General features: G+C 39.9%; 2 protein-coding genes across 2 annotated transcripts; one reads left to right on the top strand and one right to left on the bottom strand.

The window, feature by feature from the left end:
• Positions 1-5547: 5547 nt before the first annotated feature.
• On the bottom strand, positions 5548-42913 carry TDRD1 (tudor domain containing 1). Its single transcript, XM_046027416.1, has 26 exons — positions 42905-42913; positions 42092-42422; positions 39676-39734; positions 34680-34824; positions 32799-32904; positions 32032-32095; positions 31032-31136; positions 30619-30801; positions 29987-30130; positions 29158-29329; positions 27880-27966; positions 25844-26011; positions 25609-25716; positions 24563-24733; positions 22543-22785; positions 22073-22210; positions 19679-19789; positions 18304-18474; positions 16118-16393; positions 15264-15383; positions 13867-13983; positions 10204-10371; positions 9185-9412; positions 8508-8554; positions 8334-8426; positions 5548-5706 (listed from the first exon to the last, which is right to left on the bottom strand). The coding sequence occupies exons 1-25, from the start codon at positions 42911-42913 to the stop codon at positions 8334-8336; spliced, it is 3564 nt and encodes a 1187-aa protein (XP_045883372.1). The 3' UTR covers positions 5548-5706.
• A 14240-nt stretch (positions 42914-57153) lies between these two features.
• Positions 57154-108915, top strand: CCDC186 (coiled-coil domain containing 186). The gene is made up of 16 exons (XM_046027256.1): positions 57154-57383; positions 68235-68918; positions 73088-73214; positions 77633-77761; positions 82915-83127; positions 84130-84249; positions 92007-92111; positions 92566-92664; positions 92833-92919; positions 94222-94364; positions 97229-97484; positions 98351-98540; positions 99880-99960; positions 101633-101843; positions 104160-104379; positions 104995-108915. The coding sequence occupies exons 2-16, from the start codon at positions 68269-68271 to the stop codon at positions 105076-105078; spliced, it is 2715 nt and encodes a 904-aa protein (XP_045883212.1). The 5' UTR covers positions 57154-57383; positions 68235-68268; the 3' UTR covers positions 105079-108915.
• Positions 108916-125920: the final 17005 nt, after the last annotated feature.

The following is a 125920-nucleotide window of genomic DNA, read 5'->3' as shown; positions in this document are numbered from 1 at the left end:
AACAAAAGGGTACAATGCTTATAAACAGTAAGTGTTAAATACATGTTGGTTATTCCTACGTCATCTGTAGTGTTTTTTTTTTTTTTTTTTTCCCTAAGATCCTATTTATTTGACAGACAGAGATCACAAGCAGGCAGAGAGGCAGGCAGAGAGAGAGGGAAGCAGGCTCCCTGCGGAGCAGAGAGCCCCGTGTGGCGCTGGATCCCAGGACCCTGAGATCATGACCTGCGCTGAAGGCAGAGGCTTAACCCACTGAGCCACCCAGGCGCCCCCCTCCCCCGTTTTTCCTTTTTAAAAAAATTCTAGGGGCGCCTGGGTAACTGGGTAATTTGATCTCTGTCAAATAAATTAAAAAAAAAAAAGTTTAAAAAAATTCTAGGCACCTGGGTAACTCAGTCGGTTAAGAGGCTGCCTTTGGGGGCACCTGGGTGGCTCAGTGGGTTAAGCCGCTGCCTTCGGCTCAGGTCATGATCTCAGGGTCCTGGGATCGAGTCCCGCATCGGGTTCTCTGCTCAGCAGGGAGCCTGCTTCCCTCTCTCTCTCTCTCTCTCTCTCTCTGACTGCCTCTCTGTCTACTTGTGATCTCTCTCTGTCAAATAAATTTAAAAAAAAAAAAAAAGAGGCTGCCTTTGGCTCAGGTCATGATCCCAGGGTCCTTCTCAGAAGGGAGACTGCTTCTTCCTCTCCAACTGCTCTCACTCTCAAAAGCTCTAAAATAAATTCTAAAAACATTTCACTTTTTCTAATTCTGGGTTGGTTTCCAACATTCCCAATATTAAGTTTCCAGTGAAAGTGACCTATGGTAAGTAAATGTTGCAGTCTTCAAAAAGTGCGGGAGAAGAGACTCATTTTTCACCTAATTCCTTCCAGTAACACCGAGCACCCTAATGTAAAACGGTAGCGCATCAGCAATGCAGGAGCACCTGTGCCAGGGAACTTAACAGCAGGTCTAAACACTTGGCGGAATGGGGGGGGGGGGTTCCTCTCTACATCGGAGTGCGCATGGTCTCAAATGTAATGCAAGCCAAAAATCTCATTTTATGAGACTGACGCGCTGCCTACTGCGCTAAGAAGGCACTCAAAAATCTCATTTTAAATGTTCCAGAAGCCACATTTAATAAGTGGAAAGAACAGGGGTGCCTGGGTGGCTCAGTGGGTTAAGGCCTCTGCCTTCGGCTCGGGTTGTGATCTCAGGGTCCTGGGACCAAGCCCCGCGTCGGGCTCTCTGCTCAGTGGGGAGCCTGCTTCCCCCCCCCCCCACCCGCCTGCCTCTCTGCCTGTTTCTGATCGCGCTGTCAAATAAATAAATCTTTAAAAAAAAAAAGTGGAACGAACAGGTAAGCTTAACAGCCCAGCAGATCTTGTGTAACAAATATCTTGTGTGACCAGCGTAAAAGATATTTTATACAAAGTCTTCAGAATCCTGTGTTTTACGTGTTTAGCACATCTCAGTTTGGACCAGCCACATTTTAAATGTCCGATAGCCACATAACTCACATGTTGTGAGTGGCCTGTGTCACTCCAGACGTTTTGAGAAGGGCAGAACAAGTCCTGCCAAAAGTGGAAATTTCTCAGCGGACAGCCCTCTCCCCGACCTGCTGTGACTGTTTTCTAAGCTAATATTTACCAGCAAACCTTTACCTAACCAGGTTTACCTTAGACGTCTAAGTCAGATTTCAATTCTGGATGTTCCTGATAGTTTGATGGCTTTAACTGGAGGGGGCGTTTCACATTTTCATTCCATGGTTAAGAAGTGAAGGACGAAAACTCTAAGTACTGGTGGAGATACCGGTTGCTTCAAACTCCTTCACATCAAAGTCTAGTCTGTCCTAGATGCCTATCACGTCTAGCAGAAGTGCATGCAGAGAAGAGGGAAAGGCAGGAGGCCCAGGCATGGCGAGTGGAAGGTGGAGGTGTTTTACACAAAGAGAAGCTGCGCAGCTACTTCTGTCATCCACAGCAAACCCTCCTTTGTGAAGATTTGTGGACATTTAAAAAAATAAAGGCATTATGAAGGACCATCATCCCAAAGAGTCTGTGAGCTCCTTGCTTTCAAAGACTTAACCTTCACCTTTGTAGCCCCAGTGCTTGCTAGCTCTATCACAAGGGCCCTTTCTCAGCATGGGCTGCACTGAACAGCGTGTCTCCGGGAACACACAGGTATGAAGACTGAGTTTCGTGCAGAGATTAACTGGGGACATCAGCACTCAGTGATACACAGCGGGTGACACCCAGTGTTGTGGACTGACCACCTCTTTGGAAGTGAGGGAATCTGGGGTTCCCGATCCAGCTCTGCTACCTACTAGCTTTGTGATGCTTAACGTTTGCCCGGTTTTCTGGCCTACAAAATTAAAGGTTCATGAGAGCAGTGGTTCCCAAACCTGTGGAAGCCCCAAATTCTGCGCACCTAGCCCCCCAAATGATGAAAGCAAGGCAGAACATGCATGAAGAGACCCCAATGGAGAGAATAGGTTATAGAGCTGCAAAAGGGGACTTCCTAGAACCCTCTCAAGAAATCAAAGAACAGTGGGTATTTAAATGGCCAAGAAACCATCTGAGAGGAAAAGGGCCTGATTCTCAAGTGCTCCATAGGCGGTACATTAAGCCAGAGCAAAAACCATGGAGGCAAGGCAGTTAGAGAACAAAGTCGTGCAGGGGGACATGGGGAATGGAAATGCTGCCTCTCAAAGCCAAAGACCCTTAGTTTTGGGGTAGGCACCAACTGCTCTAAAGGTTAAAGCACACAACCCAACTCCTTTAGACAGGGGGATGAGTCACACACAAGGTTATTGGATTTGCTTTTGGGAAATGATGCTTTCTGGCTGAATCAAGGAAACATTGGGATGTCACCAAAGGCAAGGGCTTGGGTAACATCCTTCAGTCGTTTGAACAGCCAAACCTGTAAGCACTCTTCTCCTTCAAACTGCCCAAACTTCCTAATTTTGTAGCTTCAGTTTTCACACCTAGACGACTGCCTTACTGTGTTGGTTGAATCTCGGCATACCCTTGGGGGCAGGAGGGCTTCTAACTTATAAGCCCCAGTCTGCCTCACTTCCTGGAAGGCTTATCACCACAGGGTCTTAAAAGTGCCATCACCTCAGGGTCTCAAGGTACAAAGGAAAGTGGCTGAGGCTGGGCAGCTCAAATCTTCAACAAAACCAGTTTCAGGTTCTTTGAAAGCTACAGCTGAGGTTCGAGAGGCTTCCTAGGGAAGATGGACCAGCAGTGCCTGCGCGGGAACTTGAACAGCATTCAGGGCAGCAGCAAACCCGTCAGCAGATCCTTGGGTGAGCCTCTGCTGCTCCCGCCCTGTACAGACAGACATGCAGTCGTCTCACTCTAACCAAGCCTCGCTTTCATTCTGGTAAAATCACCCTAGGACTCTTAACTGTCTGTGGAACTGCAGGCTGCCCTCCAATTCCTTTCACCTGGAAAAACAAAGCAAAAGCCATCCTTGAGAATCCTGACCAGCTACAGAACCACGGGCTCTGGTGAGCAGCCTCCGGGCTACTCTCCGCCTGCCCCAGAGGGGATCCGTTTGCCCAGTCCTGGCAGGAGCTGTGTCAGTGATGAGCCCACCAGTTACACTAATGGTTTGCTGCTCTGGGCTGCCAGCCGCCCAGTAGCAAGCCTCATGACCACTGAAGTCCTCTCCTGGAATCGGTTTAGGGCCCTGCAGAAAAGAATCCTTGCCTCCTGGTTTTCTGGAGCGCTTACTGTACAGCAGGAGAGCTCAAGCTCAGCATATTTATAACGCTCACTCACAGTCCTGTGACTTTCAATTTCTAGCTGCCCCAGGCAGAAGACTCCAACTAAAAGAAAAGGCATATTGAATATACCTCCACACACACCTGTATCTCAATATTTACATGGTGTCTGCCAAGGGATAGTTTGTTTGGTTATACAGCTTCAGCAATATTGTACTTATCAGACTGAACTACATACGTCGAGGGAAACCGAACACCAACACCAGCAGGTGTGACAGATCGTTCATGACCCGAATGAACAAACACAGCACACCTACCTCGATCCCAGGCAAGTAGAGAGAGGTCAGTAAATACTTGAATGTTATTTAATGCTAATTAAAGTAGGTCCAGTAGAGGATTATATAAAACGAATCCAGATCTCTACTTGTGAAACTAGTGCTACAAATAGCATTTGTCTCTTCTGGGGGGCAAGACAAAGCTGAACCACCAAATCATATTGAATCCATTCAATTAAACTTCTTGTATTCAAATTTCCAGGAGCATATAAAACCTTGGAATCTGAGAAACTGGGACTTAGATTTTTTTAAGATGTTCTTTGACTTGCTTCTCTAATATTCCACAACAAAAAGGCCAATTTTGTGATTCCGTAGTTTTCACTTACATTTTCATGATGGCTGGAATTAAACTGAGAATGTACAAATTAAGCATCCACTGCAACCTGTATGTACAGGTAAGAAAAGGAAGTTATCAAAATAATGGCCATGAGAACACAAGGCTGAAAAAGTGAAAGGATTTTGAGCAAAACAGAGTACGTGATCATTGAATAAAAGCGCATCAATATTTGAACAACTTTTTACATGAGGAAAAATTCCATATAATCTGGCTGACATGTCACCAGTAAAAGCAAAAAAGAAAAAAAAAAGTATTTTCTTCTTCGAGTTTGTGACATCTTAGGTTTATGAGTCTGATACTTAAATCATGGAAAAATTCCCAAACAGAAATTTACAGGTTAGCAGGAAAGTCAGCTGGTCCATGATTCTGCACATGAGTTTAGTAGAAACTAAGATTACTTTATGTGTTTCCAGAAAATTATATACTCTAGGGGTGCCTAGGTGGCTCAGTCAGTTAACTGTCTGCCTTCAGCTCAGGTCATGACCCCAGGGTCCTGGGATGGAGCCCTGCATAGGGCTCCCTGCTCAGCAGAGAGCCTGCTTCTCCCTCTCCCTGCTGCTCTGCCTACTTCTGCTCGCTATCTCTTTGGCAAATAAATAAATAAAATCTAAAAAATAAAGAAAATTACATACTCTACCTTCATTGTTATCTGTATTTCAGGAAATGTAGATTCTACCTACAATAACAAAGTTTAAGTGGCTACAGATTTGGAAGTATATGGATGGCAGGATCAGAAAAGAGAAAGTTCCTTCCCCCTTGGAGTGGCTGAGAGCCCAGAGACAGACCTCGTGGCCAAAGACCAAAAGAAAAGAGATTCGAGTCAGGATGGAAAGAAATTGATGAGCTCAGAGTGGACAGGGAAAGAAGAACCAGGACTGAAGTAACAACAAGCCAAAGAGCATTTAGTAAGTGAAAGAGGCAGACAAGGACAGCAAGAGGGCACATTTTATTATGAAGCTTTTCAAACAGAAAAATTAAAAAAAAATAAAACATCTATCAACTAGATTTATCTGCTAGTAACATGGAGCCATATTTTCTTCAGTACCTTTAAGTCCTAAAAATTTATATATACAGTAGGGATACCGTGTATCCCTTCCCCATATCCCCCATGAATGTGGTATGAAACTTTCATGCAAGACTTATTTATTTCGGAGGAAGAACTCAGAGGGAAAAATCAAGCCGCCCAACCTCACAGAAGAGCGGCTAGCAAACAAGAGTGGCAGCTCGGGAGACGCCGCCACCGATCAAAGCCTCAAGAGGCCATGCTGGAAGGCCGGCCTCCGCGGTCTCCTTTCTCCTAAGTGACCACCTCCGAGAGAGACTGCTTCTGAAAGAGAAGAATCAACCCCCATTATGCCTTATTTACAAACTCTGTCGCTATAGTTCTTACTTTCTATCTTAAGTGCTAGCAAACCCAACAGTCACTTTTTTTTTTTTTAAGATGATTTATTTATTTGACAGACAGAGATCACAAGTAGGCAGAGAGGCAGGCAGAGAGAGAGGAGGAAGCAGACTTCCTGCCAAGCAGAGAGCCCGATGCGGGGCTCGATCCCAGGACCCTGGGATCATGACCTGAGCTGAAGGCAGAGACTTTAACCCACTGAGCCACCCAGGAGACCCCCAACAGTCACTTTTTACTGAAAGTAACACGTTCACGTAATTCACCCCCCATTAGCTACAACCATTTGTACTCCCCTCGCCGAATGTGAATCGCAGCTGCACTCTCCTTCAGGTGGAAAACGTTCTATTAACATGTGTGCTGAAGTATTTGTTTATCACGTCTGGGCCCCAGGTAACAGCTTTCTGTTGTCATCACCACAGCACTCCTGGTGGGGCCATTTTACGGTTATTAAGAGATTTCTCCAGGACAGACCGAACACTTACATTTGAAATGTATTTTCTCTGTATCCAGGAAGAACAGTTTAAAAGGGTACATATTCAACTACACGTTCACCAAAATGAAGCAGGTATGCTTAAACAACCATGTAGTTTTTTCTAATATAACCCCTTGGGATCCCATGCTTTCCAGAAGTGATCTAAAGACACTGTAGCAGGGAGAGAGCAGCGTGGAGTCTAAGACCTGGTTCCGTGGGGGTGGGGGGGACAGGGGATGAGAGAGAGAGAGGGAGATCTGGTGTAGTCGTGCAACCTCTCAGAGTCTCAGCCTCATCTATAAAATGGGGTCTGCTTTCTTCTCAGGGGTATTGTAATGATTGAGTATGTGACTAGATGTTCAAATGCTTTTAAAATAATATATAGGGTGTTTTGCTATATTTAAATGTGGATAAAATATGTATTCCCACAGTAAAGGAAATGCTAGTTCAACTACTATGCTTTAAATCAAGTGGTTTTGTTTTGTTTTGTTTTTAAAGCAAGGTCTTGAATCGATGTGGAAACAAAAGAAAATCCAGCTTTCATCTTGTGAGAGCACTTTCAAAACCCTTATGAAAAAGACACAAACAAAAACTACGATGATTTGGCACTAGAACTAAATTCCAGAAGTTCATGTCATTGCATGTCCCTTAATCTATGAAGTTATTATTAAATTAAAATTTTTCCTTTTAAATTTTTTAATTTATGATTTTACACTCAAGTACACAAGACAGCAGTCAGTATTGAAACTGAACGCGTTAACAAGGACTAAAGGTTGTAACTAACAACGTAAGTCAGCCCTTATTAGAAATAACACAAAACTTGTAAAGAAAACCCATCAGGAGGCTCAGAACTGTTGCTCCAGTGTTAGGGACCCTCCGAACTCAGCTGTACTTTCTTAGAAACAACAATACGACTGTGCCTGAGCGCGTGGAGAAGACGGCTGCATCCACACTGCAGGCCCCTGCTTGCGAGCACCCGCACTCACCCACAGAGGGCAGTACCGTCGAGAGCCAGACTTGCAAGTGGGTTCACAGGCAGGGCTTCATTCAGCCAAGAGTGCACGGAGGAACTAAATCAAAAGACCCCCTGCTTTTGGCTGGAATTATATCAGTTAGACAAAGCAGGAAGGACAATTTCTTTTCAATCAAATTCTAATTGGCTACTGACCACAAAGTACTTTCTGAGCGCTATCTTGGAACAAAGCATCCCAGACAGTAAAACAGCAGAACTGTTGTTCAGAACTCAAGAGTGATGGTCTGTAAGCACTAGAATCACCATGGCCAAAGCAGAGGAGGTTTCGTTTGGAAACGAAATACACTATCGGTGCAGCCCATTTTCCATTCCTGGCCCCTTAGAACCTCTTCACCAAAAGTGCTCAACAGGGGCGCCTGGATTAAGTGCCTAACTCTGGTTTTGGCTCAAGTCATGATCTCAGGGTTTAAGATCAAGCCCTGTGTCGGGCTCTGCACTCAGTGGGGAGTCTGCTTGAGATTCTCTCCCCCTCCCTCTGATCCTCCTTATTCCACTTCTGTGTGCTCTTTTTCTCCAATAAATAAATCTTCCTGGGGCACCTGGGTGACTCAAGGGGGTAAGCCTCTGCCTTTGGCTCAGGTCGTGATCCCGGGCTCCTGGGATCAAGGCCTGCATCAGGCTCTCTGCTCAGTAGGGAGACTGCTTCCCTCTCTCTCTGTCTGCCTCTCTGTATACTTGTGATCTCTGTCAAATAAATAAATAAAATCTTTTAAAAAAAATTTCACATGCAGACACAAAGAACTTGAGGCAAAACTTTATCTCACAACAATTTTTACAAGTCCCTCCATGTTATCAATAACATAGGCGCTCAGAACCGAATAACAGTAAGGTGAGTGGTTGCACCCTGAACACCCCAGGACTCGGTCCCATTAGCAGAGCCAAAGTAAGATGATCGAATTAAACCCAGCAAGACAGCAAAAACATTACAACTAGACCTCAGATCACCAGATCACAAAATAAAGAGCACATTATCAGTTCGACCCCGACATGCCTAGAGATGTTCTGTTGATGGTTACAAAAGTGGTGAAAACATCAAATTTAACTTACTTAACTTTTTAACAATTTTTTCATTTCAATAAATTTATTTTGATTGGTTGGATTGTTTAATAGGAAGAGAAGAATCTGTTCATGTTTTTCAACCTGCGGGTGAAGAAAAAATAGCATTATTTCATTTCTAAAAATGTAAGGAGTACAATTTCACGTCAAGGAAATTCTACTCACTTGTTTCTGTAACTCTGTGCAACAGCAATTCATCCTGCAGGTCTTTTCTAGAAGCAAATACAAAAAGCCATTAGAGAACATATACCATAACTCACACACAGAGGAATCTGACTATACACAGCTCTGCCTCTGAGGTGTGAGTCTGAACTATGAAAGACTTGATCGATTAGCTTCTCATTTGGGTTTTAGTATTTCCTACTACTGCACCCTGGGCTTTACCCATTAATGCTCCCATCTCCAAGGTTTTAGGACTTTTGCCTATCAAAAATGGGGTTATCTCTTAGGCCAAGCGAGGGCCTGCCAGATAATCATCTTATGAGATATCTGTAAGATCTAATCTCAAAAATACAAACTCTTCACTTTGCTCAGGATTGAAAGTGAGTTGGAAGTAATTCTGAATGCTCCCATTTCTGAAGTTCTCCGTATCAATGCTATCACCAATGTGATCAGCAATGCTGCTGAGGCTAAGCTAAGGAAAATCTGGCCTGGGAGGCCTGCTTCTATCCAATGGGTCCCCTGAGGTGGCAATGTGAGTCACACCTTGCCGCTGGATTTGCAAAGGGGGAGGACAAAGGGAACGTGACCACAGAGAGTAAGGAAAAACCAGGTCACCGACATTGATTACATCTGTTCTTAATTACACTTACGTCTGTCATTAATTAAACTTGAAAAAATACCTGTACTTAAAGCACTTTGCTTTTTAGATGTGATGCTTTTTGCCAGACCATATGTCACCAGCTTTTCAGCTATATTGATAGTTCCATTTTCAGAACGTTTCTCAACCGACACTGTATGGACATTCTTGATAACTCCTTTTACAGAAAGTATTACGCTCTGATTCAACATGAAATTTTTTAGTAGTTCTACAACTAATTGGGAGCAGCTTCCATTCAATTCCATTAGTCCTGGGAAAACAACGGAATATTAATCTTCGAGTCCCTTAAAAAAGATAAATATTCACATACATCGTCTAAAGACAATAAACGAAAGTCTTTCTTTGGCTGGACTTAGGTATGCTTTGAGGTACTACTGCTGTTGCATTAAAAAAAATCACTCAGTAGACACTCCCTGACCCCTATTATGTGTCAAACACTAATCTAGGTCGAGAGGGCGTAAACAGACAATGGTCGGCTGCCATGGACATGTGTCCATTAGAACGGGAGAAGCAAGCAATAAAATGTTCCAACTCTCTCCCCAAGTCAAAACCAAAGCAGACTATGCGGCACTGAGTGAGCGCTTGTCTGCTGGGACCACTAGGTAACGAAATCACGAGAACGGGTGAAAAGCCACTTTAGCATTCCCGTGCACTTTACTCAAACACTAGCTGAAGAACTGAACTTGTGGAGATACAGTACACAGTAAAGAAGTCCCGAATGGGGTCATCTCACGCCTCTCAAGAGAGCACCGTGACAGAATGGAGGGGCCTTTAGGGAAGGGTCAGACAGCCCAGGTCCCCCAGCCCTGGCCATTTCTAGCGATGCAACCTGGGGCCAAACATCTCCAAACAACAATGGGCTGACAATGTAATTTTTTGAGAATGAAATAAAGGATGAAAGATAGGATTTTTTTCTAAACTCGGCTCGATATTTAGAAATGTAGGCAGTTACTGAAATGCCCATTTGATTCAGACATAGGGCTATAAAACAGAAGAAAAAAAATTTACACAGATATCCCAATTGCAAAGTGATTTGACTACCTTCAAGCGAACATTTAATAATTTGGAAAGGAAGCTCTAGGTGGATGGTGGAAATTGGCTGCACCCTGGAAAGAGGCAGAGTTTCAGTGTTCCCGTAGTCTGCATAGAGTACTTTCACATCAGCATCTGACGTCCCCAGAACAATGGCACGGTACCAGAAGTTGTCACCTGAAAATATAATGCAACCTCACGTGAGAAGTTACATGCAATGACTCCTTCCCTCCCTCAAGACAATTACTATTTTTTTTTAAAGATTTTATTTATTTATTTGACAGACAGAGATCACAAGCAGGCAGAGAGGCAGGCAGAGAGAGAGAGGGAGCAGGGTAGAAGCAGGCTCCCTGCTAAGCAGAGAGCCTGATGTGGGACTCGATCCCAGGACGCTGGGATCATGACTTGAGCAGAAGGCAGCGGCTTAACCCACTGAGCCACCCAGGCGCCCCCTCAAGACAATTACTCAGTTACATTTGCATTAGTGAGAAACTCATGCCAACACTTCTGGTTAGAGTCCAGATAAAATGAAGTCACCTCCACTCCTTCCGGATCCTACCAAAAAGACAATCATGTGATTAAAAAGAAAAAGGCACAGAACCACAAGGAGAGAGGACAAGAGAGAAGAAAATATAATGTTGGAAGCTGAAAAGCAGATGGTAGGAATGGAAATGACTGAGCCGAGCTCAACCAAAGCTGGCTATGAGGAAGCGAAGCAGCATCTTCCTTTGCATCTTTAGTCCCCAAGCCCCCAAAATTAACGCATTCCAAAGTGGTAGTAAGAACGGAGCTGAGATGAGGACTGGGTAAAGAAAACATTTATTTCCCAAGAAAACTGAATAAACTTTAATTTACAAATTTACACATAATACTTATTTTTAAAGTTGCTGAAGAAGATGGTCAGTTTTATGGTCACGTGTTTTAATATAGAAGCTAAGAATGCCATCCCCATTTCAAGGCATCTGCTCCTACTCAAGGGCAGAAGACTGGAGGTTTCTTCTCCGGAGAGGATGAACCAGAGAGACGACTGGACTCAGGAACATGACGCAGCGCAGAGGAACTTGACCAAGAACACCGTCGGGCCAGCTGTGCACACGGAGCAGCAGACAACCATCCCAAGGCAAATGCACTTCAAGATACCAACAGCAGGAGTCCCCAGGGAAATAGCAGGGCCCAACAGTGAAGGCCACCTACACAAGTTCTGCCCACAAAGCAGCTTCCAATCAATGCCTAAGGGCCCCTTCCTAAGTGAACAGTGAAGGATCACCAGACATTTGAAGAAGGCTTCCAGCAGAGAAGACCAAACCAAACAGGAACTCAAAGAAAGAGGGAGAAGACAGGGACAGTTAGAAGAAGGATATTAGCGTCCCCAGACAAACCGCCTTCCATCCTTGAATTGAGAGCAAGTCAGTATTAAGACACACACTTGAAAAGACAAACAGAAAAGCTATTAAAACCAGAAATGGTATCAGAAATGAAACAATAAACTGGAAAATAAAACGGATGAACTCTCCTGAAAAAATATGCAAAAAATGTGAAAGAGAAAAGAGTAAACTTAGCAGAAGAGTTTCAAGTCCAGCATTAGATTATTTGGCGTTCCTGGGCACCTGGGTAGCTCAGTCAGTTAAGGGTCTGACTCCTGATTTTTTTTTTTTTTAAGATTTTATTTAATCTATTTGACAGAGAGGGAGACATCACAAGGCAGAGAGAGAGGCAGAAGCAGGCTCCCTGAGCACAGAGCCCGATGCGGAGCTCGATCCCAGGACCCTGAGATCATGATCTGAGCCAAAGGCAGAGGCTTAACCTACTGAGCACCCAGGTGCCCCCTGACTCTTGATTTTTAACTCAGGTCATAATCTCAGTGTTTTGAGATCAAGCCCCACGTGGGACTCCATGCTCAGTGGGGAATTGACATGAGATTCTCTCTTCTCCCTCTCCCCACCTCCCCCCTCTAAAATAAATATTTTTAAAATAAATAAACCTTTTTAAAAAATATTTGGAGTTTCTAACAGAATAGAAAATGAAAGTAAAAACTAAAACCAAGTCACAGCATGGATTTCAAAACATGGAATGAAGAGATTCCTAAAAGTTCCAGAGAGGAGAAAAAAATACAAAGTTTGGAGGATCTAAATGACCTCTCTTTTGACCCGCAACATCAACAGCTGTAAAAAAAACAATAAAAGCGGGGCACCTGGATGGCTCAGTTGGTGAGGCTTGAGACTCTCAATATCTGGGCTATGACTTTGAACCTGGTGCTGGAGGTAGAGAGTACTTAATAAAAAAAATTGTTTTAAAAGCAAGGCCTTCAAAATTTTAAGGGAAAGATGATTTCCAGCCTAGAATTCTGTATCTAGGCAAGCAATTAATTAACTATTAAGACAGAATAAAGACTTTTTCAAACATGGGAAAATAACAGAAAATTTATCTGAAACATACCTTTTCTTAGCTTCTGGAGGATGGGATATACACAATTATTAGAACAAATCCAAAGTAAGTACTGCAGAAAACAAGGTGAGATGAGGAAAGAAGAAATTGCGAAAACATAGTCGGATGGGAGAGAAACTGTGAGACACGAGGGAGTGGCGTTGAAACAACCCCAGCAAGAGGATGAAGGAAAAGTTCCAGGGTGACAGCTCACATCTGGAGCGCAAGCAGTCCCGCTAGCAGGTCAGAAGGCAGCAAGCGCTGGCAATGTAACAAAAGCTGATAAAGTACATGAGTTTTCACTGGGAGAATCTGCACCAATGCAGAGAACTGAAAGTATACAGAACACTAATAACGACAACAAAAAAGGCAAGAGAGATATGTCACCGTGTATCTCCTCTGTCATAGTGAACCACGGGACTAGGCTGTGAATAGTGTTTATGCAATTCCAACAGAGTAACAGAGAATACTTATCTAACCAAAAGCTGTGACATATTTCTATCAGGAAGAAAGGGAGGGAAAGTGTAGATCCCATTATCATACAAAAGAAAAACAAAACTAAACAGAATACGTTTAACTGTAAATCTAAATTTAAATTATTTTAAATGAACTCTATGTAGGCAACAGACTGAAGCATTTTAAATCTGTCGGTGGCAAGATGAAAATGAAATTGGCCCACTCACAAACTTTTGGCACATATGGACATTTCTTTAAGATGCCCACAGAGCAATATGCTTCCAGAACTTACAAAATGATTTATATCCTTTGACTCAGGAATTCCCTAAATTTCTACCCAAGAATATTCACTCCAAATGTTATTACTAAAAGAAATTTGTTAACATGAAATATTAAACTACAGGACAATGGTTAAGTGTACCTGATTCAACAAGTCTGACTTACTAAGGCATTTATTCCTTTTTGAGTACATTAATAAAATTCTAAAATTATCTGCAACTTCTCCATATATAAATATGTTATTGGTCCACCATATTCAGTAGAGTTATCTAGAGCTGATTATGTCGAAGTACTGACAGATTTGTAGATATCTACCTATATCCTTACCTGAATATAATCTATGGTTATGAAACAGCAAAGCTGGAGGACCCCAGCATGAGAGTTAAACCTACAAACTTGCTTTTAATTTCTTAAACAAAATTAAATGTGCACCTCATATAACAAAATACATAAGATTTCAAGTAAAAGAGAACAAACATTTCCCCTCTAATGTTTTATCTAAAAGAACCTTACTTGTGTATTTGGCACAGCACGCATCTCCGATTTTGGGTCTGTAAGACATTCGGCTTTTCTGAGTATTGCAATATTCTAACAATTCAGCTGTCAATAGACACAATCTTTCCTGATCTTCTGAAACATAAAAAAGCAATCTTTTATGAAGAAATTGTCAATGCTACTGTTTAGACAGTATACAAAAACAGTGTCAGATAAATCACTGGAAAAAACCCATTTACATTTATATTTTAAGAACCCATAAAACCACCAGTGGTTACCTTGTACATAAGAGATCTAATACTCAAGGAAGGAAGCTTCTGGAAAGCCATCTTCTAGATCAGGGTGGTTATACTAGTGTGCTCACACTACAGAAACTTGTTAAAATCATACTTTCACAGTTTTTCGGCATATTTTTCAGGAAGTGTGTTACAGTTAATGAGATAAGACAAAGTACTTCCACTTCATCAGGATTCAATAACCCAAAGTCCCTGCTTTCCACCACACAGACTGAAGATGATGGTTTATAATACCGGAGATTTAAGAGCACTTGTTGGTATCATCACAATCTGTGGTTTGACAACTTGAAACAAAGGTTCACTTTCTTAGCCTTCACGTACCTGCCGTTATTCTGAATAGCCATCACCCAGCTTGCACTAACTCTGCCACTACAAGGATAAACTCAAACATGTTCGAGAGATTTCTTAATTATAAACTTCCATGAAACAAGAAAACATTTATATTCTACTTTTTTCGGGATTAGGTCCAGTATAAAACATTTCTCTAAGTTCCTAAGCCATAGTAACAGTGGTTTTAGACTGACTTATAAAGCACTCTTTCAATATAAACAGGTTTTCTTAAAAAGTTGTAGACAGCTTTATAAGTGCAATTCAGTATACATAGTACCTATTTTTGTTTTGTTTTGTCTTGAGATTTTATTTATTTATTTGACAGAGAGAAATCACAAGAGAGGCAGGCAGAGAGAGAGGAAGGGAAGCAGGCTCTCCGCTGAGCAGAGAGCCCGATGTGGGTCTCGATCCCAGGACCCTGAGATCATGACCTGAGCTGAAGGCAGCGGCTTAACCCACTGAGCCACCCAGGTGCCCGATAGTATCTATTTTTAAACAACAAATTATACAGCAATTAAGGAAACTATTTTCTTATAAAAAGCTGTAGATTAGACTGGATCGGGAAGGTGCTAAATGCAGGGTGTTTCCCTTCATGTTTATTTTACATTTGTGTTTGTATAACTAAATACACCTGAAGTGTTATGATGGCCAATTCTTCCTTAAAACACTGAATAAAACAAAAATCACCAGCATCCCCTTCTCTCTCACCTCCTAAGGAGTTCAGAGAAGAGCCTTCATTATACAGTTAAAAAGATGAGCATAAATAGGTCTCAAATTTTGGTTTCTTACCTGGCATCTCATTTGGTAGAGCATAAAACAAGTGTGGGTTTATGATTTCCAATATGGTTGCTTGTACGGTTTTATTAACTGGTAATTCTATCGTCCTCCACTGCTCAGAGGAAGAGACGGCTGAAATCAAACAAAACAGATCTTGTATAAAACAGATCAAAGTTGTTATTCTCTCTCAGTTTTATCTTTATTCAATTTATTCATCAACTGAATCAACATTCACAAATCCCTAAAATGAAAATCTGTATTTTCACAAAACAATCTATTCAGTTTGAGGGACTCTGTGTTACAAAGTGAGTCCAATCTAGAATGAGAATCTTTGACCTGCTGCACTCCTGTATTATTTCTGTAATATATTTCCATTTCCACAGTATAGTTAATGTAAATCTTATAACTGGTTCACACTGTAGAGAATATATAACTGTATGATGCAAAACTACCTGATAAATAACTACGATAAAAATGAGTAGTTTTTAATAAAACCATGTTTCAATAAATACTATTTTTTTTTTAAAGATTTATCTATGAGAGAGAGTGTTTGCATGAGCAGTGGGGGCAGAAGATGAGATGGAGACAGAGAATCAGAAGCAGACTCCACACTGAGCTGGGAGCCCGAAGCAGGATTCAATCTCACCACCCTGAGGTCTCTCACCACCTGAGGTGAAACCAAGAGTCAGGACGCTCAACCGATTGCTCCCTCGCGCCATCCCAATAAATACTAATTTTAGTAACTTGTTACCTATTTCCACAAAGTATGTATTCCTACAGAAAAACTGCTAGAAAAATTTTCATAGCCTATAAAAGCAAAGGATAACATAAATCTAAATAACAGATCAATGGTTTAAGCACATTACCTTGAAGCCCCAGGATATCAACTTGAAGATCACATTTACTAATGGATCTATTATTTGTCAAGTCTCTGCATGGTGAACTAGTTTTTAAAACCAGATGTTCATCAATCAAAACATCACTAATTATTCTGGGATATGATGTGGAGAGATCAGTGAGCTCGATTCCCACTCCCTGTCCAGTGATTTCAACCACTCGGGCTTGGAGTTTTATCCCTGCAATGCACGTCTGAAATCTGGCTATGGCTTCTTCAGTCCAGTGCTTGTTTCTAGGCTGTATATCTGGCAAATAAGAAGAGCATTAAAAAGAATTCTGTGCCCAAGCTTCATTTTTTGCTTCAATAGTGTCTGGGACTGGTCCTTGTCAAGTGTTGCATTTGGGTCAGCGATTTGGAGTATCATTTTTCAATGTTCAGTTACATTTCTACATCTTCCACACCTGATTACAGATAACGTACTACTAGGGATTTAGGAGGCTCCGAAATTTTCCTTATTTTTCCCACTAATATATCTTTACCAGGCATTTTTCCAATAGGCAAAAAAGGATTAGACGCCACCATTTGTACTGTTGTGTGTATGATGATGAGTCACTAATTATGCTGGCAGAAGAGCTCAACCGTACACCTTCACTTCTGTGGACAGTTTTCTAATGCTGAGTTCAAAATGTTATTTTGAACAGCTCACCAAGAATTATTTTTCGGATAATTTTGGCTTATACCCTTATTTTTAGAACAGTAAACCTCAAACTTGAGTGTGCATCTGAATTACCTAGAGGGCTAATTAAAACAGATTTCAGGGCCACATGCCAAAATTTCCAATTTAGCAGATCTTGGTTGGGGACTGAGAATCTGCAGTTTGAAGAAGCTCTCAAGTTGATGCTGCTTGTCTGGTGGCCACATACTTTTTTTCAAAGATTTTATTTATTTATTTGACAGAGAGAGAGAGAGAGAGAGACCACAAGCAGGGAGAGTGGCAGGCAGAGGGAAAGGGAGAAGCAGGCTCCCTGCAAAGGAGGGGGGAGTCCAACATGGCCTCCATCTCAGGACTCCGGGATCTTGACCCAAGCCTAAGGCTGTTACCTAACTGACTGAGCCACCCAGGCACCCCGGGGTCCACATTTTAAGAAGCATTGACGTAAAACATGGTAATTAAAAATAAACTGAAACATGTTTAGTGTAGTAAGTAGAAAGAAAACATGCCAAAGGAAAAATAAAGAGCATCTTTGCTGCCAGACATGAGCACTGTTAACATTTGGATATCCAACTTTCCATAATTTTCACGCGCGTATGGAAAGACCCACACGCACGTATGTACTCATTTCCTTTATAAAGAAACCTTTGCAATAATAATAGCTCTTATGGATATAATGCCAGGTCATGTTAAGCGCTTTATATTTTTCATCTCTTTTATTCCTAATGACTCTTGGAGGAAGATACTATTATTTTCCAGATGAGGAAACAGAAGCACCGAGAGTCTCAATCATTTGCCTAAGATTCTCACAGTAGGTAGCAGAGTTGGTTCCAGAGTCTGTCCTTGTAATCACAATGCCATCCTGAATCTCCTTTATAACTTGCATGATTTATGTACCTCGTTAACCATTCTTCATATTAATAGCTCATGGTTAACATCACTTTAATGACTGTGTGGTAAAAGGAAACACTTAAACTGAACTTTGTATGTCAGAAAAATTCTGTTTCTAAGTGTTCATTTAATCCTCATAACAACCAACTGAAATAGGTACTATTACTGTCAATTGTACAAACCGTCATTTAACCAACCTCTGTAACTGGCTAGTTAGCTGGTTTTGCTACTACCAACAGCAGCATAATGAATTTCCTTATAGACAAACTGTGAAATTCCAAGATCATTTCTTTGCAATAAATTATTACAAGTGAAAATGCTGAGACAGAAAGGCAGAAATACTTGAAGCTCTTAAGAAATCCTACAAAATGCCTTCAAGAGAACACATTAGTTTTCTCTCCCATCTCAGGCACAGAAAAGCAGCTGCTTCCTTACTTTAACATCAACATTGAATATTTCAGCCAGGATCTTCAAAAGTACATTTCTAAATTGTATAGTATGAAGCAGGACCTTCTAATTCACACATTAAAATTATAGGTGTTGATATTTTAAAGTACGTATACCGTAAGTATTAGAAGACAGTTGAGAAAGTTTCTTATTCTGCACCATACCTACTAACCAGCACCGCATCCCTTGAAAAGGAAGTTTTAAAAATTTGGATGGGATCATTCGGAGTTCATCTGCAGTAACTACTTCCATGTTCCCATAATCCACAAAATGGACTTTAATGTTTCCATCCGGTAAGATTTCCTTGACTAAGGCACGATACCAGTTACCATCACCTATATTTAACACAGAGTTTGAATATGGAGCATTATTTCCCTTCTATTAACATTTGAAATTTTCATCTTCAAAAAACAAATCCTTTGTCTAAAGTAACTAAATAAATTTGCTCTTTCTCCAGATGATATCTTTAATTTTTCATTCAGAAATCCCCGGAATTCTCAAAATCCACGCTTTAGAATACATCCAAAATGTTTATAGTACCACACTTTAACATCAGATGTAAATTAAAGATTTCATTCATCACCTATCCAATAAACAGAATGTGAAAGTGAACAGAAGAACTATAACTTCTCTTCACTTTCACATTGTTTATTGGAACGCATCTGTCAATCTGGAAAGATCACAATACTCTCATAACTAAGGACAAATTGTTTTACTTGTTATTAGTAAAATAATGTAAAAAGCAAATAGAAAAACTCATGCAATGAAATTAAGGTGTTTCACAAAATATACTTTCAAACTAAACATGCACAGGGTGACCAGAAAAAACAATGAACCTGCAGCGAACCAGTTTCCCATTACCTAATTTACTTTAATATCAGAAATTCTGGAATGAAAAGCATTTAGCAAAGTTTAACAAAGTTGAGGTAAGAAAGTTTCATTTGGATTTTCCTTGCTACAAAGAGAAGATGAAACATGAGATTTTAAGCATTCATTTAGTCTTGATTTTGAGAAATATTTGCTTAAACATCAGGAAGAAAATACACATTAAAAATAAGGGCTGAGGGGCGCCTGGGTGGCTCAGTGGATTAAAGCCTCTGCCTTTCGCTCAGGTCATGATCCCAGGGTCCTGGGATCCAGCCCCGCATCGGGCTCTCTGCTTGGCAGGGAGCCTGCTTCCTCCTCTCTCTCTCTCTGCCTGCCTCTCTCCCTACTTGTGATCTCTATCTGTCAAATAAATAAATAAAATCTTAAAAAAAAAAAAAAAAAGGGCTGAATGGGGGTGCCTGGGTGGCTCGGTCGTTAAGCGGCTGCCTTCGGCTCAGGTCATGATCCCAGGGTCCTGGGATCGAGCCCCGCATCAGGCTCCCTGCTCGGAGCTGGGGCGGGGGGAGCCTGTTTCTCCCTCTGCCCTACTTGGATTCCCTCTCTCACTGTCTCTCAAATAAATAAATAAAATCTTTTAAAAAAATAGGGGCTGAATGTCAGGAAACAAAAGTCTCTATCAATGAAGTCAAGATTCTATCAACTGCAACTTACCTGCAAAAAAAGCACAACATGGTCGCCCTACTTCTGCCTTAAAGTCACTGGGCAGCTTCTGCTGACAATATTCTTCTAATGACTTGTTCAAATCATTGAGTTTCTTTAAAGCTGAAAACACAATACATATACAGCACTCAATATTCAGAAAGCATGCAGAATACAGCTTTTCCTCTGAAGCTGGGAGATGTTTTGATCATAAAATCTCAGGTACAGGGGTGCCTGGGTGGCTCAGTGGGTTAAGCCTCCACCTTTGGCTCAGGTCATGATCTCAGGGTCCTGGGATCGAGCCCCGCATTGGGCTCTCTGCTCAGCGGGGAGCCTGCTTCCTCTCTCTCTCTGCCTGCCTCTCTGCCTACTTGTGTTCTCTGTCAAATAAATAAATAAAATCTTTAAAAAAAAAAATCTCAGGTACATTCACAAGCAACTGTTAAGTACACATCAGATGCTTTTCTCTTTTCCTTACTAAAAAGTTAATGGGGAAGATAAGTCGTGATTAGTGAAGACTCCTGGTAACCCCCTACTATGGCACTGTTATCAGCATACCAGAGCATGAGCTTTGTGCGTACAAGCCTGTACCGAAAGTGACAGACAGGCTGTGCTGAAGGAGGACACAGAAGCACTGAGAAGATGCACAGACGTCTGCGAAGGAAACAGAGAGGTGCGCTGTGTGTGCTCCTTAAGCTTTTAGAGAGAAAGAGGACAGACAAGGAGAGGGTGACTCCAGAAGGAAGAAAGGGCTCTGAGGCAAAGTACAGAATTAAGCCTCCAAAACTTATTTGGCAGGAGCAGTTTGGAAAACCAGGGAAGGTAAACCACTGAAGGACACACCAGCCATGTGCTGGGCAAGATACAAACCATGGAGGGCTTTAAAATGCTGAGGGGCACCTAGGTGGCTCAGTGAAGCGTCCAACTCTGGATTTTGGCTCAGGTCATGATCTCAGGGTCCTGAAATGGAGCCCCAAATTTGGCTCCCCGCTCAGCAGGGAGGCTGCTTCTCTCCCTCTCCCTCCCCACCCTCCTTTCTCTGCAAACCCTCCCCTCCCAGCTCTCTCTCTCAAAATAAATAAATAGATCTTTAAGAAAAAAAAGAAGAAGACTATGTGAACTTATGAGTCCAAGACCAGTGGAAAATAGAAGCTGCAAAAATCATTTAAAATATTTTACCATTTATGCTTACACAAACAGGGATACATCCACACAAGCATATGCACAGAAAAGAACCTTATTACTATTTACTTATTCTGAAAAGATTTAGAAAATTGAGAGAGGGACTGGAAAACTTACTTCCCACTATACATTCTTTTAAACTTTAATTTTGTACCATGTGCTTGTATAATCACCTATAAAAATAAAAACTGACTTTAAAATTTTTTAATTTTATGCTCTATGAAACAGTGGTCCATACCAGATGATTCTGGAAGGAGGGATGACAAATCTCACAAACTGGGAGCCAGACAGGGACTCAGGAACCTAGTTCAATGTCCTCATTTGACAGAGAAGCAAGCCAAGATTATAGAAATGTTAAAATTAAGGATGCTCTCAATGATAGCTCAAATGAAAAAGAAGGAAAATACAAGTGTGAGGATGTGGAGCGACAGAACCCTCAAACTGACAGCTGCCATAATCACTTTGGAAACTTTGTGGCATTCATTGATCAAAGCTGAAAATATAAATACCCTTTAGGATATAGTCAGCAATTTCCTTCCTGATATACACTCAAAAGAAGCACAAACCCGTGTGTACCAAATCTGTATGGAAATGTTCACGCCAATACCATTCTATAGCTCAGAACTAGAAACCTGCATGTTCAGTGGACCACAAGCTCCTGCTACATATAAAAACGAAGAACTGGTCTCACAAACAACATGGAAAAAGATGGCAAGTGTATGAGTGTACATACCGTACGATTACATTTCATAAAATAAAGTTCAAAACCAGGAAAACTATGCTATTGGAAGGCAGGATAGTATTTACTTTTTAACGAGAGAAGAGGAAGTAATCAAAGGAGACATGGAGGAAACTTCTGGATGACTGGTAATGCTTCATTATCTTGACCTAGATGTCGGTCACTTTGTGATGATGTGTCAATGCTGCAATATTTGTGCACTTACATATATGCATGTCATGCTTTAATAAAATCTACCATTTAATTTTCAAAAATAAATTTAGAAGATGTTCTATGAAATTGAAACTGGTTTAAATAGATTTTTAAAAACAGAAACCGTGGCTCAAAATGTTGAATAAAAGGCAATCAAGTTTACTCAAATCTTTCTTATTAGTAGAAATATTGCGTTGGCCCTTCTTGGAAAGACAGTACTTCTATTTTTGAGTGAACTCCTCTTCAGTTATTACCACATTTGGAAGGGAAATAGATGAGAAGAGTCCACTTACCATCCTCTTGAAGCACATGGCAGTAAAATTCTCCAGGACTGTACATCATACAGACCACAACATCTACTGTTTGGTCAACAGCCAGTTCAACCCATGTCCACTCCAATGGATTTAGTTTTGCTTCCATACCCAAGGCAACTGCGAAAAAAAAAAAATGAACTTTTACAAAACAAATGGTCGAAGTGTGGATGGGAGGTACAGCTGGTGAGGGATCTGCTTTTGAGGAAGTGAATTTTCAGGGACTTTTAGTGACATCTGCCAGTGACCCACAGGTCTTGTTGGTTTTTGTTTTTTGTTTTTTGTTTTTTTTTTCAGTTTTCCCACACACTCATACTGTATTTAAATGAATGCTTGATTCGAGAAGAGAGAAGACACTCAACATCATTCTTTTTGAAAGCATGGGAACCCACCCACACACACTAGCCATCGGGATTCCAGCATGGACATGATGGAGCAGACATCTTACTCACCGCTGGCTTCCTTTGCGACGCTGGGTTTCTCAGCCAGCACCCCTGCCTCCCGGACGGCAAAGCCGGCATCCCTGAGTGCCTGCGCAATGCTGACGTGAGGTGTCACGGATTTGTCCACAAGCTCCACCAGGGAGCTGTTCTCCAGCTTGTCGGCCACTTTCACCATGATCATTTTGTTCTGCACAATCTTCTTCATCAAAGAAATAGCTTCTGGAGTCCAAATTCCTAATGATGGCTTTACTCCTATCAAAGAATATTTAAAAGAATATTAAAACACTTCTTATAACAAGCATTTATAAAGTTTAGCTCCTAATTTCCTCAAAGTTAAATTTAAGGAATGTGACAAACACTAGAGCCAAAAGTCCCGCCTGGGCAGAAGGATTTTCTAGTATTAAAACAAAGGCAAAATTATAAAGAAAAAAAAAGGCCTATAGAAAACTGTCCTACCTCTATGTAAACAAACCATAATTCCATTGATATGAAATGTCCAGAAAAACATATCTTGAAGACAGATTAGTGATTCCAGGGGAGCTGGGATTAACCACTGTCACGCACAAGAAACCTCATCAGGGTGCTATCTATATAACTCAGTAAATTACTAAAAATCACAGAATTGTATACCTAAGACTGAGAATTTTGTGGTATGTAATTATATCTCAATAAGTTAAGAAAGCCATAAATAAAAGTATCCAATAATCCAGGAAGAAATACTGCTCCCTTACAATGACATTTAAAAAAAACACCAGCAGCACTTAAACTGCAAAGGCACTTGCAAATCAACAACCCAACGTTATGCCTAGCCTTCTCATAATAGCAAGTAATGTATGGGAAAAAAAGTTCAGCCTCATGGTAATAAAGTAATTAAAATGATTTAGTTTTAACTTATCAAAACTGGCCAACATGAAATAATAGAGAGGTATCTATTTGGTGCACCGTGTGAAGGAATGGGTTCCCCTACTATCTTTCTGGTAGGTGTGTAAACTAGTTCTATCCTTTCTGGGGAGCAATCATAACATATACCACAAACAGGAAAAGAAACATGCCCACAGACACCTCCATTTCACCTGAGGAATTCTGTAGTACCGCTATATTTCACAGCCTATCATCCTCAGGAAATGATCGTGGATAGGTTGCAAAATACAGTTAGAAGAACACTGCTGGGGCATCTGGGGTGGCTCAGTGGGTTAAGGCCTCTGCCTTCGGCTCAGGTGGTGATCCCAGGGTCCTGGGATCGAGCCCCGCATCAGGCTCTCTGTTCAGCAGGGAGCCTGCTTCCCTTCCTCTCTCTTTCTGGCTGCCTCTCTGCCTACCTGTGATGTCTGTCTGTCAAATAAATAAATAAAGTCTTTAAAAAAGAAAAAAAGAAGAACACTGCTATGGGGTACCTGGGTGGCTCAGTGGGTTAAGTGTCTGCCTTTGGTTCAGGTCCTGGGATAGGCCTCACATTGGGCTCCCTGCTCAATGGGGAGTCTGCTTCTCCCTCTGCCCACCCCCACTCATGCTCTGTAATAAATATCTTAAAAAAAAAAAAAGAACACTTCTACTAGCAAAAACTTGGAAATAATCCTTCTGATAATCAGATACTAGTTCAATTATGGTATATCTGAATGAAGGTAATAGAGGCCGATTTATTAACATGGAAAGAAGCCCCGGCTTCTGGTGGGATAGATTTTATATACAGTAATTTCTAAGCATATGTTCGAACATACTGTTTTTACAGATGGGTTTTGCTCTACTTTGTGTAATGAATCAGCTTCTATGTTATTTACCAATAATGCAGACTACAAATACAAAAAAAAAATACTCAATTTCCTAACTACAGGCACATTAAATTAAATTTTATTTTATTAGAGATAGCAAAATAGTCCTATGTATTTGAAATGTTCTATTAAGGACTATTTTTGCATTAAGAGAAGTTATTTCTAAACACATTCTTTTATCTTCTGGATAGTTTAAGTTCTAATGCTCTTACTTTAGGTTTTAGTACTTTAAGAATATGGGGACCTCAAAAATGTCCTACCTGCCAGCACACATTTTATAGCCTGCATCGGCAATTCCAGCAACTTCGGAGTTATGGGACAGAGTCTCGTCAGACTAAGGATTTCAAAGTTTCCATAATCTACATATCCGACCAGTACAGATTGTTCAGAAGCATAAGCTAAAACGGAGGCACGGTACCACTGATCATCCTCTGAAAGAAGGAGAGACTCTGTCTCAAATGATTTTCCAGTGCAGATATAAACAAAAACCTTCCCTCCCAAATTTAGAGATGGTCATTCGTAGGTTTTTACTTTAATAGAGTATCAGGCTTTATTGAACAATGTATGCCTAGTCAACATTACAACCTCTGCTTCTCAGAAGCCCTCAATTTCTAAAAACGCCCTTTTATGCATACCTTACTAGACCGCTCATGTCCTGGGAGGTCATGACTTACAACCTGCTTTGCCTCCCTCGTAGACAGTTAACTCATTAGGACCGAGAATGTGTCTGGGTCTTGGGAATGAATCCACAATGATGCCTTGATCAGTACAGGGACAATTTGCTAAGCATCAAGCAGGGCTAATTTTAGAATACTGGCAGTAGGAGTCAACCAGACTCTACTGACCAAGCAACCCACCTCCTGGAGGCCCACTTGCATCTTACCCTTCTGGGAGGCAACTGGACTTGCTTCCCTTCAGCAGGATAGAACGGAAGCCAGTTACCACAGCTGTGCTGTGACGGCTCCGTGCTTCCAGGCCCTCCCGCTCTTCCCAAGAAAACTGGTAAAGACGTGATCCTGGAAGATTCCATGTTCACATCCTGATGTAAACAAAATTACCTGCACCGGTCCCCAAAACTAAAGGGCTGTTAAAATAATAGGAACTTCCTTTGCCAACTCCCCCAGCACTCACAGGCCTTCTTCCCTTGCACACTTGGGTTCAGTTTACCTGTGCACAGTTAAAGGACTGGTGCACTCTAATACTCAAACTTCAAATGCAGCCATCCAGTGCAGACTGAAGATTGTTTCATTTATTTTTACTTGATTATAAGTTAAAAAAAAAAAATTCAGTAAGACTCTGCCCTCACCTGAGAATTGGGCACAACAGATATCACCAATGGTTGGATAAAAATCTGAGCGTGGAGACACCTGACCACAGTATTCGCTAAGGGATGCCTGAAGTTCAGCGAGCTTATCTGTAGACACAGAGCACATCTTAAACACAGTAAATACAAATCTACGCATTATCTTCTTTTTCACATGTTGAGTCTCTTGAAGTACAAAGATTATACAACCAGCACAAATCAAAGGAAATTTACTTACGTCCGCTTTGCAGCTGTTGACAGAAGAAATCTTCTGGAGTCTGAATGTGAGCAACCACACCACAAAACTCATCGCCTACATTCAAAGTTAACACTTTGGGGATTAGATCACTTCTATCCACAACAACTTTCTTTTCAGCTATCATTTTTCCAACATCTTCAAGATCATCTTAAGAAAAAAACAACAACAACAAAAAAAACAGAAACAAAAACAGAAAAACCAAGGCATTCTGGTTATCATTCATCTGATTTTTGTAGCTCTTCAGGCCCAGTCACACTCCTTCAACACCTCTAGGCCTTAACACATGCTTAAACTTCCTCCCAGAACACAGTCCCAATCTCCCAGCAACCTGGTTATTTCTTGCTCAGTGTGGTGTGACCTTGAAAAGACTTCCCCTAACCCAGGTTAGGTGGCTGCCCAGGTGCTCCCACTGCACTCTCCGTGCACTCACTCTCATGCCGTTTTATCTTCTCTTCTCTACATGTTTGCCCTGACCACAGAATACCCTCCACTAAGGCACCTCCACAGTCCCTCAGTGAAGCAAACACTGCCCAGGAGATTTTTGTTCCTTCCATGAGACAGCTCTGCAAGCCTTGCTCTTACTACTGATGACTTCCTTCTAGAAGCATTCACCCTTCTGTTGCTCTGGCAACTTTTGTCCCCACTCTCTACCCACCTCCCCCAATTTGACTTCTCACTGGATGCTGTAGGCCCTAGGTTTATCCCCTGCCCTCTTTTTTTCCCCCCGATCCCACACTCTCCCTAATATACCACCAGCATTCATGGTTTCAACCATGACTACTACTAGACCAGTAAGTGTTCGGTTTTCTCCTCTAGGTGGCAAAGAATTACTACAAACTTTCCGGCAGAGCTGTCATACTAAGATTTGTGTTCTGGGGATATCATGTATAGTATTGTTAAGAATTCGGACAGCAGAGGGGCGCCTGGGTGGCTCAGTGGGTTAAGTCTCTGCCTTCAGCTCAGGTCATGATCTCAGGGTCCTGGGATCGAGCCCGCATCGGGCTCTCTGCTCAGTGGGGAGCCTGCTTCCTCTCCCTCTCTACCTGCCTCTCTGCCTACTTGTGATCTCTCTGTCAAATAAATAAAATAAAAAATCTTAAAAAAAAAATTCAGACAGCAAAAACGGTGAAGTCAGAGAAGGTTGTTGCAATTACCCACAACTGGTAAGGATTCCTGACCTAGAAAAATAATAAGGAGAAAAAGGATTTTAAAAAAGAAAAAAAGTCATATAAAAAGGATATTCAGGAAGAAGAACCAATAAAGACCTGGCAACCAATGAGACAAGGCAAAGGACAGGAGGTAAGGATAAGGTAGACTTAAAAATGTGTCAACCTGGTTTACACGAAGGGATACATCTAATCACGGAACCATTAACCTGGCCATCGCCTCTGGATGAATGAGCAAGAAACAATGAGGTATGTCTGCATCCAAAGTAATTGGTAAAGGAACAAAGTAGGGAGGAAAACAGGGCAATAAATACCATATATAACTAGGAAATAAGAAAATAAAATGCTGGTAGCAAAACTTCTTAGTTCTTGTTTAGTATAACTCTTGTTATACTAAACGAAAAAGCCACACACATAACTAAACAAGAAGTAAAAAAAAAAAAAAAAAATTTATGAAGAAACACCATCTTACCAAAACAGAATATACCCCTGTTTATTATTGTTGGAACACCTAAGTAAGGAGGGAAAATTCAACTAAGGAAATGTTAGCTAAAAACCCTTCAACTCAAACTGTCATGATATTTAGTACTTCAGAGATTTCTGATAATCATCATGTCAAGGATTAATACAGAAGACAGATATGGAAGGAAAACAGGAGGGGAAGACTAAGATTAGACATAATGTACTACTAAATGAAAAAGTTATCTTTCTTACATAAAGTTCAAAGAATGGTTATTTCCATTAAATCTGTCAGTGTGGCAGCTCTGCCCTTATTTTTCTGTCTAGGAGAGAAGATATTCTTTAGTACCCGGAGTCACTGTGCTGTTCACTACGAATCTGTATACTCACTTGCATCTGCACTTGGCTTCTTAGAATTTTGTCCCTTGGGTTTCAAGCCATATCCCATTTCTATGAGCACATCGTCTAAGAGTTTTCCTAAAAATGGTTAAGAAAATACATCCCCATTGAGATATTATGCCAAGAAGAAAAGCACAAACGTGAAACAAATGAATCACAATCATGTGACCTAGAGATCATATCTATTAATACACTCGCCTATTGCGTTACCAGTTCAGTTTCTGTGTCCAAAATACTGTTAACTCACGCTCAGCCTTAAAAATTGAGGCAAAATTCCCACTGTCATGTGGCAGAAAATTTTATAAAAATATTTCACCTCAAAATTCTGGGTAACATGAAAGATTTAGTTGCTATCTCACTGGCAGGCTTAGTATGGCCACCATTTATAAGAAAAAATGAATTTAGTGTTAAACGAAGATTACTTTTTCTCAAAGTATGGCTGAAACAAGGGGTAGCCAGCATGTCATAAACTTCAAGTTCCTTGAAATACCAACTGAGGGGTTCTGGAGGGGAGAAGGTGGGGCGTGTGAGCCTGGTGGTGGGTATTGTGGAGGGCACGTATTACGTGGAGCACTGGGTGTGGTGCATAAATAATGAATTTTGGAACCCTGAAAAAAAAAATTAAATAAAAAAAGAAATACCATCCAGAAGACTGAGTCATAATACGAAACATACACAGCAAAGAAAATACTTAATTTCATTAAAGATTTAAATGAACTTTCTACCATGTCATCAACCAACGGTATGTCTCCTAAAGTAAAAGAATGATACCTTGGAAAGTGAGACACAATTATAAGCACACGGTCAGAAGTCACTTTTTCAACACAGAGAAGGGATTCCGAGGGGTTTCCATCTCCACACTTAAATACTAGGCACTTACACTCTCATTACTAACCAAACACATGTCTGCGAAGATTCTTCACGGAAAAAGCACTCGTGGTGAAAGCATGGACCAATTCATAAGGAAACTCTTGTATTTTTCTCCGTAAGTGAGTAGAAATCAGGAATGGTGATCGTAATGGCCATATCAAAAGGCTAACACAGTCATCCCCACACTAAGTCAGCATCTAGCCTTTGAAGCCCCCCAGCTCCACCACCGATGCCGATGCTGGGTCTCTGACTGCCACCGGCAAGAGCAAGGTCACACCCTGAAGGACTTGCGAGGAGCTTACTTGGCCTCCTTTCGTGTTCCTATTTCTTCTCTGCGTAACAGCTGAAGACTAAACACCATGTTAATTGCTGCATCTACAAAACAGAGTTAGATCTTACCTGAGCTGGGCAGCATCACCTCCACAGCAAAGGTAACCACTTCTTCTTTGGAGATGTCAACAATCTTTACAGAGCAGTACTGCTCCATTAACAGTGACTTAATCGTTTTGACACATTCACTGCTCCAGTTCCCCTCTGCTGGGATAACCCTGGCCACAAAGCACTTTATGGCCTGAAAGATTTTACATGAGTTACTAAAAAATTAGTATTTGAAAATGATTTTTTCTAATTAATAACATGAAGATTTTTTAAAGGTGATACATTTGTCACTGAAAATTTATCAGAAATCTTCCAAGAACAAATAAACAATTTTATGTTTTTTGTATGTAATTACATATGTAATTATGTATTTTTTACATAGGTGCATTACATATGTAATTATGTAATTTTGTATGTAATCATATGTATTTAATTTATATGTAATTATTTGTCTCTTGTGCTACTCTATCCATGTACTTTTCCTTTTGGGACCTGAAGCTTAAGAAATTCGTGAAAGTATAACTAATTATCCCTCAAATACATATAATTCAGGTTGCTTCCAGACAAGGTAATAAACATAGAAATGATTGTTTTAAAAGAACAGATGGAGAAGATGTCCCTAAAAAAATGCTGTTTCTCATGTAAGGAAGTATTACCTAAGACTTCTTAAATGGATCCAAGAAAGCCAATGACATTTATCTACATTTAGTAAAAAATGAAAAATATAACAATAGGTACTTTTTTATAATAACCATCACAGAACAGAGCAAGCAAATATTGTGCCCATTAAAATATTAAAGACAGCTCTTTGGGGACACTACTAGGAATTTAGAAAGTAAAAAAGACTCACACATGGAGGAAATAAGTCAATGTTTCTATTTAGTTGGTGAATTCTGTTTACTGGAATTATTTCTTCATTTCCATAATCAATATATAAGACTTGTGCCTTCTTCTGCAGCATATCAACATCTTGTATCATTACTCTGTTCCAGGTCTGAAAGTGAAATATAATGGCGCTCTGCTTCAAAACAGTATTTCAGGCTTCACAACTCTCAGCCCATCCATAGAACAGCCAAACGAGAAACTACAGCTCTGTTCTGAGGGACTCATTTAACAGGTTAATCTTCTAAGAATCTGGCTAAGAAATCCCTGAATTTGTCTACTTTGGAGACTAATGTACACACAACCACTCCCAGGTTACTCTAGCCCAGGAGACACAATGACACACTAACGCCTCCCCTACAGAAGTACACAGGCTGCAGGACTGGCTATCCATCTGCACTTGGCAGAGGAGGCACCTATCAACAGAGCTGGAGGGCTCACCCAACAAATCCATAATACCGAATGAGCAAGAGAGACAGGAATGTGACCACAGACTCTGGTTAAGCCAGCAAATACATTATTAAAAGCTCTGGTGTCCAGTTTATATGACAAAAGTAAATTAAAACATCGTATTAAATAATTCACTTCATCAGCGGTTACCTGATCAACAGTGTACTTGGCAACACAAACTTCCCCCTTAACAGGAACATAATCCTTCTCCTGAGTTATATGTGCATAGGTTTCCTTTAGACTCACAGAGAGCTGCTTCATGTATTCTAACACTTCTGAAGAATATAACTGCACATAAAAGTCACTTGGGTGTTTGAATTCAGTAACTGTACCCTTTCAAAAGACAGAAAAGGTGCAATAATTCACTGAGAACACAAGCACATGGAAATTTCTTAAAGCTTTCTAACAAGATTTAAAAAAAGGTATTATAAGACAGTTTTTGCAATCAATTTCATCAGTTACATGTTGTAGCTCGCTTAGAAGCTCAAACTAAAAACAGGAAACAAGGAATAAAAATCTATAGTTCTTTGGATCTCTGTCTATAGAAATTAAACAACAAATACCTTTATTTCCATGCTTTTCCTGAGTTGTAGACTTCTCAGATCAGAAAACATTATTTTATCAGCACCAATGGCTATTTCTTTAGTAACTCCAAGAGGATAGTCACCCTGGGTTTTAAAAAAACAAAACACACGAGTGAGTTACTTATACAAGCACATGTTTCAGCAATACTGTGGCCACCATTTGCTGGAATTGAGGCCAAAATAGCCCCTGAGGCTTGAATAACAGAGAGATATAGTGTGTACCTCCAAGAGCCAATAAAACCCATTGTCCCTAGGCAGTGTACACAGCAGTGGGATCACTCAAGTATCAGGCCATAATGGTTATGATAATGTTGAGTTTATAAAATAAAAAGGGGGGGGTTAGTGTTTTAAGTTTGTACTTGTTAGCATTTTATAAGTATGAATATTTGAGGAAGTCAGATTTTTTTTTTAAGTAGAAGCTAGGGCCAGCTAGAGAAGCCTAAAAATTATAGATGAGCTGAGCACTACTGATAATTTTCAGGTTATGAATGGTTTAGCCCAGTGACCTACATGGAAGAGAGGTCTTACAGAAAAAAATGCTCCTTCAATACGAGGGCAGGACACAAAACCAGAGAATGTGTGCATGCAGGGACTAGAGAGAGGGGCTCTCTCTCAGGAATCCAAACAATTTTACACTGAGACACAGTCATCACAAGTCCTTCTGGGCAAAGTCCTAGGCACACATAACGCTCAAAAATCCCCAACAGTCACCCAATCGATCATTAAGGTGTACAGATTTATTCCACAGGAAACACTGGATTTAATAAACACTGATGCAGAGGCACCTGGCTGACTCAGTCAGACGGGCCTGTGACTCCTTCTGGGATCTGGAGAGTTCAAGCCCCATGTTGGGCATGGAGATCACTTGGATAAACACTGGTGAAATGCAGAAGTGGTAAGTATTTTATTTAGCTTAAGTCCTCTTAATTCAAAGGGAAATCATTCAAAATTTACTCTAAAGACAAAAAGTACATCATACCTCATTTTTCACTTCCATGTTCTTTGTTTCAAAAGGTGACTTACTATCTTCACGTTTGTGGAAACTGAAATAAAGCAGCTGATTGTAATACTTAGAGTACAGAGCCAGTCAAGAGTAGGGGCCAGAGTGATGTTAAATTCTCAATCATAAAAATCCAGAAGGAGAAAAACAGCTTCCTTCAGAGAGTATCACAGTAGTAACAAAGCAAAATAGTCCAGGGCTGGCTATGCAACAGTCTACCCTGTGTGCGGGCTCACCTCTTCCAAAGCCGCCTGATTAAAGGGACCTCTGCGGCCACAACCTCCAAGCCCCAGCTTTCTTATCTACAAGATATAATCCTACATGACCTCAACAGTTTTGAGGACCGAACGAAGTTATAGATGGGAAACTGCTTTGTAAGCTGGTAAATGCCATGCCACTAAGATTTTAAAATCACAATTCATGAGACACTGTGAGAGTTCTACCTTATCATAATTCAGGAAAGAACACGTGATTAAAAGGAATTTTAAAGGTCTACTTATTACAAACACTAAAAACTTAAAGTTCTGACTCTGAATATGTACTAATAGAATCATATTCATGGAAACTCAGTCCTGAATTTGCAAACTCTTCATTTCAAATTTGCTTCCTTTATGTTACACCTCAGTAAATAAAAGTAACAATTTCTACATAGTTATGGCCTGCTAACCTCATTTGATTCTTACGCTATCAAAAATAAAGCCAGTTTAAATATCCCTTAATGAAAAAAATAAAGAAATCATACTTACTTTTGTTGAACAGGTTTGCACACGATGCTGTGTGCAGACCAGTCCCTTCTCTGGCATGCTATGGAGCAGTAGTAGGTCTGCTTGCACTGTGAGCACCTCAGCGATCCTACAGAACACAGCCCGTAACATCACCAGTGTTTTATTCCAAGTATTTGTTGCTGAGAGCAAGACATTTTCAAAGACCAGACATATCAATCACCATTCTATTAATCACATCAGGACAATTACTTGAAGAGGATTCTGATGTTTTTGATTAGGCGTTATGATTAAATTTTTAAAGCTCTCTCAGATTGCAAATAGGAATGCAAAGATGAAAATGAAAGGCGGGACAGACTGAAAACATGACTGACTTTCCTAAAGTAGAGCCGAGAACACATTATAAAAGGAACAATCAAAGGAAACAGAAAGTGTGTGGTAGTGAAAACAAACTCGTGCAAGCCAACTCTGACATGGCTTATTACCTCGTGCTATTAAAAAAAATACAAGACAAAAAAACAATGAAGAGAATCACACCCAGAAGAACCCAGAAGTTTTTAAAATAAAGTACTAAAAAATCCTATGAATATACAGGCAGGAAAAAAAAAAACCCACATAAAGAAACAACAATGACAAAAAAAAACACACGCTGGCCTCAAATGGTTCTACTCAAAAAAAAAAAAATCTAAATATCCAAGTAGCCAGTAAGCACGTAAACTACTGCTCAAGATCATTCATGGGTCATGAGGGAAATATAAGTTCAAACCACACTGTGGTACCAGTACACACCCACGAGGAGGGCTAAAGTTGAAAAGACCAGCAGCACCGAATGACAGAGATGTGGAGTACAAGGAACTCACTATCACTGGGAAGGCAGAATGGGATAACTACTCAGGAAAACGGCTTGGCTGTTTCCTCTAAACTTAAATATATACCTACCCTTTGACTCAGCAATTATACTCCTAGGTATATACCCAAGAGAAATGGAAACATATATCCACATAAGGACTTGTGCAAAAACGTGGAGAGCTCTATTCATAATGATCAAAAGCTAAACACAAGCAAAACTGTTCAACAAAAAACCAGATACACTGTGATAGAATCAAATAAATACTACTCAGCAACAAAAAATAGTGTACATACATCCTATGAATACTAAAAATATTCTAAATTTTAAAAAAAGCTTCACACAAAAGAATCAAGATTCCATTTTTATGAAGTTCTAAAACTGGCAAAATTAATTTACAGTTCAATTAAAAAAAAAAAAAAACCCACTGTGGTTGCCTGTCGTGGCCACTGGGATTGGAAGGGGCTAGGAGGGAACTTTTTTTTTATTTTTTTATAAACATATAATGTATTTTTATCCCCAGGGGTACAGGTCTGTGAATCACCAGGTTTACACACTTCACAGCACTCACCATAGCACATACCCACCCCAATGTCCATAATCCCACCCCCCTCTCTCAACCCCCCTTCCCCCAGCAACCCTCAGTTTGTTTTGTGAGATTAAGAGTCACTTATGGTTTGTCTCCCTCCCGATCCCATCTTGTTTCATTTATTCTTCTCCTACTCCCCTAACCCCCCATGTTGCATCTCCACTTAGGAGGGAACTTTCTAAGAAGATAGAAACATTGTCTTGATAAGCATATGAGTTTGTGTATGCCAATGCAGGTAAATTTTATCACAAACAAAACTACGGGAAATAATAATCGGGTAAGGAAGCTGCAAGAGTGGAAAGGTACGGATGAACAACTGTAGGATGCTGGCAGCTGCTGAAGCAGAGAGATGGGTATAGAGCAGGTACAATATTCTGTTCACACTTACTACGTTTTAAACTTTCCATAGTAAAAATATTTTTCAAATGTGTGAAAAAATAATCCAGGCGTGTTAGGGAAATATGCTTACCAAACAAGCCACAACGATGGCAAGTTGTTGACCGAAAAGGAGGTCCTAAGGAGTTGAAGAGTGCTGAATTATTTATGGACAAGGAATTCTCAACCAACTTGTGTATTTTTTTTGACTTTGCAGGAGGCACATTATTGCTAGGCTTCTATTAAGAAAAGAGAATAGCAATATTAAAACTTGGTAGTAGTTTTTTTTTAAATACCATATTTGGGATTTCCTCTTCTGGACAGATAAAAAAAATGTACTTTTCCCTATTCCTCCTATCACATGCTACTAAAAACCTGGACTTCTAAACAAACATAAGCTGACTTTGACAAGAGGGCAGCAGACAGGCTAGGAAACTTGGGACCCACAGAAGAACAAGACAATGAGTTTCCTGAGTTTTCTTTTTGCCTCACATATTTCAGACACAGTGCTGGAGAAGCCAGCAACCCAAAATGCCAAACAGTACAGACAATAAAAGCCCCAACAGAAAGTATCCTCTCTTGAGCTAAAGACCAGGAAACGGGCATCCCAGCAACACAGAAAACCAGTAACTGTCCTACCCTAGACAAACACCACAGTAAAAACTGTGGCCCTGTTCTAGAGTAGGGAGCTGGCGCTTCGTCTCTGGGAGTCTCCCCGGGAACCTGGACTACCACCCAACAGGTAGGAGTGTTTCTCCTACCTCAACCACCATTACTGGGGAGGTAGAAGAGGATGCCCAGTGGACAATCAGGACATTTCACCACCATTCAAAAGTAATGAGTATCTCCCAAATCTCCCCCTCTAATTCTCCTCCCTGACCTACCTACTCTCTCCCCACTCCATCCCATTCCTTTATCAGTAAAGAGGCACTCGTCACTTCTGGCAAGGAGGAGGTATCACATGAGGCCTACCTGGAAGCTGGAACTCCCACCCTCGCCCAAAAGCAAGGGAGAGCACCTCCTTCAGTGCCTGCTCAGGCTGCCTAAGGAACCTGGACATCTACTCCCACCCAGCAGCACCCACCCTCTGATGTAGGGTCAGAGGAAGCTAGCTAAAAATGAAGTTTAAATAAGATACAGAATTTCATTAACATAATACCCCAAATGCGCTAGTTTCAATAGAAAATCACTTGTCTTATTTAGAAAAAGGGAAATCACAACTGAATTTTTAAAAAATATCACATCAAGACAGCAGAGAATTTTATTTGATGAACATTTTAAAGGAGCCATCGATAGTTCAGTAAGCAATTAGGAGCACAATTGAAACAAATGTAAAGAGTCCCAGCAAAGAAACAGAAGATATAAAGAAGAACCAAATGGAAGTTTTACAACTGGAAAGCAAAATAAGAAGCACAGTGAGGGATGCCACGTCAAAATGGAGAGAACAGAGGAAAGGCTCAGTAAACTTGAAGACTGAACAACAGAAACTGCCCAACCTAACAAGAGAGAAAAAACAAAGTGGAGAAAAAACTAAATTAACAGAGCCTCAGAGACCTATGGGACTATAACAATTTAACATTCATGCCTTTGGGGTCCCAGGAGAGAAAAAAAGGCAGGGTGAAGAAGTTCCTTTTTTTTTTTTTTTTTTAAGATTTTATTTATTTATTTGACAGACAGAGATCACAAGTAGGCAGAGAGGCAGGCAGAGAGAGAGGAAGGGAAGCAGGCTCCCCGTTGAGCAGAGAGTCTGATGTGGGGCTCGATCCCAGGACCCTGGGATACATAACCTGAGCTAAAGGCAGAGGCTTTAGGCACCCAGGCACCCCAAAGTTCTTAAAAAATGCCCCAGACTTACAAAATTTGGCAAAAGATATAAATCTACAAATTCATGTTGAGCAAGTCCCAGACCAAATCAAAGAAATCCACACTGAGATGCATGTGGTCAAACTTCTTCAAGCTAAAAAGACAAAAATGGTTAAAAGCAGAGAGAGGAAAAGTACATCTTACTTACAGGGGAAAAAGTAATTCAGAAGAAAATAGATTTCTCAAAATATACCCTGGAGAGCAGAAGGAAGTAATACAACATTTTTCAAGTGCTGAAAGAAAAGAACTGTTAGCTGAGAAACTTGTCCATGAAAGTATCATACAGGGGTAAAGAAGAAATCAAGACATTCGCAAATGAAAGAAAACTAAGAATTTGTCACCAGCAGACCTAAAGAATGACTAAAGGGAGTTCTCTAAACATAAAGGAAATAAAGGAATGCTGGAACAAAAGGAAAGGAAGAACACAAACAAAAATACAATAAGCACAATAGACTTAATAGAAAAAAACTGAAGCAAAATGAAACTGAAAAGAGAAAAAGACAATATATAATTATAGAGACCTAACTATCCCTCTCTCAACAATTAGTAGAACTACACTGAAAATCACCAAGAATATAAAAGAACTAGAAATCATCATCAACCAAGGGATTCTGTTAGACATTTATAGATCATTCTACCCAACCACAAAATGGACATTCTTTTCAAGTGCTAAAGAACATATACTAAGACCACACACGGGGCCGTAAAGAAAAGCTCAACAAATTTAAATCACACAGAGTAGGTTTTCAACCACAGTGGACTCAAACTAGAAATAAGTAACAAGAGTAATTAATAATCTTTAAATATTTGAAAACAATAGACTTCTAAACAACTCATAAGTCAAAAAAGAGGTCTCAAAGGAAATTTTTTAAAAAAGTTGAACTAAAAGTTGTAAGTTGAACTTACAAATTTTGAACAAATCAAAATTAAAGTTAAAAAAGTTAAAGTTAAAGCATTGCCAAGAGGTAAATTCATAGCACTAAATTCACACACGAGAAAAGAGGGAAAGTCTCAAATCAATAATTAAATTTCCATCTTAAGAACCTAAAAAAGTAAGAAAAAAAATGCCAAAAGCAAAGAGAAGCAAGGAAACAAAGATAAAAGAAGAAATCAATGAAATTAAAAAACAAAAACTTAGAGAAAAAAAAAACAATGAAACAAAGACCTGGTTCTTTGATAGGACCAAAAAAGGGGCACCTGGGTGGCTCAGGTGGTTAAGCATTGGACTTCAGATAAGGTCATGATCTCTGGGTCCTGAGATCAAGACTGGGTCAGGCTCCCCGCTCAGCAGGGAGACAGCTTCTCCTTAGACCTCCTCAACCCTCTTCCCCCCACCAATGGAATAAATATGCCTAATTTTTGACAAAAGTGTAAAGGCAATTCAGTGGAGGAAATAGAGCATTTTTAACAAATGGTGGAGAAACTGAAGGAGTACAAAACAAAAACACCTTCAAATTAACTCAAAGTGGACCACGAAGCTAAATGTAAAATTATAAAACTTTTTGGGAAAAATGCCCCAAACTTTCTGGATCTGAAGGAGCAGCAAATAATTTCTAGACTTGACATCAAAAGTAAAATCTATAAAAGAAAAAGTCGGGGCGTCTGGGTGGCTCAGTGGGTTAAAGTCTCTGCCTTCGGCTCAGGTCATGATCCCAAGGTCCTAGGATCGAGCCCCGCATCAGGCTCTCTGCTCAGCGGGGAGCCTGCTTCCCTTCCTCTCTCTCTGGCTGCCTCTCTGCCTACCTGTGATCTCTGTCTGTCAAATAAATAAATAAAATCTTTAAAAAATAATAATAAAGGAAACGTGGTAAGGACATCATTAACATTAAAAATCTTTTGCTCTGCCAAACACCCTGATAAGAGACTGAAAAGACAAGCTACAGACTGGGAGAAATCATTAGTGAATCACACATATTTGACAAAACACTAGAACCTGGAACATATAAAGAACTTTCAAAACTGAGCAGTTAAAAAAAAAAAAAAAAAATCAGAAAATGGACAAAAGGCATGAGTAAACGTATAAAAAATGAAATAGAAATGGCAACTATGCACATGAGAAAGTGTTTATCATTAGCCATCAGGGGAACACAATTTAAAACCACTACATAGGGGCACCTGGGTGGCTCAGTGGGTCAGGCCTCTCCCTTCGGCCCGGGTCTGGTCTCAGGGTCCTGGGATCGAGCCCAGCATCAGGCTCTCTGCTCGGTGGAGAGCCTGCCTCCACTGCCCCCTGCCCCGCTTACATGTGATCTCTCTGTCAAATAAATAAATAAAACCTTTAAAATAAAAAAATAAAAAAATAAAACCATTACATAATATCACCACGTGTCTATGAGACTGGGGACAATAAAACCACCACCAGCACCACATGCTGGTGTGACCCTGCAGTTACTCTCAGTGGTAAAGTCCGGTAGTACAGCTCTGCTGGAAAACGCTTAGGTAGCTTCTTGCAAAACTAAATATGCAATACTCCATGACCCAGAAATTGCACTCCTGGGCATTTATCCCAGAGGAGAAACAAACAGAAACAAAAAACTTTTGTTCACATCAACCTTGCACATGAAGGTCTGTAAGTTTTACCTGTGATCGCAAAAAACTGGAAACCCTGCAGGTCCACTTCAATATGTGAATGTTAAACCACAGACTACTTTTCAGCAATAAAAATAAAACTACTGATACAACAAACCCTAGATGAATCTCCAGAGAATTACACTGAATGAATTTATCCAAGCCCAAAAAGTTACATACTGTAGGATTCCATTTATATAACATCCTTGAAATGACAAAACTCTGGATGTGGATTAGATTTGTAGCCTCCATGGATTGAGGAGGTGGTAGGGGCAAGAGGGAAATGGTGTGACCATAACAAAGCATGTAAAGGAAAGATGGAAATGCTCTGTATCTTGACAGTATCACTTTCAACATCCTTGTTGCCATATTATACTAAATTCTGTAGCACATAACACAGGGAGAAACTCAAAGAGCTACACAGGATCTGTATTATCTCTGACGTCATTGCAGGGCTGCACTAAGAGTGGCAGGGCATACTATAATTACGTCAACAGAACTGATTTTTTTTTTTAAGATACTAGGATAAAGAAAAGGAAGCTTCACCTTCAATAACATCTGAAAATTGAGTAATTCTTCACTAACACAATATAAAATATGTTTAGAATCTTTTACACCCAAACAAAAACACAAAATAGAAAACAAACAAAAAACCTTACACTATTTACTTCTTTGGGTGGTGAATTGTTTCCGGCATTTAATGGGGACACTGAGTTTCCTGGAGAGAGAAAACATAAAAAGCCAAATATTACTTTCTTTCTAATTTTACTATATTCAAATTTTCAAATGTACAAAACCATAATTAGATATTCAAATAATAAAGATATACTATAATAGCCTTAAACCTACACTACAAATAAGCAACAACTTTTCCTAATGAAAAAAAAGGATTTGTTGGAATATTCCTTAATTACTATTCCTCTTGTTGTGAATTTTTCTCCATTCACTGAAGCAGCAATTCTCAGACTTTTCTGAACCTCAGACTCATTTACACACTTAGAAATTGGGAACCTCAGATTTTGTTTATATGGCCTATGTGTCTCAATACTTACCTATATTAGAAATTAAGGGGTGCATGGCTGACTCAGTAGAGCATGTGACTCTTGATTTAAGGGTCATGAATTCAAGCCCCACACTGGGCATAAAGCTTACTTAAAAAAAAAAAAAAAAAAAAGTAAAGACACCTGGTGGCTCAGTAGTTAAGCATCCAACTCTTTATTTTGACTTGGGTCATGATTTCAGGGTCCTGAGACAGCCCTGTGCTCTGTGCTGGGTATGGAGCCTGTTTAAAATTCTCTCTCTCCCTCTCCCTCTGTCCCTCCTCCCCCTAAAAACTGTTAAAAAGAAATTAAAATTAGAAATTTTAAAGTTTTAAAAATTAAAAGTTTATTTAAACATAAATGCACTATGTTGATATGATTTTTGTACGTAAAACACCTACATTTTCAAAAGCAAAAAAAAAATTGCGAGAAGAGTAGCACTGTTTTACATTTTTGTAATGTTTGGTTTAAATCATGATCGTTGGATTCACATACCTGCTTTTGCATTCAATCCCCTGTGTTGTTTTGGTTGAAGCATATGAAGAAAATCTGGCCTCTCATAGATACATGGTTGCAAAAAGTAGTATTTAACGGCTTTTTCAGGTAATTATGGATGTTTCCCTTTAGCATCATGCCAAAACTCAAGTGGTAGTTTGAGGGGTAGTTGCAATGAGGAATCTAAAACTTTTTCATAATGTGACATTGGACTCCATTGATTGATCCTGCACTTTGAGTGGATTTTTACCCACGAGTGACTATGCAACATGAGGCATTGGTCATTTGGAGAAGAATGAGAAACTCTTGAGTTATACAGATCTTTCAATTGTGAACAGATTCCATTACAAAATATTTTAAAATTCATGTGTGTTATTTAGTAACACCAGGCATCTCCCCAGGAAAGCCTAAGTACCAAGTAGCTGTCATGCAGAGCGGCAGATATGGATTTCCTGAAATTCTCATTTTGCTCAAAAGCTTGAATTTTGTCATTAGCAACAAAATACATGTTTTCCTTGGAAGTAACAGGCTCACTTTATTCATTTTTGAGAAAATGAATGCCAGATATCTAAATCTGAATAACCAGAATTTGTCATTCTCTTCAAGTAAAAATGATGTTCCAAGAAAAAAGTTTCCATACAGCCTATAACTCAGTCACACACATGCTTTTCATACTTCCTATGAAGCAGAAGTTAGGGGTAATTCCCATTTTGTTACACGAAATACTAAAAATATGCGTACACAAGTGTCAAGATTTGTCAAGGACAGCTCTGAGTAAGACATTTCTGGTTTTGTTTTAACCGCAAGTTCAGAGCAATTAAAAAACCCAATTACCACTAGCCCAAGTAGGTAGGAGCTAATGAGGCATTAATGATAATGGCATTAATTAATGCTAATGGCATTAATGGTTTACCTTTGCTTCTGTATCATTGGTGTAAAATCAGCCCAACAAAAAAGGCAAATGATATTTTAGTATTATCGGAAAAATAGTTTCGACCTCTTGGGAAATCCCAGAGGCCCAAGTGCCATGCACCAGAACTACATCACCATAACATTAAAAGATCACATATGATATACGTTCACCCAGTGCCCCCCCAACCTCAAAACCAGGTTTTTGGAATTAGGACTAAAGGAACAACTTTTTAAAAATCTAATGAAACAATATAATGTCTTATGTGTATCTTTGTGACAGATTGTGTATCTCAAATGCAAATTATGCAATTTACATAGCATTTTTTAAACATGGCCAATCTTTAAAAAGGCAGAGTACATCCTTTCTACATTCCTTGTACGGTTCTCCCATTGTGGGAGGGAAGCTCCTCTGTAGACATGCTCTCCTCTTGAATCTTTTTTGTGATGAATCTAGTCAAAGGAAGTTATTTGGCACCTGGCTTTTCCTTCTAAATCTCTAAATGCAAATACTGTAAGGTAGCTATTTAAGTTGTTTTGTTAATAGCACATGGGTGTGTGATCACATACCTGTGATAAGCCAAAGAAACCATCAGAATCAACAAGTAATAAGCCTGTAGTTTTCACTTACCTGTTGACAACGTCTTCCTGTCTTTTTTGGATCCAACCACCTCTCCATTGATGCTGTTAGGGTTTGAAGATACTGAATTGTCTTCCTGATTAGCCAGATACTGTTTGGTTTGCTCACAAAGCAAAAAACTGTTTTTTTTATTTCCATTCTCTGGGCTTTTCAACCGGAAATTAGGGTGGTTAGCATGTGCTCCAGGGCTTCTTAAAGAATCATGCGGTGGAAGCTTGTTTTCATTTTTCTCAAAATTAAATGGCTCTGTCATCTTACAAGTAGATGCCTCCAAATTATTTCTTGACATCATAGTATGTGGCAATTTAACATTCACAGAAGACTATGGGAAGAAGTGCAGTTAAAAGGCAATTTTTAATTACAAAAGTAGAAGCATTGCAGGCCCTTTTATGTAACAAGTAACGCTCATGAATAATGCCAAAGTAGAGGTAACCGTGATATCAGAGCCTGTCCTAAAAGCAAAAGGAACAGAATCTCTATCTCAGTAAGTACAAACTCCCAGGTTTCACACAATTCAACCACAGACAAAAGGCTAACCCAAGAGACATCAAAAGAGTCATCTCAGAGTTCGACACCATTTTTTACTTTAAAAAGCTTCTGAAACAACGGGAATAAAAAAGGACTTGCATGTTTTAAGAGAAATATTTCCAAGCCAGAGCATGCAACTTAACTCTCAGATACAATGAGGGTACTGTCTTCATCAGGTCATCACCTACCTTTCTAGCCTCTCGGAATCCCTCTATCTGCTCCTACCTGAGACACTGAGATCTTGAATATGCTGAGCCCAGCTCTCAGTGCCCCTACCTTCCTCATTGGCCTGGCAAAGTCTTTCCTTCCTAGGCATCCTTCACGGTTTGCCTCAGCTGACCTCTGTTTGGTCTGTTTTTCCCCAGTCCTGTGCTTTGATCATCTCCAGCTTAGCTTCCATAAACTGTAATTTATATCTACTCCTTTTAAGGACTTAACTGCATGCACCTTTCTCTGAAAATAAGGTACATGTATTGTTACAAAGTGCCTCTGCGAAACCTCTATCCAGACTTGATGCTAGTTTGTTGTTTTCCTATTACTCTTAAAGAATACTAAGTGTCCTGCCTGAGGGAAGTAAAAAAAAAGTGGACAAACAACTTTTCTTTCTGAGGTTGTGACCTACAGCTTTGTACACAGACCTCAGGTAAAACTGCCTATTGTCCCAAAACTGTTCGGGGGGAGGAGGGGACGCCACAGAAAGCTAAACTGGTATGAGCAGTATCTAGAGATTAACACTGTTGTAAAGGAAAAATAAAAATATAGCAGAAATATCCTCCCTCCTGGTTGCCTAAAACTTCCGTATCTTTTTTTGCTTCAAATTATGCCTAGCCTAATCTGTGACAATACAGAAAAGACAACAAAATAATAATAAAAAAAAAATACGTATGCACACTCAAAGCATGGGGGTTAGTGGGGGGGACTCTCAGTGGGCCAGATCCTGGGAAGATCCCTTACTGAAGGCTGCAGATGGGCAGTTATGGTCGGAGATCCTGCAGCCATCAGGGAAAGCGCACATGTGGCAGTAAGCACATCCTCCCATGGGTCGGACTGGTGGGAGTGAGACTGTTGGGCTCAGAAAGAGATAAATTCTGTGAAGTTACAAAGGAACATAATTTTCAGGGGAAACTGGGTGGGGCTAGGAACACTGAGTAACAGACAACTTACAAGAAATATAAAGAATGCACATTAAAATACTAGGATAACTACAAGAACAAAAACAAGGCATAATTTTAAAATTACCGAAGAAAAATCTCAGTCTAACGAAAAAGAAAAAAAAAGATTCAAGCATGGTCAATGGAAAACATCAAATAAGATGCTAGAACCAAACCCAAACAATCAAATTATCAATGATTTAGGCTCAAGAGAGAAAAAGAGGGAGAAAAACATCCTGCTAGATATTATGCACAACAGGCGCACATAAAATTTATGGCAAGTTTGGAAATAATAGAACTAAAATGTGCTACGCAAATAACAAAAAAAAGATGAAATATGAATATTGATAGCTGATAAAATAGAATTCAATTGGGACAAAGATTTTTTACACGAAAGAAACACCCGAGGAGAGAGCGCACCCAAGAATCTGTGCATCACAATGTCCTCAGATCTATAAAACAAAAACTGATTGAAGGAGGAGAAATTCAGGCCACAGTAAGTATACACCGGCCTTACACACTTGTCAACAGACAGAAAGCAAAGTGCTATTTTAATACCGCGATAAACTTGATCTAGTAAGGACCAATACAATCAAGAGCATTCATTTTTCCAACACCAGGCATATATCAAACTAGAAAAGTCACCTCAACTGACTCCAAAAACACTAATGCCATGCAAAAACACGTTCACTTACCACAGTATACAAATCTCCACCTCAAGTTTTGCTTCCCATAGAATCTGCCTACAACAACTACATGAGCGGGTGAAGGGTTTTGTTTTTGTTTTTCAACACGGTAAAATATCACAAAGGAAATAGCAAACATGACTGCATAAAACAATCACAAAAAATAGCAAGCAGCCAGAAAACGAAGATTAACACACAGTTGGAAAAATCTATATCAAATTTTTTAAAAAGTGGGATAAACAGTAAAAATATTCAGATACTGTAGCGATGTGACTAACCCAAAGGCCATTTTCTACCTCTGATTTTTCTAGCTTGAGTTAGAGATAACACTGGCCATAATCATTCTTCTGAGCAGAATTTCTCCTAGCAGAATTTCTCAGAAAGCTCTGTCCTTTCCTGATGAACAGGAACAGATTTGGCTGCAGGATCTTTCACCCCTTTCTTCCTTTAATGCAATCAGGAAGCAATAAGCAAAAGGGAAGAAAGCACACCCTAAGGATGGTAGAGTGGAAAAGGCAAAGCACCTGATGTTTCTGTCCATATCCCTGAGTTGCTACACCAGCCCTGATTGGCCGATGCAGACTCACTGTGGCATCAAATAAACCCATGAATTCTGTTATTTGCAGCCCAACAGATAGAGATACCAATAAAATGTGAGCAAAAGGCATGAACAGAATGTACAGAGGATGAAGATTAGTTGATAAACATAAGGGGGAAAACATTCAACTTCATTTGTAATTTTAAAAAATCAAATTACATAATTACGTATTATTTTCTGCCCAGCATGGGTGTGATTAAAAAGGACACTCCCATTGGGCCCCTGGGTGGCAAAGTTGCTTAACTGAAAAACTCCTGATTTCAGTGCAGGTCATGATCCCAGTGTTCTGGAATCCAGCATCCTGGGGTGGCTCCCTACTCAGCAGGGAGCCTGCATCTCTCTCTCCCTCTGCCCCTCCCCGCTGCTCATGCCCTCTCTTCCTCTCTTAAATAAATAAAATCTTTTTAAAAAGTAAAGATAAAATCTTTGGAAAATAAAACAAAATTCCTTTGCATGGAATATAAATTAGTATGTTTTTATGGGGAGACAATTTGGATATACATACATACACACACCTACATGTATGTAGGTCTATAAATAGATATATATTCTTAAGGTATGTATGCACTCTTTTTATTTTTATTAAATATTTATTTATTTGAGAGAGAGAGAGAGACACGTGCATGAGCAGAAAGGGCAGAGTGAAAGAGAATCTCAAGTAGACTCCACGCTGAGCAGGGAGTTTGACAAGGGGCTTGATCTTGTGACCTGAGCTGCAACCAAGAGTGGGACACTTAACCGACTATGCCACCCAGGCACCCCAAGTATACATGTATTCTTAAAAATATTCTAGCCATTTACCTGGTAAATCTACACCTAGAAATCATCCCATGAAAATAACCCTAAACATTGGGGTGCCTGGGTGGCATAAGTCGGTTAAGCACCCAGCTCTTAATTTCAGCTCCGGTCATGATCTCAGTGTTGTGAGATCAAGCCATGTGTCAGCTCCATGCTTGGCGTGAAGTCTGCTTAAGAGTCTCTCCCTGCCATCTGTCCCTCTGCCCTCCACCAACTCCTCCTCTTTCAAAGTAAGTAAATAAATTAATAATAATGATGATGATGATGATCCTGAACATCAAAAAATCCTATTTAAAATAATGAAAAAAATTGAGAAAGAAGTTGTGATATCTCTACTAGAAAGTTTAACACTACCATTTAGAATCTTAGCTTTTGGGGCACCTGGGTGGCTCAGTAGGTTAAGGCCTCTGCCTTCGGCTTGGGTCATGGTCTCAGGGTCCTGGGATCGAGCCCCGCATCAGGCTCTCTGCTCAGCGGGGATCCTGCTTCCTCTCTCCCTGCCTGTCTCTCTGACTACTTGTAATCTCTATCAAATAAATAAATAAAATCTTAAAAAATAGAAACTTAGCTTTCAAAAACATTGCAAAATGTCTAAGAACAGCAAATGACAAATCAGAAACATTGTATAATAACTGCAGTAAATAAATAACCTCTCCATATAAGCAAGGTCAATGAAATACATTTAAATGAGTGTTATGGGGTAAGTAGATTGCCAAAAGGAATCTTTTTTATAGTCTATTTCATTTTCAAATTTTGTTGTTCTTTTCTAAAGATTTCATTTATTCAACAAAGAAAGAGAGAGAGAGTGCATGCTTAAGAGTGTGCAAGCATTGGGGTGCCTGGGTGGCTCAGCGGGTTAAGCCTCTGCCTTCGGCTCAGGTCATGATCTTAGGGTCCTGGGATCAAGCCCCACATTGGGGTCTCTGCTCAGCAGCTTCCCACCTCTCTCTGCCGGCCTCTCTGCCTACTTGTGATCTCTCTGTCAAATAAATAAATAAAATCTTAAAGAAAAGAGTGTGCAAGCACAAGCAGTGGGAAGGAGAGAGGGAGAGGGAGAAGCAGACTCACTATTAAGCAGGGAGCCTGATTCTGGACTCCATCCCAGGACCCTGGGATCATGACCTATGCCGAAGTCAGATGCTTAACTGACTGAACCACCCAGGTGTCCCTCAAATTATGTTTAAAAATGAATTACTTTTATAGAAAAAAAGCATTTTAAAGATTAAAATATTAATATTACATTTAAATTAAGCCTATTTTTTTCCTCAAGTGTGGTTAATTCTAAGCCAAGGATCAAATAATATTTAAGCCACAAAACCAGGATATAATAATCTTCTCAAGATACCAGTGGGACCCTCAATACACAAAAGCTAACTCCTGAAATAGCCTTTCCTTTGTCCTTATTTGATAAGGCTGACAGTCAGTCCATAATCAGCTCCTCTCTATCCTATAGCACAGTTAGCTATAGACAGTTATCTGCGTATTCTAGATTATTTTAAGTAATTTGAGTGCAGGAATCAGTTCTGTTAAAAACATTAATAAAAAAATACCCTGCTTTCTCATAGCACCTACCATGTTTTGTACAATGAGGCACTGAAAAGATATTTGTATGACAAAAATATTTAAAAGGCACTGTTGCACTGTTTTCATGACAACCTGGAGAGCGAAGATGAAATGCACTGTTTGAAATTACATGTGGCAGTCTTAAGTGGAGAATCACATCACGATACAAGGTTTTCTGAAATTTAATAGCAAAACTTCAAGTCTTACATCCACTCTTCCAAAGTCTAAAAATTAGTAAATAAATTCGACTTCAGAAAAAAAAAACAACAACAGAATGAGTCTTAGAAGTTTAAGCAGCAAATAAAGAGAGTTTAGGCTTAAAAGGAGCTCCACCTAGAGCGGAATATGTAGGTTAGAAAGACACCTCGCTTGCCTCACCCTATTCAGGAATTTTCATTACAACGCCCAGAGCAAATAGACATGTAGACCTGTTCTATAACTAGAAGCTTCTAACTCCCTTTAATTTTGGACAGCCAACTGTACGGCATTCTCCTTTATAAAAGGGCTCACTTTCCAACTGACTGACTCCTGTTGCTGCCCTGTTTCCATAACCTTCCAAATGTCTGAGATGTCTACCATAACCATTTTCCTCCAGGTCCTTCACCAGCTGTTCTAACACCTTCCAGGGTTCTCACAAGTCTGGACTCTCTCTAGTTCATCAGAAACCCTCACACAGACATCCTTCTCCTAACTGAGCACAGGACTGCAGATATGAGCCAACAGCCGGTCATCATTCCACCCCTTACTATGAACACTAACTACTTCCAATCACGCCCTAGATTTTAGAGCAGCAGCCAGGACCACTCTGAGTACGCCTAAAACTTGGGAGTTACCTATCATCTTTTGGAATTTAATTTTTTTAAAATGTGTTTATTATCCTATAAAAATTGCCTTTTTTTCTTTTGATTTATAGTCCTATGAATTCTAACACATGTATTTCAATGTTAAACACCTGTAAGAAATTGCAATTATCCCTACTTGGCTTCATCCGGTGTCAAGCACTGGCCATATCTGAATCTGGAGTGGGCAGACACTATTCCATGATGCTGTTTTTCACAACCTGGGGCTACTGACTTCGGGTACAGGTACAGGTGTATTACAGACATCGCTGCAATGGTCATGATACCTCATGGGCTAATCTTACCCAGTTTTAAAACAAGAAGTTTCCCATATATACAATCTACTATTTTTTTTTTGCATGCTACTGGTGATGAATAAAGATGTATTTATAATCATCCCTAAATTCACAGTAATTAGTTATATACTTCCTTAACACAAGAGGTTAATTAGGAGGGTCCCCAAATTTCTTCGTGTTAAAGGGATCACTGATGTAATAAACGACCGGTGGAATGGAAGTAACTGCTACGGTTCTACTGGCAAAAAGAAGCCCTTGGCTTTCTATTGTCCTTTTGTCCTGTGCTTCATGATTTGACACCAATAAAACATGAAGCTCCCTAAGGGGCAAATCCGTTCTTATATTCCCTTGGAATCCTGTTCCCACTCCTCCCTCTGGCCAAAAGCAGCCCACAATACACCTGTAACCAGTGACTGTAAGCCTTTTCCTTCCTTCTCAGAAGAACAGAAGCTAGAGTAAAATGATTTCTTACCACACTGTGTTAATTCCTTTAATACCAAAAGTACTTGCAGCAGGTATGCAACTATAATTTTCTTTTTCTTCTCTAATGTTTGCTTTTGTTTTCCTGGTAACCACACACATTCAGAGAGAATGGCTACTCAAAGGAAACATTGAGTTTTTCGTGTTTTTTTAAAAATTTATTTAAATTCAATTAACATATAGTTTAAAAGATAGAGTTCAGTGAGTCATCAGTTGCATAAAACACCCAGTGCTGGGTGCCTGGGTGGTTCAGTGGGTTAATCCTCTGCCTTTGGCTCAGGTCATGATCCCAGGGTCCTGGGATGGAGCCCTGCATCTGGCTCTCTGCTCAGCAGGGAGCCTGCTTCCTCCTCTCTCTCTCTGCCTGCCTCTCTGCCTACTTGTGATCTCTCTGTCAAATAAATGAAATCTTTTTAAAAAATAAATAAATGAAAAAATAACACCCAGTGCTCATTATATCACGTGTCCTCCTTAATGCCCAATCACCCAGTTACCCTATCCTCCTAGCCCCCTCCCCTCCAGGAACCCTCAGTTTGTTTCCTGGTTAAGAGTCTCTCATGGTTTGTCTCCCTCTCTGATTTGTATTTATTTTTCACTCCCTTTCCTTATGATCATGTTTTGTTTCTTAAACTCCACATGAGGGAAATCATATAATTGTCTTTCTCTGCTTGACTTATTTTGCTTAGCATAATACTCTCTAGTTCCATCCATATCATGGCAAGATTTTTTTTTTTGATGGCTGAGTAGTAGTCCATTGTATACATATACATCTTCTTTATCCGTTCATCTGTCGATGGACATCTGGACTCTTTCCATAGTTCGGCTATTGTGGACACTGCTGCTACCCAAAGAGGTAAAGGATCTGTTCTCTGAAAACTATAGAACACTCATGATAGAAACTGAGGAAGAAACAAAGAAATGGAAAATTTTGTTCCATGTTCATGGATTGGAAGGACAAGTTTTGTTAAAATGTCTATGCTACTCAGAGCAATCTATACATTGATTCATTGCAATCCCTATCAAAATACTATCATCATTTTTCAGAGCTGGAACAAATAATCCTAAAATCTGTATGAAACCAGAAAAGACCCTGAATAGCCAAAGGAATGCTGAAAAAGAAAACAAAGCTGAAGGCATCACAGTCTCATACTTCAAGGTCTATTACAAAGCTTGAGTCACTAAGACAGTATGGTACTGGCACAAAAACAGACACATCAATCAATGGAACCGAAGAGAAAACCCGGAAATGGACCCTCAACTATATGGTCAACTAATCTTTGACAAATCAGGAAAGAATATTCAATGGAAAAAAGTCTCTTCAACAAATGGTGTTGGGAAAATTGGACAGCCACATGCAGAATGAAACTGGACCATTTTCTTAGACCATACACAAAAATAAACTCAAAATGGATGAAAGACCTAAATGTGAGAAAGGAATCCATCAAAATCCTGGGGGAGAACACAAGCCGCAACCTCTTTGAATTTGGCAGCAGCAACTTCTTACATGACATGTCTCCAAAGGCAAGGGAAACAAAAGCAAAAATGAACTATTTGGACATCATCAAGATAAAAGCTTTTGCACAGCAAACAGTTGACAAAAGCAAAATACAGCTGACACAATGGGAGAGACATTTGCAAATGCTGTATCAGCTAAAGGGCTAGGATCTAAACTCTATATATAAAGAACTGATCAAACACCCAAGGAAACATTCAGTTTTAAAGCTATGGAACTCAATGGTTTCAGCTGAACATGAGTTTTAAAGTGGGTCAGACCCAAATCTGAGCAGAGTCTCATCTTCCTCATTTAGCTATGCTATCTCAGGCAAAATCACTTCAGCTTTCTTGGATTCAGCTTCTGTAAAATGTGGCCAATTTTAGTAACTTCCTCAAAACTCTTACCTGCCATGATTAAATTCAAGAATGTATGTAAACTACTTAGCACAGTGACTAGTGCTTACTAGGTTCTTTGGAAGCAACTACTATTTTAAACTTCACTTTCTTTTTTTTTTTTAAGATTTTATTTATTTGACAGAGAGAGATCACAAGTAGACAGAGAGGCAGGCAGAGAGAAAGAGGGAAGCAGGCTCCCCGCTGAGCAGAGAGCCCGATGCGGGACTCGATCCCAGGGCCCTGAGATCATGACCTGAGCCGAAGGCAGCGGCTTAACCCACTGAGCCACCCAGGCGCCCTAAACTTCACTTTCATACCACTAAGAATTTCTTCCATTCATGTGTAACTACTTCGTACACTGAAATAACCTGAAGATTAAGGTATTCTTATTTCCTTGATTAGTCCAGGTAAGTAAGGGAGACCGAAGCTGCTTAAGTAACTTGCAAAACCCCCCAGGGTGAGCACCCTTACACAGCTGAGCTGAAAATCCAGGTCCGATTCCTAGACCATGCCACTTCCCATTCAATACCCTGAGGGTTCAACAAAGGAACTAGAAGCAACGTCTCATACCCCACAGGCCAAAAGGGCCAACGTATTTATAGCAGGGACCCAAATGCCAAGAAATGCGACTGGCGCACAGCAGACAAGCTACAGACGCATACAAAATGAACCAGTGCTGGTTTACCCGTACCTAGCCAAAGCCGTGGTGCATCTACCTTTCCTACAGAAGGTAGGAAGTAGGGGAAAAGTCTATTGTCTGTGTTGCACTGCAGCTTTGAGTTAAACAAAAGCACTGACTGAAACCCCAAACTAGATTCTTCCAGAGACAAAAGCAAACAGCTCCTCTACTGGGACGCCAGAGGATGTTCACATTTTGGAGAATCATGCCTGGAAGTACTGTTTTCCAAACCTACTACGGCGCCCCCCTCTACCCAGGGGCTCAATTCTCGCTTTTCTTGCCCCTCCCCCACCACAACCTTCAACCCTAGACCTTCCTTTCCCAGCCAAGGCTCCAAGGGCTCCTCCACCCTTCCATCCTCTCTGCTTTCAGGCCCCTGGTGCCCACTCAACGCCCGAACTCAACGCCTGACCTCAACGTCCAGGGCCCAACGTCCGATCCCCAACGACCGATGCCCCGCTGCCCTCACGCAGTCCCTTTCGCGGCCCAACCCGCCCCCACGCGCCTGGGAACCCGGACCTGGTAAGAGGCAAAAGGGCCTCTGACCCCGACCCGTCTCTGAAGGCTGGCCGTGGTGGCGTCTGCCTATGCTTGGCAGCCTCGCCTCCCAGATGCGCTCCCTGAGCTCACCTCACCTCCAATGGCCAGCCCTACGCCAGAGCTGCGCCTGCGCAGTCCGCGCTCACGTGCGCCCCGCGACGCCCACGCACGCCCTCTGTTTGTGGGAGAAGCCAGGCTGTGCCCCGGGGGCGGGGGTGGAGGTGGAGGGCATCACGGTGCCCCAGGGTTCCTTGCTCACAAACTTCCTCCTCCGAGACGATGCAGCTATTCCAGCAGCTTCTAGAAATGGGGCCCTGAGAACTCAGACTGTGCATTTCCAGCGCAAAGTCGCAGACCGACCGTATCTCTGTAAGGGTCACTTGGGTCTCATTAACCACTTAAAGTCTTCCAAGGTTCTTCAAATTAATCTGCTACCTCTGCCTGGAAAGTCAACACAGGTGGTCACTTTTTTCCTGACCAAGCGCACCTGGTTATATGTTGGTGCCACTCATATAATTGTAAAACTTTCTTTGGAAGGGACTAGGGACGGTTCAAGCAAATTCAGTAGAAAAATGGTACCCCCATGTATTTAGCACCTAGTTTCAACATTGTCAATTCACGCCCAGTCTTGTCTGCATTCGTACCCCACCCCACCCCCACTTCCTCCCATTGTTTGGAAGCAAATTCTGATTTGTATGTTTTTTCTTTGTAAAAGATTTTTTTTTTAGAATGGTTTTAGATTCACAGAATAAAGTGAGAAGATAGAACAGAGTTTCCCACATTAACCACACCCAGGTTCCCCTATTACTCATATTGCAATAGTAGGTTACATTAACTACAATTAAGGAACTAACATCGATACATTATTACTAAAGCCCAGAGTTTATTTAGATTTCCATAGTTTTTAGCTATTGTCCTTTCTCTGAGCCAGAATTCCATTCAGGATACCACATTATTTCATTTAGTTGTTATGTCTCCTTAGGCTTTTCTTGGCTATGGCCGTTTTTCAGACTTTCCCTGTTTTGATGATCTTGATAGCTTCCAGGCATACTGGTCAGGCATTTTGAAAGATGTCCCACTGTGGGAGTTTGATGTTTTTCTCATGATAAGACGAGCATTAAGAATTTTTGGAAGGAAAGCTAAAGAGGTAGAGTGCCATTTGTATAGCACCATATCAAGTGTACTTCCTGTGAACATGATTCATGACAGTTGACATTTTCCACCTGTAGGGAGTAAGATGGTGTCACTCATGTCAAGGGGTGATACGGTCAGAAAAGCAGTCAAGGCTATTGCAGGTAAGACCAGATACCACCAAAACCAGTATAGACCGGAAGTACTACAGATTAATAACCCGTAAGGCCTGGAAAACTGTGGAGCTGTTAGCACTAGAGTCAGAAGAGGCCTGCAAAGGTGCAAGACTAATGAAACTCCTGCAAAAAGGGAGGATTTCTTCAGCAAACTGCCAGACTCTCTAGACACTGACCCTTTCTCATCTGATCACATTCAAAGGCAACTGCCATGGAAGGCTGTGCCTGATTGATCTCTGAACATAATAGAGATCCTCCACTTTTGAACATATTATGCTGGAAGTGTCTAGAGCTGGCGTAGACCCGACGAAGACCTCATCTTAACCGTGCTCACAGACTAACTTGGTTTGATTCATTAAGTTCTTACCCTTATTGTGTCTTGTTTGTTGCATAACTTTGTATTGTACTTTGTGTGATGTGTATGAAGCCAAGTTAAATGGCATTGAGTTAGTATCCTGAACCTGCTTTCAATTGTATTAACCTTACTTGATGATTGAATAAAGCTGACATTGCAGAAAGGCACAACTCTTGTATACACCTTGATAACATGCTTGATACACCACCACCTGACTAGTATTCTTCAGATTTCTAAAGTTACTCTTGTTTTCCCTCCCTTTGCATATTATGCACTTTGGAAGAAAGTCATTATACATGGTCTACACCTAAGAAAGAGAGGTTAAGGGCCAGATACCGAAATTATTTCAAATTTGCTTGCATGAGAAATTTGTCTCTTTCCATTTATTAATATATTTGATCATGTATATACTGTATGATCATATATACTTAGTATGAACTTGGGTTTACTTTATACTTTGGGTTATAATCCAACACATGCTCAAATATTTCCAACTTTGGCCATTGGGAGCTCTTTGAGTTGGCTCTTGCTATCCTTTGACATATTCCCATCAGTGTGCGTTATTTTTATTTTTATTTATTTGGGGATTTTTGGATCACATTTACTTTCTGGGATATTGTATCTTGTTATCTATGCATGTTTATATATCTTTAAAAGATAGTAACTTTTGAAAGCAGCACCAAGGGGCACCTGGGTGGCTCAGTGGGTTAAGCCTCTGCTTTCAGCTGAGGTCATGATCCCAGGGTCCTGGGATCGAGCCCCGCATCGGGCTCTCTGCTCAGCGGGGAGCCTGCTCCCCCCTCTTTCTCTGCCTGCTGCTCTGCCTCCTTGTGATTTCTCTCTCTGTGTCAAATAAATAAAATTAAAAAAAAAAGAAAGCAGCACCAACAAGTAACAATTTCTTAATATCGTGAAACTAGTATTTAAAATATCCGGAGAGTCTCAAATGATTTTTAATAATTGGTATGTTCAAATCAGGCTCCAAGCAAGATCTTATATTGTATTCAGTAGATGTATTTTAAAAAGAGATTTCCTTTTTGGGGCTTCTAGGTGGCTCAGTGGGTTAAAGATCTCAGGGTTCTGGAATCAAACCCAGCAGGGGCTCTCTGCTCAGCAGGGAGCCTGCCTCCCCCTCTGTCTCTGCCTGCATCTCTGCCTACTTGTGATCTCTGTCTGTCAAATAAATAAATAAAATCATTAAAAAAAAAAGAAAAAAAAAGAGATTTCCTTTTTATCCTTTTCTTGCAATTTATATATTGAAGTAATGGCAGGTTTTCCTTAAGTTCAATTTTGATCATACCCTCTCTGGCAAGAATACTTCACAGGTGGTATTGTGTTCCTCTAAAGCATCACATAAGAAGACACTTAATAATCTAGTTGTTTCTCTTTGGAGGATATTAAAATTGATCTAACAGTTTCAAGTGTTGTCAGTCACATCCATCCACTTGGCTTTTTGTCTAATGATTCTAGACTTGCTGATGATCATTACCTAGATCCCTTATTTCATTAGGGTTTTCAAGAGGCTGATATATATTTTTGGTATTTATTTATTATCTTTAAAGAACTTTCCCACATTGACTATTTGATTGAGAGTCAGTTTGTAACAGGAAAGTTAGGATGCTTGACTCTTGTGTCAGTTTTCAGACTGTGATGATTCTTTGGCATCTTTGAAGGTGACCAGTAATGTTTTAAAAAATCAGCACATCTTAATTTTTGAAATAGTAGAGGAGTCGCAAATATTATTATTTTTTACTGTTAAATTGTCTTTTGACCAGTGGGCACACTTTTGAATTGGCTCCTGAGTCTTTGACACAACTCCTATGATTTTTCTTCTTTGCTTTCTGATACATGTATCTTAGACTTCCTTGCACCTTTCCTGCTCCAGACTTAGAATCAGTCCTTGATTTTCTAGGGGAGCCCAAGTGATGTTTTGTGGGAAATTATATTTAGAAATGATGGAGAATAGGGGTATGTATTGTGCTGATTATTAATCCAGGCCTTTTCAGTGGACAGACTTTTAATGGAAAAAAAAAAATACCATGAGCTCATACTGATATTTCTAAGTTCAAATTTAGGATTGCAGATTTTTACTTAATTCCTTTTTGTATTTGTATTTCCTTTCTCCAACAACGAAAATCTTCGTATTCAGAAATATAATTACTTATATGCTTTGAAACTAGTATATATTTCAGAAATAACACTATGAAGGTTATTACTAACCATATGAGCTATGAAAAAGGCTGACATTTTTCTCCCTTGGGAAAATGTATCTCACTAGGAATGTTTGGTCTATTATTTTAAAGTCAATTTATTTCTTCACTATCAAAAACACTTTAACTGCAAAGTGTGTTTCACTGCAGTATTTTCATTTACGGAGGGAGGTGCCATTTCCTGTTGAAAAGGAAAGAGGAACAAAGTGACACAATGTTGAATTTTTTTTTACTGATTTGTCCCCCTAGCAGTTAGTATCAAAGAAGCTTTAACAGAACAGGAACAAGCTTTGCTGTGCAAACTCTCACGCTGACAACTTGTCAGAATTAAGTACTTTCACTCATGAGTTGTGAGTAGGAAGTCCTAAACCAGAGGACATCAATGCACCGCGTAGATTTGCAAAACCTTCGCAGATTGAAACTGTTCCCCTTACTTATCTAGATCCGATTAGGCAACTTTATTCAACACACTTTCTCCTCTAATACACTTCTTGTTGCTAATTATTGAGCAGCTCCTGCATGTCACCCCCCACAGTGCGGTCTGGGACGACCAGCCGGGAGAGGACACTTCCCGCGCTCAAGGCGCTCACAGGCTGGTGCCAGGGACGAACGCAAGAACAGTTTATTATTAAACAATGGCAGTGGGTGCCAGGCTGAAGATACGGACGCGGCGTTATGGAAACCCCCAGAATCTCTCCCAGGAATGAATTGTCAGACGGACAGGTAGGCTCCTCCTGCTAATTCCGTCTACGTCAGGTGCAAGGTGTGCGCGTCAGAGCTGGGAAGTCACAATTTGAAATTCTTTTATTGCTTTATACCCCTGACTAATATGAGAAGGGTCAAAGGGTAAGGTGGGCTTATATCCAATGAGAGCGTCCTACAGAAAGAACACGCTTGGCGTGGGAATGGCGTAAGAGACTGGACAGGACTAGCAGGATGGCTGGCTAGCCGAGTCAGTCCGGGCGTGGGTGCCCAGCGAGTCTGAGCGCGGGGCTGGGCGCTGTGGGGGCAGGAGGCGGTGCGGCCCGGGCCCCGCCCACTGCAGACAGGTTACACCCGCCCCAACGTGCGTCGCGTCACACCGCCTGCCCCTCGCTGACTGGCTCCTCCAGGGAGCCCCGCCCCCTCAGCTGTAGTGGGGCCGGCTTCGGCGTCGCCGCCATCTTTGTTGATGTGTCAGCTCCGCGGGGGATTGGGGAAGCCGAGGAGGAGGGAGCGCGGTGTCGGCCCCGTCCCTGGTCGCTGTTTCCACACCTGCCCCCACTCCGACTGGTTTGCCGGACCCAGCTATGGAGAAATTAGGCCCTGAGCCTGAGCTTCAGCGTCCTCGTTAGGGGTGCGGCCTGAGTCTCGGAGAAGTGGGGTGAGTGCTCGACGGACCCCGGAGCCCACTGCAGTCGCTGTGGTGGCGCTGAGGGACTGCCCACCTCCGCCGCGGTGCTGCGGGTCCCGGGTCGGCTCTCCGCCTGGCTTTTCTCGTGGGCAGTGGAGGCTGGCGAGCGAGGGGGGACGGAGTTAGGAACCCCTCTCTCTCCCTGCCTTGTTCCCTGGGTCCCGGGCCGGCCGGAGAGGCGGCGGCCGAGAGGTCGGCGGAGGTCGGGGGCCCCGCCTCGGGAGCGGTGTTTGGAGAGCAGCGCGAGCTGCGGTTAAACCCCACCTGCTCGGCTGTTTCTCAGACTCAGTCGCCTATTTCTCTTTCCGTTTTCAAGTTGACTGTGTGTGTGTTTTATGTTTACGGTAGTGCTTTTTGCCGTCTTACAAACTCTTCCGTTACTGTGATTTTAATGTGATTTTAAGTAACTTGAAGGCGTTTGTTTGCGATTTCGGTTATGAGAGATATTGTTACTGGTTTTTATGTTGCCTTTCTTCCAAGGACATCAGGCATTTGATAAACCTTGGCTGGATATTTCAAATTTGTGTCTATCAGACTTGTAACATGGGAAAGCCTCTTGTGCCTGTCCTCCAGCAGCAAGCCTGGGGATAGCGCAGGTGTAATTGATGCTTAGCTGTTAGCAGTTTAACAACTGTAGCTAATATTCCCATCTTGGTTTTGTTTAAAGAGGCCTGGATTTGGAGTCGGAGCGTCTGGATTAGAATCTCTTTCACTTGACAGTTTTGTTACCTGTGGGGATTAGTATAGTAAAAATAATGATGTGCCGGCATTTGGCAGTTTTCTCCGTGTGTGTTTGTGATGTTCCTTGATGCCTGGTGGTTTTACTTCCTAAATGATAGGCTGGAAGTTTTTTTTAGGAAAAGTGTGCAGTAAATCAGTGGAACAGTATTTCAAAAGGTGTGCCGGTAGCCTTTAAAAAAAAAAAAAGATTGCTCAGATATGCTAATTGTGGGCGTAGCCTTCCTAACTACAAACTACACCTTCATATTCCTGGAGTTAATCTTGCGTGGAAGATAAAGGTTCAAGAGACACTGATGGTGAAACTGAACTGTCTCCTTGTGAATAAAGTCTCTTCTCTGTACAGTTGCTTTTCAACTTTTATTCAGCATTACAAAAATAGAAAAGTGATGATTGGCCTCGTTCCTTTTTTCTTTTTTGGTCTTTTCATTTGATTTAAAATTCAGTAAAGGTGTTGAGTAATTCACAAATCTTAAAAAGAATGAAAACTTTGCCCTGTAGGAGGCAAACATATATAAATACTCAATCTACTTGGAAATGCCTGGCTTGTGTTTATGTTTTTCCCTGGAAATGCATGGATTGTGTTTATGTGGATGTTATTATTTTGAATCCTTGTCAAATTCAGAATGCCAGCATATAAACCTAGAGATTTCTTTAAACAGTGAAGGTTTCAGAGAGTGTCTTTGGTATTTCAGAGTCTCGTTTGCTAACATGAAAGGAGTGGTGTAACAGTAATTACTCTGACCTTTAATTCCTTCACCGGTAAATGCAAGAGTTGTCCTTTAGGGCTGTTCGATGACAGCATAGCTGATGTCAGTTGCTTAGTATATTCAGTTTAAAAATGCCTATTTACAGCTACATGCTGACATCACCAAGTGAAGGTAAAACAGTACAGAATGCTCTTAAGAGTCTGAAGCAGCCTCATTTAGAAATTTATAAAAATTGTCTTTCTCTTTGAAGAATGACTAGAAATCTGTATTTTCCAAATTTATCTAACGATTTCATATTAAAGTAAGAATCTGTGACCTCAAGTTCTGTTTTTTTTTTTCCCAATAAAATTCGGAGTTTTGATTTTTGTTTTTTTAATCCCATATTTTTGGCTTTAAACAAAGCTGAGGGGTACCTGGGAGGCTGAGTCAGCTAAGCGTCTGATTTATGCTCAGGACATGATCCTCAGGGTCTTGAGATTGAGGCAGCCTGGGGCTCCCTACTCAGCCAGGAGTCTGCTTCCCCCTCTTCTTCTCCCTCTGCCCTTTCCCCAGCTTGTGCTCATGCTCTCTCTCTCAAATAAAATCTTGAAACAAAGCTGATTCTTGAACTTCTCATAAACATTCACTTGGCTTGAGGTATTGTAAATGTTATATTTAGTATTTCAGGGCAACAGTGGGAGTATAGATCATTTAAATTTACAAATAATCCTCTATTAGTTTTTCAGACTTTTTTTTTTTTTTTTTTTAAAGATTTATTTATTTGACAGATAGAGATTACAAGTAGGCAGAGAGGCAGGCAGAGAGAGAGAGGAGGAAGCAGGCTCCCAGCCAAGCAGAGAGCCCGATGCGGGGCTCGATCCCAGGACCCTGGGATCATGACCTGAGCTGAAGGCAGCGGCTTTAACCCGCTGAGCCACCCAGGTGCCCCAGTTTTTCAGACTTCTTGAGCGTTATTATTTAGCTACTTAAATTATAAAAATCTACGTGGACTAAGTAAACAAGGAGAAATATTGGCATGAATGGGCAATACACACAAAGTCAAAATTGAACCCACCAAAGTACTGATTAGATTGTGAGTATATTTGTCATTAAGACACATGAACTGATAGTCTGCTTTAGGGATGATTATGTAGTCAGTGCTAATGAATAATGTTTTTAGTAAACTGTATCATATGAATATTAAGTGAATGCAGGCCAAAGTTGGTTTCAAAATTTAAACATTAACCAGAACCCCTTAATAAAAGGAAGACTTAAAACTTACTTTTATGGGGTGCCTGGATGGCTCAGGGGGTTAAGCCTCTGCCTTTGGCTCGGGTCATGATCTCCGGGTCCTGGAATCAAGCCCCACATCAGGCTCTCTGCTTGGCGGGGAGCCTGCTTCTCCCTCTCTCTCTGCCTGCCTCTCTGCCTACTTTGGATCTCTCCCTCTCTCTGTCAAATAAATAAATAAGAAAAAGTCTTTAAAACTTACTCTTAATTTTTTTTATTAGTCTCCCTTTTTGAAAAGGGAACTATAGGTCAGTCTTTTTTTTCAAATTTTCGGATTTGGGAAAATAATAGCCAAAAATACTTTTTATGTTTCCTGAGACTCATTAAAGTTTATATAGTGAGTGCTCTACAGACACGTTCAAAATAAAATTTCTGTATTAATAACTTTTTGCTTTAAAACTTGTTAGAGTTGGGGTGCCTGGGTGGCTCAGTGGGTTAAAGCCTTTGTCTTCTGCTCAGGTCATGGTCCTGGGGTCGAGTCCCACATCAGGCTCTCTGCTCTGTGGGGAACCTGCTTCCTCCTCTCTCTCTGCCTGCCTCTCTGCCTACTTGTGATCTCTGTCAAATAAATAAATAAAATCTTAAAACAAAAACTTGTTAGAGTTATAAAATTACATTGTCTAAGAGGGGCGCCTGGGTGGCTCAGTGGGTTGACCCTCTGCCTTCGGCTTAGGTCATGACCTCAGGGTTCTGGAATTGAGCCCTTCATGGGGCTCTCTGTTCATCGGGGAGCCTGGCCCCCTGCCCCCCGCCTCTGCCTGCCTCTTTTCCTACTTGTGATCTATCAAATAAATAAATAAAATCTTTTTTAAAAATTGCGTTGTCTAAGAGTAAACATAACATGGCAGATGACTTGATAATGTGATAGATGGAATGGCCACTTAACCTCTTTTTCCTGGAATCCTGATGGACCATAATTTCTCTTTCTCCTGTTATCCTGCCATAGGATTTGGTACTGTTTGGAGGCACTCTTGCTGCATCTGTTGCCCTGAGTCTTTTTTTTTTTTAGATCGGTTGGTTGGTTGATTATTTATTTAGGAGGGAGAGCGAATGTGAGCAAGCAGGTGAGCATAGGAATGTGAGGGATGGGGAGAGAGAATCTCCAGCAGACTCCATTACTGAGTGCGGAGCCCTATTCAGGGCTTCATCTCAGGACTCTGAGATTACAACCTGAGCTAAAACCAAGTGTCAGCGGCTCAACCAACTGCACCACCCAGGCACCCCCTGAGTTTATGTAACATCTTTTCTTGTAATGTAATCCACATAACTGTGAAATTTACTCTGCCCTGAGGCTTTGGTGAAAGCTAAACAAACCCCCATGGGGATAATTGGCTTTGGCTTCATACTGGTAGGATAAAGGCAAAAATTGACTGTTATGTTTTACGTAAATGAAACTCATTAAAGTTAAATTTTACCTACAAACTTAGAATGTGAGTACCGTAAAAAGTATTTCTCTCTTTTGAAAGAACTTAGAGTTCTTTGAAATAGCTAGCTTAGTTTTTAGTCTTTTTTTTTTTTTTATAGGTTTTAATCTGATTTGCATGAATTCACCTTCTGTGAACTTCAGTGTCTGGTATTTTCATCATGTGAAACAAGGTTTTCATGTTTTTTACACAGGTTCCTTTCTGTTCTATTAGTTTATTCCATTTAAAAACTTTATCCAGGAACGTGTTTGTATTTTAAAGGTAACATCTATCAAAAATTACTTACTGGGGTTTGTGGTCAGATTATGTTGGACTGTGGATGCATTTTTTATGTAATTTATTGCTTCTGATTTTAATTGCCATATCACAGCCTTGTTAGGACTGGTCAGATAAATTATTCTTTTGTTCATGCTGCTTTTAAAGTATGTGGGGAATATGTGAAAAAACGTTTAGTGTAATTGGCCTACAAAGGACAGGGAACCATTATAGTGAAGAACAGGAGGGCTCTCACAGACTCAACTTGCTTATCTTAGTGGACATGATTTTGAGAAATACACAGGTGGTGTTTGAGATTCATATGGTATAGTTTGTAATTTAAAAATTTGTTCTTGTAAATAATATTTATGCTGCACTGAGCCAGATTTTTCTGTTGGATTTAAAACATTTATGTGTATCTTACATAGCTTCTGAGGGAACATTGACAGATGTTCATATTAAAATGCTGTAAACACAAAGAGTAAAAGATTTAAGAGAGAGCTTTTTTTTTTTAAACAAAGAGCTTTTAAATATATTGATCCACTATACCCAAATGTAAACTCCCTAGCGGTTGCATGTTTTCTTCACTGCCATGTTCCCAACACATAGAATAGTGCCTGCACATGCTCAGTACATGTTTGGTGAATGAATTAATAGTTTGGAAATGTATTTGTGGCTTGGTACTTTTGTATGAGGCGTGTTTGTTTGATAAGCTGTTGCCTAATATCTGTGGATTGGATTCATTCATATTTGCAGTTTATCAATTAGCTTTTTATTTATGCTGCTAATTACTGAGAAAACAAGTAACTGTATTAAGAGCTGTTAAAAACAGTGTTTTTATTTGTAAGGCTCTTAATATGGAAATAATTTTGTAGAAAAGTGAGTTCTTGCATTAAGAAATAAAACAGGTGGATAATGGTTGGCTTTAAGGCAAGTGAAAAATGTTTCTTGACCAGTTGCCTACAGCTGATGAGCTCCAGTAAGAGCGAAACCAATTCTCACTTCACTGAAACAGTATGAAGTGTGAATTGGTCCTGTAGTACTGTGTCAGAAACAACTCTGGAAAAAAGTGCTTAAACTGAGAGGAATTTTGTGACTGTTAGGTTTTAAATACAGTATTTTCTCCTAATGAGTAAGAGATGCTAAAAAGTCAGATAACCTGTGTTATTTTTTTTAACCTCAAAAAAGGAATAGATATTGTAATCTATATAATCACTATATCTTTATACATGAGTGGGGATTTGAATTATACAAGCACTTCTTATTTAAAACAGTCTTATAAACAAATGTCTAGTTTTATATCCTTTCCCTTTAAACTACCCTTACGTTATTGGATCCTCAGGAATCTTGATGACAACTACCCCTGTCCCCCCAAAAGAAAAAACTTGGACAACAGCCAGACTAGACTGGCCCACATCTGTATGGCCAACTGGAGGCCCACAAGAGGAGTCAGTTGTTCCCTCCCCCCACAATTACCTGGTTAATTGTGGATATAATCAAGCTCATTGTGGTGCCCCTCCCCCCACCAATCTTTTACAATTCAGCTACTTAATCTTTGGTGATGGCTTTGTTGCATATATACATGTCATATATACACATAAATTTTCCTTAACTCCTCTACCTTTCCTTTTGTGTCCAATTAGTATTCATTTGAGCATCAGAAAGCTCAGTTTGCAAGCTCAGTGGTTACCAGATGTCCTTTTATGTGAAGACTTTTTCGGAGGTCAGGGACATATTAATGATCAACAGTATAGAAAGTACTTGTCTTTTGAAGTTAAATTTGGCTATCTTTAATTTACAGAAGGATAATATGTAAGACAGTCTAAGCTGAGGTAATCATAAACACAGGTTTATTTGTTTTTGTTTTTTTAACCTAAGTGAATATTCAGTGGAATGAGACAAACTTTTATTCTTCACATTACAAGTCTCAAATCATTGTATAAACCCAGTGGACCCCACCTCACTGAGAACTGAACAGCATTTAACATTTGCAAGAATGAATGCAAATGTAGTGGAGAATATATTTGTTGATTTATTATCATTATTACTGGAGATTTAAGAGTCTTGTTCAAAGTCAGTTCAGAGTCATGTTCCTCCTTGCTGATATAGAGATCATTTAAAAAACTGAAGACTGGGGCGCCTGGGTGGCTCAGTGGGTTAAGGCCTCTGCTTTCGGCTCGGGTCATGATCCCAGGGTCCTGGGATCGAGCCCCACATCCGGCTCTCTGCTCAGTAGAGAGCCTGGTTCCTTCCTCTCTATCTCTCTGCCTGCCTCTCTGTCTACTTGTGAGCTTTCTCTGTCAAATAAATAAATAAAATCTTTAAAAAAAAAAAACAAACAAAAAAACTGAAGACTGTTCAAAAGTGTTCCAAGGAAGGCTGTGACTGTGTGCCTAATGAGTGTAAATGCAGTATGTTTTCATTTACTGGGGGTATTTTTGTACTTAAATGAGAGAAAATTTGAAGGAAGATAAGGCGTTAAAATTGGACCTTTAAATATAATTAGACTCTGGATAGACTGAAGAGAAGGACATTCTAGATGGGAGCAAAGCCATGGAAATGTTAATGTGAAAATTGGAGGATTCTTGAGTAGACTGGTCAGGGACTGGTAGATTATATTAAGTCCTAGGTTTTTAGGAATGTGTTGAGAGAGAAGATTGGGAAAGTAGTATGATTGGTTTACCCAGGAATTGCACCTCTGAGGTGTAAACAAAATGGTTTTAGTTTTTCTGTATTAGGTCTGTCATCCTTTCCACTTCCTTCTGGAATACAGTCCCCTAATAATGTATTAATTTGATATCTTATCTTTCTGCCACTTTTGATTACTAGAGAAAATTCCAGAAATTAAAGATTTCAATCATAAAAAAAAAAAAACAAAAACCAAGCACCCAAAAACATTAATCACAAACTCCTTGTTCTACCTAAAGAAAGATTGAAGGTGTTCCCAGCTGTTTCGATTAAAGAAGAGGTAATTTAGCTCTAAAATATGTCCCTTCCTTTTTTCCCTAGCTAGCCCTTTTGGAGTTGGGGGAAGAAGACCAGCCAGGGGAAGCAGAATTCTTATTACAGGAACCTCTAAAGAGGGAAGAGATAGCCCTGGCCTCATTCTCATTCGTCTGATTGCATTTGGTGACGGTCTATGTGGAGGTATTGTGTGGCTTTTTTAGGAGCAGTGTTGTAGCTTCCTAGGCCCTTCTGCCATCGAGGGGCAGCCCACCTCATAGGGCAGCTCCTGTTCCCTGTTGGCAGAGCCATTGTAGTACACACTTCAGCCCCTTCTCTGGATTGGGCTACACTTGGGCTGGTGCTGTCTCAAGTCACGTGCCCATTTCATGGAGTAAGAGTGAGAAACCAACATTTCAAGTGTTCCAAGTATGAAGTGGTTACACCTGGATTGGGTTGCAAGTAGGGGACAATGGCAGTAGAAAAGAGGGTATAATTGGAGGCATGAAATTGGTAAAAGAGTATGAGGGCAAAGGAAAGAAAGGAGTCATGACTAAGAAAAATGATACCATTGTGGTGCCTGGGTGGCTCAGTCAGTGAAGCGTCTGTCTTGGGCTCAGGTCATGATACTAGAGTCCTGGAATCAGCCCCACATTGGGCGCTCTGCTCACTGGGGAGCCTGCTGCTCCCTGTTTACCACTCTGCCTACTTGTGCTCTCTCTCTGTCAAGTAAATAAAATCGTAAAAGAAAAAGAAAAATGATACTGCTGACAGAATTAGAAAGGATTAACTGGAATTGCTCAATTATGGGAGCTATAATTTTGATTTGGGATTTATGCCATTTTGAGTTTGAGGTTTTTGTGGAACATCCATTTGAAATGTCTGTATTCATATTTTATTATGGACATAGAGTGAAAGCAAACAGGTAATTTGTTATCTGTAACTCAAGAACACCAGACTGAAAGTAACTAATGTGAATATCAGCTAGGAGTTGTTGGTTCAAATTATCAAAGTGGTTGAATTCTAGAGGAGAAAATAAAGTCAACGACTGAATTGTGGAAAATATGAAAGCTGGATAAAAGGATAATTTTTTTTTTTTTAAGATTTATTTATTTATTTGACAGAGATCACAAGTAGGCAGAGAAGCAGTTAGAGAGAGAGGAGGAAGCAGGCTCCCTGCTGAGCAGAGAGCCCGATGCGGGGCTCCATCCCAGGACCCTGGGATCATGACCTGAGCCGAAGGCAGAGGCTTTAACCCACTGAGCCACCCAAGCGCCCCAAAAGGATAATTCTTGACAGTGTTTTTCTCTTGACAAAGCATGGCCTACATTGTCTAATGATAAAGTTTCTTCTTTATGCTGGAGAGTCATAATCCCTTTATATATTCTAATTTAAATAGATTCTTTGTTCTCTGTTCTGGTCAGCTGCTATAACATTGGTTTTGATGTTTAAAACCATTCATTTTTAGATTTCTAAATTAAGATTTCGAATTCAGCAACACATTCACAGGTTATATCTTAAAGTGACTTACTTTAGGGAGAACTATATAGGGTAGTACCCCTATTTGAAAATTATTTTACTTTGTCCTAGATATTGGAATACAGCATGCTTGTGAGGCCTATTATTAACTTACTGCATTAATTTGTATTGTCTAAACCAAGCCTTTAATACTAGTGGGGGCTTTGTCTTGTATATAGGATTACATATGCAGCAAGATAATGGTAATTTCTGTTTGGTTGTTTAGAAATATGTTATACAGATAAGTAATTTGTAGTATTAAGGCTAATGACTATACTAGTTGATGCCCCAAAGGGAGAGAGAGGAGGAGGAAGTCTATATACTACCTTTCTTAGAATAACTCTTCCCCATTTTCTGCATTCCTAGAATAATGCTTCCCAAATACTAGTTTTATCCTATCACTTTTGTACTTTAATTCAATACTTGAGAATCTACTATGTGCTAGAAACTATGGTATAATAAAGTATACAAATCTAACATCATTTATTGTCATAAAGTTCACTTGTGCATATCATTCTGAGGACCTGTCTTCTCTTACTTTTTTTCACCACCCCCCGACTAGGACTTCACATACCAATGAAAACATGTATTTTTCTGTTATTAAAAAATTTTATATTTGTTTTGTTTTCCAGAAGTACACCTTCCATCTGAAATTCTTTTCTAGTTTGTCAAAACTCTGATCTGTGCCCCCCCCCCCTTTTTTAAAGATTTTATTTATTTCTTTGACAGAGAGAGAGCACAAGTAGGCAGAATGGCAGGGAGAGGGAGAAGCAGGCTTTCTGCAGAGCAGGGAGCCCAGTGTGGGACTTGATCCTAGGACGCTGGGATCATGCCTGAGCTGAAGGTAGCTGCTTAACCAGCTGAGCAACCCAGGTGTCCTTGATCTGCCCCTTTTTAAATCCAACCTTATAAGACACTGGTAACTCATCGACCTTATATGTGGTTTGTTGATGTGATGAAAGAAGTTGACAATTTTTCATCAAGATTGCTGGAATATTTTATCTTTATTTCTTAGGATAATTTTTGAAGTTGACCAATTTTCAGAACATGCTTACTACTACATAATATATACTTTATACTATATATATAGTAAGTATAGTGTATATAATATGTATGTATACTACTATAGTATACACATAGTATACACAGTGTATATATATAAAAATACACACAACTATATAGTAGCTATCATAAACAGCCTAAAAATGTATTCTGGTTGTTGAATTAGTTTTGTCAGTGTTTCCCTTATGTCCCAGGCAGTGCATATTGGCTCCATTTGAGTTGCACTGAGCATTGTTTATTCTTGATGAGAATGTTTGGAGATACCATGGTACTTCCTGGATTTTTGCCTGGATGGAAAACAAATTCCTGTCAGGGATCTTTTAACACCCAGACTTCTTTTAGCTCAGCTTTAGGTGCCTGGGCTATAGATAGTTATGTTTTGTTATTTAGTTTACCTTCTTAGTACATTTTTATCATCATTAATGTGTATTGTTTTATAATTTTACTCTTCTAGTGTTTCCACTGCTGTCTTATTTCCCCAGTATTTTCTTATAGATTCTTGAAATGGTCTTTTTCCCCTCATGGAGCTGAAGGTATTCTAAGCAATTCAGTTGAAGTCTAACAATTTAAACTGTAGATATTTCATACCCAACATCTTATGGGCGTGATTAAGGAATGCCAAACTGTAGTTGAAGTGAAGTTGTGTGAATGAACTAAAGGAGGGGAGAGTAGGACTTTTGCACCCTTCTGATTGTGGCACACTTGGATTGACTGTCCTCTTCGGTCTTTGGGTCTCTCCCCACGCCCCCCCCCCCCACAAAAGAAAGTCTTTTAAGAGAGTTACTAGTGATAAAATTCGTGGCCTTAGTTATTCTACATCATGTAGTTTGTGCAAATACATATAAGGTCTTGGTTTAAAAAACTTTGTTTTTTAAAATTTTGATGTTTTGACTTTGTTTTAGATGTAAAACGAAGATCAGGAACAGATTTGAAGAAATGCAGAGAGAAGTGTCAATCAGCATGTCAGAGACAGAGCACATAGCCTCCATTTCTTCTGATGAAAATCTTGGGAAAGCATATGAATTAAAGGAAGACTCCTGCAACTCGTTTTCTGTTGATGAAAGCGGCAGCTTAGAAAATGAGTCTAAACTGTCATCATTAAACTTTGATAAAACTTCATGTCAGCCTAATGAACATAATCAAATTGAAGCACAGGAGAATTGTACTCAGGATCATGGTGGAGATGAGGATTCTTGTGCTAAAATATGCCCAGAAAATTCTGAACAAGTAGGTAATTTTCCTGGTGGAGATTTTACAAAGCAAATTTTAAAAACAAATGAAACAGAACAGACAGTAACACAAATACTGGCAGAATTAAGGTCACCTACATTTACAGAAGCAGCAAATCAAAAGACTTATTCAGAAAGTCTCTATGATACAGACTGCACCAAAAAACTTATTTCAAAAATAAAGAATGTTTCAGCATCAGAGGATTTGTTGGAAGAAATAGAATCTGAGCTCTTATCTACGAAGTTTGCAGAAGAACAGCGAGTACCAAATGGAATGAATAAGGGAGAACACGCATTAGTTATGTTTGAAAAGTGTGTACAAGAGAAGTATTTACAACAAGAGCACACCATAAAGAAGTAAGTTTTTAATTTTGGGGGATTTTCTCCCCCTGCTGGGGTTAAAGATTAAATTCCTTAAAGGTATCATCTTGGCCATTTTCAATTTCACAACAGACATGCATGTTGTAGTTGATCAACAAATAATGCATTTAAATAATTGAGCAAATGTCAAATTTGTCTAATTATTCAATATGTGCCTAAAGGAATAAATACTAATGTGAGTTCATTACAGATCTAGAAATATTTATAAAGACAACTCCAGTTTCTCAGTTTCAAAAGAATATAGAGCATAATGTCAAAACTATGGGAAATTCAAAAGAAAATGAGAAGTCATGCAGTTCAGAATTTAAAATTCCCATTGTAAATTCATTGGTTTTTTAAAAATGAAAATTTAGAGAAGAGTTGGTTGGTTATCAGTAATTAATATATTTTTAGACTTCCCTTGGATTTTGGGGTTAGTTTCTGTTTTAATTGTAGTTTAATTTTATTTTATCCTTTCTTGATAGTATTATATCATCCTGTATTTTAGTCTGGATTTTTATATCTAAGTGTGACAGATGTTTAGTCTTTTTTTTTTCTCTTTTTTTAAGATTTTATTTATTTATTTGAAAGAGCACATAAGCAGGGAGGGGAGGGAGAAACAGGCTTCCCACTGAGCATGGAGTAGAGCAGATCTCAGATCCTGGGATCATGACCTGAGGCAAAGGCAGGTGTTTAACTGAGACCCCAGATGCCCTATAGGTAGTCTTTTATAACCTTTAAGAAAGGAAAATAAAACATGCTACCCTTTACTAAAATACAGACTGATTCTCTTTTTTTTTTGAATAATACTTAAGAGATTTGGAATGGGAGGTACATATACAGAGAAAGTGGAGAAGGAAGTCTATATAGTAGAGGAGGCTGACAGAAAAAAAATATACCATAATCCAGCTATTACTAGATATGTAACTAGCTTTTTTTTTTTTTTTTGAATATTTTATTTATTTATTTGATAGGGAGAGCATGTTCAGAAGCAGGGGAAGTGGCTGGCAGAGGCAGAGGGAGAAGCAGGCTTCCAGAAGAACAGGGAACCTGGAGGGCTTGATCCCAGGACCCTGGGATCATGACATGAACCAAAGACAGATGCTTAACCGACTGAGCCACCTAAGTACCCCATGTAACTGGCTTTTAATCATCTCCTTGCTTCTAGTGTTTTCTCTTCTAGACTTTCTTACTTAGTTCATCAGTCTTCCCCAAACCATCTTTGGTTTATTCAGTGAACTTTAATCTCTCAAGCATACAGAACCCCTCTTTTTTTCTAGTTTTTGTTTTTGTTTTTGATTGTGACAAAATACACATAAATTTTACCATCTTAACTATTTTTAAGTGTACAGTTCAGTAATGTTAGGTTAATTCACATTTTTGTGCAACCAATCTGAGTAGCTTTTTCATCTTGCAAATCTGAAACTCCATACCTTTGGCTTAAATTTTCCTGAAGGCATCTATTTCCAGATGTCTTTGTATACACATCCATTCCTCTATTTTCTAACATCGGTGTGTTGTCCAGGGTCCTAACCGGAATTCTTAATTAAGAGCGATTAGTTGTGCATTGGATGTGACAATTTGAGTACTTGTGAACTACAGCCAGGATTCCTGTGCTGCAGGTAGTTTTCTGCAACAACTTGAGTGTACACCAAATCAGATAATCTAAGTTAAACCACTGTGCCAAAAAGCTTGAATAAACTTGCATGTTACATTTTTCTCCTTTCCAAACGTTTGCGTGATTTGCTTCCTTGCTGTGGTCCTTTGCTCGTCAGGCCAACCATGACTTCCTTTTCTAAATGCACTGCTCAAAGGGCACCTGGGTGGCTCAGTTGGGTGAGCATCTGACTCTTGGCTTTTACTCCACTGGTGATATCAGGGTGGTGAGATCTACCTCATTGCCAGGCTCTGTGCCCAGTGGGGAGTCTGCTGGAGGTTCTCTCCCTCTGTGGCACCCACCCCTCTACTCCCCCCACCCCTCCACCCCAGACCATGTTCGCGATTGCTCTGTGTCTCAAATAAATTTAGTAAATCTTTAAAAAAATAGAATCAGTTGATGCCTGGGTGGCTTAGTTGGTTAAGCGGCTGCCTTCAGCTCAGGTCATGATCCCAGCATCCTGGGATTGAGTCCCACATTGGGCTCCTTGCTCAGCAGGGAGCCCGCTTCTCCCTCTGCCTCTGCCTCTGCCTGCCACTCTGTCTGCCTGTGCTCACTCTCTCTGACAAATAAATAAATAAAATCTTTAAAAATAAAATCAAATCACTGCTTAAGTCACTCTGTCCTCTTGCTCTCCTTTAGTTTTTTTTAATAGGATGTGATCACTGTCTGATATTTTTTTTTCCCTTTTTATTTATTTATTTTTTTTTCAGCGTAACAGTATTCATTCTTTTTGCACAACACCCAGTGCTCCATGTAAAACGTGCCCTCCCCATCACCCACCACCTGTTCCCCCAACCTCCCACCCCTGACCCTTCAAAACCCTCAGGTTGTTTTTCAGAGTCCATAGTCTCTTATGGTTCGCCTCCCCTCCCCAATGTCCATAGCCCGCACCCCCTCTCCCAATCCCACCTCCCCCCAGCAATATATTTTACTGTGTGTGTTTTCATTTTCTCCCTTTGAATGTAAGCACCATGGGGGAGGGATGGTTTGCTGACCTACTTCACACAGAAGAGTATAGGAACATAGTAGGTACCCAGTAAGCATTTGTCCAATGAATGAATTATCCTCAAAGTAGGAGAAAGATGTAGGCTATGGAGCTAGACTTAGGTCCAAATATCAGTTGAAGCACTTACTAACTCTGTGACCTGGAACAAGTGGCGGGCTTCAGGGTTTTTGTTTTGTTTTTGTTTTTTTTAAATTCATAAAACAGTTAATTTCATAGACTTATTTCATAAACCTGAATATTAAATAATGCACTTAAGTTTAGTAGGGGTGCCTGGGTTGCTCTTTTGGTTAAGCAACTGCCTTTGGCTCAGGTCATGATCCCGGACTCCCAGATTGAGTCGCGTCTGGCTCCCAGCTCTGTGGGGCATCTGCTTCTCCCTCTGACCTCCCCTCTCATGCTCTCTCTCACTCTCTCTCAAATAAATAAACAAAATATATTTTTTAAAAATATAAACTTAGTAAATATAATTGTGCAATAAGTGTTACCTAATAGCTATTGCTATTAATAATTCCAAAGTATCAGCTGTTAACCTCTTTAGGTGTCTTATTTATATTTTTCTAGGGGACACAAAATGAAATTTCTGCTCGAACTTTTATATTTTTTTTTTTTTAAAGATTTTTATTTATTTATTTGACAGAGAGAAATCACAACTAGGCAGAGAGGCAGGCAGAGAGAGAGAGAGAGAGAGAGAGGGAAGCAGGCTCCTTGCTGAGCAGAGAGCCCGATGCAGGACTCGATCCCAGGACCCTGAGATCATGACCTGAGCCGAAGGCAGCGGCTTAACCCACTGAGCCACCCAGGTGCCCCGAACTTTTATATTTTTTATGTTATTTTGATTTCTTTAACTATTATTATAATGTTACTGGGACAGTCTTAAAATCTCCCATCCAAGTACTAACCAGGCCCGACCCTGCTTAGCTTCCGAGATCAGACGAGATCGGGCGCATTCAGGGTGGTATGGCCGTAGACGGAATATTCTTAAAATCTAAAGCAAGGTTTTTCACCCTTAGCACTATTGGCATTGGGGCAGATCATTCTTTGGTGCTGGTGGGACTGTCTGTACTGTGCACTGTAAAATGTTTAACATCCCCGACCTCCACCCAAAAGAATCCAGTAGCAACCCCCCAGCCCTGTTGTGGCAACAAAAACTGTTTCCAGGCAAATGCCTGGAAGGGCTTTGCCTCAGACTGAGAACTACTGATCTGGAGCAGTTCACATCCTGAAGGGATGAAGTGCATAGCTGAGATACCCAAAGTGGTAAATTTAAGAGAGTGTGGTTTTCTTTATCTGATTATAATTCACTTGATTTGAAATACACAGATTCCTCGGAGGAAGTTAATAGCCTGACTGCCAGAGAATGTTTTGTAAAGTATAATATATGATTACAAAAGGACTGCTTAGGAATGTTAATATATTAATCATAAGTATCTATAATCTGCAAACATTATATTTCACATCTCCATTTTTAATTATGTGTTATACTGCTCTTTTTATATTTAGGTTAATTAAAGAAAATAAGAAGCATCAGGAGCTCATCTTAGACATTTGTTCAGAAAAAGACAATTTAAGAGAAGAACTAAAAAAAAGAACAGAAACAGAGAAGCAGCATATGAGCACAATTAAACAGGTAAAAAGACAAAAATCTTTAAACACTACACTTCAATTTCTAAAATAAATACGTTCTTGAAAATTTGTGTATAAATTGAAGTTCTGTAACCTAAATTGTATTTTAATTGCAGAGGATTGTTTGGTGTGTAAAGCATTCTTTATGAAATGGGAATCATAGCCTGATTTTTATTCTCTTATGAAAACTTGTTTTTTTATAGGATTCATGTGGTATATTTTACTATATATAATAGAAATCTGAGGAAAAAGATTTGGTTTGGCAGTCAGACTTCCTACTCCTTAAAGGAAGAAGAAGCAATATGTACCTTAAAGGTTATATCTAGAGTTAGAATATTTATAAGCTTATAGTTTAAGATGATTCCATTCTCAGTATTATTGTGAACTCTTTATTTTTCTGAGTTGCTTTTTTTTCCTTCTGTGGACAGGATTAGAAGCATTTTAGCCTTAAAAGTCTTCCTTTTGTCTCATCCTTCACCAAAAAATAATGGGGAAAAAAAAACAGTAAACAATTGATAATAAAAATTAAACCAAGTTTTAGTTGCTTATGTCTTGGTATACTTAATACACAATTACGTGGTTGGAAGGTGATTGTATTTGTAACTTTTACTTAATCCTGATTTTTATGTGCTTTAGAGCTATACCACAATAAACCAAACTTAGAATTTTAAAATGTGAGGGAAGCTTAATAATGGACGGAAGCCACATTTTGGTAGGCAGGTCTCTGCTGATGACCAGAAACTTCAGAGCAAGTATATGGGAGAGAACCAGAGCTATTCTTTTCATAAGCTTGTTAATGGTTGTGCCTGTTCAAAGGAGAAAATTGGATTCTTCTTTCTTCTGCTAGCCAGTATAGCAGGATTTTTTTTTTCTCAATTTTATCTCTAGATCTCTACCTTTCAGTATGGCAACTACTAGATAGCCTTGAAAGGTGGCTAATCCAAATTAAGAAACACTGTAAGTATGAAATACGCACTTAATTTTGAAGACTTAGTATAAAAAAGGTAAAATTATTAATTTTTCAAGTTGATTATGTGTCAAAAATAATATTTTGGATATATTAAGTTTAGTATTCATTCCATGTTTCGCTTCTTTTAGAATGTGTCTAGTAGAAAATATAAATTACACATATGGCTTGTATCTTATTGGACAGTGTCACTCTAGGTAATTCTGTCACAAGGAAAATTAGTACACATATTCTATAAGCTAACATTTAGGGTTTTTTTTCCATTTGCTTTATTGAGATATAATTTAAATACCATGCAATTCACCCATTTCAAAGTTTACTGTTTAATGGTTTTTAGTTGTACAACCTTTACTACCATCTTAGACCATTTTTATCACTTCTGCCCCTGCAAAGAAAACCCATATCCATTAGTTATCAGTCCTTAGGATTTTACGTATACAAGATCATGACATCTGCAAATAGAGAGTTTTACGTATTCCTTTCCAATCCAAGTGCCTTTTATTTCATTTCTTGCCTAATTGCCTGGTCTTAACCTTCCAGTATGGTGTTGAGTAAAAGTGGCAAGAATGGGTATCCTTCTCTCGTTCTTGATCTTAGGGAGAAAGCATTCAGCCTGTTATGATGAAATTACAATGCTAGCTGTGGGTTTTTCACAGATGCTGTCAGTTGTGAAGAAGTACCTTTTTATTCCTACTCTGTTTTTATCATGAAAGGGTTGAATTTTATTAAATGCTTTTTCTGAATTTATTGTAGTGATTATGTGTTTTTGTTCTGTTGATATGGTGCATTACATTAAATGATTTCTGGATGTTAAGCCAGCCTTGCATTGCTAGGATAAATAGCTTTGGGTCATGGTGTGTAATTCTTTTTATATATTACAGGATTGTTTTGCTAGTACTGTAATTTCCATTGATCAAAAATTTATATTCATAAGAAATAATGGGTCTTATAGCTCTTTTTCTTGTGATTTCTTGGTTTTGGTGTCACAGTAATATTGACCTCATAGAATGAGTTGAGGAGTGTTTCTTCTTTCTTGGGGAAGAGTTTGTGAAAAATCAATTTGTATTAATTCAGGGTGCCTGGCTGCCTCAGTCTGAGGAGTGTGTGACTGTTGATCTTGGAGTCATGAGTTTGAGCCCTGTGTTAGGTATAGAGATTACTTAAAAATAAAGTCTTAAAAAAAGAATTGGTATTCTTTAAATGTGTGGTAGAATTTATCTGTGGCGTCTCCTGGGCTTGACTGTTTCTTGGTAGGTTTTTGTTTTTGTTTTTGTTTTTTTACTAATTAAATCTCTCTCTTTTTTTTTTAAGATTTTATTTATTTATTTGACAGACAGAGATCACAAGTAGGCAGAGAGGCAGACAGAGAGAGGAAGGGAAGCAGGCTCCCTGCTGAGCAGAGAGCCGGATGCGGGGCTCAATCCCAGGACCCTGGGATCATGACCTGAGCGGAAGGCAGAGGCCCAACCCACTGAGCCACCCAGGCGTCCCACTAATTAAATCTCTTTACTTACAGGTCTACTCAGATTTTCTGTCTCTTCTTGAGCCATTTTCAGTAGTTTTATCCTTCTAGGAATTGTCCTTTTATTTCATCCAGGTTAAATTGGCAGTAGTATTCATTTATACTGTTTTTATTTCTGTAAGATCAGTATATCCCTCTTTTATTTCCATTCTAGAAATTTGAGTCTTCCCCCACCCCCTTTTTTACCTGAAGTCTGGTCAATTTTGTCAATCTTTTCAAAGAACCATTTTGTTGAATTTTCCATTTTTCTATTTTCTATTTAATTTTCATTCTAGTATTTATTATTTTTCCTTCCTCTTGTTGGCTTTAGGTTTAGTTTGCTTTTCTTTTTCTAGTGCCTTAAGATGAAATTTGAGTTACTGATTTGAGAGCTTTCTTCTTTTTTAATATAGGTGTTTATAGCTATAAATTTCCCTCTAAGCACTGCTTTAGATACATCCCCTAAGTTTTGGTATGTTGTATCTTTCTATTTCTAATTTCTTCATATTTTCTGATTTTCCTTATGATTTCTCCCATTTATTGAAGTGTTGTTTGATTTTTACATATTTGTGAATTTCTCATATTTCTTGCTGCTTCTGATTCTAGTTTCATTTCATTATGGTTAAAGAACATACTTTATAAAGTTTCAATCTTTTTTATTTTATTTTATTTTATTTATTTTATTTTTTTTAAAGATTTTATTTATTTATTTGACAGACAGCACAAGTAGGCAGAGAGGCAGGCAGAGAGAGAGAGAGGAGGAAGCAGGCTCCCCGCTGAGCAGAGAGCCCGATGTGGGGCTCCATCCCAGGACCCTGGGATCATGACCTGAGCCGAAGGCAGAGGCTTTAACCCACTGAGCCACCCAGGCACCCCTCTTTTTTTTTTTTTTTTAAATTAACATATAATGTATTATTTGCCCCGGGGTATAGGTCTATTAATCATTACACAATTCACATCACTCACCATAGCACATACCCTCCCCAAAGTCCATAAGATTTCAATCTTTTGAGTTTATTGACGTTTATTTTATGACCTAGCATATGTTTGGTCCTAGAGAATATTCCATGTGTACTTGATGAGCATGTGTATCCTCCACTTGTTGGGTGGAATATTGCACGTGTTAGATCAGTTGTTTCACAGTTTTGCCTCAAGTCTCCTCTATTTGCTTGTCAGTATTCTGTCTAGTTCTGTCCATTATTGAAAGATATTAAAGTTTCCCAGCTATGAATCACCTCCTTCATTTCTGTCACTTTTTGGTTCATGTATTTTAGTGCTATGTTATTAGGTACATATATACTTAGAATTATTATAAATTAACCATTTAATCATTATGAAATATTCCTCTCTCTGTCTGGTAACATTTTTTTGTGGTTTATTTTGTATATTAGTATAGCCACTCCTATTTTCTTATGGTTGTTACTTGCTTGCTGTATCTTTTCCCATCCTTTTTCTTTGATCTGTATCTTTGAAGCTAATGCATGTCTTACAGATAGATAGTGTATTGTTGGATCTTGTTTTTTTATTTCAGTCTGACAATCTCTGCCTTTGATAATGGTTATTTAATACAGCCTAATGTTGTTATTGACAGTACATTTATGTTTGCCTTTTTTTCTATGTCTCATGTCTGTTTTGCTCCTCTGTCCCTCCCTTACTGCTTTCTTTTGTATTAAGTAAATATGTAACATTTGAATTTCTTTCATATTTTCACTATATTTTTTTGAGTTATATCCGTAGTGATTGTTCTAGAGCTTACCATGTCCATCTTATCAGAATCTGCATCAGTTTTCTACTGCCTTCTGATGAGATTCAGAAGCATTACTACCATTTACTTTTGATTTCTGTTTGAGGTATATGTTCTCTGTGTTCCTTTTCTTTGTTTATATTTATTTGAAGTATTGGTGGTCTGTTTGGTATAGCTATAAAAATAATCTGGAAATAATTTTCTTTACAGTTAGAGTCAAGAATAGAAGAACTTAGTAAAGAAGTTAAAACTTCCAAAGATAAACTAGTTGCCCAAGACATCGCAGCTAAAAATGCAGTTCAGCAGTTGCATAAAGAGATGGCCCATCGGATGGAACAGGTATTTTTCAAATTATTATCATTATTGACTTTATATTCTGGTGATTTTTTCTTGTTTAATATAAACTAATCTGTTAGACTGTTTTGGGTATCAGTGGTATCTTAAGAATAGGTAATTAATCTTTCTTAAAAATGCTAAAGCGATACATAAATATGTGCTAATTACAAAAATATTTTTAATAAATTAAGGAAACATACAGGGGTGCCTGGGTGGCTCAGTCAGTTAAGCATATGACGTCAGCTCAGATCATGATCCCAGGGTCCTAGGATCGAGCCCCACATCAGTCTCCCTGCTCAGCGGAGGAAGCAGACTGCCTGCTTCCTCCTCTCTCTCTGCTGCTCCCCCTGCTTGTGCACATTCTCTCTCTTTCTCTGTCCCTCTCTCTCTCTTTTCTGTGTCAAAATAAAATCTTCAAAAGATAAAAAAATAAGTATACAGAACAAAAAGTGAAAATCCTCCTTCATTTGTACTTCTCTCTTCCTACACCCAAATCCTTGCTATTCCATTCCTTGTTCCGAGGCCAATTATTGGTATTTTGGTTATGTGTTTTAGTACACATACATGTATAAGTCCCACCAGCTTTTGTGTATGTATTCATATACTTACTCTCCTCCTGCTTGATTGGAATCTTACTTTGCATCTTTTTGGTTTTTTTCCCCCCTACTTAATACACCTTGATCATCTTTTTGAGTTGGTATATATATGGATTTCAGAAGAGATCATTTATTTCTTTTTATTTTTTTTAATTAACATATAATGTATTATTAGCCCCAGGGGTACAGGTCTGAATCGCCAGGTTTAACACTTCACAGCACTCACCATAGCACATACCCTCCCTAATGTCCATAACCCCACCACCCTCTCCCTCAGTTTATTTTGTGAGATTAAGAGTCTCTTATGGTTGTCTCCCTCCCGATCCCATCTTGTTTCATTTATTCTTTTCCAAGCCTCCATGTTGCATCTTCACGTCCCCATATCAGGGAGATCATATGATCGTTGTCTTTCTCCGATTGACTTATTTTGCTAAGCATAATACCCTCTAGTTCATCCACGTTGTCGTGAATGGCAAGATTTCATTTCTTTTGATGGCTGCATCAGAAGAGATCATTTAAACACTGTTTTTGTATTATTATTACCTGAGCACCTCCTTTTTTTTTTTCCCTAAGATTTGTTTAAGACAGAGCCTCATGTGGGTGCAGGAGCTGGAGGGGGGCAGGGGCAGTACAAGGGAAGAAGCAGACTCCGAGCTGAGCAGGGAGCCGGAGGCCACGGCCCCGATCTCAGGATCCTGAGGTCATGCCTTGAGCCAAAGGCAGATGCTCAACCACTGAGCTTCCCCTGAACACCTCCTTAAGTGTGTAATCTTAGTCATCTTCATTTCCTAGTACCATGCCTGACTAACTCTTGGTCTTCATGGTGAATTGAATCAGAAAGTATTAACTGACTGCTAACACTGTTAGTGAGATAGAGCCTGTCCTTTCTACCCTGAAGCTACTATCATAGGTAGCTTTCTTTCCTTTTTTTTTTTTTTAAGATTTTATTTATTTATTTGACAGAGAGATAGAGAGCACAAGAAGGCAGAGCAGCAGAGGGGGAGGGAGAAGGAGGCTCTCCCATGAGCAGGGAGCCTAATGTGGGGCTCGATCCCAGGACCCTGGGATTATGACCTGAGCTGAAGGCAGATGCTTAACTGACTAAGCTACCCTGGTGCCCCATAAGTAGCTTTCTGGAAGAACTTTAGGAAACAGATGATCCTCAACCTTTATTTCAGTGATTCTTTTCAATATGATGATTTCAAACCTATGCTATTAGTTCTCAAACTTTTTGTACTAACTGAAGAGAAATAAAGAAGATGAGACCTTACAATGTCAGTAAACTCAAAAATAGCCGCTAATTAGAACCAATTGGTAAGTTTTTTAAACAATATATTCTTTGGAGTTTATTATGTTTTAGAATAAAAACAAAATAGTAGTTGGATATACACAGTAACAACTTAAAGAGTAAAAAAATGAGTCTTCTTCCAAACCTTTTCTTCCATTTTCCCCCTTCCCAGAGGTATCCATTGCTGCCACTGTCCTGTGTGTTCTTCCCCAAATGTTTGTTGCATAGACAGGCATGTATGTATTCCCGGATTTACTCCTTCCATTCCACTCCTTTTTAATAAATGGCAACATGTTGCATTCACCACTATGTAACTGTTGCTTCTATAATGATGAAGAATTTAGGTGAAGTTACTAATAGAGGCTAATATTTTGAGATTTAGCTATGTGCCAGGCGTTGTTTAAAAAACACTTTGCAATTTATTTCATCTTCACAAAGATGCTAAGAGGTGGGTATATTATGTAGATTTTCGAGATTATTTCATTTAAATATTTCTACATCTCCCTCCTTTTTACCCCTTCCTTTTCCTCTCAACTTTTTGAGTTTTCAAGCCCGTAAAAAGGTGAAAGAATAGCAAAATGAACACTAGTTTATCCTTCATGTAGAGTCACCAAACCTTGTAAATTTTACTTAGAAATAGATTCCAAGTATGAGTGTGCATATGTATACACACACATACACAGAGTACATACCCCAGTTTAATTTTCCAGCTTGAGGTTTTTCCATTTCTCAGACTAGATAGGTAGAATGAATTTGAACCTCAGACTTACAAGAGTATAAATTTATAAATTCTCGGGGAATTTGTGGCATGTTCCCTTTATCTCCCCATGGCCTGGTGTTGAGAAATGTCTACAGGGCAATGAAGAGTTCAGGAGCGTAGCATTCCATTCTGGATTCCTGCTTCCTCGTAGCTTCTTTGGCCCTGGGGAGTTTCTCATACTTTGAGAGCTCAACTGTTTACTAAAAGGATGTTTGTGGGGCGCCTGGGTGGCTCAGTCAGTGGAGTGTCCTACTCTTGGTTTCATCTCATGTTGTGGTCTCAGGGATGTGGGATTGTGGGATGGAGCCTCCAGTGGGTTCCAGGCTTAGTGGGGAGTCTGCTTCTCTCCCTCTCCATCTGCCCCTCCCCCACACATGTGTGCATGGTCTCCCTGTTTCTCAAATAAATGTATCTTTAAAAAAAATAAAAGGATTTTTCTTATATTTCATTAAAACTTTTGGCGTTTTGATGGGGATAGTTTATCTGCCATATTTCATTATCTTAATTTTAACTGGCTGTTGAATCCTGTTGATTATCTTATTCATGCTTTCTTTATGTTCTTCCAAGTCAATGGTAAACGTTTTAAACTGGTCAAATCCAAAGATTTACTGGCTCTTCTTCCTTTATCTGTATGGTAAATGGACTGACTTTCTGTGGAAGCTTAAGTAGTAGTTACTGTATCGTCAAACCCCAGCAGTTCTGGGAGGCAGGTGCTGCCATTGTTTGGGTTGAAACCTAGAAACATGAACTTTTTTAGCACCCCAGGTTATTCCTTTACAGCTGATCCATGGATGGCTGAGTAACAGGACATCCCTGCTATAGTCAAGAACTGTCCCTTTTCTGGTTTTTCTGCCTCTCAATTTCAGTGATGCCTCCATCCTGCCCCCAGTTATCTTACTAAAACATACATTTAATAAAAGTTTCCATTTTATAAATCTTTTGGCTTCCCGTTGCCTATTGGATAAAATCTCAACTCATTAGCACAATAAGAGGAGCCCTTCTTCCTTTGAAGATTTAATCTGTACTAATCTATTTCAAACTACTTCCTCCCCAGTCCAACTAACAGGCCAAATTTAAATCCTACAGAATGTCTTGGTATCCTCCAGAAAGTCATGCTATTTTATACCTTTAGGCATTTTCACATTTCTTTGTACATTTTTTGTATATATGTTGTTGTGAATGTAATGTGTAGATGTTTTGTTTATATGTTGTTCATACTGGGGAGTGAGCTCTGCTGGGACAGAAACCACAACTTACCATATTTCTAAAAGCCAGTATGTTTCTGAGCATCAGCCTATGAATCCAGACTTCTTTTTAATTTGACATTACAATTAATTACCTTTTCTAAAGACAGCTCTATTCAGTTATCTAAAAAATATAGATAATTCTCTTAACCAGTTCCAGTACAGCTTTCTCAGTCCTTGCTCACAATTACATTGTGAAATCCTCAGGAATCTCTGACATTCCTATTCCAGTGTTTCCCTTAATTTTTCTTGAAAATTAGCAAACTATTTCAGTGGGGGGGGGGATCCCAATTGTACAGTTTAAAAAGGTACTTTTATGTATAGTATTCTGAGTGTTGACTGGATATGCTCATCAGCTTTACAGGAACTTCATGAGACATTATTGTCAGCTTTCATCAGAGCATGGGAGCTTTTCCTACATTCTTCAATTCAGTTATAGCGTCAGTTGGCATTTACTACTACATACCATTGAAAATCCCTAAAGTTTAAGGTTCCGTCTTTTATAATGTAAATATGTGCTCCATCATTTTTGCAAATTGTGAATTTAAATGTAGTTAAATGAAGGGTTATCTGTAAAAGTTTTCATTGCATAGAACTACTGAATATGGAGTATCAGCTTATAGTAAAGCAGAATTTTAAGAGTGTAGAGATGTCACATTTAGTCCAATTAGGTATTTTTTTTTAATTAAGTGAAATACTTTTTATTTTTTCTTTTTTAAAGATTTGATTTATTTGAGCGAGAGAGCACATGGGGGCGGAAGAGACTGAGAGGAAGAAGCAGATCCCCTACTGAGCAGGAGCCCGCCTATGTGGGCTCAGTCCCAGGATCATGAACCTACTCTTAACCAGTGAGCCTCCCAGGCACCCCATTAAGTGAAATGCTTTAGAAAGGTTTTCATATACATGAAATCAAATGATTAATTAGCATATAGTTACTTTTTGCAAGGGAAATTAGATTTTTTAGATTTCAGGAATTGTCAGCCATACAGTCAGAAAAGTGGATCTGGAGGAACAAACAGAAAGTACCAACTATGTCAGCCAAAGGGAAAAAAAAAAAAAGTAAAAACAAGTATTGGTGATACTAATTTGTTCACCGTATCATTTTTCTATGATTTTTAATTTTTCCTTTCATTAAAAAATTTCATGACACAGGTCCTGGGAATGTTGTGCAAAAAACAGAAAATACATTGGTAACATTACAAAAAATATTATTTATTTTTATTTTGATTTGAAAAATATTTTTTATTAATGCTGGATATTTTTCAAAGGCCAACAAAAAATGTGAAGAGGCACGCCAGGAAAAAGAAGCAATGGTAATGAAATACGTAAGAGGGGAGAAGGAATCTTTAGATCTTCGAAAGGAAAAAGAGATACTTGAAAGAAAACTCAGAGATGCAAATAAAGAATCTGAGAAAAACACTAACAAAATTAAGCAGCTTTCTCAGGAGAAAGGACGGTTGCACCAGCTGTATGAGACAAAGGTATAAATTGTGGTGTTGTACTTGACTTGAAATTTATTCTTTTTGCTTTTCTTTATCTAATCAAATAATCATAACTATGTGGTTAAACACATAAAGTTGTTTTTGTTAGTTTACCTTCTGAGAACATGAATGCTTTAGGATCTTATTATTTATATTATATTACATATTTATATTTAATGTTTGATATATTTGATATATTTTTATATTTTAATATATTATATTTTTCATTTATATTATTTAGTATCTAATTTAGTATCTTGTTACATGTCTGGGAAAAAATGAGATACTGATACATGTTGTTTATTAAATAACTTTTTCTTGATAAATATTTTTTAAAAACTTTCTTTTAATATCTATCTATTAAATGAGTTTCTGCTCCAAAAGAACATTTTATTTTGGTAAAATACATACATAGTAGGATCAAGATGTGAATAGTTTTTCAGTGAGAACCGTGTAATTTGACTGGAATCTTAATGTAACACTTACTTATCATAGAATAGAATTTTTTTTTTGTAGAAAAACATGTTCTTTTTAGGTGCTTCCCAAAGAAATTTAATTACTGAGCATTCCAGAGTCCTTGCTCTTAACCAGCAGCCTCATGGCATGGTCTTATTTCTAGTCAATTATCATTTCTTGATAATGTTTTTTATTAATTAACTTTTAGTCCAGGAATGTTGTCATTGTTCTCAGGAATTCTAGAAAAATTTAATTTGTATTTCACCTTAATGCCAGCCAGTGAGAAGAATCATAAAGGTGTACTTGTTCTTGCAACATATCTGGTTGTTTGAAATATAAATGTTAATCATCTTATGTATGTTGATTGGATTTAGGATTTTGCTACTCCCTTATCATTTGAACTTTGAATTAGGTTTGTAGTGGTCATAGTATGCTAACCCCTCAAATATATTGTTTTTAAACTGATTATTTTGAGGAGGTATAAAAGAAACAAGTAATTGATTAATGGTTTAAGTGAAAAAACATGACCTAGTGATATTGTTTTAGGAAAGTGAAACTACTAGACTCACCAGAGAAATTGACAAATTAAAGGAAGATATCAACTCTCATGTCATTAAAGTAAAATGGGCACAAAACAAATTAAAAGCAGAAATGGATTCACACAAGGTAAGTATTGTAATGCAGTGGAAAAATGATCAGAACCAGTTTTAAGAGCAAATGCAGGGGCACCTGGGTGGCTCAGTTAAGTGACGGACTCTTGATTTCAGCTCAGGCCGTGATCCGCAGGGTCAGGAGGTGAAGCCGCATATCAGGCTCCATGCTTAGCTCAAAGTCTGCGTGGGACTCTCTCTCCCTCTCCCTCTGCCTGAACCCTGCATGCATGGACATGCACTCTCTCTATAAAATGAATAAATCTTTTAAAAAGCAAATGCAGTAAAGTTAATAAGGCATAAAGCTTAATTTAGTGACTTCTGTGGGATAGATTGGGCTTGAATATTTGGTGATTGTGAAAAGATACTTCCTTGTGTGATATACATTTAAATTAGAATGTTAAATTTTGTCATAAATTGTAAAAAATATTGAATTTTATCATTCATTATTTATAATTTCAAAATTGACTTTGTTCTTCAAGCAATTATTGGTATCTATATTTACATTACACATTGTCAGAAATTTGGGGGAAAGAGAAGTCTGTAGGTTGTCAAAATAGAAAGTAAACTCTGGAAATTTAAAAAATATAAGTGATGCTAGAAGAATGTTTCCATATCTGTTTATTATAACTATAATTCTATTGGTATTATGCGTAATGAATATCATTTTTTTTTAAAAAAGTAATGTAATGAAAAATGATCATAAAGGCTGGTAACTGATGCCATTTTAAGCACTAACTGAACCTGGTATAAGAATTAATAAAAATCTGAAGATGATAGAATGTGAAGGAAAAGAACAACTCTGAAATATTTAAATAGAAGAGCAATGTTATAACAGCTCCCAAGTTTTCAAAAATAGGCTCAATGGTATTGTTTCAAACCATAATCATAGATATCTCAGTAAATACTTTTTTTTTAATGTTTCCTCCAACCTGATCTTTTTTTCTTTTTAAGATTTTTATTTATTTATTTTGACAGAGAGAGAGATCACAATTAGGCAGAACAGCAGGCAGAGAGAGGGGGAGAAGCAGGCTCCCCGCTGAGCAGGGAGCCTGATGCGGGGCTCGATCCCAGGACCCTGAGATCATGACCTGAGCCGAAGGCAGAGGCTCAACCCACTGTGCCACCCAGATGCCCCTCATTAAATACTTCTAAGTCAGTAGAATTGTTAATAACATTTGGACATTTTTGCACATAATATTATCAGAGATATTATCAGAGAAAACTGTAGGGAGAGATGTCTGTGTTGACAGTAGTCAAAGAATAGAGAATAGCAGCTCTCAAATTCTGGACTGACTGCTGATCTCTACCAAATATTGGGGAATCACACATGTAGAGAAGGAATTGCCAGAAGGGAGTAAGGGCAAAAATCCTTGCAGTTTACGTAGGGCTATAAATCATTTAAAAATTTACTTTCAGTTACAGAATGAAGAACTAAAACTCCCAGTTCTGCAGTATGATAATAATTTCTAAACTACCTGATTTGCTTCAAGATCTGAACATAATACTGGGTCATATCTAATATCTGTGGCACTTTTCTCCTCATCATCTATAGCCCTAAGAGACAGGATCCTGAAACCTATTAGAATGCTAGCATTAGAGAGTTAAAGACTGAAATTTGGTCTTCTTTGACCATATGTATTAATAAATGGGTGATAATAGATATTTTATGATGACTTTGAGGTCAGATGAAACCAGATACTCTGTAAGTAGGTTAAGACAAATGTCTTAAGACTGACATACTAAGGTTATATTGTATGGATTGCTAGCAAATGAAAATAGCAAGCATATTGCCCTACTATGTGAAAATTATAAATTTACCAGTTCTTTTTTTGTTTGCATATTTACATTTTTTAAAAAGATGTATTTATTTTAGAGAAAGTGTGCACTCAGTGGGGAGCGGCAGAAGGAGCGGGAGAGAGAATCCTGAAGCAGACTCCCTGTCAAGTGTGGAACCCAACTTAGGTCTTGATCCCAGGACCCTGAGTCCATGACCTGAGCTGAAATCAAGAGTCAACTGCTTAACCAACTGAACAACCCAGGCACGCCTTTACCAGTTCTTTTTAAAGGCATTTATTAACCAGCAAGTGTTTTATTGGGTTTTCCCCTGTGAACAGCACTATATTAAATAGTATAGATACTATAAACGTCATAGAGGATAGAGTAATTGCTTTCAGAGAGTTTCTGGGATGAGATCCTGGCTATCTGTTTTATGTATTTACCTAATAGATGTGAGAAGGAGTCTTTGGATCAAAGAATACAAGATTTAATGACTAAGCAGTGTTGGCTACCTGTTAAAATGTGGACAAGAGCCAGGACTCTTCTTAAGTTTTTCTCCAGGTATCCTCTAGTTTCTAGTCCCTGCACACCCAATCCTAAGTGTTAATACTGAAGTTCTGGAGGTTATTGGATTTATTGTAATCATTAACTTCTGATCAGGCCTGATTACCAGAATTTAAGTCTTAGACTGAGTAGATTGGATAGCTCTGTCATCAGTAGAATTATCCATTGGGTCAAACAATAGAAACAATTTCATTTATTCCCCTTCCTAAATTCCCTTGGAAGTTAAACTAAAATATGTTGTTAACACCTAGCCCATAAAAACAAAATCCTTTCGGGGCGCCTGGCTGGCTCAGTGGGTTAAAGCCTCTGCCTTCAGCTCAGGTCATGATCTCAGGGTCCTGGGATCGAGCCCCACATCAGGCTCTCTGCTCAGCGGGGAGCCTACTTTCCCCCTCTTTCTCTGCCTGCCTCTCTGCCTACTTGTGTACTCTCTCTCTGTCAAATAAATAAATAAAATATTAAAAAAAAAACCAACTTTCATTTTGAGTGTGGTAAAGAACTTCCCCCAGTGTACCTTACATACTTGCTCACCTAGTGGTTGCTGCCTATTTACCTACTTGGTCCCAGGATAAAATAATCTCACTGGATCATAGATAACGGCCAGAAAGAGATGTGGTAATAGACCATGGTTCGACTGTGCTGGGTGCTTGCCAGTCATTTTTGCTTCAGAGAAAGTTTGAGGAATAGCGTCTGGGGTATTAAGACAGCATCCAGACTGGTAGGATGTAAGAGACTGTAATATGCTGTAGACCAAATGGGCAACTAGGGGTTGGTATATTTTATGATATATTCCCTCAACAAGACACTGCTACTTATTATCTATGCTCTTCTCTGAAAGTTATCATGCTGTCAACAATATAGCCTCCTTCTTAAATGGTTAACTCATAAATCCCACTTATTAGAAGCTAGGGCTCCCTTTAACTATGCTCTTATTTCACTTAGTAAAACTGTGTTCTGTGTTCAGTTCTGTAACTCTTCCATAACTGTCGTCTTTGCATTATGGAATAACAGAGTCCAGGTTTACCCTCCCTCCTTAAAAAACCTAAAAAAAAAAAGAAAATAAATGAAGATTTTTAGGCTTGGGACAACAAAGGCAGGACAGGGCAGTGATCTCTGAAGGAACGAAAGCAAGCAAGATGTAATACCTGGAGAGTTTCCAGGATGCAGCAAAAGAAGAGGAACCCGGACAGATCCCAGCAATCTCCAGGAATTGAGGAGACAAAGTCGGAAGTATAGGAAGCTGGGCAGGAGAGTACCACGGAAGGGGAAGATTTGGAGAACAGTTTGTTCCCTTCAGTTCTTTATTTAGCTCACTACTTACTGATCAGTATATGTGTGTGAGAAAGTTAGAGGTGGAGAAAAAACGATCATAAAGGAGTAGGGGCAACAGTCCTGTAGGGGTCACAGAGGGCTGGTAGGAACTGTTCATGTTTCCCCAGCCAAGAGAAAGCCCTCTTAACATATGGGGCATCCAGTGACCCTCAGAAGGGTGTTGTCTCAGCAATGAGGACTAATTAGCCTGAGACTACAGTCTGTTATGGACCCATCTTACAAAGCTTTGAAAGAAAGCCTCAAATCAAATTGTTCCAAATACTGATGTTATTTGAAGAGTAGCCCAAAGAGTAGCTGGAAGAAAGCCCAAAATACTCAGGTGAGTGCAGAAATTTCCAGGACCTACGAACATAAAATTCACAGTGTCTGATGTCCAATAAAAAATTACCAGACATGGAAAGAGACAGGAAAATATAGCCTATAATGAGGAGAAAAGAAAGATCATCTGATAGAAACAAAGCCAGAAATGACATAGATGAAAGAAGTCGGTAAAGATGTTAAAACAGCTGTTGTAAAAAATATACTCCAGATACTCAAGAAGATAGGTAAAGGTGTGACTATGTTACAGAAAAACATTGAAGATTTTAAAAAGGCCCGATTGATACACTGAGTGAGATGAAAAATATATTAGATAGAATTCACTGAAGATTAGGTGCTGCAGAAGACAAGATTAGTGAACTTGAAAAACATGTAACTTTAAACTTAGGAAATCATAGCACAGAAAACTATGCTAGTGATTCCTAGATTTATAACTTCTACATAGAATTCTAGATTCTTATATTCAGGCGGCTACTTGACATCTGGTGTCTGGGTGACTCACAGGCATCTTGAACGGAGCATGTGTAAAACAGAGTGGATAATGTGCCTGCCCTCCGTCGCTCCCTCATATCAATAAATGGTAGTTCATCCTTTTAGTTGCCTGGGCCAGAAACCTTAGGTTTATCCTTCAGTTCTCAGTCACCATATCTAGTCCCTTACTAAATCTTCTTGCTCATCTCTTTTTTTTTTCTTTAAGATTTTTAAAAAATTTTATTTATTTGACAGAGAGATCACAAGTAGGCAGAGAGGCAGGCAGAGAGAGATGGAGAAGCAGGCTCCCCGCTAAGCAGAGAGCCTGATGCAGGGCTCAATTCCAGGACCCTGATATCATAACCTGAGCTGAAGGCTGAGGCTTAACCTACTGAGCCACCCAGGCGCCCCTTCTTGCTCATTTCTTTCAGGTCTTTACACATCTCTCACCTCTCAGTGACACTTTCCCTGGCTCTCTACATTTGCATACCTTCCCTCAAACCCTCTTGTGCCCTTACTTTGTTTTTACTCCTTAGCACTTGTCATTATCTAATGTAATATATTTTTACTTCGTGTTTTGTGTATTATCTGTGATCATTAGAATACCAGCTTTATGAGAGTAGAGATTTTATCTGTCTTACAGTTAAATATTTCCTCAAAGCTTAGAACAGTGCCTTACATGGCAGGTGCTTAGTAAATAAATGAAACATAGTCCCTTAACCAAAACTTTTCTTTTATTCAATCATTTACTTATTAATTATTCAGCATTATAGGAATCTCTCAGTTGCTATTTTTTGAGTGAATGAAGTGAGTACCTACTGTGTGTCAAGCTGTTTTAATTATTGATGATACAGAAGTGGGGGGAAAAAACCCGTATAAATTTGGGGCACCTGGGTGGCTCAGTCGTTAAGCAGTTGCCTTCGGCCCAGGTCATGATCTCACGGTCCTATGATTGAGCCCCACGTTAGGATCCCTGCTCAGCAGGGCATCTGCTTCTCCCTCTCCCACTCCCCCTGCTCGTTTGCATAAACTCTCTCTCTCACACATAAATGCAATCTTAAGAAAAAAAAAACACACACACACAACTGGAAGCACTTAATTGTATGATAGACTTATCAAAAAATGACATAAAAGAAGTAGTGTGTGAATATGGATGCAATTTAGATAGTTCAAAAGATGAAGAGAAACATTCCAAGTGGAGGAACATTAAGAGAAAAAGAAAAATGGGAGATGAGTATTGATGTTTAGGAAGACCAGCCTCCCTAGACCAAAGGCTTATATTAGTGATTCCTTCATAGAGTCGGCAAATACCACATGAACAATGAATATGTGGCAAGTGCTAAGCTAGATGCTGTCCAGAGCTGTGTCCTCAGTGGGGGAAACATGTAAGCTGCAGAACAGAGTATCAGTTATTCTGATCCAGGACTGCCCTGGACTCTGTCCGTGGAAGGCAGTATAGCAGCTTTCTGAAGGGCAACTACTAGGAGGTGGTACCTAAACCCTCATTTCAAATCCATATGACAGCCCAGGACATGGGACTGGGGAGTGATCTGAAGAACTGTGGAAAAAGAGCTGTAGAGCGGGGCTTTACCTGGAAAATTGCCACAGGAATAAGAAAGCCAGTTGAGGCAGAAAAGACAAAAATGGAAAGGGGAAAAACAGTAGTACGTGGTCTTGATAGAAACAGAGGAAGGCTATCCAGAGAGTCAGGAGTGGTCAGAACTGCAGCAAGTAAGTCAAGAATAGAAAACAAGAGAGAGTAATTGAACTTGATGAGAAAGTAATCCCTACAAAACCTTCAGATTTGCCATTTTAGGGGAGTGGTTAGGAACAGAAACCAAATTGCAGCATGGACCTATAAGACGGTTTTGAATAGGGTGCGTGGGTGGCTCAGTTGTTAACCATCTACCTTTGGCTCAGATCATGATCCCAGAGTCCTGGGACTGAGCCCCGCATGGGGCTACATGGTCAGCGAGAAGCCTGCCTCTCCCTCTCCCACTCCCCCTGCTTGTGTTCCCTCTCTATCACAAAAAAAAAAAAAAAAAAAAAAAAAAAAAAAAAAGTTTCGAGTAGGTACCATGGCCATAAAGCAAAGAATTATATTTTATGTGTGAGCTGTTACCACTCACACATGGCTTTATGGAAGAGCTATTCACACTTTGTTCCTCTTGTCTTACCAGCTTAATTACTTCTAGTGATTTACTGAAAACTATCCAATTTAACTTAATGGCTATCAGTTAACTGCACAATCCACTTCAGTTTTTTGTCAGAAGCATTAAGTGTTATTTCTAGAATACTATCCAACCCTTCAGTGGCAGTGCCAGGACTACTCTGGTCCTTGTTCTTATCATCGTCACTTTACTGGGCCCAACCTTGTCACTGTCTATGAAGGACAGACTGTTTTCCTTCTCCAGTGTAGGGAAGAACCCAGTTCTCCCTACCGGGTGTTTCTTCCCTGTGAATCTCGTTTACTTTTACACAGAATACTTCACTTCTGACACTTCTGATCACCAGTCAAGTGGAGGTTTTCCCCCACCACAAGGAATTCTCTGCAATACCACCTGGCTATCCTACAGTTTCACTTGACTCTGACACATCCACCTGGAGATAGCATTGGATCCCACAGATTAAGGCTCATTCGTACAAGAAGGTCCCCCCAGGCCCCTGCCACGCTCATACTTCAGATGCCAGCCACAGAACAGAAGTTCTAGTGACCCCCCTCCTTGGGTTTGAAGACTTGCTTAAAGAACTCAGGGAAGCATTTATATTTATCATGTTATTAAAGGCTATGATAAAGGATATAGATGAACAACCAAATGAAGAGCTATGTATAGAGCAAGGTCTGGGAGGGTCCCAAGCGTAGGAGCTTCTGTCCCTGTGGAGTTGGGCACATCACGCTCTCAACGTGGTTGTACTTGACAGCCTGGAAGCTCTCCGAACCCCATACTTTGGGATTTTATGGAGGGTTCATTATGAAGGAATGATCAATGATCAGTCATCAGCTCCTTCGGGAGCTGGATTCCAGACTGCTAATCATGAGTTGGTCTTTCTGGTGACCAGCCTGCATGCAGGAGCCTACCCACAGGCGCCTCATTAGAACAAAAGACACTCTTGTCACCCAGGAAATCACAAGGTTGTCAAGAACCCTGTGTCAGGAACAGAGGTAAAAACCAGTACTGCAATGAGAGATGCTCTTAGTGTTCTTACAACTTAGGAAATGACAAGGGGTTTAGGAACTTTGTGTAAGGGACTGGGGTAGAGACCAATATGTATCTTTTCTTATCTCACACTATCTTTTTCTCAATGCAGGAAACCAAAGATAAACTCAAAGAAACAACAACAAAGCTAACTCAAGCAAAGGAAGAAGCTGATCAGATAAGAAAAAATTGTCAGGATATGATAAAAACATATCAGGTATGCTTAACTTTTCAAATAGATTAGTAACAAAATTGCACCAAATGTCAGTACTCTTGCTTCATTAATGTTTTGTATCTGTAATATTTGAAGTGTGGAATGGATTTGGTAGGGCAGTTAAATAAATGGTAGGTTATTTCCTGTGGTAAAGTACTTGCAGCTTAACTAGAGATCTTATTAGAGAAGTTTTTAACCAAATAATATAGAATATATCAGCAGAATGAAGAATACAAGGAAATGTGTAACCTAAAACCCATTCCGTATTATGTTACGTATCTTAGGTGCTATTCTTGTTCATGAAGAATTGACATATTTAAAATCTTTGAGGACTAGTAATTTTTAAATACCAAAGGTATACATTTCACAGTTTGTAAACTTAACTGCGAACGCCTTCACTTTCCAAAGTGTAAAACTTTAAAAATCCAGTCCCACATTTTCATTTCCTTCCCATTAGGAGTCAGAAGAAATTAAATCCAATGAGCTTGATGCCAAGCTTAGAGTCACAAAAGGAGAACTTGAAAAACAAATGCAAGAAAAATCCGACCAGCTAGAGGTGAGTGGCTTTGTTCTTTTCATACTCTGAATTGGGCAATAAATACAGAGGGAGAGAAAGAATGAGTGGTGTCACCCACTTTGAAGGCCTTTTCAAAGGAATAGTCAATAAATTTTAGGTCTGGTTTAGTACATAATGACTTGTGGTTTCTTTTAAACTTTTTAAAAGATGCATCATGCCAAAATAAAAGAACTGGAAGATCTGAAGAGGACATTTAAGGAGGGTATGGATGAACTACGAACACTGAGAACAAAGGTAAGGAAATCTCTAGTCTTGATTTCAGAGGAAGGGTAAATATCTTTAATTTTAGATTCCTTCTGATTTTTTAAGTGTTGGGGAAACACTTTCATGCTGAAAGAAAGAACTCAGAGGAGTAGAATACCAAATTCCTAACAGTAAAATGGACTCTTTGTTGAAATGAAAATGTCTTCCACTTTGGGCCCTTTGAAGTATTTGCCAGACATTCCTGTTTTGTAGCACATTTGCTGTTTCTGTCACTTATCCTGGGCCCCTAATGCAAGGCAGTCTTCCAGCAAATTAATTGGTGAAGTAGTTGGACTTTAGAAATGTTATGTGACAAAAAATAATAGACTTTATATTTCTCCTGTATAGTCTTGTACAGTTTTAATTTCTAACAATCTCTAGTATAGTGTTCATTGTAAAAATAATATTCCTTTTAATATGAATGTGAAATATCATTGTATATCATTCATTTCTTTAGAAATAGGCTTTTAAGTTTCCACCTTGAATTTGCCATCATTTAATAATTTTCAGAGTATCCTTCATGTGCCTTCCATTTGTTCTCTGTGCCAGTTCTTTGAGGTAGATGGGGAAGGTATATCTTGTTTTCAGGTGAGGATATGGAGATTCAGCAAAAATAATGTGACATGTTAAAACTCCTGTGACTAAATCACAAGAAATCAGAGACTGAACCCCAGGACTGTTAACGTCCCATTACGTTTTCTTCACATTAATTAATCCTGTCCCAGAATTTAGCTTAGTTGTTTTTTGTTTTGTTTTGTTTTTAAAGATTTTATTTACTTATTTGACAGAGAGAGATCACAGGTAGATAGAGAGGCAGGCAGAGAGAGAGAGGGAAGCAGGCTCCCTGCTGAGAAGAGAGCCCAATGCGGGACTCGATCCCAGGACCTGAGATCATGACCCGAGCTGAAGGCAGCGGCTTAACCCACTGAGCCACCCAGGCGCCCCTTGTTTTGTTTTTTTTAAGCAAGAGCAAGAACGAGTGCACAAGCATGTGAGTGGTGGGGGAGGGGTAGAGGGAAAGAAGAGGAAAGAATCTTAAGCAAGCTGCTCACACAGTATGGAAACCGATGTGAGGCTCAGTCTCACAACCCTGAGATCAGGACCAGAGCCAAAATCAAGAGTCTGATACTTAACTTACTGAGCCACCCAGGAGCCCCTAGCTTGGATTATTAATATATAATCACTAATAAAGTGATTAAGTAATAATAAATCAAGTATTTATAAATACTTAATAAAGTAATTAAGGAACAAGAAAATACTGTTGATAGTCTACTTTGGTTATGATATTGATAGGTGAAATGTCTAGAAGATGAACGATTAAGAACAGAAGATGAGTTATCCAAATATAAGGAAATTATTAATCGCCAAAAAGCTGAAATTCAGAATTTATTGGACAAAGTGAAAATTGTGGATCAGATACAGGAGCAGCATCAAAGGTATAAACCAAGCAACTTGTGTTTTATGCTAATCAATAGGCTTTTTAATGCTATCTCAAGATTCTGTTATTAAATGTAATTATTACATTAAACAAGAATAATTTTATAATTTTACTAGCTAAAAAATTTAAAATTCCTAAAAAAAAAAATTTTAAATTCCTGTTTTCATTTGAACTTTTTGGGTTATCTTTAAAGTTCCTATTATGGCTTCTAAAAATCAAAGTTTATATTCACTAAATATTGGAAGTAGCAATTTCTAAAACAAAGGTAGATATATATGTATATGTATATCTTTGTGTGTATTGTAGCGCTAGATCAGGAGCTGATGTTATTCCTTGGCTTCTTATAGAGCCATTTAGCCAAACTCTACTCATGACATCACCTGGCAGAGCCTGGATTCAGCCTGAATCCAAATACCTTCTTTTTCATATCGTACCAATGGCTGCTGCTCAGTATGGCTAAAAATCCTCACAATATCCAGGTTGGTGCTGCGATAAATCCATGGTTAGCAACCTCAACTGGAAATGTTAAATGACCTCTAATCCTACCGTATTTTCTAATCACAGCCTCTCCCCCACCTTGAAGCATCTATTCCAGACCTTCCTTCGTTGTTCACACTTCTGGTCTCCCTCTCCTCAGTATTTACTCTTGGCAGGAGGTTACCTCTTTATTACTTCGCAGGAGAAGTAGGAGCTGCAGGGAACTGTTCATACAACCTCCTTCTGTCTGTTTTATGAACTGGCATCTGCAACCATTCTTCTTTCTCTTCTGTTGTTATGGAATAAATGTTCCTGTTCCTTGTGAGCGGAACTGCTCTCTCTACTTCTGTGGATCCCAAGCTCTTTTGCCTTCTCGGGGTCTTCCTAGATTACTTCTTCTTTATTCTTTATCTCTTACTTCTCTCTACTTTTTGTTTTTCTACATTTTGTTGTTAGAAATGTCAGAACTACTGTGATGTTCCCCCACTTTTTTCTGTCCTTCAGAGCCAAACATCGTTGTAGAATCTGTACTCCTCTTCCATGCTTTCACTTCCTTTGTCTCTCTTTCCCCCTTCACTTCAGCCTAGCTTCTACCCAAGATCCCATTAAAAACTGCTAATGCCTCCTCAAATCTAGCAGATGCTTCTTGGACTAAGCCTTGCTTGAATTTTTCACTATTAAAACCATTAAGCCCATTATCTTTCTTAACATTGTCTGTTCGTTTGGCTTCATATCATGTTTTCCTGGTGTTCCTCCCCACTTTCTGGCCACTCCTTTTCTCAGTCTCCTTGGCAGCCTTCTCTTTGTCATATACCTATTTTGTTACTATTTTATCATACCCTGAGTGGTCCTAACCATTCCTGTAGTGTGCTACAGGATCTTGATGTCATTATCTTCAGCCCTTTTGGCTCAGCCCCCAGACATACAGGTGTCAAAAGCACTGCAGACTTTAACATGTCCCAAACTGATTCATCCGTCCCACCCGTAAATACACTACTCTGAGGTTCCTAAGATGAGTGATGAGTGTAGTATCCACATGCTTTTCCAGCCCAGGAACCTGCACATCCTCCTTGGTTCTCCTCTCCTTCCCCTCATACATCTAACCAGTCACAGAGTAGTATTGGTGCTAACTCTTCAGTATCTTTCAAGTTCATTTATTTTTCACACCCCCACCGCTGCTGCCATTGTCCTTTCATCTGGAAAACTACCACAGCTTCTAAGGTTTTGTTGAGGTTTTTGTTTTGGTTTTTTTTTTGTTGTTGTTTTTTGCTTCCCTTGTGAACCATTCCCTACACTGCAGTTAGCATAATCTTTTTTTAAAAGACTTTATTTATTTATTTGACAGAGATCACAAGGAGGCAGAGAGGCAGGCAGAGAGATGGGGAAGCAGACTCCCCGCTGACCCTGGGATCATGACCTGAGCCAAAGGCAGAGGCTTTAACCCACTGAGCCACCCAGGTGCCCCAGCATAATCTTTTTAAAAAAGAAATCTTAAAACCTTTCAGTGCTTTCCCATTGCCTCAAGGACTGTCCAGTAAGTTCAGATGCCACGGCATGATTTTGAAAGAGCATCAGTGACTTGCTTCTCCCTCTGTGCCTTCCCTTTTTGCACTCTTGGGTTTCAGCAGTAGTTGTTTACAAATGTGGATTGGTTGTCTTCTGTGAGCATGTGCTGTGCTAAGTGCTGGGAATATAGTGTCATCCTAATCCTCATCAGCATGGAACATGTGTTTGTTAGTGCCAACAAGAAAGTCATTCTCGTTCCCTCCTAGATCTAGCACATCCTGTTTCTTCTACCTGGAACATATTTTGTTGTTCCGCTCACTCCTACTTTTTCTTCAGATCAGGAAGTAGCAAACTGTGGCCCATGAGCCAAATCCAGCCCACTGCCTTTTTTTGTAAATAATTTTTTTTTGGAACACAGCTACTCTCATTCCTTCATGAATTATCTGTGGCTGCTTTCACACTGCAGCAGCAGGGTTGAACGCTTGCCGCAAAGACGATATGCTGTAGAAACTTAAATTGTTTACTGTCTGGGCCTTTTACAGGAGAAGTTTGCTAGTCCCTACTTTATTAATTTAAACATCGCTTATAACTAGTTTAGGCAACCCACTCTGTGCTTTCATCTTCAAAAATGTTTTATCACCTGTGTAATTTCCTTACTTGACTGAAAGCCCTTTGAAAGCAGGGCCCATGTCAGTCCGACTTATACTCGCAGCTCTTAGGTTCTAGCATATATTATTAGGTAGTCCTACAAATCCAAATAAATAATTTGGATGAATGAAAGTATCTTTATAAAGTATTTTATTAGATGGAAATCCCAAACCATTAATGTAATGTCTTTTAGTAGTTTATTTTTTCTTAAGTATAAACTTTGTTTTTTAGAGGTAAACAAGAAATTGAAAATTTGAAGGAAGAAGTGGAAAGTCTTAATTCTTTGATTAATGACCTACAAAAAGACATCGAAGGCAGTAGGAAAAGAGAATCTGAGTTGCTACTATTTACAGAAAAGCTCACTAGTAAGAATGCACAACTCCAATCTGAATCCAATTCTTTGCAGTCACAATTCGATAAGCTTTCCTATAGTGAAAGTCAGTTACAAAGTCAATGTGAACAAATGAAACAGACAAATACTAATTTGGTAAGTATACATTTACACTTAACTTTTAAAGCAACTTACAAGAAGCACAAATTAAATTTTCCTGTTAGCATAACCAACGGTAGTTAAGTTGAGCTCTTTTTTTTTTTAAATTGGTCTGATTTTCTGGTAATTTCAAATGCTGTGAGAAGTGTCAGTTTTTCCTTCCAACTTATTTAGAGTGTCCTTTTTCCCTCCTATTTATATAATTTACAACAAAATACCTCCTTAAAATGCTTATGAAAAAGTGTTTCACTTTTGAAAATAGAAAACCATGGTTTTTGTCTTTAGTAACTGGAATTACTACATATGTGTGTGTGTATAAAAAAAGATTTATTCATTTATTTTAGAGAGAGTGCATGTGAGAGGGGAGGGGCAGAGGGAAAGAATCTCAGGCAGACTCCCGCTGAGTACAGAGCCTGACACACAGCTCGATCTCATGACCCCGAGATCGTGACCTGAGCCAAATCAAGAATTGGACATTCAACTGATTGAGCCACATAGGCACCCCTGGAATTACTATATATTTTTTAAAGTATTTCAAATTTCTATATTTTTATAGTTTAAAACAGTTTAATATTTCTGAATTATCAGAGTATCTTCAAGTTACTCATGAAAATAATTTGAGATGTTAGTCCAAAATAGAGACCTCTGACATAGACTGTTTTGCATGTATAAAGTGGCAGATGTGTTAATATGCCCCCTGCATTTCTATATAAGGAATTTGAGGAGTTTGGGAAACAAAACCTGGTAAAGAGCAATTCTGAAAGAATCTACCATCCTATTTTCAGGTTCTGAACTAGGAGTGGTAATGGAAACAAACAGGTTTTAAAATTGGTGTTTTTTGTTTGATCTTATTTAATATTTAGGAAAGTAGATTGTCAAAAGAAGAAGAACTGCGAAAAGAGGAGGTCCAGACTCTGCAAGCAGAACTCACCTGTAGACAAACAGAGGTTAAAGCATTGAGTACCCAGGTCGAAGAACTGAAAGATGAATTAGTAACCCAAAGACGTAAACATGCCTCCAGTGTCAAAGATCTTACCAAACAACTCCAGCAAGGTATAATACTCTCGAATACTTGGACCGTAATGTTGCATCATTTAGTCATTAAGGACTTATAGAAAAAATCTATTTTATACCAGGTTCTTACCACACTGATTAGTGCTGTATGTTCTTAATGTATTAATGTTTATAAACCAAATCATTAAACCTCTTAGAGTTCCATGAATAGTTTATAACGTAATCATCTTTAAAGGACATTTATTCACAAAATCCCAAAATGTGAAAGTTGGGATTATACTTGAGGGCAGTAGTGTCTAAACTTTTTTGATCACATACTTCAATCTGTAAAAAGTATTTAAGCATTTGTTCTCAGATTTATAGATATTTATTTATAAATTTTAAATGTATCACTCTACCTTAAAAAAACATGAAAAATAGAATCTGATTAAAATAAATGTAATAAAGGGGCGCCTGGGTGGCTCAGTGGATTAAGCCGCTGCCTTCAGCTCAGGTCATGATCTCAGGGTCCTGGGATTGAGCCCCGCGTCGGGCTCTCTGCTCTGCTTCCTCCTCTCTCTGCCTACCTCTCTGCCTACTTGTGATCTCTCTCTCTGTCAAATAAATAAAATTTAAAAATAAATAAATAAATGTAATAAAAATTAAAAAAACAATCTTTTCAAAGATCAGATGAAATGCAAGTGGAAGTGGAAGTTCAATACTTTCTCCCCACACATGCACTGAGTTGTTTTGTGCAGCACTTTGGGTACCTGCACCCACCTTATCAACCTCTACCTTGGAGATTGTTGAGCCCTAACCTACTTTATCTCAGAGGAAACTGAGACCCAGACAGATTATGAATGACCCGAACACAAGGATTAACAGCTGGGACTAGAACCCAGATTTCTTTCATTTAAAAATTTAAACTGTGCTATGTGCTTGGATACAAAGATGCCTAAGATATGTATTCTAACTTCCTAATCTCTACTATCTCACTACTTTGTGTTAAAATAGGGTGAAATATTAAGAGATTTAGCATTTACTTAATATGAATATATTCAGATGTTTGCCGTAAGGGTTCAGTTTGTTTTTATAGCTATAATTGAAGGGAAATTTCTGGTATCATAGAGATCATTTAAATCCATCAGGACTCTGAACATTAGATTGCTGTGCCTAAGTGATGTCATCATAGTGTTTCTGTGTATTTTGTATTTGACCTGTACATTTCTAAATATCATTTTATATGAATGACCCCTATAACCTTCTGTCTAAAGTATGTATTCCACAAATTTCTCTTGTGTTTAAGCCATTTTTGCCTGAATGATTTTAGCAATTAAAATCAGAAATGGTGGGGCAAATGGTCATAATTATCACAATAATTTGTTTCTTTTTTCTGTAGCACGAAGGAAATTAGATCAGGTGGAGAATGGAAGCTATGATAAAGAAGTCAGCAGCATGGGGAGTCGTTCTAGTTCATCAGGTAAAAAACTTCTGGTTTCAGTTGTTATCTAGTGACTGATTGTAAAAAGAAGTAGCATTTTTTTGTGTTAGAAAGTGTTGATATGCTTTTTTTTTTCCATTTTGAGTTATAAAAAGTATTATTTCTAGTTAAATAAGTTCTCATCATTATCCGGGGTTTCATATTTGTCATGGGGTTCTAGATGATCTGTGTACCTACCTCCTCTTTTCTTACCCGCTGCTTCTTTAAAATTCTTTGTGACAATTTCCTTTTCCATTTTTTAAATTTAAATTTGTATCCATCCATATAGAGAGATTTGTTATAATATGGTCTCTTTTTTTACTTTTGTATTTTTTTTTTAAGATTTTATTTATTTGATAGAGACACAGCGAGGAAGGGAATACAAGCAGAGGGAGTGGGAGACGGAGAAGCAGGCTCCCCACTGAGCAGGAAGCCCGATGTGGGTCTCCATCCCAGGACCCTGGGATCGTGACCTGAGCCGATGCTTAAGGACTGAGCCACCCAGGCACCCCTTTTGTATTACTTTTTAACACCTGAAAACTAAGGAGATGATCATTATAGATCAAGATTTTTTATATATACATGTATGTTTACATCTTTTGGCTTTTCCCATGGTAGATATGTCTGTGCTCTGAAGTGAAAATGAATGGAGTCCATAAAATTATGATTCATATCATTGTGGAAATGGTAATTAGCAAAATATCAGTGTATTTGTCATTTTGGAATGCCAGGAATCATGCCAAGCACTTTAAACATATTATTTACTCTACAGAATAGTCCTGTGAGGTGTTAGAGTTTGCATGTTAGTGATGAGGAGACGAAGGTTCAGAATGGTTCCATGACTTGCCCCAAATCCACAATGACAGAACTCTCAGACTCTGGAGTCCTTGCATGCCGTGACACTACACTTTCTCCCAGGAGTTGCACACTAGGGGGGAAACATCAACTGTTAGAGTAGTGGGAAAATCGCATAGTAGAAAGAACATGGGTTGAAGCTTCACAGAAGTGTGTAGGACCCAGGTCTGTCATTTATTAGTGTGTGACGTTGGATAGGGTATATCACTGTCTTAAATCTACAAAATGGATTTGAAAAAAGACTTAATGTTTGTAGGATAAAGAGGATCAGAAATTTTTCTCAACTAATGTTGATAAAAGTAATAGTTAACATTTACTGAGTGCTTACTTATATGCACTGTTCTAAGCACTTCACATTAATAATCTTAGGAGGTAAATAATAATATTCCCATTTTAAGATGAAGTGACCAAGACACAGAGAGTTAAATAACTTGTCCAGTGTCACATAGCTAGAAAGTAGAGGAGTGGGATTCGAACCTAGGGAGACTAGTTTCAGAACTTAACCCGCTGGCTGTGTTCTGTCTTCTCTGTCCGTCTTTGGCTCTCAGTTTCACTTCAGACTTGTTATTCTTTTGCTTGAGTTTCTTCTTTCTTTTGCTGCTTCCTCATCCTGTTGCTGAGAGACATAATAGGCCCTTTTGGTACTTCTGTCATTCATTTATTCAGAAATAAGAACTCAGGCCAGGTATGACTTGTGTTCTGTGCCCGACTCTGTTAGATCACATATTTGCAGGTTATACTAGAAGAAATAGTATATGACATTAGCAGATGACTCTAGACTGAGTACAATATCTAAACTGATTTTTTTTTTCTTCAGGGTCCCTCAATGCTCGAAGCAGTGCAGAAGATCGCTCTCCAGAAAATACTGGGTCATCAGTAGCTGTGGATAACTTCCCAGAAGTGGACAAGGCCATGTTGATTGAGAGGATCGTTAGGCTGCAAAAAGCACATGCCCGGAAAAATGAAAAGATAGAATTTATGGAGGATCATATCAAACAATTGGTGGAAGAAATTAGGAAAAAAACTAAGTATGTATTATTTTAACACAATCTGTGTTTGAAATACCATTACTTATATGGTAAATTTGCTATTTTCAAAATTAATCATATCAAGAGCCAGTCTTTCAAAAAATAATTCTAAATTTTAGTCATTCAGTTCCTAGTCTGTTATTGTTCACTTACTATGTTCTAGGTTTTGGGAATACAGAGATGAAAGAAAACACAGGTCTTTAAGGTGATCTATAGTTCAATAGATCTTAGTTTTGTTTTTGTTTTTAAGATTTGTTTATTTATTTATTTATTAGAGAGAAGGAACACAAGCAGGGGCCATGGGAGAGGGAAAGGCAGGCTCCCTGCTGAGCAGGGAGCCTTATGCGGGAGTCAATCCCAGAACCCTGAGATGATGACCTGAGTCGAAGCCAGACAGTTAACTGAGTAAGCCACCCAGGCGCGCCAATCTTTTTTTTTTTTTTAGGATACTAAGATAACTTTGGCTTTAATAAAAGCATTGGTTTAGCTTTTGATTTTCATGACTGTGGCTCTAAGATATGGGGTTGTGGATTATCTCTCCTGTTGGGTAGGACATAGTGGGTGATTTCTTGGGCACCTGGCAAGTACAAGATTCTGTGCCTGTGACTTAAGAAAATTGCATTGATTTCTTAAAACTCAGGGACAAATAAATTAACTGGTGGTGTTCAGGTCAAGTCATTAAATGTTCCAGAGTTGCCATTAATCCAGTAGGTGACAGACCAAGAGCTGGGGATTTGGACCCAGCTGGGACCAGGGAGTGTGACCTAAAGTCAAAAGCTGGATTCTCAAGCTCCCAGTAGTTGGGCACCAGGGGCCTCAAGCTAATAACTGGCCTTTTGAATGGTGATCTTCTGGACCTAGGGCGTCCTGGCCCCTGAGCGGGATGGTACTGGCCTGCAGTGGGGTGGGCGGGATGCCTGGTCAGCACAGCCTGGAATCTGCTGTGCGGTGTGTCCCGTACAGGTTTAATTTGTTCTACTGTTCTTTGTTCTGGTACCATGCATGAAACCTTACTTCTCCTCAGTTACATTTATAAGATGCATTTTCATGCAGTTTTGTTTTCTGTTTTGTCCCCCTGCTAACTGGCCTCTGACCTGGTTTTTTTGTTCATCTCACCTGCGAGTTCTCCATCCAGACCCTGTGGCCTGTAACCTTTCTTCCTCATCCCTCCAATAGCTGTTCTTCCCTCCTGAGAGCTGGGCTCTCTGGACCTTGGACTTCTTTCCTCACCTGGTAAAAAGAAAAAAACAAGCAAAACAAAATTGCTGTGCAAAATTCCTTTTACAAATACCGTATTCTTTTAAGAGGTATTTTTTATATATTGCAACTTTTTGCCCATAATTTGTATTTTGAAATAATTTTAGGCTTAAAGAAAAGTTGGCCCATGACTTTTAAAAGAAAAAGAGGGGGTGCCTGGGTGGCTCAGTCAATTAAGTGTCTGACTGGTGATTTCAGCTCAGGTCATGATCTTAGTGTCCTGAGATTGAGCCCTGTGCCGCCTCACCCTCCCCTACATCGCCTGCTCGCACACACATGCATGTGCATGCATCTCAAAATAAATAAGTCTAGGAAAATGAATGAAGTTCTAAGTTTAGTAACAAGAAAGTAGAAAATATTAACAAATGGAGCAATAAAGAAATTACTCAAAAATATTTTGCTTCGGAGCACCTGGGTGGCTCAGTCGGTTGGGTGTTTCCTCTTGGCTGGGATGGTGGTCCTGGGATCTGCCCCGCTTCAGGCTCCATGCTCTGTGGGGAGCCTGCTTCTCCCTCTCCCTCTGCCTGCAGCTCCCCCCTGCTTGTGCTCTCTCTGTCAAATAAATAAAATCTTTAAATTTTTTTTTTAATCTTTAAATTTTTAAAAAATATTTTGAGTAAAGTAATAAGGAAAGAACTAGAAAATCAATGATTGTATATCTTTAATGTAAATACTATGTTGAACAAAATGAGATTAAGACATCATCTGGGAGCACCTAGGTGGCTCAGTCAGTTCAGTGCCTGCCTTCAGCTCAGGTCATGATCCTAGAGTCCTGAGATAGAGCCCTGAGTGGGGCTCCCTGCACACCAGGGAGTCTGCTTCTTCCTCTCCCTCTGCCCCTCCCCTCTGCTTATGGGCACACACTGTCTCAAATAAAATCTTAAAAAAAAAAAAGATACCATGTGAATAAGAAAAATTATTTTCTAACATTACTGTTATTAACCTAATAGGTACTTGTTTTATGCTAATCATCTTCATGCTTATGATTAGTTGACTCTTGTAAATTTTAATGTTTTTAATTCTGCAAGTATATAACTGACAGTTCATTTTATTTTGCAGAATAATTCAGAGCTACATTTTACGGGAAGAATCAGGCACACTTTCTTCAGAGGCATCTGATTTTAACAAAGTCCATTTAAGTAGACGGGGTGGAATTATGGCATCCTTATATACATCCCATCCAGCGGATAGTGGATTAACCCTGGACCTCTCTTTGGAGATCAACAGAAAATTACAGGCTGTTCTGGAGGATATGTTACTAAAAAATATTACTCTGAAGGTATCTATATTTCACATTTACTTCAGCCAGTAGGTAAGCATGGCATAACGGTGCCTCTCCTAGTGTGAGCCAGCCCATAAATGGACTGGTTCTGTAATGCGAGGTAGCCATTTTACCTGGAGATAAAATTTTTGTGTTTTTCTTTAGCTAGTAAGGAAAGGAAGAAAGCAAAAAGCAGCTTAGCTATTAGACAGTTGTTTATTTTGCAGTGGGTGGCCTTTGATGTGTATAGTTAGTTATAATCGATTGTTGAGACTCTATTTTAAGATTAAGACATTCATTTTCTAATGTATTTTCTAGCTTGACTTCTTGCAGCTTTTACCCAACCCGACTATTCTATTTGTGCTGTTTGGGCCTTGATGGTTAGAAATAAAGTTGTAAATCTAGTAACAAATCTGTGCACTAAAATTTGCCGTAGCTTCGGTAAAGAGATGACAGAATGGACAGGTCTTATTACTGAAAACTGCTGTGCTCCTGATTTATGCCACAGAACATTGAAAAGTAATCCTCACCCCTTCAGTGTCTAAATTTAAGCAAAAACAGTTCAAACTGAATCCATAGACTTACGATACTTAATTGTTCTGTTTTCTTTCCCCCTTTTTCTAATTGGTAAAGGAAAATCTGCAAACACTTGGAACAGAAATAGAACGTCTTATTAAACACCAGCGTGAACTAGAACAGAGGACGAAGAAAACCTAACACACAGCTCTTGGTCACTAAACAGACAAAAGCCACATAAGGAACAGGTGCCACTGCCCAGTATTGTTGGAAACTTTTCCCTGCTTTGTGTGTCAGCCAGTAAAAAATTGTTTTGCTTCATCTGTATAAAAAAAGTATCCTTTTACAATACGAATGCATTGCTGTGTATACTGTAAGAGAATAAGCTTTGATGGAATTTGTGTTTGTATAGGGACAGCCTGTCACTGAATCAGAACAGCTGAAATCGCTGATAGTCCTACGAAGTGCTGAATAGGACTACAAGGGCTTTTGAAAACCCCGTCTCCATATTTCTTCCTTTGAAAATATATGATGTCAAAATGATTCAGCTTTTTAAAGTTATGCATGAAAGGACACATGTTAATTATTCAGTAATAATGCTGTTTCTCCAACATGAAGAAAACTTGAAGTGATTAAAATTTTGTTTTACATTCCATGATAACATTTGGTTGTATTTTAGGGATGCCAGTGAATCCTTAAATCTCTTAATTTTCATGGAAGCTAATAGGAGAGCCAGCTCTTGGTAGCTAGCAGTGATCAGACATTGCATGCCTCTGTCAGGTTTCTTTATCCGTGCTGGGTACATTTTTTTCCGATTCAAATTGCTTGAGTTAATGTTGAGTTTTTTTATTTTTCAGTTACACAAAATAGGATTTTAAATAACATGCTCACTTAGATTTGTGGACTTCAGTTGTATTTTAAAATGTGAAAGAAATTAGTCATTAGAACAGAAAGATGAATAATGAATTCTTTTGAAACTGAAATATTTTAGTTTTAGTGACATCAAGTATAAAGATAAATGTTTAAGATATTTATGAAGAACCAGTTCCTGAGAGAATCCAGCATATGGCTCTGTTAATCATTTCATTTGAATACCATTCTTTACCGTTGATACAATTATATATTCCAATGGAGGGATCTTACAGTTCCCAAAGTATGTGTTTCAGTATATTTATTTAAAATATAAAATAATTATATCCCTGTAACCAAAGGAGTTTTAGAGCCAAATTTGTGTATCCTAGTGGATTTTTACAATAATTACTTAAGATGTGCACTTAAATGTTGCCAGTCATAGTATCAGTATTTCTACATCATTGGATTTTGTTTCTTCCTCTTGTAATTTGTCACTTACCATCATTTCTGAGTGTGGTTTTTCACATTTCATTATATTCAGATCATTTTTGTAACAGGATACCTTGGCTAATACGCAGATGTTGCCCCAATTGTCACTTTTGTTTTAGGTTTTTGCATCCTTTTTTTTCTCAAGAGAAGTAAGCTTTGGGATGATGGATTAAAAACCTTTAAGGAATTGTATGGCTCTAAAAGTTGGGCTCATGGTGGCAATACCCTTTAATGTGTTTTAACATTTTTTTTAAATCATTGTTTAAAACGGTCATTTACTAAATTTTTACTAAGGATTCAATGCAACATCTTATGTTTTCTGTATATCGAGTTATGTCTTGCCATTCAAAACCAAATCTTTTCAGAATGAAGATCTAAGTCCAAAAACATCTTTTGAAAATAGCTGTAAGAAGTGTTAGTCTTACCATAAGGTGTCTTGTTCTTTTTACCAACAATTTATCAAAATAAAGTAAGAGGGTAATTGCAATAAAATTTGAATTACCTTCCCATTTTTCTACTGATATTTTCCCACTGATATTCATAAAGACTAGAGTAGCCAACATAACTAAATTTCATAACTTCTGTGATAGAGGTTCATACACTACAATATTTGTTTTATTCCTCCAAAACACAAAAATGTGTGAATGGAGACCAAATAGGGATCAGATCTTTAATGTCCTATGTCTACACACTTTTCAAAAATAAATACATTTTATTACATACAAAAGTGAAACATTCTGATATTAACATTTGTGCCACCACCGTTCATTTGGAGAAGTCAATTGGTAGCACTATTTTAGAGGAAAGCTATTATAAAAAATATTCTGACTTGCTGTTATTTTTCAAGCTATGGAAATTTTTGAAGAAAATGCTTTTATTTTCCTTTTGTTCTTCAGTTTCTACCTTATCTTTTTGTGTATGGATTAGAACTGAGCAAAGTAATGTACAAAGATGTGCATATATCAGATCTTTATACCAATTCATAAAAAGCTCCTAATGTAAGGATTTAGAGGGTCTTCTCTTAATATACTGAATATATGGAGAGAAGAATGGGTGTCTGGAAGAGGAAAATGGTCTGGATAAACTTGAGATCTGGGGCAAAATTTATATGTTCATTATTAGTTGTACACATCAGAGGTTGTTTTGGTTAGCACTGTTTTGGTTTCTTTGAGCAGGAAATTGTTTTTTGTGTGTGTACTTCTCTATATGCTTTTCTAGGTTTTAATTTTGAAGTGAATTCTTACTGACTCCCTTTTTTCCTATACACTTCAAACTTCAGCCTGCTAAGTGTTAAGGAATGAAAATGGTGGGTTTGAGCAAAGAAATGGGTTTGAACTTTGGTGTTTTGCTTTCTTTTTTAACTTTCTGTCATCCTCACCATTTAAAGTGATTTATCTTGAATTAAGTTCTATCAGGCTTCCACCATGTAATTTATTCACTTAGAAAACACATGTATTGAAAACCTGCTATTGCCAGGCAGCATCCGGGTACTGTGATTTTCTTGGTGAGCAAATCAGAACAGTTGCTGTCCTCCTGGCGCTGTGGTCTAGTGACAGTGGTGGGGAGGCAGTAGGAGCAGCTCTTGGAGCCTCTGTAGCTCGAAGCCAGCTGCTGGGGGAAGAAGGTCAATCCACTTGTGCAGGTGATGGCCCAGAAATCTCACTGTGGCATGCACTCTGGGAAATGAATCCTTGCTCTGGGGTATGCTGAGAGCAGATCGCTGTTTTCACGATGGTCTACGCATTCCCTAACTGTCAGAGTTTGATGGTTAATTATTCTTTAAGAAAAAAGAAAAAAATCCAAAGACCGTCAAAAGGTATTTGATTTTTGCCATTTTAGTAAACTGTTAGTGCCTACTTGATGCCCACAGAGATTAATCGTGTTTTAGCGTGTATTCCTAAACTTTGTTTTACCAGTATGTTATTTTCTAAAGATTTTTTTTCATACAGATTTAGACCAAGATTTACTGGTAGAAAGAAACCAAAACATTAAAACCCATTAATACTGTAAATGTTATATATGCTACTGTAGTGAAAATATTTTTTATCTATCATGTTGCTACTCAGTATGGTAAATTTGCCTTATGAATGTTGACTCTAGTAGGCTGTTTTTCAATATCCTTTTTTTAAAACAAAACAATCTTTTTTTCACACTAAGATTGTTAATTTTTAAACACCAGTTGGTGGCACTAGAAACCCGAAATTTTTCAAGGCTCTGAACAAGAGAAAATAACTAAAAAAGTATCCAAACCAAGAATTTTCAGGAAGATAAATGAAAAATATAATTGTATAATAAAGATGTATTTTCTGGGATGGAATCCTTTTTTAAAATGCATATGGCTGTCCATTTTGACTACAATGATGAAACTTGTTTATCTTCCAAGAGTCCATATATATATATATATATACACACACACACACACATATGTGTGTGTGTGTGTGTGTGCATTGTACAGATAATCTTTAATTTGATTACACTGTTCATTTTGTAAATATGTTTCTGTATAAAGTGAAGCTTTTCAAGAGAATTCTATGTATATATTGTACTTATTAAATAGGTAATGCCTGTTTACCAAGTTGTATTTTAGTAGCATCTTTGATTATTTATTTACATACACCACTTGCTAAACAGACTGATTCTCCAGACTGTTGGCAAGGCTGCCTCAGATTGCTTGAATTTTCTTTTTTAAACCACAGTAGGAATTTTTGCTTTCCACAGTTATCTTTATTATACCAGTTATTTTTTTTTTTTTTTAAGATTTTTTATTTATTTATTTTGACAGAGAGAGATCACAAGTAGGCAGAGAGGCAGGCAGAGAGAGTGAGAGGGAAGCAGGCTCCCTTCAGAGCAGAGAGCCCGACGTGGGACTCGATCCCAGGACCCTGAGATCATGACCTGAGCCGAAGGCCACTAGTGGCTTAAACCACTGAGCCACCCAGGCGCCCTTATTATACCAGTTATTATTAGAAGTCATTGAACAATAGTAAGCAGGTTAAATTGAATGCCACGTTCTATTTCAAATTTGAGTTTTAATTATTGGTAACAAAATTTGGCCTTTTACAAAAGGCAGATTTTCACAAGCCTGTTTTCACATAGACATTTTCACATGCCCGTGTGAAAATTTCCCATTGAACTTGATAAGCCAGTGATAAATTCACGTGTTCCACAAACCTATGTACTCACTTGCCCAAATTATCTAGCCATAATAATAAAGATCTAATATGTTCAATAAAAAGATATCAGAATGGCATTAATTTCATGAAGTTAACGTGTGTAGATATTTCACACCACGCTGTGTTTTCTGTTTCTCTCACAGTTCGGGTACACTTAAATTATGCCACATACCTTCATGACTTCACTACTGGAAAGGATCTCCTAAAATAGGAACCTTGGAATTAGGGTAGAAATAATAGAATAGGGGAAACTTCTGTGAGGTCCTCAAGAGTCTGCTTCCCGGTAGCCTACGGATTTGTCTGCAAGGAAGGGAATGCATGCAGGAAGAGAGTGAGTGAGGGAAAGAGATACTGGCTGTGGTGATTTTTTTTAATTTTTTTGTTTTGGTTTGTAGTTCGTAACTGGTCAGTAGGACCCTCAGGCATGAGATTAGAAAGACCATTCCACTGAATTTGCATCCATGTCTGTTTGTTTTTCTTAAAAACTCTGCTCCAGTGAATGTAGAAGGAGTACATACTTCTTTAAGACCAGAAGCTTAAGAGGATGCCTGTGGCTGATGAGGGCCAATATGGGTTTTAATGATTCTCTTTGAGAACAATGTGACCAGGCTTGATGTTCCTGCCTCTGTAGAGATGCAACGTTAATTCCTACACTATATGTAAGAGACTTGATTCTTTTTTTTTTTTTTAAGCATGGATTTAAAAAGTATGCTATTTCTGAGGAATTCTCAGTCTTCTTTTCTTTTTCGATTGCCCAAAGGCCATGCTGTTTGCCAGATAGACTCTCAGCCCCTAGCTGCACTTCCGGATGAGGGATAGGATGTTATACTCCGGAGAGAACTCTCTGCCATTAACACATTGCAGAAATAGTTCAATTTTCCATTTAGGATCCACTGAAATAAAAAACCGATAGTTAAATAAAGTTACTGATAGTTGACTGCTAGTTGCATTAACTTGGGGAATATATTAAATACAAAAGTGGTTTTCCACAGCATTTCACTATATGGTCTTTGTCTTTAATAAAGGCCCAAGGGCAGAAGTAGTGTGTGTGTCTATGTTTTTAGCACCCTCCCACTTTGCTGGTCCAAGGAAATACCAGTTAAACTGGCCACACGACCTGTTCTTTCTTGGGCTCTTCTTTGAGCTCTAACTAGGTGAGACACTTGCAAATGCCCATCACGCTGGCTGCCCTTGCTGCAGGTTTGAGCTGTTCTGCCCTCCCCATGGGAGAAACACTCTCAGTGTCTATTCTTCCACCAGAGCCCCCTTAGATCCCATCTCCCCAAAAACCAGGTCCCCAGGAGCCTGTGCCAGTGGAGCGTGCTGCTGGGTTTTGTGTATTGTTAACTATGTGAATTTGGGACCAGGTTGGAGGGAGACCCTGTGGGACAAGCAGGCCAGAGAGACTGTTTCCGGCATCCTGATTGGGATTCAGAACTCACTTTGTCTTAGAAATCTTATTTTAGGGGTGCCTGGATGACTAAGCTGGGAAAGCATCTGACTCGATTTTTGGCTTGGGTCGTGAGATCAAGCGCCATGTGGGGCTGTGCACGGGGTGTGGAGCCGGCTTGGGATTCTCGGTCTCCCTCTGTGCCTCCCCGCTCACACGTGCTTGCTCTCTCAAAATATAAATAAATACCCTACTTTCAATAAGGAATACTTTATTCAAAATTTATGGGTAAAAGGGGCTTTCAGTCTTGACAGAAATGTTTACCCTTTTTCTTTACTTTTACTTATATGAGGTTCAGTGTCTTCTAAGCTCCAAGGCACCAACTTTCAAACACGGCTGAGGCAGAAGCCCCGCGGCCGGGCTCTGTGCTGGGATGACCTTGCCTGTGCTGCAGCCCCCCGGCGCCTCCTGAGAAACCGGGTGATCCAGTTGCACAGTGTTTGACCTAGCCGATACTGGGACCTCGTGCGCCCAAAGCCCAAGATGTCAAGTGCAAAAACCACTGATGGATTTTATTTCATCATTTTTTTAAGATTTTATTTTTGTGTGTGTGAGAGAGAGAAGGTGCATTGGCAGGGGATGGGGGGCGGGAGAAGCAGGGGGGGAGAGAGAAAAACTTCAGCAGACCCCCCACTGGCCATTGAGTCTGACCTTCAACTGGATCCCAGGCCCCCGGGATCATGACCTGAGCCAAGGCAGACGCTGAACCGACTGAGCCATCCAGGCGCCCCCAGAAGTCACTCTTGTTGAGGTTTCGTGGTGCTTTCAAAGCAGCCAAGCTAGCTCAAATACTCCCAAAGCAAATGATCTGTGTTTTGATATAACTCAGGCTGTTTGGCGACACTAAGACTAGGCCGTGACGCTCAGCAAGACACAGGCAAAGTCATTTCTTTTCATCCTTTCCTAGATGTTCTGCCTGCCTTTGGATTAACTGAAGTGTTTTATGATGCAATTATATCTCTGCAGTTGGCTTCTGAGTTATGCCTCATTTTAAAATGTTTTCACGGTTGCCTTACAGTTTACAAAATATCTGTAAAATATGAATTGCTGCATGTATTCATCAGTCCTTGTTGTGCAGGGACCGTGCTAATAACCTGGGATGGATCCGAATTTGTTGCTGATGAAGGGAACCCCTTTCCACTTTCTTCTGCTTTCTTTACATGTAGGCAATGAGCAGGAAAAACGGGCAGGCCTTTCAGAAGCACAGATTCTAGAGAAGAAAGAGGGCTTCAAGACAGAATATCCAGTTCTAGACTGACCAGACTTTCAGGTTCCATGGACTAGTAAAATTTCCAAAACAAAATTCTGACCATGTTGGCTTTTTGCTAAGTGAGGATCAAAAATCATGAGCACTTACCAGCATAATGCCATAAAAGACAAGACGTTTTATCAGTTAAAAAAAAGTGGTTGAAAAGTTCAAACTTTTAAATTAAATGAGTGTAGCTCTTTGAAACACACTGTCTTTGTTTTTCTCAGCTCGCTATAGCCTGGGTGGCAAACCACCCACCCCATGCAGCCCCTCCTACAAAAATCAGGGAAGAGGCCCGCGGGTGGAATGTGATTTACCCGAGGTCACCTGTCAGTAAGCCTCTTCCTTGCTGTTCCAGGCACTGCTGCCCTGATGGTGCCTCAGCCCGGGGGAATTTAATCCGCACACCCCTCCTGCTTCAGTACACCCTTGGAACCAAACGCATTCAGGAAGTCTGAGGTGGAAGACGTGTGGATTCTTTATTATTATTCATTGCCTCTCCGATCCCAATGCATTCAATACCTGAGAAAATCCCTTTACCCTTTTGTCCTTCTGACTGAGCATGGTGACAAGCTTCCTCAGGAGGGGACGATGGAGGCACGTTAGAGGAGAAAGAGGCTTCTGGAAGTTTTGGGCAGGGGCTGGGTTTCAGACTTGGGAGGACGCCCAGTGGAGACGGCTCCAACCATCCCTCTGCAATCTTGCAGCACTTGGTGCTAACCTTTCCGTGGCCTCCACATGGAAACTGAAGCCCGGCATGGCTGCACACAGTCGCTTGTCCAGAGCTGCTGGCTCAGGGCTGCAGATCCGCTCCAGGTGGGCCAAACCACTGAGCGTCTCTGCTAGCCGGTGGGCTGAACCACATCTTCCCCAGCGAGGTCTGAACCCCACCCAGGGTTGTGCTTCCTCAGTTACTCTCCCTCAGACCCAGTGTACCGCCTAGAATTTTCTTTAATTGCTCTTTCACCACAGGTAATAATTCTTTGCATTGAACTCTGGCCGAAACTACTGTGTTGCTTCTCTCTCCAGGCCTGAAGGTAAGAGCGAAGTACAACTTACAACCTCCTGAAAAAGCCCAATGGCGAGAGGTTGACCTTTGATACTCAGAAACTTAATGTTTAACAGAGCGAAGATAGCACTGCTTCTCCTTCTGTCATCTAACAATACATCCAGTACCATTATTCTCGGGCAAAGCTCCATGGGAGTGTAAATACCGTACTTGGAAGGAGGTGGCAAGAGACAAGCATCTGAGACCACACAGAGGCTGGTGCGCCAGCTTCATGCTGGAAGGGACAGCATCGTTCGAGAAGGGCCTTCGTGGATAGGTCGCGGCATCTGGGAGGAAAGCTAGAGAATCCGGGTGGAGGAAGCACCATGCCTTTTTGCCCGGGCACACTAGGTGTCTCAGAGATGGTAACAAAATGTATAGAAGGAATAGCTCGTGGTTCTGTTTCGCTAGAACTGATCTGGATCATGTGCTTGGCGCAGAAAGATGGAGTCTGTTTTGCATTGCCAACCTTTGTCATGCTAAACATTTATCCAGCAATGGTAAGACCCACAGGCATGGAAGGGTCCTTAGGAAGGTCTGTGAACGGCCTTGAATGCCACGCACAATAACTGAGAACTGAGTGTGCCGAAAAAGTTGCTTCAGTGGAAGGCCACCGGTTGGGGTCCCGTCCATATTAGTACATTGACTAATCATCATATTAACAATAAGAACAGAAATCTCTTTTCTTGTGGTTTAGTAATGATACTTTGAGAAAAGTGCTCGCAGCCTAAGTATGCCACTTGATAAATTGCTAGAAACCAAACACAGTTGTGTAAATCAACACCTAGTGTTTGCTTTGCCCTGATTGGATCAGGACTGATTCACCCCAAATCCCTCCTCATACCCCAGTGATTAGCCATCCTGGAAGGATGACAGTCCTAACTTCTAATAGCATCGATTTCCTTTACCTCACTTTTCGGGACTTAATACGGAGGCGCTCCTGTAGGAGGTATTCTGAGTCAACATCCTATTTAAAGGATTATCGGTGTTGTTGGATGTTGGTCTAGGTCATTTATTCCCTTTGCTGTATAGTATTTCATTGTGAGGGTATGTCACAATGTATCCAGTCTAATATTGATGAACTTTGGGGAAGTTTCCAGTCTGGGGCTCCTAGGAACAAAGCTGCAATGATAAGCTTGTACACGTCTGTGGCAAAGCAAACGGATGTATATTTAGTGCACATATGCCGGGCACTAGAATAATTGATTCACAAGATACACACATGCCTATTTTTAGTAGAAACTACCCAACTTTCCCAGTGTGGTTGTACCATTTGTACACCCACTAGCTATGCATAAGAGTCCCACTTGCTCTACATCCTAGCAAACATTTATTTTGCACAGGCTTAGTTTTTTTTAAAGATTTTATTTATTTGAGGCAGTGAGTACGAGTTGGGGGGAGGGGCAGAAAGGGAGACTCCAGGCTGAGCAGGGAGCCTGACACATGGGGCTGGATGCCAGGACCCTGAGATCATGACCTGAGCTGAAGGCAGAGGCTTAACCCACTGAGCCACCCAGGCGCTCCTCATAGTTTTTGTTTTTTTTTTTTTAAGATCTTATTTATTTATTTGACAGAGACACAGCAAGAGCAGGACAGAAGTAAGTACCGTATGTGTTTATTAAATGAATACACGTATGAGTGAATGAGTAAACTCTGTGGCTCGAGTTCAGCGAATGCTCTTCGTATCAGGGGATCCTTGATGTCATTTTTCATCTCTTTTCAAACAACCTCATATTTCCAACCTGACATAATCGTGCCCACTGCACTTCAATTCATTCAACAGATATTTGTCAAATGCACCTGGCACTGTTCTAGATACTGGGAACACCAACAGTGGACATTTTTAGTGAAGATTAAAACACGAGCATGAAGCAATACATTCAGGCTAAGGGTAATTTCAAAACAAGTTGAGGAATTATTTCAAAATATTTTTACCCCAAAGAGAGGAATTGGTTTTTTTCTTAGTCACCTGATGTCAAACGGAGTGCTGGCTTGGGTTGCTTTCAGCTACGGAGACGGCGTGCCGGGGAGCCATGAGCTGTCATGCTCTGTGTTTTCCGCAGTCTCAGTGGCACTGGACAGGGGAGTAGGGATGAGGACAAAGGATAGAATGTGAATAAGGTAACACACAAGACGACACTAAAGTGACTTGGGTCTAGACTGCGGGGACCTAGGGAACCGTGAAAGGCAGAACAGGGCCCCATTAGGAAATCCGGTCACTGACAACCTGCTCCAGAGCATCCTTCCACCCCACCACTATTTTAAGGACCACAAGGGAAAGGACCAGAGTCCGGGTAAACCTAGGAAGCATGTGAGCCAAACGGAAATGTGTTGCGGGAAATCTTTGTGCTTAGCAAGGGTGACGTCTACAAGAAATGACCTAGACTGGAGTCCGACCGAACTCGGCACGTTGAGAAGACATGGATCAGGCAGATCAAACGAGCCGATTCCACGGGTGCCTTATAGAGCCCAGAGCTCCTGCGCTACCCTGGAAGGCTCCTGTGAGATCAGAGCTTCGGAGATATTGATCGTGGCCTTGAACAGGTCAATTTTAGTTTTTTGTTTGTTTATTTTTATATAGAGAGCACATGTGAGAGAGGTTGGAAGGGGACAGAGGGAGAAGGAGAGAGAGAATCCCAAGCAGGCCCCAACGCCAGCTAGACACAGGGCTGGATCTCACAACCTGGAGATCACCACCTGAGCTGAAATCAGGAGTCCGACACCTGTCGACTGAGCCACCCAGGTGCCCTGAACAGGTCAGTTTTAATAAAATCAATAAATATGACAACACTAGCAACCGAACACCCCCGACCACGGACTAGGAACAATTTCACACTTACCTATGTTTTCGGAGGGTTTACGCAAGGGCAGAGCCAATTGCCTCCCCTCCAACGTGCTAATTCATGGCTATATTCATGAAAATAGCAGATGCTACTCCTAAATCAGTTACTGTTTTAGATAACTTGTGTTTGTTAACTTATTTCGTTCACGCCAAAAAAACCCCTATTTTAGAGATGATCAAGCTGAGTAAGTTTAAGCGATGTGCTCGAGGTCACGGAGCTAACCAGCAGCAGAGTCAGAATTTGCACCCAGGCCCCTGCTGGAGTGCATGCTCTCAGCCAAGACCCCAAACCGCCTCCTCAACATGATCCTCCGTCCCAGCACACTGAGGAAACAGAAAAGAACACACCACCACCACTTGTCGAGCAAGTGAGTGAATTATAAATTATTCAGTGTTCTCTTAGCTACTACTTGTCTAAGCAGTTAGAAGACCAACTGCACAATGCCAAGGAAAAAGGAACACAGGCCCATAAACAAGATCGCAATAAATCTCTGTACTGGTCACATTTTCTCTGGGTAGTTCAGATCAAGTTGTGTAGCCTAAGGTACAATTTACTCTACAGGTGACTGAAAAAGAAAACCACATCTAGATTATTATAATATACAAAAATGGCATGTGTTTCTTGCATGTGTTAGAGTCTCTAGGAAAGCTTTCCACTCCTTGTCAGTTTCTTAGCTAGAAGGATATGGAAGTTGAAGCTGGCTTCCACAAAGAAAAAGACCTGTCCTGGTAGTGGACTGCCTTTTGATAATTGACCACATTTTAACTGAAGGGAAACAGAGTTTTATCACCACGTTTTATTATTTATTTATTTTTCTTTTTTTAAAGATTTATTTATTTGACAGATAGGGATTATAAGTAGGCAGAGAGGCAGGCAGAGAGAGAGAGAAGGAAGCAGGCTCCCAGCCAAGCAGAGAGCCCGATGCGGGGCTCGAATCCAGGACTCTGGGATCATGACCTGAGCTGAAGGCAGAGGCTTTAACCCGCTGAGCCATCCAGGTGCCCCACCACATTTTATTTTATTTTATTTATTTTTTTAAAGATTTTATTTATTTATTTGACAGACAGACATCACAAGCAGGCAGAGAGGCAGGCAGAGAGAGAGGAAGGGAAGCAGGCTCCCTGGTGAGCAGAGAGCCCGATGCAGGGCTTGATCCCAGGACCCTGGGATTATGACCTGAGCTGAAGGCAGAGGCTTTAAACCACTGAGCCACCAGGCACACCTTGTCATCACATTTTAATACATAGTAGAAAACCACACTGTCTTAGGGCTGCTTCAAGTTATATTTTTTAAGTTATATATTCTACTTATAAATATATTTTTATATCTGAAAATTTTTTGTTTCCTCCCTTGGCGGATATTCTGCTAAGAATCCGATGACACACACAAGATTCTTGAGTTGACTGCTTTGGTTGATTGATTTGCCCGCACCCATTTTATAAAAGCTCTCTGGGCTTTAACGTTCACTGGGTAGGACAGAAGTATGGTTTATCATTTCTAAATTTCATTCCATATTGTAAAATAAAAATATTGCCCAGATAGACCCAAGATTTCAAGGCCAAGTACAGTTGCTGACACATCAACATTTCATATTCTAACCGAATTAATGGACATGGATCAAATATCTGTTGTAAGTGATGCATAGAAAGTACAAAATATATTCAAGTAGAGAGATCTATAGATTAATCACATGAATGCGACCAATTACTGTCTGATACCTAATCGTTAAAGAGGAAAATGGGGGGAAAATGAAAAACCTTTACACAACCTCAGATGACGGAAGTACAAGTTTTTCTGGAGTATGTTCCCCTTCATGTTATTCATTTTGACCATTCTCATTACTTTCTCTAAATACAAATGAATTTCAGACGATTTAAGGAGCACCCCGAGATGACAAGAACATCTAACAGAATTAGTGACACTTAGCATCAAAACCTCAAGTGGCTTGTAATCTCTATCTGTCAAATAAATAAATCTTTAAAAAAAAAATGGAAAAGCACAAAACTGAATCATTTTGTTTATATCAAATCGTTAAAAAAAATCCTATGAGCACATGAAAATGTTTAAATTGAAGTATTATCTTTATGCCGTCACATTTTACTTTGAGTTTTGATGTTGATTTGTTTTGTTTTGTTTTCTAGTTTTGTCAGAAGAATGGATTTCTTCTAATTCCTAATTCGTTCGCTTACATACAAGGGGCTCAGTGTTCGTCTTCAGATCTGGGCTTGTTTTCAGTTCCTCACACCATTTCCCACTGACAAGTTCTTTGCCTGGAATGGTTCTGGGAAATCTTAAGCCAGAGCTGCTTTTCAGAAATGTGCAACAGGTCTTTCCGTGTGTCGTTTATTCCCAGGCCACCGATTTTGTGCCCGGAAGTTCTTGACATCATGTGATACGCAATGCAAATAGGACAGCCGTCTCCTGGGATAGAGCTGGCATCCTGCTGGTGCAAGAGCTTGTATTTGTGGGGAGGGACACACTTGGACAAACTGATCAACATGAAAAATGAAAGAAGAGAAGTTTTGTGCTATCAAAAACTCTAACAACAGAGATCTGATATGAACTTGAAGGAAGCTGTGGTGAAATGGGTAGAGTGTACATTCTGGAATCAGACCGCCTGGGTTGGATTGCTTGATCTAACTGCTTGATCTAATTGCCTCAGTTTCCTCATATGGAAGATGATGATGACAGAGAGATTGTCGTGAAATTCACATGAGCACAGGGTGCTCCATGCACCGACCCCGAGTGTGAGCACTGAATAAATGTTGTAACATTATTATGTTAGCTGTTGTAACATAGGGAATTCAGGACGCCGGCATTGAACATGGCTCTTCCAAGCTTGGGAACTTTGCAAGGTCATAGGCAGTAGGCGAAAGGCTGCAATCATGCAAATGGCATGATGTAATTAAAGACTTGGCCTTATCCTTAGAAAAGAATTCCCAAAGTAGTACAAATCATAAAGGCATAGTCACAGAGTTCTTGTAGAAGTCCTTGCCTCTAGTGATAAAGATGACAAGGATTGTGTGTATGTGTGTGTGTGTGTGTGTGTGTGCGCACATGTATCGTCTTTGTGCTATGGATCATGTTATCAGGTAAGAACAAGCTGTTACCTGCTACAAGATATCTGGCACAGAATCCTTGGCAAAGTAGTTTTCGCTCATCACCCAACACACCAGCACAGGCCCAGAGTCCATTCTTATTGATCTTGTCTCTGATGAGCCTCACGAGGTATTTTCTGAAGTTGCTTAGGTAAAAATAAAGATAATTCATCAAAGCCTTGCAGATTAGTCCTCATAGAAGCTCCTAGAAAGTTCTGTGCTCTAAACGCCACTAGGTGGCAGAGGAATGTTATGAAACCAGCTAATCATCTCAGAGGACTTTGGTGCATCCCCCTTTCCTTCTCATAGCTGGGTGGGTGGCCTGTCTGCGGGATCCTGACGGGACCTTCCTGTAACATGGACTTTTAGTCCTTGCCCTTCCACATACTCAGCCTCCAGAAGAGTCTGTGACTTTGGATGGCAGGCCCTATCATCACCTAACAGATCAGGATTGTAATTCTACTGTGGCCCAAATCCCAAAACCGAAAATATCAAAAGCTTTCCAATTTTTGAAAACTTTATTTTCAAGTTTGGAAGAACGGGCAACATTCTTTTAGGCACGTTGCCGGACACTTCTTAACAAGGATGAGCCCAACACACTGGGACACCATCTTTCCTCCTGACATTGGGCAGATCTACTTCTTAAGCCCCACCCCCCACTCTATTTCTAAACAAATCTTAACTTTTTAACCTCAGAAATCATTCTTTTGGGATATTGAGCAATGTTTCTAGTGCTCCAAAATTTGGGAGGCTAGTTTGGACTAAACTTGAGAGATTTAATCAATTGGTCTTATTTTCATTTTTTAAAAGATAATGTCCTGAGTCTGAGCTGGAATGCATTCATTTTATTCCTGAGGTCTAGCTCTGCTGTACTCTATCTGGAGAGAGTTCAGGATGGGTTTGATCAAGCAGCCCGTATAAGCAGAAAGGAACTATCCTTCTGGAAAAAGAGCTGCTGTAATGTCAGGTCACCACCACATGAAGCAGAAATCCAGCAAGATTTGCTTTATGATTTGGAATTTTATTATATTCGATATAATTTGCTAATAGGAACAATACTTTCCCTCTATTATTTGTAACCACCTGATTAATTGTTCTAATTTATGGAGGGAAACCAAAGAGAGCTAGTTGAGGCCCTTGGCTTAAGAATCAAGTCTTCCCCCTCTCTTTCCACATGGCAGATGTTGACTGGAGATTGGAGCATGTGGCCTGAAAAGGATTCATGTAGAGAGACATGATCAGGCCTTCACAGTCTCAAAGGACACCTTCTTGAGGTGACAGGGAGTTGGGTTCAGAGGTGGCAAATAATATGTTCTCCCACTGGACCCCCTTCCTCCCATCTCTGTCCAAAGGCCTCAGTGTGTTTCAGATCTGTCCAAGGCCTTTGTTGGACACAGACATGTTCTCTTACTGACCAGCCACTACCCTCTGATGTTAGCTGAGAGGCTGGCAAACCATTTTCTGTCCATCCAGCCCCATCTGCATGTGATTGCCTCAGTGGCCATTTGCTCCCTCTGCAAGTGGAGATTCCCAGCAAAGGATCTGCTTCTTGGCTTTGGGGAGAAAGTGGGAGAGAAAATTCAGCTTTCCAATAAAGGACAGATTAAATTCAGGGGCTTCCAAGTGAAGTCCATACACACTTCCTTCTTTATTATTATTATTATTATTTTAAATTTAAATTCAACTAGCCAACATGTCGAATACTCATTTCCTTCCTTAAAGAACCCCTCTGCCCTGGTAAGCCAGAAGCTGGGTCCTGGGTTCCTTCTGCTTCCCATCAGGGGTTCCTGGAAACGCAGCCCACTCAAGGGCAGCATGGGCGGAGAGTGCAGGCTGGAGAGCTAAAAGGTAGGGGAACAGCCATACCATCCTCTCTGAGCCTCCCATCTCTGTGACCAGGTGTCCAGGCCCTGCTTTGAAAAGGTGCCATGAAGTGGAGAGTGAGCTAGGAACAGCTCCCCCTAGGAGCCTACTTCATTCTGGTCCGGCTGCAAGTCCTTGTCCCCTCCCAGGTTGTCACTTGCAGATTCCCGGCAGCTGGAACATTGCCCTGCCTCCTTTCCTCTTCTAGAGCCCCAGCTCCCCGTGGCTGCACTCGGAGCCAGTGTCTACCTCTGGCTGGAGCCCCTTGCAGCCCACTCGGATGCTGACCACGCTTCTTCCCGCCCCTGGAAGCCTGCTCTGCTCCATGCTTTCCTCCCTGTAAAGAAAGTCATACTCATTTCAGTCTTTCCCGTGCTGGCTGGTTTCTCGCTTGTTAGTGGGGCAAATTTTCTCAAGGAGCCATTGCCATTTCATGTATATAACATTCGCTTTTGTGGCTAGGTGCATATCTGAAGCTTTGAGAATAATATTGGGGCTTACTCAGAAATTTGCAAACTTGCTTTCAATGGTGAGTGAAAAATATGGTTTTTCCCATTAAGGACTCAGTTGTGCTGCCTTGGAAAGGGGTAGTGTACCCTTCTGTGGGGTTTTTTTTAGAAAATGGACACTCACCCCCACTCCGTGTCTCCACACCTCATTTCCTGGTGCTTGGGGACCCACAGACTTAAACTGGCTGCTGGAAGAGCCGGGAGAGCCCCCATGTCACAGTCTGTGTGGGCTGCTGACTTCACTCGGCCTGAAGCTCACAGGTTTGAGGTTAGCCTTTATGGGCATGATTGGAATCTTTGCCAATTGGGCATGTATTGACAAAGACCCAGTAATCATCCTGAAAACTACCAAGATGATCCCAAAGAAGACACCAAGGCGTATTTTTGATAAACCCAGCTAGCACGTGGCACGTACACTAGTGAACAGAAACCCACATTCTCAAAACACTCAGGTTTGGGTTCTAGAACTGCGCATGGTACAAAATCATCATGGAGGCCCACGAGTAGCCAGAGTGGAGATGGAGAACCAGAATGTGATTCCCCCCCCGCCCCCGACCGCCTGGCTGTGGCCGCACACATGGGTTATGACACCACCACTTCCAGCAGTTCCTATTTTAACCAGGTAGTGCCTGATCTCTGCCTGCTGGAAAGCCATCGAGCTTCCTCCTGTCTCCCTCGCCCCCCAGCAGTGACAAATTCTAGTCCTTTCTGCAGGAGACGTGTTCTGCCCAGAATAGACCTTGGCTCCTGGGCCACCAGTTGCAAACCTGTCTTCATGACCGAGGGGCTCTTGTTCCCTCTGCTTTAAGAAGTGTCCCCAGAGGTCAGGCCCAGTGGGAACCCAGTGAGTGTCCCCTCCCGAGGCAGGGAGGAAAGGGGAAATGAGCTTGTCAAGCAAAACAAACATTGCTCCTACCCAGATCTCACTTCCGTTTCCGAATGCAAAGCGACAGAGGGTGCTCCAGGCTCTCAGAGGGTAAGAGGGAGGCAGGGAGAGCATTAAGAAGAGAAGTAACAAGGTGGCTCCCTGCCTGAGCAGTGGGAGGGATGCCCTTCAGTTACCCTTGAAGGCGGTGAGTCCCAGTCCAGGGTCTGTTTTAATTGGAATTTGGTCCACCTGAAGAAGTCGAGTTTTTCTCAGAATATCATTCTTTGTGTGTGTCTCAAATAGGAAATGTGAATATTGGGTAAATCAAGGCAGATAAGGAGGGACGTTTTAGCTTTCCTCTGGGGCGAATAGAGAGTGGCTACAGGGCACCCTGAATCATTTTCCAGTGCTGCCTAGGATCAAAGGAACGTTTTGCTATAAATACGAATGGAACCAAAAGGCACCCGGAAATGAAAGGAACATTCTTCGTTTCTGTGTGCATGTGTAACCACTCGGGCAATTCGACAAAGAAGAAAGAGTAAGTAAATCAGAGCCCATTACACATTAGCAGCTCTGAAGCAGGGGGGTTTTCCTCTTAAGTAAATCATTTTATTTGTTAGAGGATTTTCACATTGGGGCATGTGGACTAAAGTTCACCCTGCTTCTTGACTGGGTTTTCACCACGTTGAGTCTGTCTTCGTTTGCTCGTGCTGCCATTAACAAAATGCTGCAGACTGGGTGGGCGGTTAAATGACAATTTATTTGCTCACAGTCTTGGATGCTAAAGTCCAAGATCAAGGTGCCAGTAGGTCTGTTTCTTTTGTGAGGTCTCTCTCCTTGCCTTGCAGATGGCCGTCTTCTTGCTGGGCCCTCCCATTGCTGTCTCTGTGAGCACATGCCTGATGTCTTCCTTGCTCGCTGTGTCCTAATGTCCTCTACTTTTAAGGACACCCATCATATTGGATTAGGGCCACCCTAACAACCCCCTTTTTACATAATCATTTACTCCATTGGGTATGGGGTCAGTATAATCCATTATCTACAGATTGTGCAAAATAGCAAGTTGGCCCGATGAATTTTATAGGAAATTTCGTTAAGCAGGAGAAGACTCCCTAATTTGTCTTCCTATGTAGTTTCTGGGGAGCTTCGCTGAAAATATCTCTTGCCTTCAACAACTTCCCCCTGACTCTTCCTTCCGCAGTCACAGACGGCTGTTCAGGATCTGAAGGTTCAGAAGACATAGGAGGTCATCCTGGGTTTGAGCCTGGGGCCACACAGGCTACACGGAGTCTGGAAAAAAAAAAAAAAAAGCAGATGCTGTCAGTTTCAGAGGCTGAACATCTGATACAGTGAGGCAAACCTGAGTTCAATGAGAAGCACACCACACACATACACACACAACATGCATGCACACACACACACACGAGTGCACAGAGACCAGAAAACTTTGCACCTGTCCTTGCATAAAGAAAGTAGCATTGGTATTTGTTACTGGTGGGGTTCCTAGCCTGTGCTGAAGAATGCCCTTTGTCCACAGAGGGTAAAATAATACTGTCACCACCCTTGATCTCTCTCTCTCTCTCTCTCTCTCAAATTTTGAAACTTCAAAACTGAATGAGGAGGGACGCCTGGGTGGCTCAGTGGATTAAGCCGCTGCCTTCGGCTCAGGTCATGATCTCAGGGTCCTGGGATCGAGCCCCGCATCGGGTTCTCTGCTCCGCGGGGAGCCTGCTTCCTCCTCTCTCTCTGCCTGCCTCTCTGCCTACTTGTGATCTCTCTCTGTCAAATAAATAAATAAAATCTTTAAAAAAAAAAAACAACTGAATGAGGAGCATAATACCCAAGTCTGCTCTGTCAGCCATGGGAACCCCTTGTCTGTTGGCTTCAGTTTCATGTGATGGGGTGTGGGCAAGATGGGAAATGGAACTGCATCCTCCTTGGGTGTTCGAGAGCTGAGTGGCAACACCTTGATTTCTTTCTGGTGCCCAGTCCCCTTTCTGAAGTGCCAGAGTGCCAGGAAGGAATAGGAAGTCCAGAGCACAGAACAAAACCTGGTGATAAACTGAGGCAGAGACTGGCCTTTGGCACCAAGGCGGGAAGGAAAAACAAGAGAACCACGGGAAAGTACAGCTTGCTGCATGGAAAAAGCCAACTCCAAAGAATGGGAAGAAGAGGGACCTCCGGAATTTAACATTTTACTTTGGACCAACAGAGTATTTTGTAGCCCAGAAACACTTTTTCTTTGGACTCCAACCTTGCTTTATGTCCAAAATGGGCCTTGACATGGGCATTATGAAGCCAAAAATATCAAACAACCTCCGATCCTTGGTTAAAAACATTAGCAGCAACACACGACAGAGCTCACCTCCCCCATTCTTCACATTTCATTATGAGAGGAAAACCACAGGCCAAACTTAGCAAATGGTGTTATAATGAACTCACAAACCTTCATGTGCTTGCTAGTGGTTTTGGAGTCTCTGAGGCTCTGAAGTAATGTAAGATGGTCTTATTTAATACGCGTTGCAGAAGGAGGAAACAAAAACGCATTTTAGGTCTCTTTTTGCTAAACATCCCTTTCGTTTACTGTTTCTAGGCTCAAAGGAATCGTTTTCTGGTGATTTATCTACGTAAATCTGGGATGAAAGGAGTTAACATGTGTCAGTCAGGGTTCTTAATGGCAAGTAACAGAGGCCAAGTCTGGCCCCTTAGAGCAGAAGGGAATTTATCCAAGTGTGTTAGATACTTCTAGAATCCCAGGAAGGCTAGACAATGAAGCCTGGAGGCTATGCAGTCAACAACAATCCCCAAAATCAATCCTTGAGCTGTTCCTAGGGGGTTGTTCTACTGCCTTTTCCCTGAGCAAAGGGATTGTTGCTTGCACTGTGACCCCTCAGACCAGACCAACTTCTGAATCATCTATGACCTGATTGCAGTGTCCACCACCCTAAGCAGCATGCCCCCAAATCCTAACCAGCTCCTCTGGTTTTCGGGTTGTTCCTCCTTCTCCAGAGATGCTATGCAAATCTTCCCCAGCCCCAATCTCTTTTGGGAAACCCAACCTTGTCCAGTGGAAGGGGGTTCATGCTCTAGAACTATCTGCCCTAATGCACCCTGGTTGCTTTTGCTCAGGTTGGCGATGTTCTGTCTGGAATAGCACCTGGGGTGGTCCAGACCCCATGATCTCTGAATCCTCGAGGCTGGGTCTCCTTTTTCTCAGTTCTGTCATGAGCATGACAGGCACTCTGGATTCTGTGACTATCTGACCCTTAGAGCGAGCTCATGCATAGCTCCAAAGGAGGGACAAGAAGCCTCACAGGGCGGTCTAGTGTAGACTCATATCGAGGGAGACAATTCTCACGTACATTTCAAGGTTCTCTTCCGGAACAGCGAGTCTTATTTCTATGCTGAGTGGTCCCACTTTGGAGTAGTCCAAGCTAGTAAAGAACCCATGGTACTTCCTGTTGGCTAGTCCCACTGACATCCTGGCAAGTGCTCCTGACTGACCATTTATGGAGAGGACTTATCTGTCTTTTTGTTCTCCATCTCCCTCTTAGGGGTGGAAGGCAGTACGGGACCTGGTGCCACTTCTTCCCATTACTGT

The sequence above is a fragment of the Meles meles genome, chromosome 13, assembly GCF_922984935.1.
Source record: "Meles meles chromosome 13, mMelMel3.1 paternal haplotype, whole genome shotgun sequence".
In the NCBI taxonomy this organism is placed as follows: Eukaryota; Metazoa; Chordata; class Mammalia; order Carnivora; family Mustelidae; genus Meles; species Meles meles.
The sequence above is the reverse complement of the archived record's forward strand: the minus strand, read 5'-3'. Positions and strand labels throughout refer to the sequence as shown.

Excerpts from the sequence above, each read along its gene's own strand:
- TDRD1 (XM_046027416.1), bottom strand. Across the intron at positions 30,802-31,031 it reads GGAAAAGCATGGAAATAAAG|GGTACAGTTACTGAATTCAA; the intron begins GTATTTGTTGTT and ends GTCTTTTGAAAG. Across the intron at positions 19,790-22,072 it reads CCATGTGCTTCAAGAGGATG|CTTTAAAGAAACTCAATGAT; the intron begins GTAAGTGGACTC and ends TTGTGTTTTCAG.
- CCDC186 (XM_046027256.1), top strand. The coding sequence starts at position 68,269 with ATGCAGAGAGAAGTGTCAATCAGCATGTCAGAGACAGAGCACATAGCC. Across the intron at positions 94,365-97,228 it reads ATACAGGAGCAGCATCAAAG|AGGTAAACAAGAAATTGAAA; the intron begins GTATAAACCAAG and ends TTTGTTTTTTAG. Across the intron at positions 99,961-101,632 it reads GAGTCGTTCTAGTTCATCAG|GGTCCCTCAATGCTCGAAGC; the intron begins GTAAAAAACTTC and ends TTTTTTCTTCAG.